We start from the raw sequence: 130,772 nt of genomic DNA, 5'->3' as shown, positions 1-130,772 counted from the left end.
TTGGTTCACTATATGCTTATGAGCTAAGTCTCAGTTTTGGATCCGTATCTTTGTGAACTGACACCTACTTGTGTCAAGTCTTGGTAGTGGCAGGAACACTTTGCCCCGTTGCCTGGGGGGTGTGCCTACTCACTGGCAGATGTTTGTATGACATACTTGGATGTTGGATTCATGCTTATCAACCGTCATATGCTTATGCTATGCCCGCATGATGCCGGATTTGTTCTTGGCAGTATCTGATTGCCTTGGGATCCAATTTTGGCACTATTAGCTCTCTTTTATTGAAATCTGAAATTTATTACAGCAAGCATATATGTATGGACTAACATGGATTTTTCATGCTGAAACACTCTGAAATGATGTACTTTCACTAGTACTTGGTGGACAGCAGCTTTGGTTCCACTTTCTTCGCCATTTTTCCTCGATTTTTGTAATTTTTTGGTCATTTTCTGCAGTAAACAGCAAGCAGTTTTGAACTATCTACAGTCTTCCAACCTGCATTATGGCGAGTTCGTCCACTGATCATGCTATTTTCAACATCACTAAGCTTGATGGTATGAATTACTCTTATTGGAAGAGCCAGATTTGGTAGGTGTTGGTGCAGAAATCGCAAATCAAACCTTTGAGGTTAAGCGGGCATCCGCCTACAACTATGCGAGATGAGGAATGGCTTGAGCTTGATGAGTTATGCAAGTCCACCATTGTATTGTCTCTCAAAGAACAGGTTCACTACAATGTATTCGAGAAAGAACAGAGTGCATGGCAATTGTGGGATAAAATCAAGAATCTCTATGACAAGAAAAGTCCAGCGAGTCAAATGTATTGGTTGAAGCAGCTTATGGATCTGCGCATGAAGGAGAATGTGACTATGTTTGCTCACTTGAGCCAGTTCCATGCTATAATCAAGAACTTGACTTCGCAGGACATCACTTTTGCAGAGGATATCACTCCTCTTTTCTTGCTTGGTACTCTTAATGAGTCATGGGATGTATTCCGCACTGCATTATGTGCCTCTGCTGCTACCTTGAAATTATCTGATGTTGAGAGTGCTCTTCTACAGGAAGAGGTTAATCGTAAGAATTTGGATGCCTCTCGTGTGTCTCATGCTATGACAGTTAGAGGCAGGAATGATGGATATGGAAAGCATAGCAATGGTAGTGGCCGTGGACGGGATTCTCAGAAATCTCGGTCCAAGTCTCGTGGAAAGTCACATAGCAAATCCCGAGGCAGGAATGATGGATATGGAAAGCATAGCAGTGGTAGTGGCCGTGGACGGGATTCTCAGGAATCTCGGTCCAAGTCTCGCGGAAAGTCACTTAGCAAATCTCGTGGCAGGAATGCAGATGTTACTTGTCACCATTGTGGGGAAAAAGGCCATATTAGGCCACAATGCCATGAATTGCGCAATGAAAGGTGCAAAGATAAGGGGAAAGACAAAGTGCAGGATAAGTCTTATGATCGCAGTATAGTACCTGCAAAGTCCAGTGTTAAAATTGAAGAGATCAATGTTATGCAGCCTGAGAATGTTGGTGATGATGATTATATCCTAGCAGCTTCTTCTAATGCTTCGCAGATGACAGAGATACACTCTATGTATGCACAGTGTTGGCTCTTGGACTCAGGTGCGTCCTTTCATGTGACACCTTGCCGAGAGTGGTTTCATTGTATATGTGTACATGTTGTATTATTTTTTCTTTTTTCTCTCTCTCACTGGGAAGATTCGCCTATAAGTGGGAGGTTGTTGGGGGTAAAGGCACCTCCGCCTAGCCTCCCGTATATTACTACACTAATAGTACCCACCACTGCACACTGCAGGTGGCGGCGCCCGTCATAGTCACTTATTCTTTATTCTTTTAGTGACAGTTTGAATAAAGGAATGCCCGACCACACATTGTGGTTGTTGGAGTTCCCATTTCAGGTCTCTCTTTTTCTTGAGCGTTTCCGCATGCAGGACATGAAGCCTATTGGTTGTCCATTACCTTCTTATGTGAAGGTCTCACAGGCCGATTGTCCACAAACAGATGAGCAAAGGGCCAAGATGGGCCAAGATCCCTTATGCATTAGCCGTGGGTAGTTTGATGTATGCCGTGATAGCCACTTGTCCAAATATTGCCTTTGTAGTTGGCGTTGTGGCATACTATATGGCTACACCTGTTAAGAAGCATTAGGATGCCATGAAGGCTATCATGAGATGCCTGAAGGGCACAACAGATATGTGTATTTGCTATGGCAACTAGGATACAAGAGTTGTGGGGTACACAGACTCCAATTATGCAGGACCTGTAGATACTAGGGAGTCCACTTCTAGCTATGTATTTACCTATGATGGAGGTGTTGTCTCTTGGATGTCCAGGTTCAGAAGTGTACGGCTCTATCTACCATTGAGGCCAAGTATGTTGTAGCAACCAAGGCCTATAAGGAGGCCATGTGGTTAGGCCGTTTGGTTCATGACCTTGGGATTGATGTTATACCTACGCTGCATTCGGATTCTATGAGTGCTATTCAGCTAGCCAAGAATCCAGTCTTCCATGCGAAGACGAAACACATTGAGGTGAGGTATCACTTCATATGTAGGGTTGTGGAGGACATGTCTGTTGACCTTGTCAAGATCTCCACTGACGAAAACTATAGATCTGCTCATAAAGGAAATAAAAAAGACGCAGGGCAAAGGTGGAAAAAAGGTAGCCCGACTGAAGAAAAAATAGGAGAAAAGGCCAAAAGCGCAAGGGCAACCTTAAAAGGCCAAGGCAAATACAAAAGGGGAAAGACACATTTTAAAATAAAAAGGCGCACCCTGAAATCTTGTAAAAGAGCGCCGGCCGTGCAATTTGTAAATGTAGATGGGCAGTGGAAAGGAAGCTAGGAAGATAGAAGGACAATGGGAAAAAGGGCCTAGGCTATGGCCGGCCATGTAAAAAGGGGAAAAGGGGATGACCGCCCAAAAGGGAATTAGGGTTTTGTATATAAAGTTGAAAAGTGAATGAGAAGCTCATTCTTGTGTGTGGCCAAAAGTAGCTCTCCTCTTCTTCTTCTTCTTGTTCTTGCTTGCTTGAGCTTGTGCTTGAGAGAGGGAGTGTGAGAGTGTGAGGGAGTGAGTGTGTGAGGGTGAGGGACCGAGGAGAAGAAGCTCTCCATCTTCTCCTCTCTTCTTCTCTTCTCTTCTCTTCTCTTGTCTTGCTCGCGGCAATGGAGCTTGGAGCTTGGAGCTTGAGGATGGAGCTTGCTTGAAGCTTGAACTTGGATCGTGGAGCTACCGGAGTGCCCGGGAGAGGAGGTAACTCGAACGGCATCTAAGCTCACTACACCCGTAGATATGGATGGCGCGTCGGCTATGTGAGAGGTAGCCATTAGTGCTCGGCTTGGAACGCTTGAAACAATAAGCGGTCTGTGGGTCTTGGCGGTTGAGTGAAAGCTCCCACATTTTGGTTCCGTTGCCAAGACCTACGGATTCAAGCCTTGAGCTCTTGCGCGCTTCGAATCGAGCATTGGAGTAGGGTTGCCCCGAAACAGTGCTTGAGGTAGATAGGTAGGAAGCGAGGGGGTTGAAGAGGGTATTCGATCTCCTTGGCAAGTAGGTTTTTTGCTTTCTGAGATTTATGCTGTGGAATGGAGTAGTACAGGTATTTATTTTGTGATTTGGATGCATTTAGGGTAGGAAAAAACAAAGAAAAAGAAGAAAAAAACAGGCAAACAGTAGGGTTTTCTATTGCTGTATAACAGGCTGAAACAGGGAGACAGGGGACCAGATTCAAGTTCTGGGTGAGACAGGGATAGGGAACTAGCTGTGAGGTTCTGCAGTGCTGGGAAAGGACCTTAAGAGGCCTGGGAGGCTAGGACAGACCTCATTTCCTTGGTCTGCCTTGTGAGAGAGAGAGAGAGAGAGAGAGAGAGAGAGAACTTCTGGTTCACAGGACGAGGAAGCGCTGCCCCGATTTCTAGACACCGGTGATTCGTGCTGCTCCAGGTGAGTCTGGTGTTTTCCAACAAGTGCCCTGATTAGATCTAGAAAGTCTGTGGTGATTTTGTGCACCAGATAGTGAGGAGGGAACAAACGCGCGGGAATCGCGCCCGCCGCCGACGCACTCGAACCAACTCGCTGTGGTCCGATTCCCAGAATCGGACCACCCGAGTTCGGGAGTCAGACCGTCCGATTCCCAGAATCGGACCGTCCCGATCGGAAGTGCCACATGGCACTCGGATCAACCCGTCCGATTTTGAGAATCAGACGCTCGGACCAATCCGTCCGACTCGGACACTCGGACGAGTCCATAATCGGACCACTCACAATCGGACTAGGCCGTCCGAGTCCCAGACTCGGACCAGCCAGAATCGGACCATCCTGTCCGATCCGATTCCAAAATCGAACCACTTTTCGATCCGACTCCTAGAATCGGACGTGACCAAAATCAGACCATTGGTCCGATCGGACCAACCCAAAATCGGACGTCCGATTCTGATAATCGGACTCATGAAAATCGGACATCTTGGAATCGGACCAAAAAACTGTCAAAATCGGACAGGTATCCAGAACACAAGTTCTGACGCATCTAAACCCCGAAATTGACCCCAAAGGCTACATAGAGCTAAAGGCACATCACAGATCCTCACTAGGCTAGAATTTAGAGCACGAAGTTCAAAATTTGGCTATAAACGGTCCTCCGAATTGTGCATGACTTTTACCATAACGGCCCTGAGGGCCGGGGGGGACTGGCCCCCCCGGACCCCCGCAGAGGGGGCTCTGCCCCCTCCGCACCTCCCCCGAGTAGGTTGGAGAGAAAACGCGCGTCGTGACAGGCCTCCCAAATTGGACCCTAGTGAAGTAATGGCTCTACACGAGCATGGATTCTCACGTGCAAAAGAGCAGCCAAAAGCCCATACCCGAACAGAGACAAACAGAGACCCTAGAACCTCAACGGGCCAATCTAGCCATCAAGGGCAAAAAGGCCACATCACTAGAACACAAAGACATTGTGTTCATACCATGTCTAGTCAGAGCGAAATGCAACATCAGCAAGCTACAAATACCAAGATGACTAGACATGACACTCTTGACGAGCGATGTACCTTGAATAGCACTGCACTGACGATCCAAGACAGCAGTGGAGAATCCACATCTGGTCGTGCAGTCGAGAACTCAAGGGCATCTGTCAGAAGGCTTAAATTTACAAGCCGAGACCCGGAAGATGAAGACATAGTACCACCTGCTTATCTTAGGGTCAAACTCACCGCGAAAAGAGAGCATACTATTGATGCTCTAATTGATGAAGGAGCAGATTTTAATGTCTTGACCTATGAATCGTGGACCCTACTAGGCCAACCAGAGCTGACACCGACTAGTGCAACTCTTAGCCCTTATGGGGGACACCCACAAGCACTCATAGGGAAGTGCAAAATCCTTGCGACAATTGAAACAGAAAGCTTGCCTATCCTATTTCATGTTCCTCCAAATAGTGCTAGCTGCGGGAAAGAAACCCTCCTAGGAAGACCCTTCAAAAGGGCGACCAAGTGTGAGGCTGACTATGTAGCACAGAGGATACACCTGACACTACCGGGTGTGAGGATAGTCACAAACTTTAGCAAGTGTGACCTCATCAAACCTCTAGGGAAAGGCAAGGAAGGTGCTGACGTAACAGTCAAGCCTACTAACAAGGGCAAGGACTTGTTGGAAGAGTTGATACAAGCACATGTCGAACAACGAGGACCAGTGATTGAGTGAGGCCATGCTTGAAACAAAAAGGTCAAGAGAGAATGCCAAGTACGGGCTTTGGACTTACAAATATCGTAGAAGACCCCAAAAGAAGCCCAAGCCTTATAGACGGAGGCGTCGATGGAGAGCCAGCACAACGCCACGATGGATATCCAAGGCGTTGCTTCGTGCTCAAGGGTATTATGCAGGCAACCGATGGATTTGGGTGCCAAAACCCCTTGCTAAACCTCCCTGGTCGACAAAAGGCCAGAGTGCATCAAAAGCAACGAAGCACAGGAGGAAATCTAAGAGAAACCCTAGGTCTCGAGGCAAGAAACCAGACATGAGTGTTCGAAAGAAATAGCCTCAACCTAGCATGCTTAATAAGCAGATGTCATATGTGACCATTGAGCGTGCACAAAAGCCATTAGTGCCCAATGAGCCTTTGGTTTCCCAAGGGGAGAACAAACATCATAGGCACAACATTGCTCATGGCAAGGCTACTCGCTCAACAAAGCAAATGGCACAATCATCTAATAGCCTTGAGAAAATCAGTCAGCTAGTGCCACATCCACCTAGGAGTCCTAGATCTCCTACGCTCTTTTCTCCCAAACAGACACAGGAAGCACTACAGCAGTTGTCAAGGGCGACTGCTCAATTCCAATCTCTACCTCCATCTAAGCTTCCAACCGTCAAGGAGGTGGGACATGATGCCATCTGTAGCTCTCGACCCAAGGATATGCCTGAGCCGCCTAATGCGACTAGATCAGCTCATGTTTGATCTACACAAATGAGTGCTCAAAGGCCAATGAAAGACACAGCCACTTCTGATCGCCCTAGGGACTTGACACCGCAATCCACCAAGGGTAGCCAGCCCACTGAACTAGTTGCTACTACTTCCAATCAGGGATCACAGCAGTCACAGCCCTTGGCCGTGACAATGCCCCTTGTGGAACGTGTCCTTAGTAGTTTATCTGTGGAGGAGGTGTCGCAACCAAATCCCTCAACAACTCCAGCACTTTCAAAGTGCCTAAAGCCTAGGACGGAGGAGTCAAACGCAAGGGAGTTGGTTGAAAAGCTAGACTCTCCGAAAAGGGCGGCAGTTGTGCCCTCATAACTGGGCAAGGCTATTCAGCAAACCACATCTATGTCCCATAAGGACACACCAGAGAAGGGAAATGCTGAGGCCCGACCAAGCACATCAACGGTCGATATAGCCCAGGGTCTTGAGTCGTTGAGAGAGGCACCTTCATTGACCAAGAAAAAGAGGAGAAAGCAGAGAAAACAACAACAGATGCAGGTGATTGTGGACCCCAAGAACATTGAGGCGAAGGGCACTAGAGAGCTGATGAATGAAGCATCGAGTCCACCCACCAATGAACCCACTGATGCCTCTCCTAATAGCGGTGAAACCTCAGACACATCTGTGTGCTCTGACAAACCAAAGCAACAGTTGCCATCAACAGTTGCTTGCAACACTCTATCCACTGACAATAGAACTCACATTGATCAATCAAGAGTGGATATAACGCTATCACAACAAGGTGACAAATCTATACCAGTCACATCCGAGAAGAACCATGACGAAATAGCAGCAAAACCTCAGGAGAAACGTGAGAATCCCAAGAGCATAAGAAATCCTAGCGTTGACCAATCTTGCTCATCTAGGCCTGAGCCCCCAGCCATGCTAAAGCTTAAGGAAACTCTTAGAACTTTGCATGAAATAGCAACCGAGCAAGCCCTCGTTGAACATAGAAGTGTCGCAGAATGCTTAACTGAGTTGAAGGCTAAGCTCAAAGTGGTCGCCCGTGTCTACGTCCTTGCGGACGTGGGCACGATCCCCAAGGAGCAGCTTGGAGATTACTTGACCTTTTCTCTATCATGGGAAGAACAAGAACATCTTAACGGGCACTACGATAGGCTCCTGCATGAACAGATGCGACTCATCCCTGACGAGGAGGCTGACGAACTACGCTTAACTGTCACGTTCAATGAAGTGCTCTGCCGACCCAATCTCGTAGACATAGAGCTACTAAAGCGACTATCAGCAGGCCAGAGTCAATTTGAGCAGCGTTGGTGCGAAAGCCGCGTTGTAATGGCCAAACTAGGGGCTCAGATCATGACAGTCTCTGAGGAGCGATTGGCCAAATGGCGATCCCAAAGGGACCCAACCTATGTGGCACCAACTTCCCTTCGAGTACTCACTGACATTCGGGGTACGGACTTAGCTGGGACTAGGCTACAGGGCCCTTTGATTGATAAGGTTCTCACCGAGGAGGAGTTACATATTGCCAGTAGACTCGATCAAGGTTCCATGCTACTCGACGTGGAAAAATATCTATCAGTATTAAGTCAGCTGCCATGAATACTAGATGCGTGTGCCACGCTCCGGTACAACCCCGAGTTCTACACTTGGTTCTTATCCTCGTGATGTGACATGGATTCATAGATATGTATATAAATAAACACTGATTTTTGGGTCACCATGTATAAACAATATCAACACACACAAGCAATGATAGTTAAGCGCAGGGAGAAGAGTCGGGTTTGACAGGCTAAGCTCCTCAGGTCCTCCTCACATCACACTTTTAAAAGTCGGGTGACCAGCCCCACCTCCAAGTGAAGGGCATGCAACCCATATTGCCGCCATAGGAGGCCTTGACCAACAACTCTGATGGTGTAGACAAGGTGTAGTCCCTTCCTATACACCTTCTCCCCTTTTTGGTCTATCCTCCCGAGGATGTACCCTGTCCCACTCCACGACAACCAGTCCACGTGACTTAGCATAAACTAATATCCGCTAATGACTGGAGGCAACGCGAACATCAGCATGGGGACCATTCCCCTACAACAAACACCGCATGCCTCACCCCTCCCCTTCTTGTCATATGCGCTTCATAAACCACACTAAAATCCCTTCCGTGCAAACAATTGTATCCTGTATCAAGGCCTAAACCCTTGGATTGCGTCTTGCAGGTTTCCTTTTGTGGCGGAACGCATGGAGGATCATGGAGATCTAGCATGCAAAGATGCTCTTCGCAGAAGGCGGGAGCATGTGGCATGCGCCCCTCCACCGGAGCGCTATGTGCCCACCATCAAGAGGTATGCCAAGAAGCGAGGCCCTAAGCGACACTGCCCAGGGGAAAGGCCAAAGAATCCTCGAGTCAAGAAAGTCGAGACTCGAAATGCGCAACAGGTGGCAGCACTAGTGGCATGAACTCCCAGCTCCCGCTCGGGCCCCAGATGCTCAAAGGCAGAAAGGGCAGCTCGGGAAAGAGAAGAATTTAATGAATTATTTAAAGACATTCTGGAGACGGTAGCGGGCCGGGATTACACCATTCATGTCCCAGCCGACATGTTCCCTGCTCACCCCCACGGGAGCCCCACACCAGCAGAGCCCCAATCACCCGGCCACCCAGACTCACCCCGCCTCGTACAAATCGAGTAGCCCATGATGCATAAAGGGCTTATCAATTGATAACTGGCCATAACTTTTTGTTGTTAAATGTTGACATGTTCTCGACTTGTATGAACTTTTCATATCTGCGTTTAATATATTTCACGTCTTTAGCAAAAGAAAAAGCTAATCAAGCGCAGGGGATAAATATCTAAGTCAACACCATAGGATTCCGATAAGTGATGTCTCCTTGCATTGCACTGGTTTATTATAGTTGCGGCATATACAATGCATGTACTCTCATGAAGCGACAAGTGGATGCAGGATAATACAGGTCCTTGTGCGAAAATGTTCCACCGCAACACCAACAACCCCACAACGAGCCGCGGCAAAGCCACGCCGCCAAAAGCACCCTTGCCAACCGCCCCCATCGCATGGTCCAAAGCACATTCATGGGACACGCTCTCTTTCTAGGTAAAACTCTATAGTTGGCTCACGACAGTCGTTACCTCACTGGTACCAACATCGAGTGTATCACAAGGAGGTTTGCAAAATCTCAAGTGTATCTCTTCATCTCAACAACAGTTCCTCTAGCATCAAGGCTGGTGACACCATCATCTCTGTAATATCCATCCTTCATAGCCTTTGGATCCCAACATTTCTCAATCCAAATGAAAAGCTAACAGCCTCAATGTATGGCATTGATTGTATTCTTTTTTTCCACCAAAAAAAAAAAGAAAAAAAAGAAGGAAAAAAAAAAGAGAGAAAGAAAGAAAAAAAGAAAGGGGGAGAGAAAAAAGAAAAAGAAAAAGAAAACAAAAGAACACACACGATCACGGCACCGCACCTAGGGGTCCTCAAATTAGGTACGTCTAGTGACCTTGATCGGCTGGCTCCGTCCCTAATCCCCTAGCCCTTTGTACATCCCCCACAATTGTTCAGGGCACATTAAGGGCAGGACACACCTAGGGAGCTCGCCTCGCCTATGGTTAGACCTGTCACCTTGAACCACTTGCACAATTCTTTTGCACTAATCTCAATGCCATTACAATCCACAGTGGTAAACAAGGCATGAAAGACAATGGAAAAGTACGCCATACCTTTCACGCACTATAGGTAGTCACTAGCTACCAAGAGTTAGACATCAAGGAGCTCACTTATGCTACATGACCTTGACAAGACCATAATGATGTCTCAAGCAATCTTCAAGTGTACTCCCCGTCTTCATCGACAAAATTTTCCATCAACTTAGCCCCTTGCTTCACTGATTGCTATACAAGGAACTAGGCCGATAGTCTTCTAACTAAGTAATACCTAAATATGCATGTGTACACACTTAATATTCACACTATAACCTATACACGGTTTGGATCCTCAAGTGCAGGACAATACTCCAGGCTTGCTTAGAGTTTGACCTGTCTCCCAAACTAATCAAAATATGTCTTGTGCACGATAAGAAGACTAGCACTACCCCTTAAGGAGAGACCACATGCGAGCTTTTCCACTTGCAGGTATAAGGTGTTGTTCGCTCTTCATCAACACTCAACTCTAACTGTTTATCCCTTACCATCCAACAAGCCCGCAAAGAATCGTCATGTGCAGAATCCCCAACAAACTACCACTTGTGCTAGCCCTCAATGCAACCCCCAACACACAATAGCCCTAACACCAACTTCAACAACCTTGCACTAGCCACCCTGGCCACCAACAGGCCCCCAGGACCTTCTTCCACACCACCACCATCACTCCTCCACGGAAACCACCGGTGTCCTTGTCACCCACGTCTTCGGTGCATGCTACAGCCTGCTACCTATGACAGTGAGTGCCATGGAACTGGCACTCGTCTAGGAGGGGGGTAATGTTAACCCCAACACGAAGAAAGCAAAAGGAAATAAAAAAGACGCAGGGCAAAGGTGGAAAAAAGGTAGCCCGATTGAAGAAAGAATAGGAGAAAAGGCCAAAAGCGCAAGGGCAACCTTAAAAGGCCAAGGCAAATACAAAAGGGGAAAGACGCATTTTAAAATAAAAAGGCGCACCCTGAAATCTTGTAAAAGAGCGCCGGCCGTGCAATTTGTAAATGTAGATGGGCGGTGGAAAGGAAGCTAGGAAGATAGAAGGACAATGGGAAAAAGGGCCTAGACTACGGCCGGCCATGTAAAAAGGGGAAAAGGGGATGACCGCCCAAAAGGGAATTAGGGTTTTGTATATAAAGTTGAAAAGTGAATGAGAAGCTCATTCTTGTGTGTGGCCAAAAGTAGCTCTCCTCTTCTTCTTCTTCTTCTTCTTGCTTGCTTGAGCTTGTGCTTGAGAGAGGGAGTGTGAGAGTGTGAGGGAGTGAGTGTGTGAGGGTGAGGGACCGAGGAGGAGAAGCTCTCCATCTTCTCCTCTCTTCTTCTCTTCTCTTCTCTTCTCTTGTCTTGCTCGCGGCAATGGAGCTTGGAGCTTGGAGCTTGAGGATGGAGCTTGCTTGAAGCTTGCACTTGGATCGTGGAGCTACCGGAGTGCGCGGGAGAGAAGGTAACTCGAACGGCATCAAGGTAAGCTCACTACACCCGTAGATATGGATGGCACGTTGGCTATGTGAGAGGTAGCCATTAGTGCTCGGCTTGGAACGCTTGAAACAATAAGCGGTCCGTGGGTCTTGGCAAAGAGTGAAAGCTCCCACAAAAAGCCTCACTACTAAGCGCTTTTCCTTCCTTAGGAGATTGATGAACGTTGGATGAGATGACGTTTTTCTTTCCTCATCCTATTGTACATGTGTACATTGTACTGTCTTTTCTTTTTCTATTTTCTCTCCTCACTAGGGCAGATTTTCCTTTAAGTGGGAGGTTGTTGGGGGTAAAGGCACCTTCGCCTAGCTGCCTGTGTATTACTACACTGACAGTACCTGCCACTACACACTGCAGGTGGCGGGTGCCCGTCACCGTCACTTTATTCTTTATTCTTTTAGTGACAGTTTAAATAAAGAAAGGCCCGATCACACATTGTGATCGTTGGAGTTCTTGTTTTGTGTCTCTCTCTTTCTTGCTCGTACTCTCCCGCCATAGCTCTTCCAAGCAAGCTTCGATCCTTCTCACCTTTTAAAAAGCTTTGAACGTTGGGAAGCCTTAAGCCTATATAAAGGGGGGAGAGTTAAGTAGAATGGGCCACTCTCTTCATTTTATGAAATTCGTCTCTTAATTGATGAGAGAGAAAGGTCATACATAGGTGTGTGGAGATGCGTACGTCAGTTCCTCGATCATTGTGCACGTCACACTTGGGCATGGTTAAGTGGCTCGGGGCCTCTCGTTGAAAAATAGAGGGGGGAAGGTGAGTGAATTGAATGAAAAATGAGGGGGGGGGGGGAATTGTTTTCTTTCTGGGGTGAGAGGTGAGGGGGTTAGTGAGATGGTGGGCCGGGGTTTCCTTATTAGCCCTTGCGGAATACCAAGAAAGCTCGTGTTACCTTCAAAAAGGCTCCTTGCCCGCGCCGGGGAGAGTTTGGAAAGCTTGTTTTTGGCCCGAAACTCGCGTCCCAAGTTGGTCCCATCATAACACTCGTGTTTGCAAGCTAAAAGGTTAAATTCAAATCTTTGTCATTTGTTCTTTTTAGGATTAGTTTAAACAATTTTGTCATTCGTCTTTTTAGTTTATTAAGGTTAGATTCAAATCTTTGTAATTCGTTCTTTTTAGGATTAGTAAATAGTAGACACACACACACACTTACAAGAAAAGCGATAAACAACTAGGTTGGCATGTGTAACTCAAATAAAGGAGTTTGAAGTTCTATATGTAGTTCTTGCATATTTGTTATGTAGCAGTTTTACTGATGGTGTTTAGACATACGTCGTGTTTCGAAGCGAAGTACGTTTGTAGATAAGTTTTTGCATTATTTAAATACATGGGGGATGTCGAAAGGAGAATATACATGGATATGTAGTTTGAGTCACTTATCGTGATTTTGAACTTTCACATTTCTTTTGGTTGTAGGCGCCATGGCCAAGTGGGAATAAGAACGGAAACACTGCATTTTCCAAGGTGATATCTAGACAGGGTGAGGTTCTTGCAAGCAAGTTGTCTATTTCTGAACATTGTTATTCTTTTAATGAGATGATTATTATTCTGTAATATGATGCATGCGAACTCGTACCGATCGGCTTTTTGGAATGCCTATCATCGGCTTGGCTCAACTATATTTTCAAGTAAACTATAACATCTTTCATTCTCGTGATCCCCTTGGAGCATTTGAATAGAGAGCTTTCACGATGAAGCTCTATAATCCTTTCAATGGATTTCCTGTTGAAGATGCAAAGCCATATCCTTGGATGTGGATGTTCTACTATAGCCATGTACTTCTGGATTAGTGGATTATAGAGCATGTTGAAAGCAAACACATTGGCAATATCAATCGTAGTCAAGTCAATTCTAGTATATGGTGTTGCAAAAGTGATCCATCATTCCAAGAGACTAGAGGATTATCAAGAATAGATCAACAGTCCAAGGTTCTGTTCACAATTGCTCTTGTCATTTTGTAGACTGAGATGGATGTAACGGCTTTGCATTGAGAATTCGTTTTGTGTAGTATGGTAAGAGTGACACCACATATTTGTTTCCCTCTTTCTTCGTAAGATATGGTCAACATTTAGTTATCATCATGTTGACTCTATGTTGTTGGCATGCAAGGATGAGAGTAGTGCTTGACAAAGCCATTGTAACTTGTATTTCTTATGTAGATGGATCGTTCTTTTTGCTAGTTGACAACATGATGTTGCATTGTGACTATACCATAGGATGCGCATATTGTTAGTCTTCCAATGATGCTTTCACATTCTGTTGCCCAAGATAATTCAAAATTTTCCATGTCGTACCAAGTTGCAACAAACAATTTTAGTGATGTTTTTCTAGAAGCCATAGTTTTTCTTTTTCTAAAGTCTTGAAGGATGCCTTGTGACTTTGTTTCTTTGTAGTGTCCACCATTGATGTTGATGAGAACAATATGTTTTTATCATAAGACTGCAATATACTTGTTCATGAAAAAACATGCTATATTTCGTAATTTAAAAACAAGATAGTTTATTTTTTCGACATGCAAGGATGATGCTTTTTTTCTTCTTAATAGTAATTATAGTAAAATAAATAAATAAAATCAATAAACAATAACAATACTTCAAAAACTTAAAAAAAAAAACTAAATGAAATGAGAAAACATGCTATATAGCATGTCGAAGAGTTGGCACAAATCTCTTCGTAATTAAATAATTATGGGAGAAGGTGTCATTCCTCCATTCATTCAAAATATCTGGTTTTTTGAACAGATTGAATGCCATAGTGGGACACCATTATCATCGATTACCTCACCATCATCTCGCCTTCTACCCCAAGCTTGTCACCCTCTATGATGGACAATTGAAATTGCACAAAGAGAGAGAGAGAGAGAGAGAGAGAGAGAGAGAGAGAGAGAGAGAGAGAGAGAGAGAGAGAGAGAGAGAGAGAGAGAGAGAGAGAGAGAGAGAGAGAGAGAGAGAGAGAGAGAGAGAGAGAGAGGTTTTTCCTATTTTGTAACAAAAATTGAAGAAGAATACAATAAATAATTTAGTTTTTGATGTGCCACAAGGAGGAGTTCATCATGCACGTGTGGCATCAATGTAGTTTATTGTCCATGCTAATGTCCGTCCATGTAGCAGCAACACTGTTTATGATCCCTATAGTGGCAACACAATTTGTGCTAGTTTGGTGAGTCTCGTTAACTATAATTAATATTTAAAATAGATGTATTAAAGTAGATACATTAATTTAATTATTTTTCTTAATTAATTACACTAGCACATACAATTGGAGGAGCAGGATACCCTTAGAAGTACAATCTTTACCAAGGTTAAAATCTTCTTACAAAAATATGTTTCTTGCTACAACCTATGTTTCTGATATTGAAAAATAAAACAAAGTAAAGAAAAGTAAACAAAATTTGAGAGCTTACATGGAAATGACACCTTCCTCCATAATTATTAAATAATGAAGAGATCTATGCTAGCTCTTCGATAAGCTCCTTGAACTAGCGTTCATGTGCCTTTTATGCTATTGCTACACTTTTATGAAGTTACAAGTTAATTCTTAACCAAAAAAACAGTGAAATGTCAAAGCCATTGCATCTCAAACTCTAACTAACTTTCTGGCTTTTGGTTTTATGTTTTCCAAGTACTCTTCATTTACATGACATCCAACAATTTCCAGTAAAATTTGATTATCTTTTACAATATTAGAATCTACCTTTAGTCCTTTTTGTCGTAATGAATAATAAAGGAATGTAAAGAAAAGCAAAGAAAAGTGCATCTCATCTTGAAAGATGAGGGAATAGTACCTTCTTTCATTATGATAAAACAATCAAGAGACATATTCCAGCTCTTCAACATGTTTATATAACATGTTTTTAAGTCAAGTCTTAGCCAAAAAAAATTATGAAATGTGAAAGCCAACAAGTCTCAAACTTTAACTAAGCAACTTTCTTGTTCTTGACTTTAAGTTTTGCAAGATACTCTTCATCAACACGATGTCTTAGGCGGTGCGACAAGTTTCTAGCCAAATTTCATTAGCTTCAAAAAGTTGTGAGTATTGCTTTAATTTATTACTAATTTTCTTGATTTATTTTAATTTTATTAACTATTAAAAAATTATTCTACTATATAGTTAAAATAGATGTTTTCTTAGATATGGTTAGAAACACATTCAACTCAGTAAGATTTCAACTTCACTTTGTTGAAATTAATATGATTCATAATGTAAATAGTTAAAGGTTTTAGGAGAAGTTGCTCTAAACACGAGGATTATAGTCAAAGGATGTAGTACTTATTTTTCAATGTAGAAACATCAAGTAAACTAGAACATTCTAAAAGAAGCACGTACCTTTCTCAAACATAAATATTAAGATGCAACCACTATGTAGACCTAGTTACACGTGTCAAGTTTCAACCTAGTTTGGTTGAGATTGCGCACCACTCCTCATACACCGCGCACATGAGAGACGAGTCATGTTTATTCTCTCTCATGCGTAATTGAAGAGTGACATGGTAGTAACTTTTGCATAACCTATTAAGCCTTATGAACAAATATTGCATTAAATGAGAGGAATGAGATTGCAAGCTCCATTTGCCTACTTGTTAGCAATCTATTGGTGTAAACGAATATATCTATACCATTTTGTGCTGTCCACAATCTCAATTGGTCATTTTAAAACACGTTTTTCGGTAACAGATGTTCACGTGAACTATGTGCAATTACACATTGGGCAATGACCCACGCTCCGCCCCTTCCAAAACAATTCGAGAATATGTTTAAATACTAAATGGTGCCCAAGATTTGAAAATGCGGCCTAGTGGTTCAGATACTCCGAACGACATTAATTGGTGAGGGTGCCATTCCTAGTAAGTGTTACAATATTTATGAATTGAACATGTACTATCATTTAGCAAGGAAGGCGTGAATGGATATCAAGATGGGGGAGATTGCGTGCCCGAAGTGTTAGAACTTAGACCTATGTGGAAAAATACGCGACCTATAGGGCACGTATTTCTTTAAAAACTTGTCCATCCGCACCGGTGTGCAATCAGTGATCAGCCTAATATAGGTTCTCCAACTTTTACGAAACGAAGTTTGTAAGTGGTGTGTCATGGGTGACCACCAGGCCAGAAATCTTCCAGAATCCAAAGAGCAACCTGGCTTTTGTCTGGAAAAGTCAAGGGCCAATGGTCCCCTCGTGACGATGCGGTCTACATCCCATTTCCTGTCGAATTAACAAAACCTATTTCATCATCATCTTCTCCCTGGACCTTCTTAATAATTCTTTATGAGTTTTTTTCCGGACGTTATCTCATATCCACCATGACCAGTTTTGACTTGGCCATCTCCCTCCTGCATCGATGGACCGGGCCTGACACCGTCGTCCTTTCTTCCCTCTCACGAAAAGCCTCCATCGCCGCACCTCAAACTTCAAAGAACAGAGCTTCAAAGAAGTGAGAGAAAGCTGCCGACGCGCAGACAAGAAGAAGAAGAGAGAGAGAGAGAGAGAGAGAGAGAAAGAGAGAGAGAGAGAGAGAGATAACTGCTGATAATGGCGGAGAAGGAATGGCCGCTTCTTCTTCTCGGAATCACGCGCATTCAAGGCGAAAAGCAGGCCTCACTTTGATGGCAGCGACAGGTGTTAGACGCAGACTGCACGGTTAGTTGAAAAGGCTTAATGTAGCTATCAAAATCAAAAATCAGACAAAGGAAGACCTAAAGAAAAGCGTATCCATGCAATTGCTCCTCTTATCCTGCTTCTTCCTCTTCGTTCAGTAACCTTTCTACAGACGTTTAAGTTTCAGGGCAAGCGTTGAATGACGTACGAAGCAGGATGCATGGCTCTAATCCTCTAATTCGGCATATAGCAACTTCATACTAAATTCTGGAAACCTTTAAGCGTTACAAGTGAATTCTGGAAACCGTTCACAGTTCAGCATGACGTGCTTTTCCTTCTCTCACTCTGAGAAGCGAGTAAGTTCGAAACATAGGTTTTCGTGGGGATTTTTCTCTAGCCATGGGTCTGCTCCCGAAAGCAGAAGGTCAGCTCCTGAAAGCAGACTACAGGTCATGTCAGATCCGTCGCTTGAATCTGTTTCTGCATCGACCGACCAGACCTTATCTCAGAGCGCTTCACAAAGGCCTCCTGATCTTCGAGTGTTTTCTTACACGGAATTGCGGGTAGCAACGAGGAATTTCTCGCGAATGAATCTGCTGGGAGAGGGAGGTTTTGGCTGCGTATACAGAGGTGTCATCAAGCCCCAGAATCCCAACGAGCCAGAGGAGGTTGCTGTCAAGCAACTTAACCGCAAGGGTCAACAGGTACTCTTTGCTTTCTTCTCTCTCATAGGCAAACACAAATTTTCGCTGCTCAATGATCGCAGAGAAGATCAAGCAATAGCTTACGTTCCCTTATTTCTGAAAGGAGGTCCCAAGGAGTTCTGATTTTGCATATAACATACTAGATTGTGTATCTAAGGTTGAACTACTTTATCACATATCAATAGCTACTGGTAGATGCCTCTTTGCCCTGTTTTTGCTACCATTCCTATGTGCAGGAATAGTTGCATGGGGTTATTCTACCTTCTCCCAATGCATTTTATAATCCTGTCAATTCGTGTCAGAATTACCACGGTTTTAACTTGCCAGAAGCCAATAACGTGGAATTTGAATTGAAAAACTGTTACACAAAGATATCAAACATGGAAATTCCCCTGCTTATAAGTGAAAGAGTGGCACTTCTCATGGAAACAATTCTGTATGATGGCAAAAAGTCCAAGTGAATAACAGTATGCTATGTAAATGCTTTGGCAGGGTCATAAAGAGTGGCTTGCAGAAGTTCGCTTCCTTGGTATGGTAGAACATCCAAATTTGGTGAAGTTGGTGGGGTACTGTGCAGAAGATGATGAACGGGGCATACAGCGCCTGCTTGTATATGAATACATGCCTAATAGAAGCCTTGAGGATCATCTTTTTCAAAGAGGGCCACAGGTTCTCTCCTGGCCAGAAAGGCTGCAGATTATATCAGGTGCTGCTTGTGGTCTTGCATATTTGCATGAGGAGATAGATGGCATTCAGGTACAAATGGCTCCATTCTTTTGATACGTGCTATGTTTATAGGATAGTTCCATCTAGGGACCACTACTATTGTAATGTCCTTTGTTTATGGAATGCAAAGTGTTAGTTGCTTTTAAATCTGTCAAAGTAGTATGTAAACACTTACATGGCTTATTTGCTGTTTATATTAAGAAATTGCATGATTTTTTTTGTCCATTTAATTGTTAATGTTCCACCATTTAATAGGGTGGCAGGTGCATTCAGGTAGGCTGTGGCAGGAGATCCTGCTACTACATATTTTCAAATATCACTGTGCAGCTGGCTCTAAACATCGTTTTGGCTTGCGTGGGACTTGTGATGTTAGGCACTACTTTGGCACTCTCTCTCTACACAATGGGAATCAGAGTGCAGGAGGCGGCAGTGGATTTCAAACCTGCAATGCAGAATGGCATTGAAGTGAGTTTCGGATGGGGCAAGGTCTTTATAGAGGAACGTCGAGGATGTCTTGAGAAACAAGCAAAATAGTAAGCTAGCAAAGAAACTTTGACATTCTTATTACCTGAGGCCTTGGCACACTTGATGGAAGGTTTGGCAAGTGCAAGTATCCACATCGATTTTTACAACTTATTGGAACGTGGATACTTGCACTTGCCAAACCTTCCCATCAAATTAGCCAAGGCCTCAGGTGTAACAATATTTCCCTCCCTCCCGCCGTATGACCCCACCCCCAATTAAACGAATTTATGAAAAAGAAAAGAATAACGGTCTTTTTTTCCTCATGCCGCCAATCGGCAGATGCAGAGGGGGGGCTGCGATTGATGTCAAGTGCACGCGGGGGGAAAACTCAAGACGATGTGGGTAGGGGGGGGGGTAACGACTACTCCCTCTTCCCCTCCCCCATTCTTTGCATGGCGGCGACCATCCAACTGGCCGCCCTGTTGGGAATAGGGGGGGGGGGGGTCCTCCATACCAAATTCTCCCCCCCCCTCCCCCCAATACACTATAAAAAGGGCTTAAGCATGGAGGAGGGGGATTTGGAGATCGTGGCCCCCACATGCTATTTGACTAGAGAGAGAGAGAGAAAGAGAGAGGGAATTTTTCCCTCTTTGAAGGCTTCCAAGCTTGTTGTCTTTCTTTCCCTCCCCCCTCTTAGAGAGGGTTCTCACAGACGAATTCCTTTCACGAGGAGTCATCTCTCTCGTAACTTGGGTGCGTAGTCGTGAAGAAAAAGCTGAGTTATACGATGCCTTCCAAGCAAAGTAAGGATCAATCAAGCACGAATCCCACTTCAACCGATGGAGCTGCGGGTCAAGGAACCGCAACGCTTGGTAACCAAGTACGTCCCATAAATCCTAACTTGATGGGAGTCCTTAAGAACATAGGTTGACTTCATTGGGAAGGGAGAAGTATTCGAGTAAAAGTCTATGATAACTAACCATCATTTAGGTTGCATTATTCAATTATGTTGGAAATTGTGTTTTAGTGCACTTTGGCATGTTTCGAATGAATAAATTGCACAAAAGATTTTGCATTCGTGCACACTAAAAATCAAGGACTTTATTGGTTGTGTTCATAGTACTTTAGATTATGCACTAGCATTGGCATGCTTAAAGGGTACTAAAAAATGGGTTGTTAGGACACTCAAGCATATTCGTCATTAAGTGGAAATCGCATTTTTTTTTGTATCGCGAGATTTGTGAAATTGGAAAGGTAGGAGTAAAGGCTTGAATCAAGTACATGAGGATCGTGGGATGATACGATAATTATATGTAGGTCATTGCAATACTAAGCTGGGTATTAGGCTTCTATAAACCTTCAGAGGGAAGTGGTTTACTTTTGCATTAGGCGTGATAACTTCACGTTCCCTACTCAAAAGAAAAATACAAGTCTCTATTTATGTTTTGCATAAGCGTGTCGAAACGAATTCCCAAAAGCAAAAGCTTTGCATTGCATCATCGTCTCAGGAAGGACACGCATCTAGATTGTGTGGCATCATGGTCAGTTTTAGTTGCACTGCTAGGGATTCATCTTAAAGATAATTGTAAGTCGTGCATATGAAATGTTAAAATTGCTCAGGGCCGTTCAATAAAATGAGCCCTATATACGCAAGGATAGAGCTTAACTCGACTTATTAGGGGTTTAAAAGTAAGTGAACCAAACTACTAGGAGGACCCTGAGACAAGTAAAACACTCTTTGGTCTCTGTCCTATATCTAGCCTTGACAAAGTCAAAACAACCTTGATGATATCACCCTTAACCATGACACAACTCAATGTTAATATAAGAAGAATTCGGGTGTCGTTTTTTCAAGGCCAGAACCCTAGACTAAAGGCTAGTAAGCTAGGACAACCACCATCCGAGAATAGATCCAATTGCATAATTGCTCGCTCCTATCACATGGGAGCGGGGTCAGAAATAAGGTATTCCCTAGCCCTTGGAGGATATTGGAAATTGCCGCCAAGGCAAGAAGGACAAACGCTAAGCATCAAGAGAGAAACCCCTCCTTAGCAGATGTCCCGATCACTCACCTACATCCTTATTTGTACTTGTAAATTTAGGAACATTGCTTTAAAAAATGATTGTGTGACCCCAAACTCATAAAAGAAATGGGAATAATGAATCAGGTTGAACTTTTGGAGGGCAAACCAAACCACCCTCAGCTGGCCGCCAACCCTAGCCAAGGGGGTTCTAGATAGCCGTGACGGGAACGTGGACCGAACCTGCCACGAGAGGTCTCTCCGCGGACTGGTTTGGACGCTTGGATACCAAGGGGAGCTCTGGCTGTAAATTCCCTGTCTTCGGGTCATACTTAAACAATTTGCATGACTCGAGATAGATTCTCGAGGGCCCTTGTTACTAGTGCAAGGCAGAAACTTGGTGGAAATAAAGTGCATCTTTATTGATTGCGGATATTGTTCCCTTTTGAATAAGGTGTATCTTTGATAAAATTGCTAATATTAAGTTTACTTCCAAGGAACCTGTTTGAATTTGTTTTCGTGTCAATGCCATAAGATTACGTGAAACAAACCCTGCCTCTTAAGAGGCTTAATTAAGGAAGCTGCTTTTACATGTCACACCTAAACGTGATAGGGCTAATTAGATAACTAAAGTACGCCTATTGAGGGAAGTGGGTGGGCGGAACCCCCGACGGGTTTGTCCTACGACAGGGTGGTTCCAGAGAACTAAGAGGCTTCTCACAAGATTTTACCGTCGTTCGACCTTTGGGTAGCGCAGGTTAATACCTGAATTCATGCCATTTTTGGGGATTGGAATGGTACTATGCCCTACGAACTGAGGGGTGGAGTGACACATCCCTCTCGTTTCTACTTCTCCTTGAACCAAGTGGGGTATGGACTTGCTTCGGATTGGGTAACTCCGCATATAGTAGAGTGACCAGGGAACCTTGACCACCAGGGATTCAAGATTCAGGTCGGTCCTAGTGGGTTCGGCCGCAAACATTCTGTTGCGAGGTAGACTCTGGAAATCCTAGGCAACAAACCCCATGACATTCCATGGGAGTGCCGGGCGGTGACGCTTAGATTCGTTTCTCGATGGACTACCAAAGGCATGCTCTGGCAGCCAATAGACGGGCACGTCACAGTTGGTATCAGAGCCCACCAACGACTAAAACAATTAGGAAAAAATTGGGAAGAGTGAGGCGATGTTTTCAGCAGAAAATGTTTTTCTTTTTACTCACTTGTGGATTGTTGCCGCTTCCAGACTTACGAGGCATGGAATAGGTTCCTCGTATTTCAGATCATGTTCATGATATCTATGAAATCTTCAAGCTATCGTAGACGATTTGACATGATGGGGATCTTGGATCGGCTCTACAACCCCCCACTGCTGTATGTGGAAAGGCGTTGGACTTGGAGCGCGGAATACTTGCTACATAGATGCCAACTGACTCGTCTATCTTTAAAACAATGTGAAGAGGTTAAAATGGTTGGAAGACTTGAAGATTATCGAGTTATTCATCTTCCATGAGGCTCGTGTGAACTCGACCCTACACATCGGATGCCGGTAAGTAGATCAGAACCGCTATATCTATGAAGAGGTGGTTAAAATTTTACCAGCGGACAGAATTAAAGTAATGGGGCGAAATGAACGTGGCTATAAAAAACAGGGATTTCTTGAACTTCCCATGGTTTATTGCTTCCTGAGAATCCATTTCCCCAATCCATACTACTATTCTGTCCCTGTAGCTAATTCCAATAGGGAATTATTAACTTGGGTTAATGTAACTCCTGAAAAGAAAATCATCTTAGCCAAAATCTATCTATTCCCGAATAATTGTACTTGAGGCTTACACTTTCCTATGGTTAAGTAGGAATTTTATGTTCGTTTGAATGGTTGCATAGTTGCAATGGAAAATATATGCGCATTGATTTAAGTTGTATAGGAATGTGTAAATGCAATCCTAACACGGAAAGTTTAAATTGGTAACTAGATACAACCCCAAGCGCAGATCCAGAATCCTGTTTCCGCACTAAGCCCGGCAGAGGCACAAGAGAAGAAGCTTCTTCTCAAACAAATTAAACCACCAGAATTTGATGGAAAAGGGAAGACTGTTGAAGTTGATGCCGAAATATGGATTGAATCCATGGAGGACTATTTTAGTACAGCTGTAACAACACCTGTGAACCAAGCCATGATTGCCAAGCTCAAGCTCATTGGCGAAGCTAGGTTGTGGTGAAAGCAATGGTGTAAAGACCAAGCAATCACTAAAAGCACAATAACTTGGGAAAAACTAAAGGAAGCAGTGCAGGGAAGGTATATGCCACCTGTGTATAGAACTCAGAAGATGAATGAGTTCTTTAAGTTGAGGCAGTTGGGCCTATCTTTAGAGGCATACTACTCGAAATTTGTTTCCTTGCTGAAATATGCCTCGACAATGAGTATCCCCCAACAAGTCTCGAAGTTTTGTGATGGGCTGAATCCACCAATAAACACTTGGTTGGAATCAATGCGTCCTTCGGATTTGCAAGATGCATTGATAAGAGTAGGACCTATTGCCTAGGAAGTCCAGCCAAAGTCGAGACCTTGGGCTTATAGAGACCAGAATCCAAGGATGTCGAAAGCTCAAGTTAAAAGGGCGCAAGGATAGAGTCAAGGCCAACGGAAGAAGTCTCTCGAGAGCAAACACAATCAGTGACTTTGTTTCCATTCAAAGAGGTGATCAAAGCTTGCATTGTTTTCACTGCAATGTACCTGGGCACTTCAAAAGGGAGTGTCCCAAACTTGGCGGAGACCGCCGTCAAGGGAAATTTGAAGGCCAAGCCAGGGCTACCCGTGGTTGCGGTCGTGCAGCATTGGGAAGGGCAAAAACTTCCAATATTACCACTAAAGGATTTGACGAAGAAGAAGATCCGTGCATGGAAGCCGAGATTGAGAGGGTAACCGTACATGCCGCTCTTCATAAGAAGGGGCCGAACCGCTAATTCTCAGTGATTCAAACACCATCGGACTACTAGGGTAAGGAATTCAAAACCCTGATTGACTGAGGCAGCACTCATTCTTTCATTTCACCAACCTGTACAAGAAGGTTAGGGATAGCCCCTGTAGCTGCACCCACTTTGCTTGTCGAACTAGCAAATGGGCAAGAAATCACTTGCACTAAACAAATTGCTAAGGTGGAATCCCTACTCGGAAATGAGCCCACAACTGTTAAGTTTAGGGTAATGAATCTAGGAGTCTATGAATGTCTATTCGGGATGGATTGGCTAATCCCCAATAATGTTCACATTCATTGTGGAAAGGGTCAAGTCTCCTTTCGGAATCCTAAGGGTGAGCTAGTTACAACACAAGGTGAAGCAGGTAAATCAAAGATCCAGCTAGCTAAGCAACGCGAATAGTTCAAGGAATAAGGAAGGGATTACCCATCTACTTGACCAAGCTAAACAAACCAGATCAAGTAGAGGACACCAATGAAGAACCATCATGGTTAAAGGAATATGTGGATGTGTTCCTAGAAGAATTGATTCAATTACCACTGCCTAAGGAAGTGGATCATGAGATTAAGCTAATCCCAGGAGCTACACCAGTTGCGAAAAGGCCCTACAAGATGTCCATTCCTGAAGCCATTGAGTTAAATGAACAACTCAAACAACTACTAGACCAAGGGTACATACGCCCTAGAAGTTCTCCTTGGGAAGCTCCAGTCTTATTCCAAAAGAAGAAGGATGGTACACTTCGACTTTGCATCGATTATAGAGGCTTGAACCAAGTAACCATTAAAAATAAATATCCCATTCCGAGGATAGATGAGTTACTCAATCGATTGCAAGGAGCAAAAATCTTCTCCAAGATTGATTTGAGGTCAGGATATTATCAGATTTGCGTCAAGGATGAGGATATTCCGAAGACGGCATTCAATACCAGATATAGTCATTTTGAATTCATAGTAATGTCTTTTGGATTGAGTAATGCCCCTGCCACCTTTAACAGGCTAATGCAGGACATTTTTAGACCATACCTCGATGATTTCATACTCGTCTTCTTTGATGACACCTTGGTTTATTCCAAGGAGGAGATGGATCATGAGTCCCAAGTTCGCATCGTCCTTGAGACCATGAGGACTCATAAGCTCTATGCTAAGAAGACAAAGTGCCTTCCTCAAAGGCAGATTGAATATCTTAGATTTATTGTGTCAAATGAAGGGATCTTTGTAGACCCTACTAAGGTCAAGGATGTCCAAGAATGGTCTCCATCGGCTACTATTAAAGAAGTGTGTAGCTTTCTTGGATTAACAGGTTGGTACGAGATCTTCATTAAGGACTATGCTTTAATTGTAACACCCCTCACAAATTTGCTGAAAAAGCAAGTTGCCATAGTGTGGACGCTCTCTGAACAAGCAAGTTTCGATCAACTCAAGCATAGCTTGGTGATAGCTCCAATTTTGAAGCTCCCTGACTTAAGCAAGGAATTTGAAGTTGTCACGGATGCTAGTGCACTTGCACTGGGCTGTGTACCAATGCAAGAAGGTCATTCTATAGCCTATTCCTCGCGGAAGCTAAAAACCCATGAAAGGAATTATGCCATCAATGACCTGGAGCTGCTAGCAGTGATTTATGCCCTCAAACTTTGGCGACACTACTCGCTTGGTAACAAGTTTTCTTTGGTCACGGGCCATAAGAGCCTTAAATGGAACTTCACCCAGACCAACCTCAACATGAGGTAACATCGTTGGATAGAGGATCTGTAGGAGTATGATTTTGAGATCAGGTATCGACCCAGCAAAGAGAATGTGGTCGCTGATGCCCTAAGTCGCAAGGCGTTCCTCAACTCTCTTATCATGGAGAAACCCTCAACGGTCGAATCTTTGGCAACTATGGTGTCAATGCCTAGCAACCCTATCCTTGAACTAGCCAAGGAAGAAGCTAGCTATGATCCAGAATATTTGGAGATGATAAAGGAAATTTTGGAAAAGGACCAAAACCCCAGACTTAAGGTCAAATATCAAGAATTCTCCGTCAATGAGGGACTTGTCTATTTTAGGACAAGATTATGTATACCCTCGAGCAAGAAACTCAAACAGAGAATACTGTGGGTAGCCCATGACTCCCCCTTTTCAGGCCATACCGGATATGTCAAGACCCTCAACACGGTCAGAAAGAGCTACCATTGGGGAAGGCTTAAGGGAGACGTGCTCAAATATGTCACGGAATGTTTGTCTTGCTAGTGCATTAAGGCAGAACATGTCAAGATGGTTGGGAAGCTGCAACCTCTCAACACCCCCCAAATGAAGTGGGAATTTATTAGCATGGACTTTGTTATTGCGTTACCCTTAGTGCAAGGAGGCTACAACTCAATTATGGTTATAGTAGACATGCTCACTAAGGTTGCACATCTCATTCTAGTCAAGACAAATTATAATTATAAAGCTTCAGATATTGCCAGACTGTTCATCAAGGAGATATTCAGACTCCATGGGTTGCCTAGAAGGATCATTAGTGACTGCGACTTTCTCTTTACATCTCTCTTCTGGAGAGAGATATTCGGGGCCATTGGGACTCAACTCTATTTTAGTATAGCCTATCACCCTCAAACTGATGACCAAACAGAGAGGGTCAACCAAGTCATTGAAGATATCCTTAGAGCTTATTGCTATCGCGAACCCAAGAAATAGATCCAATATCTACCATTAGTTGAGTTCGCCTACAATGCTTCCTACCAACAAAGCATTCAAATGACACCTTTTCAAGTATTGTATGGGTATGATTGCCGCATCCCATTGAACTTTTCAGATCCTACTTTAAGGGTAGAAGCTTCTAAGGCAATGCTGGAGGAAATGGATGAATAGGTTAAGGCCATCAGACAAGACATTAGAGCTGCCAAGGATAGGCAAAAAGCCTATGCAGATCTAAATAGATAAGAGCGATTCTTCAACGAGGGAGACATGGTTTTTATTCGTGTACGATCCAAGAAGAGTTTCTTATCATTGGGAGAATTTAAAAAACTGAGTCCAAGGTATTGCAGATCCTACGGGATCCTCAAATGCCTAGGGCCCAATGCCTATAAACTCCAACTCCTTGAGAATGCAAAGGTTCACAAAGTATTTCATGATAGCCTACTAAAGAAATATGTATTCAATCCTAGCCAGGTACTCGATGATCAACAAGTTGTAATGCCAAGCCAAGGAGTCCTTGAGCTTTGGCCAGCTAGAATCCTAGACATTTGGGAAAAGAGATTGAGAAGTAGAATCCTCAAGGAGTATCTTATCCAGTGAAAGGACTTTCCAAAAGAAGATGCCACATGGATTGACGAGAGCACTCTCAACCAACAATACCCCCAATTCCTTTCGAGATGAGGACATCTCGATTCCTTAAGGGGGGAAGAATTTAACATTTCCCTTCCTCCTGCCGTATGACCTCCCCCCCTTTCCCCACATACCCCCCCCCCCCCCCCCCCCCCAAAATTAAACGAATTTATGAAAAAGAAAAGAATAACGGTTTTTTTTTCCTCACGCCACCAGTCGGCAGACGTAGAGGGGGGGCTGCGTGGATGTCGAGCGCACGTGGGAGGGAGCTCCAGGACGACGCGGGTAGGGGAGTAACGACTACTCCCTCCTCCATTGTCTGCATGGTGGCGGCCATCTAGCTGACCGCCCTATTGGGAATGGGGGGGAGGGGGGGGGGCGCCTCCATACCTTACCAAATCCCATCATCCCCCCGCCCCCCCCCCCCCCCCCCCCCCCCCCCCCCCCCCCCAAAAAAAACCACGCCATACACTATAAAAAGGGCTTAAGCGTGGAGAAGGAGGGGGATTTGGAGATCGTGGCCCCTACACGTTGTTTGACTAGAGAGAGAGAGAGAGAGAGAGAGAGAGAGAGAGAGAGAGAGATTTTCCCTCTTTGAAGGCTTCCAAGCTTGTTGTCTTTCTTTCCCCCCCCCTCTTAGAGAGGGTTCTCACGGACGAATTCCTTCCACGGGGAGTCATCTCTCTCGTAACTTGGGTGCATAGCCGTGAAGAAAAAGCCGAGTTATATGATGCCTCCCAAGTGAAGTAAGGATCGATCAAGCACGGATCCCGCTTCAACCGATGGAGCTGCGGGTCAAGGAACCGCGGCGCTTGGTAACCAGGTGCGTCCCATATATCCTACCTTGATGGGGAGCCCTTAAGAACATAGGCCGACTTCATTGGGAAGGGAGAAGTATTCGGGTAAAAGTCTATGAGGGTGGTCCCAGAGAACTGGGAGACTTCTCACAAGATTTTACTGTCGTTCGATCTTTGGGCAGCACGGGTTAATACCCGAATTCATACCATTTTTGGGAACCGGAATGGGATTATGCCCTACGGGCTGAGGGGTGGAGCGACGCATCCCTCTCGTTCCTACTTCTCCTTGAACCAAGTGGGGTATGGACTTGCTTTGAATTGGGTAACTCCGCATATAGTAGAGTGACCGGGGAACCTGACCACCAGGGATTCAAGATTCAGGTCGGCCCTAGTGGGTTTGGCCGCAAATATTCCGTTGCGAGGCAGACTCGGGAAATCCTAGGCGACAAACCCCGTGACATTCTATGGGAGTGCCGGGCGGTGATGCTTAGATTCGTTTCTCGATGGACTGCCAAAGACGTGCTCGGGCAGCCAATAGACGGGCACATCACATCAGGTAATTGTGTTAACATGGTTTAGGTCAAACTTACCAAGGCCTCATGTGATCATGTGAAAACGGCTCCCTTCTCAATAAGCAAATACTATTCTTGTAGAATTTTAGTTGCAGCAAGAAGGAAGTGGAAGGAAAACAAGTGGAAAGATCAAAAGAATGTGAACGTTTCTTTGCCAGCTTACAGTTTTCTTGATTTCTCAAATCCTGGACATTCCTTTATAAAGAACTTGCCCCATCCGAAATCTGCTTCAACACCAATGTGCTTTGCACTTTCCAAATCTGCTGCTACTTCCTGCACTCTGATTTTCCATCTTCTGGAGAGAATGGAAGAGAAATGCTGAAGATCAAGAGTCTTGTGCGAGTCAAAACAATATTGGGAGCCAGTTGCCAGTTGCATGGTAACATTTGAGAATATGTAGCAGCAGGATGCACTTGCTACATCCAACTGCATTGTCTTCAGCAAGTACATCATCCCCACCAAAAAAAAAGGAAGGATTGTAGCCAGTCTTGGGATCTTGTTTTAGTAATTGAATCATAGGTGTTTGGGTAGCATGACCTGAAATTAAAGGAGTGACTAGTCTATACTATTCATGGCTTGTTAATTGCAAAAGCATTTGTGAGTATTATATGAGAAAATCAGGGTTTACATAACAAATATCAAGGATTGAAACTGTGCAATGCTGCTCAAGCCGTAGAGATTTTGCACCAAGGAAGTTTCTCAACTTGTCACCCTTTTACTATGTACCATTGCATTGTCTGTTAAGAAGATAGTGCAAATAAGCTACTCAGGGAGATCCAGGCCACTCTTGTTTCATTGTTGTAGAAAATGGCAAACACGTGGCTGAAAGCTTTGTTTAGTACTTGTGGAGATCCAGATCACGGCTGTTTCATTGTTGTAGAGAAAAGACAACAGCTGCCGAAGCTTTGTTTATAGATGGCATAGTATGGGGGAGTTTCGGAAACAAGGAAAATGGAAATGGCAAAAACTGGAGTTTTGGTTAGTTTTGGAAACGGGGGAGCAGTTTCAGATTTTAGCATTAAATCCATACGTAGATATTGTAATATATCAATGCATATAACACCATCCACTTAAATTTTACACAAGACTCCAAGCCTTTGTCACATGAACTTGTCTTCATCTTCTGTTCATCTCTGTCATATTTCCATTTCTTATATCAAACAAACTGTGACAAGTTGAGGATTTCAAGCCTTCATGTCACTATTTAGTAGCTACTGGTTGTCACTTCCATTCTCTTACTATAGATGGCTTTACTGAAGAAAAATATGCATGCAAACACATGCAATAAAAGTGTAATCTAAAGGCTTCATGTCACTATTTAATAGCTACAGGTTGTTAGCAATAGTTGAGAGTTAGTAGTACCTTCTTGGTCATGCAAAACTTTGTGTGACCACTGCTATTCTCTCACTATAGATGGCTTTACTGAAGAGACCCCAAACAAAACAAACAAACAAATAAATATATAAAGGCATTTCAAAGTTTCAGAAATGTTCCCGAAACAGGGGTCTGAAACACTGTTTCAGATTGAGATAATTCAAAAAAACTACTTTCTGAAAAGTGCTTGGAGTCATCCATGAGTCTCAGAATTTAACATTGCAATTATCTTTGTTACTTAATTAGAGGGTGGTACCTAGAAAACCTAGATATATCGTGGCAATGGAATAGTTTACTCATGCAACTAAATTTGTTGTGTCAGGGCACAATATAGCTCCATTATGTCCGTTGATTCATCATCTTTTAATGATATTTTAAATGCTGTTTCCCTTCTTTTATGCTAGCTGTTCTTTTCTCCTTGGGGACTGAAAACCTGAAACCTTCTTATGAATGACTGTTTGGGATACGTATATATGAATGTATATAAATACATTGATGCATGCATGCACGCATTGTCTCTGCTTTTGTGCCAGTATTTTACAAGACATTTTTATGAAATGCAGGTTATATTTCGTGATTTCAAAACATCGAACGTGTTGCTGGATAAGGATTTTATGCCAAAGTTATCAGACTTTGGGCTGGCAAGACAAGGACCTGAAGTAGGGGCCACACATGTATCAACTGCGGTAAGATTAGAGAGACATTTAACTTTTGCTAAACATGTTGAAGTTGTTGACATTTAACTTCTGCTAAACATGTTGAAGTTGTTTCCTCTGGATTGTTTAAAGGGCACTCTCACTTTATGGGGCAGATAACAGCTCAGATGAGGGTTTAAGGACAAAAAATGAAGGAAAATTATTGTCAGGGTTGGCATAAATTGTGCTGTGAAAGTCATGAGCCTAGAATTACTTTCTGTATACAGTAATAATATGGAGAACTATGCAAAAATATGTTATGGATCAATTGGAATGCAAGTGTTCTGAATATTCCCATCTTCCGCCTCCCATCACACCTTGTCTTTGTCTTTTTGCTTTTGACTACGAGAGCTACCATGGGCTTTATTAGGTAGACTTTTGGTCTCATTGGGTCTTTTTTCCTTTTTGCTTGGTCTCCTTTTAAATGAAATTGAGTTCATACGGTCAAGATGCTGGAGTTCAAGTGGTGATTTGAGGGGTTGGATAGCCACAAAGTAGCCTTTTGCTCCACTTTCATGTCAACTGTCTAATTGGTTCGGTGTGGCTTCTGTGGGTGCTGCAGCCTCTTCTAGTGAAGGATTATTGTCTTCCTTGATGATAGTTTGGTTTATAGCATGTCCCAATTGGAGCATTATGAATACTTGTCAAAATTGCTTCAACTTTTGCATGAAAAAAAGCTTCTTTTGAGTCAAAAAAGTGTGATTTGTCATGGTATCCATTTCTTATTTGCAGCATATCATTTTTGTGCTTGTGATACTCCTCACATCTTGTGTGCTTATCGATATAGTGTTGTGAGAGGGGCAATGTCCACCTGACACAGTCTGTAGTTGTATAGGAGTAGTGTAGTAGCATGGCGACTTGATACCACCGATTCTTAAGCACAAGCTTAAGAACAAAGACCTTGTAGGCATGTGTGCATCATCTGAATAAGCTGCATAGAGTGCCTTCATATGATGGAAAACAATCCAACTTTTGTTAAAGTGACCAGGATCACTACATAAAGTTGCTTGCTCAATGCGTGTGCCATTCCGTTCTCTTCCCTGCATACATCACGAGAGCCATCAGTTGTTGGAGAGCTCTCCCTTGAGCATCTTGTACACTATTTCTTTTATTTACAACATTCATCCGTCCACTTCAGAGTTCTCTTTCTTCTTTGTTTGTGTTTTTGCATTTTGCATTTGTGTTTGAGTTTTCCGTGTTTTAGTTGTGATTGTACCCTCAATGATTTCTCTTGCAAAACCTAGTATATTTCCACACGTGCTTTCAAATTTGACCCTCTCTAATGTGCTGGGACGACTTGTTTTAGGCCTATTCTCTCTGCGTTTATTGGAAGCATCTGTGTTTCTCAGTTTCTTGATCTTCTTTAGGCTGGGCAATAGTGTTTTCATGTTGTATAGCTGCCTTATAGACTCCCAACTTTGTGTTTCATCAATCTTTTGGTTGTGCCTTGGTTTCCTATTTGATCTCTTTTCATTCTGCAGCCATCATTTTGTTCGTGCAGCTGTCGTCCACACTATGTGAACTCTTAGTGCTTCTTGGGCTGAGTCTTGGCAATACTCTCTACACCACTTCTTTTAACTTCATCTTCTCTCATCCTCTACAATGGCACCTCTTTGATGATAAGCTTGAAGGTTCTAACTATCTCATCTAGAGTGCCATGATGAAAGCTTGGTTTGTGCAAAAGTTCATGTGGTATATTGTTTTAGATTGCCGTTGCGTATCCCCGACATTAGAAGTGTTCATATCACAGGTTTACAAATGCCCATGACCTAATTTATAGGCACTCTTTTTTCTTTATTTGGTGATTGGCCAACCTATTGTATGGTAGGAAAACTCCTTTATTTTTGTCTATGAAAGGAGGGAATGTGGCTACAATCCATTGTCCGTTCATTCAAGTACTTGTAGGTTCTTGGGGTGGAGAGAGGAGGCTTGTGGATTGTGTGAGCTGGCACTTAACCATTGTACCCTTGTCATAGTGGATTCCTATTCCCATTATATCTTGTGCATTGTCTCTTTCATTGATCTTATGTCTTTCATTATTCAGTTAATTGTTTTGCTCTTCTAACATGGTATCACATGTTTAGGTTGACTAAAGGAGTTATGTGCAACCAGCCTTCCTTCTTGGAATGGGTGGTAATAAGCTGATTTAAGAGTTAGTTACAGCAATAAATAAGTGCACATAAAATGAAATACACACTTTTACCATAACATTCATTGACAGTAGACTCCCTGTTGGCCCCAAAATTGGCACCCCTTGCGGTATTTCTTTAGCTTTCATTCAATTGGAAGGAGTACAATTTGAGATTCTTCAATCTGCTCCTACTAACCAATTGGTCTTGCTGTCATAAATGACCAGCAAGACTTTTGGGTCATTTGCCCCTTGATTCACCCATGACTTCTTCTCCAATTTGACCCTTGACTGGCCAAATGCTGCCCCAAATCAATTCGGGATGGGTTGACTCCCGAAATCCCTTGATAATCTTCAATTATCAGCTGTTGATTTCAGTCCCTTGAGCCTTCAATCTCTGGCATGGATCCCAAGGTGGCTGCTAAACCCTAATTTTTGCTGTAAGTTAGGGTTTACTGCAGAAATTACAGATCAGCCCACCAAAAATGGCTAAGATTCTCTCCGAATGGCTAAGAATTGCTGAGAATGGCTAAGCATAGGTCTGAAGGAGATGAGAGAATGCTGCAGAGAGAGAAAATTTTGAGATTTTTTGCAAAGAATTGATCAAAATTAGCTGCTGCCCTGCTGTACCGGCCCCAAACAGGCACCAACAACAATAGGAGCATCAGAGACTGTGATCTTCAGAAGAAAGTGCATCAACAGCAATTGCCAGCTTCCCAAGGTCAAGAATATGCAATCTCCATTACGAAAATGGTCTCCAATGGTTGGGAAATGGCCCCAAAAGCTGGCAACAACAGTCCAACACCTCTTCCCAACAGCTCCAAAATGAAAAAACGAGATTTCCCTCTCCTTTCAGCCCTATTTAGCCTTTCCCCCACTTGCATGGGAAAGTTTTGCCAAGTGGCAGCTTTCTTAATCCATTTTCAGCAATTTTCAGTCATTTAATTAATTTTCAGAATTAATTAATTCTGAAAATTAGTTCAGCCCTTAATCCATGCCCAAAAAATTGACCTTACCCATCCAAAAATTAATTGGCTAGGCCATTTGCAACCCAAAGTGATCCTATGCATCCATTGACCCTTGGACAAGCATTAATCCATTAATTATTGCCTAGTCCCAAGTGTCACCACTAACACTTAATGGCCAATTAATGGTCCTAGGGGTAAGTTGAGACCAAAATTCACCTAGAATCTAACAAGTGTAACTTGTTACAACTTTTTCCTTTGACACCCATCTTTTTCACAGGGTCCTTCGGCCTTCAATTGTGAAAAAGTAGCTTGCATCTCACATGTGCAACACATGTGCATCTTTTAATTGCACATTTGATTAATTCTTTAATCAAATGTTAATTAAACATAAGCAAAGCATAAAATTTTCACGTCCTTGTGACAGACCACCCCCTTGAAATCCTTGCAATCATCCTCGATTACACTGTAATGTGTCAAAGTAAACGATACTGCATTGGAATTTCCACAAGGCATCATAGGCAACACAACATTGGCCACTGCTAGCTAACTATCGCATATGCCCACCATTTGCTGAAAATTTCCAGCCAGCATAGACATAGCATAAAGCTCAACGATAGTTTAGAACTGTTGCTAGAAACTCATCGGATACATTCCAAACTCTTGTTTCTCAACAATGCTTACTACACAACCATAGTAAAGCATAGAGTGAGCCGAAACATGGCTGAATTGTTAATGGCATTCAATACACATGCTGCTGTCCATAGAACCAGCTGAATACCACTGAAACTAATGATCATACACTGAAAACCAGCACTCGGTAATCAGTCTCTCATGATCATAACCTGATGCAAATGTACAGTTTCAGAGTTGCAGTGAAAACCATACCTATCTGCATACATACCACAGTGACTAGTACACTGAATAGTGACCTCATGGCAGACATACTGTCAGCACAGTACCTTGGATGCATGCTGAATACATCCGAGATCCACTATACACGAGAGCAATCCATTCCTGGAGGAGTGGAAGTGCTACCTTCCCCTTGAGTATCAGGTGGTACTCTGGACCCTTGCCTTGCTGAACCTGAAAGAGCCCGATCCAAAGTCGGCTCTAACTGAAAGGCATCAAGGTAAAGTTGCAACAACTGAGGATGGTCTGTCAAGTCATCCTCTTTAATCCATTTAGCATCCATTGGTGAACAGTTATGAAACTTCACCCAATAGCTTATGGAAGCTTTACCTTTGACCTTTTCTCTTTATGTGCCAAAATCTGCTCGGATACCAATATCTCATTCAGCTCCTCTACATTGGACAGAATTTCAGCAGATACATCCTTAGGCACATCAGCATAAAAAGGCCTCAACAAGCTTACATGAAAGGCATAGTGTATCCGCTAGTGTAGACGCAATTTCCATGATAGCCAGCATTAAACGGAGCATTTGAATGACCAGCACTTACTCCTTGAGCTCCAAAAGCATGACAGGGTACCGATGCTTGCCCATATGCGTGATTTTGCACACCAGGCATCATACCGATGCCGCCATACATCGGATTATGCATTCCATGAGCCATACCCGAGTACATTGGGTTATGCAAGCCATGCATTGGTTGCTGAAAATTATGGGGAGGTGTGCCATACATTCCCACATTCGGTCGCTCACCCACCATAGCATGAAAAATTGTGCTACCACCAAAGTAAGCTGCCTGCCCAAGTTCTCATGCAAACCTTGCTGTCCAAAAACCATAGGATTAACATTTACATCATAAACTTGCATTTGCATTTCTTGCCCCCAACTGGCACCAACTTTTTTTCACCATGAGCATCTTTAGGAGCATCTTGAGAAGGCTTTGGCTTGTTCTTCGGTGCATCTTGCTGTCCCGAAGTTCTAGAAGAGGATTTTCTCTTCTTGCCCTTGTCCTTCGTAGGAGTGTTCAAAAACTGAGTAAACTGAGGATCTTTTGCCAATTCAGCAAAGATATTGGTTGTTGCCCTCATTCGATTCTTGAATGCATCATCGAATTCCATTTCCCCTTGTTGATCATTATCCTCTTTTTGCATTGAGGGTCCAACATCTTGGCCTTTAGCCACATTTTCAGTATGTTGTCCATGATTCGTGCCTTGTCCAAGATCAGGCATTGCATTTCCTTCTTCCCCATGTGAATGTGCATCATGAGAGGCATCATTACTGCTTGATTGCATCCCACTATATGAAGACATCTTGTTGTAATTTCTCAGCTGAGCACAAAGATCAACACTAGCACAAAGCTTTGGCTTGCAATCACGTGCCTCAAGCCCACCAAATCAAGAGATTTGATGTATCCCGACAATGGAACCTTGCAACCAGCCTTCCTTCTTGGAATGGGTGGTAATAACCTGATTTAAGAGTTAATTACAGCAATAAATAAATGCACATGAAATGAAATACACACTTTACCATAACATTCTTGGACAACAGACTCCCTGTTGGCCCCAAAACTGGCGCCCCTTGCGGTATTTCTTTAGCTTTCATTCAATTGGAAGGAGTACAATTTGAGATTCTTCAATCTCCTCCTGCTAACCAATTGCTCTTACTGTCATAAATGACCAGCAAGCCTTTTGGGTCATTTGCCCCTTGATTCACCCATGACTTCTTCTCCAATTTGACAATTTGCCCCAAATCAATTCGGGATGGGTTGACTCCTGAAATCCCTTGATAATCTTCAATTATCAGCTATTGATTTCAGTCCCTTGAGCCTTCAATCTCTGGCATGGATCCCAAGGTGGCTGTTAAACCTTAATTTCTGTTGTAAATTAGGGTTTACTGCAGAAATTACAGATCAGCCCACCAAAAATGGCTGAGATCCTCTCCGAATGGTTAAGAATTGCTGAGAATGGCTAAGCATAGGCTGAAGGAGATGAGAGAATGCTATAGAGAGAGAAAATTTTGAGATTTGTTGCGAAGAACTAATCAAAATCAGTTGTTGCCCTGCTGTACCAGCCCTAAACGGATGCACCAACAACAATAGGAGCATCAGAGACTGTGATCTTCTGGAGAAAGTGCATCGGCAGCAATTGCCAGCTTCCCAAGGTCAAGAAAATGCAATCTCCATCACCAAAATGGTCTCGAATGGCTGGGAAATGGCTCCAAAAGCTGGCAGCAACAGTCCAACACCTCTTTCCAATAGCTCCAAAATGAAAAAACGAGATTTCCCTCTTCCTTCAGCCCTATTTAGCCTTTCCCCCACTTGCATGGGAAAGTTTTGCCAAGTGGTAGCTTTCTTAATCCATTTTCAGCAATTTCCAGCCATTTAATTAATTTTCAGAATTAATTAATTTTGAAAATTAATTCAGCCCTTAATCCATGCCCAAAAAATTGACCTTGCCCATCCAAAAATTAATTGGCTAGGCCATTTGCAACCCAAAGTGATCCCATGCATCATCAATTGACCCTTGGACAAGCATTAATCCATTAATTATTGCCTAGTCCCTAGTGTCACCACTGACACTTAATGGCCAATTAATGGTCCTAGGGGCAAATTGACACCAAAATTCACCTAGAATTTAACAAGTGTAACTTGTTACAACTTTTGCCTTTGACATCCATCTTTTTCACAGGGTCCTTCGGCCTTCTATTGTGAAAAAGTAGCTTGCACCTCACATGTGCAACACATGTGCATCTTTTAATTGCACATTTGATTAATCCTTTAATCAAATGTCAATTAAACATAAGCAAAGCATCAAATTTTCATGTCCTCGTGACATTATGCTTGTGTTTTTGTGATTTGGGACTAAGAGTCCTTTTTGCACGTGAACAGGTCTTGCGTTTGTCACATTGGTCGTGCTAACACATAATTGCATTTTCTTTGACTGCTACTTGATTGATCCACGTTGGTTACCATCATGCTTTTGTTTCATTGGTTATTTGTGTCTAACGTACATGCTCTGCCATCATACTAATCTAGGCCTACGTTGACTTGTATGAAGTGCTAATCTGTTGTTTTGTTGACGTCCATTGTGTTGCTGTTGACAATTCTATTGTCATATCTGCGTTGCCTATGTAGTGGTGTTGTGTATATTTGTTGTTACCTGCCATGTGTGCTTATTGTGTTGATGTTGACTTGTATGCAGTTGTTGCTAACTTGCCCTTTCCGATTCTGCATTTTGATCAGCCTTGCTATGTATGATCAACATTTGCAAGAGGCGAGGATTTGACTTGAGTTTGCATTTCAACGTGTGTTGAGTATCATTGACCTAGCTGCTCAATCTTTTTTCTAACTTTCTTCTTCTTGTTTTCTTCTACTTGTTTTCTCCTATCATAGTCTAGCTTCTCCTTTTCTTATTGTTTCTTCCTAGTTAACTCTACTTGTTCTTCTATCTCTTTCCTTCTATTTTCTTGTCTCATTCTTTCCTTGATTTTCTCTATGACTCCATCTAACAACTCTCTTTCTTCTTCTGTCCTATCATCTTCTATCTCATCCCATATTTTCATGATTCTCTCCTTAAACTCCTTTCCTAGCCTATCATCATTGGATTGTGAGGGTTTGGTTGATTCTTGTTGTTGGGGTTGTCGGGGTCGAGGTGTTCCAAGATCTGGGCTGAGCTCATCCTCCCCTCTTCTTCTTTCTTCTCTTCTAACTCATTTCTCTTTTCTTTTTCTTCACCTATATTATCATCTAAAGTAGAAATGTTGGTTCCGTGTAGTAGATGCCCTACCCTAGGTGCTATCGCCCTTCCATTCTCATCTTCCAACTCTATCTCTTCATCAATTTCTTCATCATCTTCTTCATTAGAGGCATCCCATGCCTCACAGGAGGGTGCCAACCTAGCCTCTCCCTCAATCTCAATGGGTAGAGGTGTTCCAAGATCAAGATCAAGCTCATCCTCCCCCTTCTCCTTTTCTATTTGGCATATCAATATGAAGAATGTTTTGAATCTTAATTCCCTCTTCAAGACAGACAATCTCTTCTTCCAATGGACAATTAAGCCTTCTTGTTTAACAAATATAGTAGTTCTATGTGACATTTATTAGTTCTCCATTACATTCTAACTTAGAACATGTTGAAAGAAATGAACATGTTGCATGCATATCATTTCTAAAATAGCATTCCTAGCATGTGTAGGCTCGAATCAAAATTTGTGATAGAAGCCTACTTGGCTGCCAAAATCAAAATATGGGCATCATATATAGATCCCAAGTAATAGGGCATGCATATTGTTTCCAAAATAACATTCTTGGCATGTGCAGGGTCTCACAGGAATTTGTGATGAAGACCAATTAGGTACCAGATTCGGAATCTGGACATGGAACTAGAATCATTCAAAGGTGATCTAGCATTATGTTTGAGCTTGTTATGTAGAGGCAAGACTAAAGAGATTGGACGTGGAATCTTGATGAGAAATATGTGCACAAGGTACATTTGGCATCATATATTGCCTTTGGTTAAGTTAAACTAAGGGTGAAGCTATCTTATTCTCCTTTTGCGATGTGCAATCTTACTTTATGTATGGGTGAGTGATTATCTTATAGGCTTCTTGTTTTCTCCCGTTCCCCCTTCTATTGGCATTTTGTGAGAAGTCCACCAGTGCATTGGCACAACATGTTAGTTACGACCATATGACCAACATGAGGTGACATTGCAGTTATAGGGAAGGCTCCCATCTTGGTATAGTGGTACTTAGGAGGCTTTTGCAACTCCAAAGAGGGATGATAGGAAGAAGAAGACGAAGGCACAATGTTATCACTGTGGCGAGAAGGGGTATATCTAAAAGGAATGCAAAGATTTAGTGACATTGTGGAAGAAGTGGAAGAAGAAAAAGAAGGGTAAGAACTCCTTTGATGAGTCATCATTGTCTTCCGATTGCGGTTCCAATTCAAACCCTTTGGCAAAGCAAAGACCATGGCTTGAAAGGGCTCATCTGTTGTAGGGAATGTGGGCCGCCTCTGCTGCTTGCTAGCTTTTGATAGTGCAATCATCCCTCATGGGTCTCTAGTGCTAGAGAGGGTGAGTGAGAGGATGGTAGTGGTGGGGCATCCTGTTAGAAGTGGATTGCAGGAAGTCAGGCAGTGTTTACAACATGGCAAATGCAGACAAAACAGGAAACATAACCCAGATAGTGGGTGAGAAACTTGACAGCAATAACTATGCCATCTGGAAGATTCGCATGGAGAACTTCTTGATAGGAAAAGAATATTCAGATTTGGTAACAGGAGCAGAGGCTGAATCCAAATTGCCTAATGATAGGAATCCCACTCCAGATCAGTTGAGAGTTCATAGAGCTTGGACGGAAAGAGCACGCATGGTTCTACATTGGCTATCATTATGTATTTCAGATGCTATGGTAATGCAGATTATGAACTGCAGCTTTTCAAAGGATGCATGGAATACCTTGATTAGGTACTATGGCACTACCACAAGTGCTAGGAAGATATAGCTAAAGCAGAAATTCAATAATATGGAGAGAAAGGGTAGGTCTATTCAAGACTATGTCATTGAAATCAAGACCATTGTGGACCAGTAAGCGTCCATTGGCACACAGGTAGAGGATGAAGACATAGTTGCAGTTGTATTAAATGGCTTGGGGCATGAATAGAAATCTTTTGATACTTCCATATATATGCGGGTTAAAATGCGAGATTTTAATGAGCTTGTGGCATTGCTCATTCATGAGGAAGTCAAATTGGGATTGGCTATTGATTCTAACAGCTCTAAGAGTAAGAATGTTGTGTTTTACTCGAATCAATGCGGTTGTGGAAGCTGTGGTAGGGAATTTGCTTGTGGTAGAGGAGCACCACAGAATATGTCTCATGGCAGTAATACCCAGAAGGGTTCAAATGCAAGGGGAGGTGGTAGTTTTAGAGCCAGGGGAAGATCTAGCCCTAGGGGCAAAGGCTCCTGGTAGCCACAGCGTGTCTTTGACAATCCTAACAAGGATAAGGATTGTCATTACTGTGGCAAGTACGGACACATTGCTAAGGACTGTTGGAAGAAGCAAGGCAATCAGAAGGGTAAGCAACATGGACATTATGCATCGTCCAACCATATAGAGGATGATTTCACAGATCGGTTGTTTGCCATGACTTACGTGCAGAACAGGGCTGCTAAGAAGTCAAATGCAGATGATGTTTGGTATATTGATTCAAGAGCATCGAATCATATGACACCTCGTGGTGACTGGTTCATAGATATGGTGCCTGACAAGAATGGCTATGTATGCACAGATGATGATACGCAGCATAACATTGAGAGGAAAGGCATAGTACCTTTGGTGATTCATGAAGGCAGGAAGAAGAACCTGCATGATGTGTTGCATGTCCCATCCATTATGATGAATTTGCTGTTTGCGGATCGGATGATTGAGCAGAATTTGCAGGTCCGTTTTAATAAGCATGGTTGCTTCATTGAAGAGTTTGATAATGGCTGCAAATTGATTGCTCATGGTCATAGACATGGCAAATGTTCACATTAGATGCCACTTTACCACAGTTGAAATCAGCAATGTTTACTCATGGTTCAGGCACAGTCAAAGACCTAGAAATATAGCATAAGAGAGTGGAGCATGTAAATCACGATTGCCTTTTGTCAGGCATGTACGAAACAACACGAGACCTTTGCAGTTGGTCCATTTTGATATGGGGGGGCCAACCCATAATGCATCTATGGGAGGCTCTAAATACTATGTGACCTTCATAGATGACTTTAGTCGCTATACTTCGGTTTATATATTGAAAGTAAAGGATGAGGTGCTTGTTGTATTTAAGCAGTTCAAGAAGCAGGTTGAGAAAGAATTTGATTGCTATATCTCTTGTTTGAGATTCGACAGCTGTGGGGAGTATGTATCACATGAGCTTGACAATTTTTTGGTCGAAAATGGTATTCGTAGGCAGCTTACATGCAACACCATTCCACAACTGAATGGGGTAGCTAAACGAAAGAATAGGGTATTGATGGAAGCTGCCCATGCTATGATGAATGAGAAGATTATGCCGCTTTACTATTGGGCTGAGGCTGTTATGACAGCCATGTACATTTTGAACAGGACTCCCATTGCAGGCATTCATGATTGAAAGCACATAAGTGTGTCTTTATTGGTTATGTACAAGAGAAGAAGGCATATAAATGTTTTGATCCATGTACTCGAGAGACATTTGTGAGCAGGAATGTTATATTTGATGAGATGGCTACTTGGTATGCATCACCTACTGCAGTACTGTCTAACATGCCTTCTACACATGCTTCTACAGTTGATTCACAACAGAGTACTGCATTGATAGGTCCTAGTGTTACGAATGCATAATCTCTTGTATCTCCATGAAAAGGGAGATTGCGGAGTTCTAGCTCATTGTCCACTGACACCATTATGTTAGAAAGGGGGAGATATGACATGATGGACAACAAAGGGAAAGAGAAAGTTTGTGATGATACACCTGGCATGATGAATTCGGGCTATGACTCGGCTGATAGTCTCGACAGTGAACTTGGTATTCCTACTGTGTATACACCTGGTACTTGGTAGACCGGGTACATTCCACCTCATGAGAGAGGGGAACCTAGTAGTGCACCATAACTTAGATGCTCGCAGAGAGTTAGGTATCCTGTGGATAGACTGACTTACAATGGTTACTCTGTCGAGCATTATGATTATATGACAAAGGTTATGGAGGTTAAAGAATCTGCCACTTATGCTGAAGTAGTGATGGATAAGAATTGGTGCACAGCCATGGATGAGAAAATGGCTGCCTTGGCTGATAATAGCACTTGGGATCTTGTTCCATTGCTAGATGGGAAAAAGACCATCAGCTGCAAATGGTTTTATAAGATTAAATGCAAGTCGAATGGCAATGTAGAGAGGCACAAAGCCGGGCTGGTCGCCAAGGGATATGCTCAGCAGTATGGTCTAGACCACGAAGAAACTCTCAGCCCTGTTGCCAAGATGGCAAGCATATGAACTGTGATTGCATTGGTTGCTGCAAAAGGCTGAAAATTGCAGCAGATGGATGTTAAGAATGCTTTCCTCAATGGTGACTTGGAAGAGGATGTTTACATGGATTAGCTTGAAGGGTATGCACACCCTAAGTTTTTGCACTATGTCTATAAGCTGAAGAAAGCTTTGTATGGGCTGAAACAGGCTCCTAGAGCATGGCATGCAAGGATCAACAATTACTTGCAGAGTTTGGGTTTCATGGTTGGCAGGGTTGATCATAGTCTGTTCACGAAAAAGGCAGATAGAGGATTGGTAGTGTTGGTTATTTATGTGGATGATCTGATAATCACAAGTGATGATGACTTTGGAATACAAAATGTCATGAGTAAACTGAAATCTGAATTTGATATGAAGGATTTATGTGAGCTGAAATTCTTCTTGGGTATTGAGGTGATAAAGGCAGATAATGGTTTATGGTTGATGCAAAAACACTATGCCATGGAAATGTTGAAAAAATTATAGCATGGCTAAATGTAAACTGCTTGATATACCTTTGGATCAGAATGTTAAGTTAGCAAACATTGGAGCTGAAATTGATGATGTCACTATGTATAGGCAGATGGTTGGAATCTTGATCTACCTGACCATCACAAGACCTGATTTGAGTTATGCTGTTGGGCTTATAAGCGAGTTCATGTAGAAGCCAAGAAAGCCACACTTGGATACTGTTAGACGAATTATGCGGTATGTAAAGTCCACTATAGATCATGGGCTGCTCTATGAGAAGGATAAGGCCCTAAAACTCATTGGTTACACTGATGCAGATTCAGTAGGATTCTCATATGATCGCAGGTCTACGAGTGGTTATGCCTTCAGCTTTGAAAGTGGGATGATTAGCTGGAGTAGCAAGAAGCAACTGGCTGTTGCATTGTCAAGTACTGAGGCGGTAGAGTACAGAGGTGTTGTTTGGCAGCTTGTGAAATTGCATGGTTGCTTAAGCTGATGGGCTGATTTGGATATGCAGGTGGATGCTCCAGTGACTTTATTTTGTGACAATCTTAGTAGTGTACTTTTGGCAACAAACCCAGTTTACCATGCTAGAACGAAGCATATTGAGTTACACTACCATTTCATCCGTGAGATGGTTCTTGCAAGCAGAGTGGATCTTATGCATGTGAAGACGGATGAGTAGGTAGCATATATCTTTACCAAGTCTTTAGGTAAAGATAAGTTTAGTGGGTTCCAACAGCTACTTGGTGTACAGGTGTTATCTTGAGCTTGAGGGGGAGTGTTAAAACTTCAAGCTTTGTCTATCTGTCTATGTGTGTGACCAACAGTCTAACTATATGTCCAGCTGTACACAGCAAGTGTGGGACATTTAATAAGTCGGTGGTCATTGGCTTAACCATAGTTAGTACATAGGCTAGATGACCTAGTTGTAACTGTTCAGCTCTATTAGTTACAAGTTAGAATAATGAAAGATATTGGTGGAGCTGACTGCTCACTCTCAGTTGTTCCAATCCTACTCAGTCATCTAACACTACTTATGTCTTGCAGTCCTTTCGGAGGTATTCCTTCTTGCCACAATAATAGCATGGAGGCTTATTCTTCTTTCGCCGTATGGCAACCCTATTTGAAACCGGAATATTTGAAGCACCAAGAGATAGCATCCTTACAGAAACGTGAAGCTGAACACAACATGTCTCCAACATAACACTCGTAGATGAGGAAATAATGTTTGCATGCTGACCATTAGGAGGAACTGCTGAAATAGCCCTAATGAGGGAGATTTAGAGAAGATGAAGAAAGATGACAAATCTTCAAGGAGAAAAATATGCCAAAAAATAGACTCACAAGGATGCCATGAGTTCAAAGCAGTAAAGAAAGCACGTAGAGAAGAGATCAACAGTAACCAGAGCGTGGTGATGAGAACATGACAACCGGATGCACATGGACCCTCTGTAAAGCTGAGTAGTATATCACAAAAGAAAAGACCATCCAAACATAGCCAAAACCAGCCTGAAACCCGTTGCCTAGCCCTGCATAGAAGCAAACGAGAAAACACAGATGCTGATCAGAAAATGCAGACAGTAGCTGCATTAAATGCAGTCATCTTGCAAGAAAACAGATTGCCTCAGCCTGTTGTCCCCAAAATGCAGATTTAGAAGTGTCAATAACAAGTCCCCAGCCTTTAAACAGCCCTGGAAACTGTAAAGTTAGATGGCAGACAGCAAAACACTGAGAAAGATAGCGAAAAACAGGCCAAAAATGAGCAGAGGATTGTCATCCAGGCTGTAAATCAGGTGCAGCAGTTAGAAACAGGTCCAATCAGCAGATGAAAAGTCAAAACGCAGACCTGAAACAGTGTAAAACAGCAGCAAGAACAATGAGCTCGCGCTCTGATACCATGTTAGAAGTGGATGCAGTGATAAAAGTGTGGAAAACTGCTGTAATGGACTGCTGAACACAAGAGACAATGGAAAGAGAAACTTGCAAAAGAAAAGAACACTGCATAAAGAACTCAGAAGCAAAGAGAGACTTGGGAAATGGAATCCATATACCAAGATATGAGATAGTAGGGAACCAATGTGAGTCATCAGCTGTGAAGGCATTGGCACTTGCTCCTCTCCTTCCACAAGAATCTGTCATATGATGAATGATAGATGATACATGATACATGATTGTGGAGTGCTTGAAATAAACATGCAAAAATAGTTCCATAAATGATGTCATGTCGGCCAGCATAAAATGCTAAAAATGACCATTATAAAATGCTAGATGAAATGCCTAAATAATCTAGGAAATGTCCTAGTGCCCTAGTCCATTGACATGCACATACTCAACCATGAACTGACGTATTTGCTAACACATCGGAGCCTCACCCATATGCAATTGCAATGGAACTAGAGAGGGGCTTCCCATACACATTGATGAAGTTTGGTAGGTTTTGAAATCTTGGAGTTTGGATTGACATCCAAGTTCACAATGAGCAATGCTTTTTGATAGAGGGAGGCTTGCTCCTAGTCAGAGCTCACTTGAGGGGACACTTTGGCAATTTGGCCAATGGTGGGGAATCCCTGGTCATGATGTGCTTTTGTGGAGTTGGTTCATGATAGGCATCGAGACCCATGGTGACTACTTTTTGTTTTCAAGGCCGGTATGATCAACATCAACATTACGTTCTCTTCAAGGCACCTTGGTGGTGGCTTGTGCACTCAGTGCTTCGATATCCATGATCCTATTTGGTGGTGGTGGTGGTGGTGGTGGTTGTATGTACTATGATGAGTCCTTATCATTGTATGTTGGATTGCATGGTGCCAACATTTTTGATTGGCTAACTAACATTCTTGTGGGCACCTTCTTGGGCTGGCCGACTTGTGCATCATTTGGCCCTATTTATAAGAAGATTCCCTTGTTTACTTTAGTCATCACCATACTTGTAGGTGTCAGAGAGAGGAGCCAATGCCCACTACTGGCGATTCCCGTGCTGAGTTCTTGCACTGTCTCGTGTCATGGTTTATGGATTTTGTTTTCAAGGCTGGTATGATCAACATCAACATTACGTTCTCTTCAAGGCACCTTGGTAGTGGCTTGCGCACTCACTGCTTGGGTATCCATGATTCTATTTGGTGGTGGTTGTATGTACTACGATGAGTCCTTATCATTGTATGTTGGATTGCATGGTGCCAACATTTTTGATTGGTTGACTAACATTCTTGTGGGCACCTTCTTGGGCTGGCCGACTTGTGCATCATTTGGCCCTATTTATAAGAAGATTCCCTTGTTCACTTTAGTCATCACCATACTTGTAGGTGTCAGAGAGAGGAGCCAATGCCCACTACTGGCAACTCCCATGCTGAGTTCTTGCACTATCTCGTGTCATGGTTTATGGATTTTGTTTTTTGAGCATTTTCTTCTTGAGTTCTTTGTGCTTTCTAGTGTTTCTCTGTGTTTTTTGTTTGTGTAGTCTCTTACAACATTTTCTCACGTTTCCATTGCTGCCCCCCACTTTTGGCAATGACCGGGCTTTGGAGTTAACCTAGTCCCAAAGAGCTGCCTAATCTACATTGGATCCTATATGCGGGGATGCACGGTAGGGTGATAGGAAGGGCAGCAAGCTCCCATGAGTTGAAGGTATCTAAGATGCACTTCATGTTGTATGGCCACAAGGCATAGTTGAAGCCATCCAACTTGCACTTGAATAGAGGGTGCCATAATTGCAAGATGAGGGTCCTTGGTGCCATGGAGGGTAGAAACTTGAAGGGATAGTGGGTGAGGAGGCTAGTTGCAGTTACCATGGTCCACATGATGATCTTGGGCTTCACAATGATCCTGTCAATCTTCATGATTGTGATAGACTTCACTATGATCCTTTCAATCTTCATGATTGTAATGCAAGTCTTTACAGTCATGGTCATCACTTTTGTGGTCCTCATGGTCTTTGCTTTATCAACTTTCTATCTGCTCTTGCCAACCATACAATCTGCATGAATGTCTTGCAAAAACCTGCAAAACTTTAGAAGACACAAGAAAGTGCTGCTTATTAGTGTCTAGGGGCTTTGGAAAGGTGAAAGGCCTGCTATAATAGCTGTGTTTTGAGAGCAGCCTGCTGTAGTAATCTTCGGGGTCATAGAGGATGATACGATTTATGAACACTCTCACAACTCAGTTTTAGATTTGGCCAGCAGTAGGATGCTTTGCTGGCCTGAAAATGTTGCATTCTGGAGTGATTTATAACACTTCGATGAAGTCTCCTCTTTGTTATAGCCATAGAAACAAGGAACGCTTGTTCCGGGCCTTAGGAACGGATTAACGTGTTCTGGCATGTGTCTACCAGCGAAATGCCCATGGAACGTTCTTGCTCGTTCCTAGCCCCGTTCCTGCCCGTTCCAACCTCATTCCGGGCCGTTCCAGCAGCCGTTCCTTGGAATCAGACTGCACTGTCCCCTGGATTTGGGGCAAAAAAATTTCAGCCGTTCACTGGATTTGGGGCATTGGTGTTGGTTGCAATGTCCCCAATTTTAGGGCATTTCAGATCAAGCATTGCCCCAAATTTGGGGTTTTTTGAGCAAGGATTTGGTGCATGGAATTGATTGCAATATCCCCAAAAGGATTGCCAAAAATTGGTGCTTTTTCAGCAAAGATGTGGGGCATTGGACTTGGCTGCAATGTCCTCAATTTTGGGGTATTTCCAATGTGTTGACTGAATTTATATATATATATATATATATATATATATATATATATATATATATATATATATATATATATATATATATATATATATATATATATATATATATACGTCGTTCCTGTTCCCCAATCCTAAGCGTTCCCCCCGTTCCAGGGGGTCCCGTTCCCATTCCCTGTTCCTAGTAACTATAATTATAGCTCTGATTTCTCTCCTTTGATGATGATACCATGTGCGAGTGCACAACAGAAACAAATCATGAACATGGAGAGAGAAGAGAAGAGAGATAAAAATGAACATAGAAGTAACAAACTGGACTCATCTTAGGCTGAATACAAGGCTTCTATAGTCAGCCCTTGCACACTCTTGGACTGTGTTAGTGAGGGTCTTGGAGTGTGGTAGAGAATGGAGGTAATGAGAGAGAGAGAGAGAGTGTGTGTGTGTGAGTTATATTAATGTCTACAAAAGGCCAAATCGGCCTATGATGTTACCTCTGAAAGTCAGGGAATTTCTTCAAGTCCCAAAATAGCTGTCATCTAATGCTATGACTAACTAAACGGAGACAATACATAGTTGATGAATACAACCCAATGTCTAAACCAGATACAATGTGGAACTGATCTGGGGGTATTCTCATCCTAAAATATTTCTCATGGTCTATCCAGCACAAAGAAGCTGAAGTGGTGATGTGTGGTTCCCCCATGATGATGTAGTATCCTTTGTATTCGCAGATGATGCCTCTGACAGGGGTGAGAGTGTGCATGCACATGAAAGTGTGTGGAGGCACTTTATTGATGATAAACTGCAGCAATGCTGGGGATGCCATAAATAGCATGCATTGCAAAGCTGGCGGCTTGCTGCCATTAAATGCAAAAATGCTGATAAGTCTGACCTGCTGCAACAAACCTGAACAATATGGCTGTCCAGGCAGCCTGCAAATGTGCCTCAATCTGGGAAGGCTGATGTCCACGATGGCTGGATCTGACTAGGAATTGATGGGCAGGGCAAATGCACACATAATAGACGACCATAGCTCCTTTGTCTCAAACTCTTAACGGAGCTCACAACCAAGAGATGACATGCATGATACACAGAATGCTAACAGGTCTTCAGCACAACCATCTTATTCTCCTTTCTTCGTGCCAAAGGGAGGTGCAATGGGCAGGGTTACAAATTGGCAAGAATTCAGAGCTTTTAGCTGGAGGAGGACACACTGACATGGGCTCATCAAGTTATTCTGTCTTCATCTCCACCATGGTCAGTGTACCAGCCTGAGTCCTAAAGACGTGGAAGCCTCTATCTTCTTTACACACGTTTCTCATTTCTACACATCCTCGTTCCCTCAAGCATTCATCAGATTTTCTTTTTTGCATTGTCATACATTTTGAACTTTTTTTTTTGTTTGCCCTAGTATTCCTTACCAAAGGAGGGTGGCTTTCAGAGCTTGAGCAATGTTCTGCTGCTACTTGGCCACCATAGGGGAAGGGAAGGTGTATGCTCCCTCCTCCAAGGTGGAGGGTTTTGTTTGTCTTTTTTGTTTGTTTTGGGTGTTTTTTTTGGGGGTGTGCGTTTCTTGGCTGCTGGCTTGTATACCGACAGTAACTTTTTTGGGGGGGGGGGTGTTTCTTGACTGTTGGCTTGTATACGAACAGTAACTTTTTTATTATCAAATACCAACAGAAAACAGGAATTAAACACTTAAAATGGAGCTTCAGTTGCAAGATTATCTGATCCTTGTCATTCACAGAAGTGTAGGCTTCCATATTACCCAGACATCAGAATTGCTGTAACCAAGTTCTTACCACAGGCAGATGATTTTGTCAGATAGTTTGTGTGAAAAGGCTTTAGGTGTTTATGCTGGCCTGTGCACAACTGAGCATGTAATAGCAATAAATTTGAAGCGAAGTATAGCACCACTTTATCAAATAGTTCGCATAATAATATAGTTTCAAGCAGAAATATTGAGAAGAAAGCCACACAACCAACCAGGCAATGCAACCTAGTAGTAAAGTACTGCCAAGTAAAAGGTCAAGACTAATCTCCATTAACCTTAATGTTGGCTGAGTAAAAATAGGCATCTGGTGTGTGTGTCTTGTCTGTATTGCAGGACCAAAAATAGATATCTTTCAGTGTTTCTCAAGTGTGAGGCTGGCATTGCCTAAAAAGAAAATAATCAGATTTAGTTGATATGGTTGAACAATGTGTTTGCTTATGGTTTTTGTGTGTAGGTGGTTGGTACGCTGGGTTATGCAGCTCCAGAGTATATCCAAACTGGGCATCTCACAGCAAAGAGTGATGTTTGGAGTTTTGGGGTGGTTTTGCTTGAGATGCTTTCAGGTCGGAGATCGTTGGATCGTAATCGGCCTAAAAGTGAACAGCAGTTACTTGACTGGGTCAGGCCCTACCTGCATGGAAACAAGAAAGTTCATATGATTATGGACCCCAGGCTTGAAGGACAGTACTCTCTCACTCAAGCCCAGAAAATTGCAACCTTGGCGCTTGAATGCCTTGGAAAGCAAGCAAGAGCACGCCCACTTATGAGTGTGGTTGTTGACAGGCTGAAAGAGATATGTCAGCCCTGTGAAGATGAAAACCAGGGCTGTGTAGCATCAGCTTCATCGGTATCCAGACCAGCGGCGGGTAATAATGCAGGAACTGCCTTTACTGTGAAGAGAAAAAGGCTTTTCCCAAAAGATGTAATCAGCCCAAGGAACAAAGAAGATTCCTGGCTCTCTTGGAGAGCTTGGGCTCCCAAGGTTGTCAAGGTTTGAGCCATCTCAATAATGTGTCCTGATTCGCGGTGTTTTACATTACTCCTTTTGTCCATCTTATCTTACCACTATTGGATTGCCCTGAACCCCTAGAGGGCTTCCCGAACCTACCCCTTTTCCAAACTTCCATTTTTCAAATTAAAACCCCCTCCCCTCCTCTCATGTGTAATCTCTCCTTTCCTCTTGCCCCTCCCCTTTTTAATTAACCTATAGGGCATAGGCTCTCTCTCTTTCTCTCTTTTTTTAAAATTAAAACCCCCTTCCCTCTCGCACTTGTAATCTCTCCCTTTCTCTTTTCCCTTCCCTTTTTAATTAAAGGCTCTCTCTCTCTCTCTCTAATTAAATCAAACTTATTTTTAAATCAAAAGTTTCTCTCTCTCTCTCAATTAGATTAAACTTTTTAATTTAAACTTTACTTTTAGTTAAATAGTTTTAAAAGTTTTTTAAAAATTTAAAGTTTTTTGGACAGTTTTTCACACAATTTGAGAGAGAGAGAGAACAAGAAGAGAGAATTATAGAGAGGAATGATAAATTTTAAAAGAGAAGAAAAATAAAGGAAAAAAGAGAGGGAGAGAAGGAAAAGAGAGAAGAAAGAGAAAAAGAGGGAGAGAGGGGGGGGAGGAAAGAGAATAGTTTTGGACTTGGAGAGATATAGAGGGAATATATAATTTGAGAGAGGAAATAAGGGGAGAGAAAGGGGGAGGAAAGAGAAAAATAGAGAATAAAAAGAGGAGAAACTTGAAAAAGAAAGAAAAATAAAAATGAGGGAGAAAAAAATTGAGAGAAAGAGAAGAAAAGAAAGAAGAGCAAGAATAGAGAGAATTATAGAGAAAAGATAAAATTTAAAAGAAAAGAATGATGAGAGAGAGAGAGATATATATATATATAATGTGAATACATAGAATTATAGAGGAAAGATAGAATTAGAGTGAATAAAATTTTAAAGAAGAAAAAATGAAAAAGAGAAGGAAAAGAGGAGAGAAGATAGTTGGGGAGAGAAGGAAAAAAGAAAAAAAAAGAAAAAGAAAGAGAAGGGAAAAAAGAGCAAAAAGAATAATCTTTTTTAAATTGAACATTTTTAAATATAGTTTTTGGTTTTGAGAGAGAGAGAGAGAGAGAGAGAGAGAGAGAGAGAGGAAATAGAAAAATGGAGAAAAGAAAAGAAAAAAGTGAAGAGAAGAAAAATGAGAACAAAAATTTGAGAAATATATCAAAACAGTGAAAAGGAGAGAAAAAAAACAAAGATAATTATAGAGAAAATGTAAGATTTAAGAGGAAAAAAAAGAAAAAATGAGGGTTTCTCAAACCTTAAGAGAGTTTTCTGAACCTATCCTTTTTTCAAATCTCCCTTTTCAAAATTGAAACTCTATCTTCTCTCATGTGTAATCTCTCATTTTCTCTTCTTTTCTCTCCTTTTTAATCTTTCTCTCTTTCTTTCCTCTCCTTTAGTTAAATCAATTTTTTTTTAAATTTCTCTTTCTCTCAATTAGATCGAGTTTTTTAATTTAAGCATTTAATTAAATATTTTTAAATTTAATTTTTTAAGATAATTTTTCACAGAGAGAGAGAGAGAGAGAGAGAGAGTGTGTGTGTGTGTGTAAAAGAGAGGGAAAGGAGGATAGAGAAAGAGGAGAAATGGATTGTTGAGCGACCGCATGGCAACTTCGCTTACCACTTCTTCATGTTAGCAAAGCTGTCGTGAAACTAGTTTATCAAGTCCTCAAAAAGGTTGGAAGATTTATAAAACCTTGTTTCAAAAAAGGTTGGAAGGTTTAGGTAAATTGGATTAATGTAGGAAAATTGGTTTTTCAAGTGCTAAAAAAGGATTAGAAGTTTCAGCACAAGGCTAATGAAAAATTTCTATTTGAAAATACACGATGATATTATATAAATAGACGTGTTGATTACTCTTAGTTTAGTTATTTCCATTTTCTCTCCTCTTTTTCAAAGGAGGGGTGAGAGTGAGTTTTATTAACATCATTTTAGACTCATCAACAAAGGCATATAGGACAATGAGACGCACATGGTGTTTTGGGGGGAGGGCAGAGAGAGAGAGAGAGAGAGGAAGGGAGAGACATATATTACCATATAGGATACCATGACACACATTAAAGTTTTAGTTACAATCCACTTCGATATACCATTATTATAAAAAGAAACCTATGCGCACTATTTGCACAAAAAGAAACCTATGTTAGGGTGCCTGTAGCACAATAGAAAATCAATACTAAAGCTATTCAAATTACATGATTCAAAAGTAACTTGGCCTTTTTAGCTCCTTGATGATGACTTTGTGACCTTGATAACTGCCTATTTGCCTTTCTTTCTAGTTGCCTTCACCTTGGCAATTGACTAGTTGTGCTTGTCTACCCACAACCAATCAATAACTTTACGTGGTGGTAGATGTGAACATGAGAGAAAATTTGATGTTGGTAGGGTAAAGGAGCTAGTTGGAGAATGGTCCTTAGTAATGGTGCACTTACAAGGTTCATGCTAAAGAAGTATGCAAAGCAGTGAGAAAGGATACCTTACTATCTTTAGGGTCTCGAGAAAGAGGGGACGAGTATAAAATAGCTGAAAGGAAACCAGCCAATTGTGGTTGAAGGCCTATTTTTATGGTTGATGAAATTTTGATGCTAATGCTTTCTCATTTTGTAAATAGCCATGTACTTACTATTTACATATCTATTTAATACAATCATTGCATTATTAAAAAGCAATACACTTACAATGTACTTGGACAATCCAATCATAATCCTTTCAAAGTAGTGATTGCTCACAATTGAGGGCAAGTTGGTGTAGGGCAGCATGGTAGTCTATATGTGCACAAATAATGGTTCAAAATCTGTTATGTCATTGGCTCACATTCACATTAACTTTGGCACCTACCAACATCAAATTTAGTCAAATGTTCACACAATTTTTGTTTTGCTAAGTAGTATTGTGCATGTATCTAGTAGCAAGATCTTGAATTCGGGTGCATGTATTGATAATAAGCTACACTTACTTAGGCACTTTACTACTAGTCCCTTTACACTCTCTCTTTTACATCCAAGCCCACCATGCTCTAGAGTGCCATGGACATCTCTTGCAAGCAAAATCTTCAAAATCCACTAGTCAAAGGAAAGCATTTTTGGTGCAAATGCTATGGGAAATTTGATCCTCGACCTCAGAAAGTTCAGGATCACACTTTATTGATCAAGTGTGAATTTGTAATGGATCCATACATAGCCTCCCAACTTTGGTGTAGCCTTGAATACAAGCCTTCTAGTATTGTCCACAAAAAATTAAGGTCTAGTGTCAAGTGATTTACCGAATTTGAAAAAAAAAAACCAAGTTCTTTTTGGGAGGTTTAATTTTACAATCTAGGATCATTTAAGTTACAATATGACAAAACAACCTATAAAAACTTATGGAAACCTTGCACATTGTCAAGGTTGAGGCTTTTTGTATTGGCATCAAAAGATGTGTTTTGTGAACATTGTCTTCAACAAGCTCCCATTTTCCTTTTGAGCAACTAAACCCACACATTTTCAAGGTAGAAGTTTTTGAATAAGCTCTAGTAATTGTATTCCATGAAAAATGCATTTGATCACCTCTCATATTTCATTGAAGGGCTAAAGGGCAATTTAGACTAGGACGAGTCCCTTGCTTGACTGTATGTTTAAGGATGGTTACAAGTGGTACAAATGAAATTTCAAAGATGGATCAATGAAATTTTACATAGAGGTTCTATTGCCCCTTGTCCACCATCTTGTGGCTATACATGCAACAAATCACATAATGGACACAATTTTGATCAATCTACTTTCACTGCATTGAGGAGATGCCCTTGGGCCTTCACCATGTCAAGGAGATGCCCCATGTTACTGGCATTCTTGGAATGGTTGGTCATATAGCTTACATTTGCCTTCCTTATATTGGTAATAGGCAAACATAAGTATATAGGAAAAGAGAACACAAGTATGGTGAGAGTTAGATGTGATACTCTCTTAAGAAATTATTATCTAAGGGACAATTTGAGAACATAAGCACTATACTATATAATGTTGTGGAAGGAAGATGAAAACGAAGGAAATATATACTAAACTTTTTGTCACCATTGCCTTTACACAAGATGCCACATGTGGCTATTTCAACTACACCAATAAAATTCAATTTGAATATAGTGAATATATTTTATGTTTTGTAGAAATTACTTATGTATAAGAAGCATAATACAATATATCTAATATAATACATAAGCTAAATATAGGCACGTAAAGTAAATATGTGTAACATGAACCATTGTGATATGCAAACACACTAAACAGAAGGCTTGTAGATATACAATAGTGTGAAGGAGCTTTTGAGGGCTTTGTTTGTTAAATGCATCTAATTAAATAGCACGCTTTTAATGACAAAAGGATGACCATTTTGCATATGATAATATAGAATAGGCATTCAATTAAATGTGAATAGCATGGTATTAGCAACAAAAGGACGGCCATTTTTCTCATTATGTATACTATACATTCAATCATGGGATGACGATAGTATGACCGCTATCTTTAGCTTAGATTTCATGGAACATTCCCTCGTTTAATCTAGTTTTTCTTTTTTGAGTGAGTGAATCTCCCAAGTTTCCTATCAATGGTTACATAGCCATTGATAAAGGATATATAGATATAGTGACCCTTATGTATTTATAATAGAATGACTCTTTTGGATCTAGCAATTATAACAATGTTATGATGTACTTTTGCAAGTTTACAATTAGAAGGTTGGGAAATTAAGAAGAGAGGATATGTGACAAGCTTTCATGTGAGTTGTCCAAAGTGGCAATCCTTGCGTTTTTGTGTGTGTAATCTAATTGTCAATGTAGTGCATGTTTTGGCTTACATGGGTTGTTGGTGGTGTCTTTGAAGCATTGATCAAGACAATCCAAAAGTTGTGGTGGGTTGTCTAGTTGGAGTTGTCGATGAGATGTCAAGCCCCTTAGAGATTGCTTGTGATGAATGCAAGGTCCAAGGATATATTGAATGCTTGAGTGGCTATGATACTAGTATGATCATGGATATATGGTTATACATGTCAAGTTCTCTAGTAGGTGGGATATGCATGCATAGAGTTGTGGGGTAGTTGTGGGGCAAGATAGAGAAGTCAAAGGATAGGAGGATGACATCACGGTCACCATTGTTAAGAACATCTGTCATGGCATCGACATCTAGATATTTCAAGACTATAGGGTGGACAAGGTGGATTGGATAATGTTGTATGCATCCATACCCCAATTTTTTATTTTAAAAAGTCCTTTATGTGGCAATGTAGACAACTTTATCAATTGATTAATAGTTTCTTTGGAACCATATATTGTGATGGACTTGTAGTTAACCTCCTTAAAGGTTTCTATGGTCTGGCTAATTCATACTTTAAGATAGACATTTCATTTTACTTAGATATGGCTAAAACCAAATTCAATTCAACAAGATTAATATCATACATAAAAAAAGGCACATTTAGTTCTAAAGGAGGGCCGCCCTCCCCCCATGATCTTGAGGAGGCGCTATCCTCAGGAGAAAACTATATATTTGCCTATAAAAACATAAAAAACAATCAATCATTTGGCCTACTTGCTAGTGGAAAGAGAAGTAGAGAGGGAGAGACAATGACGAGGGAAGGAAGCTTTGTTTACTTCTATTGCTTGATTACTATATCCAATAGTGAATCCTCCTTTAGATAAGTCAGGTGAAGGCCATATCCCTACTACTTTTGTTGGAATGAGTGTAAAATTGAGATGATGACCCCTTACATCGTATTGTCACTTCACCATGAAGTGCATTTGCAAGTGCTCTATCCTCCTAGATAAGGGAATCCCCTATGAGGAAAAAATCAATGAGCTAGGACCATCTTTGCGGCTTGTAGAGTCCCATAGTCTTGCTAATGAGATTATAGATGTATTGCAAGAAAATTTTATCAGATGAGGTATCATCGTGAATCAACTGAAAAAAAAAACATACACAAATATGTTCTTCTACGCATTTACAAGGCATGGGTAGCCCCTACTCTGGTGTTATTCCCAAGATATTTGAGAAGTGGTGGGAATATATGTACAATTGCAAGCATGGTGAGTCAAAGACCCAAGTGAGTCTCTTAGGAGTGAGAAATCGCACTACTATGCAGCTATTCTCCATCCAAGTAGCAAAACATACCTTCTCTTTGTCATGATCAATATCATCATCTACTTGTGGGTAGACAAATGGAGAGTGGGCTACAAGGCATTGTGGATACCCACGCAAGGAGAATTTAAAGAAGAACAAAATAGTGACCTATATATCCATGGAGTATTTGCAAGAGATCACTAGATACAATGATGAGGCTACCATTTTGGAGCCCCTTGTCGCCCTGTCTAATTCCTCCCGCTTTTGGTGAGGACTCCCAAAAAAGTAGGCATAATTACCCATATTCACCTCAAACTGTTTAATAAACAACATCCCAAAACCTAAACTTGGATGCACTTGTCAACCTAGTTCCACAAATCCTTTTTTTCTCAAAGGACAATGAATGCTAACTTAATCTCCCTTACTATATTATGTTTGATGTGTGGCTTCATCATAACTTCTTCTTTGATGCTCTTATGCCACTTGCCATGTTTTTTTGAATAGAAGATAGCATTGCTAATTGGTTTTGTTTAAATAGATATACCAATCCATTGTGTCCTTTTTTGTGGAAATGATATTCTAGTTTGTAGGGAACTTTGGATTTCTTCCATATAATGCTAGAAATTGACTTATTTTTGTTAAGACTTGCATTGTTGTCCTACATGCATAAATACCAATCATGTTCTTGGTGCAATGAATTTATATGCATGGTTATCATCCTCTAGATTGTCATATTTAGCACTTCTATCAATCCATTTGTTTTTACGTGGTATGGTGAAGTAAATATATATTTTTGATACCCATGGCATGATTACCAATTGCATTACTTCTAAAGTGGTTTGTTTTCAATCATCAGATTGCATTTAATCTAGACTTGAGTGTCTACTAATAGTAAAAATTTCTACCAAGAACTTTGCAACATTATCAAGGGTATCACATTTGTTTCTATCCATCTTGTCGAATTCTCAGTTAGAACCATGTCTGAGGCCATTAGTACCTTGATCTCAACATCTCCAAGACTCTCATGACTCTTGCATATCCAAACAATGGGTAGTTATGATGATAATCAATGTAGATTGGTTATGCTTTCTTTGGTATGCACATCCTAGGATTATTTTCTTTTCCAATTATATGAATAACTTTATTTTGGATAATGAATTGTTTCTAACCTAGATGGGGATGTGATGCCTTTACATTGCATAGGGTTTGTATGATAATTAGATCTATTATTTGTGCCATTATTAATTGTTCCATTGAGGAAGGGAGCTCTTTGTGCATCAATCATGTGTGTGTTGTTGATTTTTTTGGACTTCTATAAGGCATTTGTAATAGTATTTCAACTACCCTTGCAATTCTTCAGTTTGAACTTATATTCTTGTAAAGCTAAGGCTCATCACAAAAACCTTGTTACTTATGAATTAAGTTTTGTTAATGAGTGGAGATATGTCTTTGCTATACTTTTCAAACCATGTTAATATATGGATGGAGCTTTGCAGATATCACACAATTTCTAGTAGCTCCTTTTTGGTTTGCAAATTATTTTATATATCTTTATTAGGCCTCTACTAATGTAATAATCGATTGTCATTCTTGTCCTCCTTTTCCTGTAACAAAACAACTCCCAAACCCAAATTTAATGCATCTATTTGTATTAGAAATGACTTTGAAAAGATATTGCAAAAGTTATGATGAGCTAATAAGGTTAGTAAATTGCTCAAATAGTCTATTGCAGTCTTATGTTCATTAATACTTTATTCCTTTTTTAAGTAATGTTCTCAAAGGATATATTAATGATGTTGTATATGAAATTTATGGAGCTAGCATTGACTTGTTGGAAATGGTTACTTCTTGAAATTGTATTGGTGGTGTATTTGGTAGTTCTAAAACTTCCTAAAGTTTAGAGATGTTTGATGCATTCTTAAGGTCAATGAAAGTTGATGTGGAAGAAGATATGATGTAGGATGGAATGTGCGACCCCCTAATGCTAGTGGCACTATGGCTTGAATATCTAAATGGTATAGGTTTTAAGAATCCCCAAAAATATTTGAAATGGATTTAGCATATTATATTATAGATTACACTTTATCTTCAAGATTGTCTAATTGATGAAAATGATGCTCCAAAGTGATTCTATGCATAAGCCAAAAAACTTTTGGAATGCATCAAACATATCGCTCTTCTTATTATGAATAGGAAATGCCTATACTTTCCTAGTAGCAATATCAATAAAAGTAACGAAGTACATTCTCCACCCAAAGTTTTCATAGGTATATATTGCTATACATCATTATGTACTAATTTCAAGTGTTCACATTTTCTAGTATCAATACCCTTTTATGTGATGTTTAAGTATGCTTGCTAGACATACAATGCTCACACATCTCAATATTAAAAAGCTTTAAAAATGGAAGATATTACAAACAAGAGATCTCTTTCATTCAAACGATTCACATACAGCCTAAACAACAATGGCAAAGTGATACAAATGGCTTCTTACTGCTAGCTACAATGTGGTCTTTCACACTACATACACCCAACGAGTACAAAGTGTTAGATTGTGGTACTCTAGCAAACTACAAGTGACCTTTTGCATGTCTACCAAGCATGATCATCAAAAGTATAAAGAAGGAAGACTTGGCAAATGACAAGTGTATGTCTCTCACATTAGCAATGTTGTAAACAAAGTCATTTTCCAAACGAACACATCCCTATCTATTTACACTATATGTTACAAACCACTTTCAAGGAGGAGTAACATGAAATGATACCTCTAAACCAAGAATCCAATCTTAACACATTTTTTCATCTGTAACAACCAAGAATGCATCCTAGAGTGTAGAGGCATATAGCACATCACCATCATCACTACTTATGGTGTTTACTTCTTCAATCTTCGCCTTTGTTGTAGCTCTTTCTTATCATCCTCATCATTCTTTCACTTTCCTTTGTTCTTACTTTTCCATTTGAATAGTCTTTCTAGATCCAATCCTTTTTTTCACAATAAAAACATTCCAAGTCTTTCCTTGTACAAGACTTACTCCGTTTCTCCTTCCATTTGATCTCCCTCTAATTGTAAGAGAGCTAGAGCTCTTAGAACATGTATTGTTTCTCATGTTCACCTCTTTTGTAAGGAAGTTTCTTTTCACATTAGTACTAGTCAATCCACTAGCAAAATAAGTGCTTGGTTATTAATTGTAGTTCTGAAAGTATTCCAACTTTAAGATAATGTGACAAACAAAAACATAGTCTTTATTGAGTTCTAAAATGCAATCCTCTATGCTAACAAAAAACTAGCTAAAGTTAATACTAAAATTGTTTAGATGTTTGGATATAGAGGTCCTGGCAACGGAACCAAAATGTGGGAGCCCACACTCAACTGCCAAGACCCACGGACCGCTTATTACATCAAGCGCTTCAAGCCAAGTGCAATGGATGCCTCTCACATAGCCGTATGCACACTCACACTTATGAGTGTAGTGAGCTTATCTCCATGCTCGATTGAGTTCCTCCTCCCTCAAGCACTCCGGTAGCTCCATGATCCAAGGCACAAGCTCAAGATCCTCAAGCTCCAAGCTCCATGCTCCATTATTGCACACTAGACAAGAGAAGAAGAAGAAGAGAGGAGAAGAAGGAGAGCTTCTCCACCACGGTCCCTCACCCTCACACACTCACTCCCTCACATCCCCTCTCTCAAGCACAAGCTCAAGCAAGTAAGAAGAAGAAGAAAAAGAAGAAGAAGAGAAGAGGAGAGTTGGTTTTGTCCACACACAAGAATGAGCTTCTCTATTCACTTTTTGGCTTTTATACATGCCTTAATCGCTTTTGGGCACCACCTCTTTTTTACATGATTGGCCATTTTAGCCTAGGTACTCTTTTCCTATTTCCTTCTATTTACATTATAGCTTCACCTATACCCATCTACTCATTTACAAATTGCACAGGAGGGAGCCTGGCGCTCTTTTATAAGGATTTAGGGGCATCATTGCATTTTAAAATGCGCCTCTTCCATTTTTGCACTCATCTTGGATTTTTAAGTTATCTTTGTGCTTTTGGCCCTTTTTTCTCTTATTTCTGCTATCGGGTTGCTTTTTTTCACTTTGCTTTGTATTTTAGAATTTTCTTTTGCTTCCTTTTTCTATTTTTTGCCTTTCTTGCACTGGGGTTAACAACACCATCATTTTCTTTGGAGGGAGTATCTTATGGAGGCTTCTTGAGAGCTCTTTGTCATTTATATGCAAATTCGAAGACTATTTCATATTAATTTCTTTAGATGGATACCATCATTCTCTTTTGGAGGAAACTTTTGACTCAAATTAGAAATCGATCTACTCTAGAAATTTGTCATAGTTAGAAAAGATCAACAAGATGGGCAAAGTTTTCAACCTACTCTATCTCACATGGATCAGTAAGCGCTAGTGCTTAGAGCCAATTCAGTATTTGAAAAAGTCAAAAAAATCTTGCAAAGATGTCTTCAGTCAAAGAAAACCTATAGCAAGATTGGTTTTTCCAAGATGTCTTAGTTTGAATAAAACCTTTAAAAATCAAATTTGTCTTGCAAAGTTGTCTCTATTCAAAGATGTCTCCATTTGAACAAACCTTTGAGAACCAAAAGTGGTTATCCAACACTGATGCTTGGAGCTCTTAAGAAGATGTTGAGTAGGTTTGATGCGAGCAAGGAATGCCAAGTGTTGATGCTTAGAGACTTCAACCATACCCTTTGTCATTGTTCTTTGTGTGATTTAAGCTTCAAAAGCACATGACTTAGTTTCTAAACTTCAAATGCATATGCAACTTTCTAATGCTCTTCAAAGGCATATGGAATAGGTTCAAAACATAAGCAAAACATAATCAAATGCATGTGGGGATTCAATTGCACATGAGAAAACTTCAAACGTGGTATACTAAACTTTAAACATAGATATACTATACTGCATCATTGACGTCTATTTGTATCATCCAAGCTTCTATACTCATAGCCTACATTTGCTTGCACAATGGTGCAGTATAATATATCTTGCTCATATACATCTTACCCATATCCAATGTTTTCTCATATCAACCACTATTTATGTTTCCTTTTAGTGGTATCATGTATTTGCTTGCTACTCTACAATATCATATGTTCATTTCATGAGGTATTCTTATATTGCAACATGTACCAAAATTGCCAAGCATTGGCGTTTGGAGCCACAAACTAGAGTTGGCCACTCGATGGATAGGTATGAGATGGGTGTACATCAACCTTGCAAATTTGAATTATCACATGTGATGGTATTGATGAGTATCCGTGATTCCCTTCCATATGCAATATGTAGACAACAAGGGTGTGCAAAATCAAGATCATATTGCAAATTAGATGGTGGCTCCCTACTAAGGGAGATGGATGAGATTGTTAATGATATCATGCAAATATCCATGAAAAGATATAATTACCATATTGATAGATCAAATTGAGAATGATTAATGATGTGTGTATTATTAGCTAATCTTGTGATTCTATAATCATTATGGTGATGATCGAATGATGATGATGATAATTGATTGATTGGTTGATGAATGTTGATTATATTGTATCAACATTAATGGATTAAAATATTTTTTATATTATCAAGCAAATGCATGGTTTCAGATGGGAGTGGATGAGCATACTTACTATCGATGTAAGTGGGCTACAACTTCAAACTGTGAGCTATGTTACTGTTGATAGAGGCATCCTTGCCTACTTTTGTATGTATGCTCACAATCGACACTTGCTATACCACCGTGGTGATAAATATTATGTCACTCATAACATGCTTTGTGTATATGCATGGAACAACTAAAACCTAAATGAGTTGACACTTGCACAATTTGAGATTATCAAAAACTTGAAATTACTATTGCTTGTGAACTTTTTGAGAGGTTGATCACGGTTTTCTTCTCCTTGTGAATTAAATCATAATGACATGAATTTAGGGTTGAAACCCCTTTGACTCTAATGCATTATTAACTTTTATAACTTTAAATGAGTTTAATTCTTAAAAAATATGAAAATTCCTTTTACAAATAGTTATAATGGATGCTAATATTTTGAAACCCTAATGGTTTGGCTTTCAAAAAATATAAAGCCATGTTCACATTAAGGTATGGATAGATGCATGAGTGAAGTACTAAGAAAAATGATAGGAAGGGGATGAATATAATTTTCTCATCTAGGATTATGCTTCCAACTCCAAGTGATAGCGCTTCTAAGGTGGTGTATGTTTTTTATGCATTTCTAAAAAAGATTTTGGGATGATTAGAGCTTGATTAGATTGGTCATTGGAATATTTGTTGTAATAAATGTTTGGATAGGCTCCTAGATATATTTGTGATGTGCTTGTGCTTCCTGAATGCTTTGATGTATATATTTTGACCTTTTCTTGCTCACTTTGCATTCTAGACTTGCTTCCAATAGGAGACACTTGTACTTACTTGGGAGAGTTTAGTTCTTTAAGACAACAGGACTCTTGGTTCATGTCTGTGCTCTTTTGTATGCTATTGGACACAGTTACCTCCACTTGTAAGCTGATTTGATTCCATATGATTTGGACACTAGCACTTACCTCTGTTAGCAATTTTTTAGTGATGCATATGCTTATGGAATGTATGGTTTACTAACACTTTGAGTTTATAAGAGTCTTTGGTACCAGTGGTCTATGTTTAATCACTACTAGTTGCATTCTTTGTATTCCGCTTGCTACTTGGATATCCCTAGAAGTGGGGGCTTTCCTTCTTGGCTATTTACCCACAATTGGATTGATATATACTATTATATTTATTTCAGCACTGCTGTTATTACAATTTTCAACATTGTATTGGAAAGTATAAATTGTACTTTTGTAGTCTATTGCTTGCAATTGGTGGATAGCTTTACACTTTGGTATTCCCTCTTGTTTTGCCCTTGTTTTAGCTAAGTTTTGGTGGTTGATTTGTAGTCATGTATAACAGCCTATTCTCTTGGATTTTTCATTGGTATATTGTCATTATGGCTTGTTCTTTGAATGATAGTACTATTTTCAATATTGAAAAGCTTGATCGCACAAATTTCACTTATTGAAAAACAAAAATATGGTAGATACTAGTTCAAAAGAAGCAAGTTAAACCATGGAAAACCAAGAGTGTAAAGCAGCCTGAAGGCATGGATCTGGATGATTGGAATGAGTTGGATGAGCTATATAAGTCTACTCTTTATAATATCATTGTCTAAACTGGTTTATTTCAATGTTGTTGCACATGAGGATAATGCATGCTAGTTATGAAAGTAAGCAATGTCTTGCATCACAAATGTATTGGTTGAAATAGTTTATTAATCTTCATATGAAGAAAATGATAAGAATGTCCTCAAATTTGAATGAATTTCATTTGATTTTCAGCCAGTTGACTTCACATGGCATTAAGTTCGAGGATAATCTACCTCCCTTGTTCTTATTTGTGATACTTCCTAAATCATCGAGCACTTTCCTATACAATAATGTGTACTAATATACCTAACAATGGCTTGAAACTCTAGAATGTTGAGGGTACTTTACTTACAGAGGAGATAAATAGAAAGAATGTGAATGCAACCTATACTTCTCATGCATTGACTACTAGGGGAAAATATGATAATAAGAGCGATAATGACTGTCGTGGTAGAGACTCACATCGGTCTCAATCTCGTGGGAAATCTTTTGCAGTAAGTCCCCTAGTCATAAGTTCTCTCTAACATGTCATTGTTGTGGAAAGTAGGGTCATATTCGGCCATAATGCTATAAGGTACACGATGATAAGCACAAAGAGAAAGGCAAGGATAAGTCTGACGATAATAGAATTGTCTCTAGTAAGTATAGTATGCAGATTGACGATATATATGTAGTGCAGCTTGAGTCAAATGATGAGTACATCTTAGTAGTTTCCTCTCTTGATGCTTCTCAGTTGACTAATGCTTTGTCTATATATTCTTAGTGTTGGCTACCTAGTTCAAGAGGCTTCTTTCATCCTACCCCATATAGGGATTGGTTTCAATGTTGTGAAAGGTTTTGTGAGACTAGGAAATGACTTAACATTGGATATTATTGCTATTAAGAATGTATGTCTCTGGTTTTCTTCAAGTATCTCTTTTACTTTGCATAATGTGCTTCATGTATCGCGGCTTTGACCAAAATCCTTCTATTTGTTAGACAGTTGGATGATGTAAGCTATTATGTATCCTTTAGTAATTTTGCATGAAAGATTACCAATGAAAATCTTGTTTTTTCTCAACATTCTAAGGTTTGGTAGCCTCTATCCTTTATTTGTATCTGGATCTCTTGACCATGTTTTGGTTGTGACTGACATGCCACATGTATCTTTATGGCATCATTGCCTTGGGAACATGTCCTTAAAGGAAATGAAAATGCTTCCTCATTTGTAGTATCTTAAGGGCACTTGTGCCTATGCTACCCTATATTTACTCCACACATTATGATTGCACACTTCTACATTGCAAGTGGTGAGCACCCATCACTATTACTTTATTCTTTATTCTTTCAGTGACTATTGAATAAGAGAAGGATGGTCACACATGCTACTATTGGAGTTCCCACATATGGTGTCTCTCTCTCTCTCTTGCTCCATCTACCATTGCTCTTGCTTTTGTGTGCTTCCACTCGGGCTTTACCTTTCAATCCAAACGAACTATGTTGATGAGGACCCCATCAAATAGCAATGTTTTTACACACCAATATAGTTAAGGTAAAGCAACCAACAAACAGTTTCAAACAAATTTTTAGTAAAGACTTGCTAATCTAAGAAACGGTCTAACTTCATGCATACTCATAAGGGACATGCTAGTCTTTTACTGTTTGAACTTTCTTTGAATCTATAGTTATTTTTAAAGTAGAAATTATGTCTCCCAAGTACTTGATTTGATTTTGAAATAATAAACTTTCATCAAGATTTGCATACAATTGATTTTTATGCAACAAGTCAAATACAATTTTAAGATACTTTTTATGTTTCCCTTGTGACTTATTGAAAATAATTATATCATTAAAGAAAACAATCACAAAACCTTGATAATCTAGAAATATTTTATTCATCATACATGCAGATGTAGCTAGTGTATTAGTGAGATCCAATGGCATAACAATAAATTCATAATGTCCACACTATGTCATAAATGCAGTTCCAAATATGTTTGAATCCAAAGAATTTAATGATATCTTCATTTGAGATCTATTTTACGAATTTGATGATATCCTAATTTGAGATCTATTTTACTAAAAAAATTTGTCCCCTAAGTCTATCCAATAAATAATCTACTCTTGAAATAGGGTACTAGTTTTTGACAATCACTTTATTTAGTGCTCTATAGTCAATGCACATCCCATAAGTTTTGTTTTTGTTTTCAACCAAAAGAACAAGTGCATCAAATAGGGATAGAACTAGGATGGATTGAACCTTTATTTAGCAGCTCAATCACTTGTCTTTTTATTTCTTTTTTATGCAAAGGGTTGTGTCCCTATGGAGCTTAATGTAGTGGAGTTATCAGGAAAAGTTCTATCTTGTGGTCTAATTGTCCATGGGATAGTGGCAATTCAAATGGATAATCATCAGAAAAGCAATATTTATAGGAATCTAAGAATTTTTTATGTGTAACAATCAATATAGAAGGTTCATGGGGTTCAACTTCAATCACAAAATCCATACATACTTTTTGTTATTTTCTAAATGCTTGTTTAGTTTGTGTGTGGCTGATTAGTGGAAACACTTTAATTTCATGAACACTAGTCGTATCAACGAGATAGATTAGCCTTCAAATTCCAAAATTATGGCATAAGTGTGATAATCAATGTTTGGATTGTATAAAACTAAAATGCATGCCTAGAATGACGTCAAATGATTAAAAAGATGCAACTAGGAAGTCACATTTTTCTTTATATGTAACCATATAATTTCTAGCCCTTTAATTTTCCATGTTCCACTATATTTGATACCTTGGAATGCAAACATAACTTTGTAAAATGAAGGACTAGTTTGTAGTTGCAATCTCCTAGAGCCAACTTTTCATAAATAAATTCATAGGAATTATCATCATCATGTAAGATATTAATATAAAAAACATTCACAAAACCTTTCATCTTAAGCAAAGCATGTAAAAAAATAGGTGTACCTTGCTTTCCTTTGTTTGATACTTCTTGTTGCAATGAGTATATAATCCAATCAAGAGCATAATTAGGTACTTCCTCTATGTTGTGGAATTAGCCATGTCATTATTGTTGGTTGGAAGTTTTACTCAGCAATTCACTCAACATGACCTGGTTGTTTACATCAATGGCAAGGAAACTTAAATCTTTTATGTTGGGCATTAAAATAGATTCTGGATTTATCTTGTTGTTTATATACTTTTTTTAAATTCTACTTTTGATTGGAAGTTAGAAGGTCAATTGGCTAGAAACAAATTGGGATGACAAGATTGAAAGACTTCTTTGGGTTGCAATTATTGTTGAAGGGATAGGGTTGGTTAGGTTGTTATGCTTGAAGAATTTAGGTGATGGTTTGGATTTCTTTCTTCGCATCATGGATATAAAAAATAGCATTGCGAAGAGAAGTGAGTTTAAGAGAATTCAACTTAGCTTGGATACAAGACTATCTTCATATTTGCATTGCACCATGCTCTTGGAAACTTCCACAAGTATGGATAATTGCAAAAGTTGTTGCCAAAATCTTCCAGTGTATGTAGCCATGCTATCACCTTCTTGTGACAACAAATTTACCCAATTTCACCTTGCATGAATATGAATTTCAGATGAAAGGAGATATTCTTTAGCTTTTTTTTGAAACCCATTCCACATCTTTGGCTAGTTTGTGCTATGGTGAGAAACATTTCCACCAAAGTGGTGTTTTATCTATTAAATAATTAGTGGCATACTTGATTTTATCTTTCTTCGAAAAAGCTTCTTCATTGAAGTAATTATCAAATTGGCTCAACCAAGACAAAACTATTTTTTCATCCTTTTTAAGATCAATTCCGAAATTTGGAAAGACTCATAGCTGATTTTCTAGTCCTTCTTGGTTTGTTGCGCTTTTTGAAGATACCTTGTAGGATGTGAGCAATGTGATCATCTTCATGTTATGTGGATAGATCTCATTGTCTTTTCCACTCTTGAAATGCTTTAAAAACTTTGCTCAAATTATGCTAAAGAAGAACAATTTGTTATTGTAAAGTTATCTTTGGAAGAGGTGATTCCATATTGACTTCATCCATGTTGGAAGGTCTTGACATCGTTGAAATTAATTTGTGCACATAGGAACGAGCCTTTAATGTATCTCACAGAATAATTATTGAATGGTCTTTGAAGAACGCTTGCACAATAGACATCAATTTATTATGTGTGTATTGGGGTTTGTGGGAATCCTTCTTCACAAGAACAGGGGCCTTTATCATATTCAACTTTAATTAAAAGAAATGTTAATGGCAAGGAAAGTGAATTATTTAATAATCTCCCTAGCATTGAAATTTTCAAGGTCTATTATTGCCATTGATCATATGGAGATGCACGAAGATGAACAGATTGAAGCATCAAGAGTGGTTTTGGACTTAGCTTATCAAGAGCTTCAAATCTATCCTATGGAGAGAGGGATGCAAGAAGGTGAATAGATTAAAGTATCAAGAGTGGTTTTGGGCTTAGCTTATCAAGAGCCTCAAATCTGTGGTTGTTGATTTGCCTCTCTCCCCTCCTTGAGAAAAACTACATCCGATTCTTGAAACCACTAGGAAAGTGGTTTTGGAGCTAGATCACATGGTTTTATAGAGAATAGGTAGAAACAGAAACCTTTGGATAGTCCCTTTTTCGAAGAAGTTGAAGAGAGGGTACATAATTAATGTTGACAGCAAGCTTTGAGCCAAAAAACCTTGCTATTAAGTTTTTGTTCAATGGATTATAGAGCAATGTTTTATGATGGATATGGTATAGCTCTTCAAGATGGATGTATGCCTTTATTGTGATGTTGATGCGTCCACAAGTAGCCTTGCTTTGATGCCAATATTGTACATGATATAAGTGGTTAATCCTAATATTTGAATTTTGGAGTACGAGGCAAGTCTCCAATGCACACAAAAAGAGACTAATACTTTTGAAGTATAAGGTAAACCTCTAAGACAATAAAAGTATTTCAAATAATAAATAAGATTTAAAAACAAAAATGTACTTTTGAAGAATGAGATAAACCTTCAACACAACAAAAGTATTTAAAGACAATACTAAAATTGAAAATTGAAAATTTACTTGTGATATCTAAACCTCTAACACAACAAAAGTATTTACAAATAATAAATAAGATAAAAACATTAAAATAAGTAAGAAAGACTTACATGTGAAAACAAGGTTTATGGAGCTTTGCAAAAAGGTAGGAGGAGAAATCTATATAAAAAAACCTTTTAAATGAGGCAAAAAGATTTTAAAGTCTATTTTTATACTTGCAACTTTTTTATTGAAATTTGTTTTGATCGAAATGATTTTATTTAGCAATTTGACCAATATTCAAATAGATGTCAAATAACAAGGTAAAATATGTTGAAAAGTCATTATTTAGACCGAATGACACTACCTAGCCATGCTCTAGTGTGGCAACCATGATGGAAAAAATTATAGTTTTGTGACCATTTATCATCATCACAATAACCACCACCATTATCTTCGCAACCTAGTAGTCACTTGGGCTTAAAAGTAAGTAACTTTAGCTATGGAACCAAATCATTTTGGCTACTAGAGGTTAAAGCAGACCCTAATTTGGCCATGCAAGGTTTCGACATGCCAACTTTAGATATCGAGAATTTTTACAGTTGCAGTTGATTTTTGGTATTGTCCTTGCTATGCATAAGTTCATGGATTTTGGATGTTTGCTAATAGGTTATAAAGGGATATTTTTCATGTCAAGTTAATGTATGAATAATAGTGCAATTACATTGATTTGACTACATTTGTGGTTATCACAATTCTTGTAATTATTTCCTATAAGCAACAACTTGAAGAGTCTCAATTTTTGGTTGTGCTTGCTAAACATACTTTAGAACTAATCATAGATAGTTATATAGAAGCTAAGGTTATATATCAAGGCTGTAAGATCACATTATGAATATTCTAATGGGCAATGGTTTATGTAATAGAAGAAGAATTTGAACCATTTTTCCCATGGAGAGGAACCGACCATAAGACTTGGGGGGTTTCGATGAAACTATAAAGTTATGTACTAGTTGTCCATTTAAAGAAAATGAGGTTGATAACACATTTGGCCATATTAAGGAGACTTGACATATCTTAAAGGAGCTATCATTACAAATATAAGAGCACGAAAGATTCCACTCAAGAAAGAGGTGAATAATATTAGAAAAGATCATAGTTAATTAGCATGCATTGAAGATAAAGGGAATTGTTGATACACTTGCATATGTTAAGGCACTACATAAAATATTTGACTCAAGCAAGAGTTGAATGATGTAAAAAAAGATCTTTGTTAATGAGCATGCATTGAAGGTCAAGGGTTCTGCAAATACACTTGCACTTGTTGGGGGGAACTACATGCTACACATTAATATGGCCAACCCATTTGTGTCATATGCCCACATTTGCAATGCATCTTGTACTACCATGTGCAAGTGTGTTTATTGAAGCACCACATTCCACACATTAATATCACCAACCAACTTGTGTCATATGTTCACATCTGATATGCAACCTATGGGGGATTTGACTCAAGCAAGAGTTGAATGATTTTTTAAAATCTTTGTTAATAGGCATGTATTGAAGTTAAAGGGTATTGTACGTACACTAGCATCTATTAGGGAATTTCATTCATGCTACACATTAATATGACCAACCCATTTGTGTCAAATGGCCACATTTGCAATGCAACTTGTACTACCATGTGCAAGTGTGTCTATGAGAGCACTACATTCTACACATTAATATCACTAGCCAGCTTATGTCATATGTTCACGTTTGCAATGCAACCTACGAGAGATGCAAGTACATTCACAATGCTCTTTATCTTCAGATGCTTAAATCTTGATGGTATGCATAGAGTATGTGCAAGTTGTTATAAGTCTGAAGAACAGTCAAAGCCTTTCTTCCCAAAATAGAAAAAGTGTAAGCTCAAGACCATTAGACTTGGTTCATTTGAATATATGGTGATCTACAAAAATAACTTCTATTAACAACAGCATGTGCTATCAATGGGCTAATGGTAAAGATTATGCTTCGCAAATTAAAAGTTGTGGGTTTAAGCCAAGAAGGTGCATCGTGGTAGGGAAAACTATGCTCACATGGAGTGTTTGTTTGGTTGATACTCTTATCCTTTGAACACTTAGGTGAAGCCTTCTCCTTGGTGGGTGGCCCAAGGAGGAGGATCTTAGTTGCAATCAAGCTCCACCATCCTCTATTTGGCTTGGAGATTATCCTTGATGTCCATATGAGATGCATATGTTGTTTCATGGCCAATATTTATAGGGGAGGTGCACCGTAGTCTAACTCAAAAAAGAAAAGCATTATCAATTATCACATTAGGAAAGTGTGGGTGCACTTCATGAAAAAAAAAGGAATGATGTATTCACTCGCTTTAGAGTTTTAAGGATGCAGCCCACAACAAGAAGGGGCTTAAAATTAAGTGCCCAAGTGCAAATGTTGAGGAGTACTCATGTGCAAATGTTAGGAAGAATATTTTGCAAATGAGTTTATTGATGTTTTGAGGGGTCATGAGATGAAAATATGGTTTACATCCAAGTATATACTATAGTAGGATGGTTTTGCATTTAGAAAAATAGACACATTGTAGAAATATCAAATGCCACATAAAGTGAGAAAATTTGTCTAACTATTATTAGGGTAAAGTTGTACACATTCTTGTTTACATTATGAATGAAACCCCTATTTCTATAGTTCATGGTATGACACCAAAAGAGAAGTTTGTTGGTAGGAAACCAAGTTTGCCATACTTGGGAGTGTTTGGGAGCATGACATATGTGCACATTGATTATGAATTGAGCAAGACATTTGAGATCTTTAAAAACTAGAAAACATGTTTTAATTGGATACACTTGAGTAGAGGGTAACATGTTGCAATGTGGTCACGCACATGAGAAAAAGAGTATATGTGCATGTTTTAAAATGAGATGAGCAACATGTGTGCACAAAGGTGCGGTAAAGCAATGCCATTAGACTATGCAAGGTATCAAATCATCATTCTTATTGGACCAGAAGAGTCCTATACTAACATGCCTATTGTAAGTTTATAGGGAAGAATGAGTTTACTAGCATGTGTGCTATAAAGGTTGAAGAGTTAACTAGTCACATGCTACAATGGAAAGGAAAAAGAGAAGGTGGATCAACCATTTGGTGATGTTAATGTATTGTAACTTAGGTGATGGAATTGTAAGTGGCTCAAAAAACCTTGATGAAGAGTTTTGCGCTGTAGCCATAAAATTTGCCTAAAATGTAGAAAGCAAAAATGTGAAGACATCTAATATAAGTTGTCCTAAAATTACATAGGTCAACTCAAGTTACATAAGTAATTCAAAAATTTGGCTTTGATGGTTGTATAACTCATTGTTAATGCAAACATGATAGAGTTAATATGTTGCTCACATTTGATGGTTATGCAACTCAATGTTTTACATGCGAGCACACGTGCGCGCGCGCGCGCGCACACACACACACACACAGAGTAAAGGCAATTAAAGGCATTATGCCATAGCTTAATTGGTTGAGGTGGGTGTGTACATTTTTGTTGATCCACAAATTGAATCCTCCCAACTTGATGCATAGCTCCATGACACTTGCCATCCTTTGGATTGTACCTCATTGGGGAATGGCACACATTATTTTTTAAAAACATGGAGCTCTTGAGATTTGATACAATTACCAAGGCAAGAAGGCCATTGGCTGATGGGTCCATTAGCAAATACAAAGGTAGTTGCAAAATGCTATACACAAGCAAAATGAGACCGGGGTTTAAGATTTAGAATATGCTTAGGTGTCTTATTGTACAAATTGTTTAAGACACTAGAAATCGAGTAGCCTTTGAATCAACCTCTTGGTTGATGGTCAATCTAAAATTAAACTCAATGAGTCTCGAAAGTTATGTCTAAGATGTATCATGATGAAGGTAGTCAAAAACTGAGCTCTTATTTAAAGCTATAGAGCTCACTTGAGTTGTATTGTTGAGCTCATGGTTGCATATATTTAGTTATATACAAATACAACTATTCTTGAATTTAAAAACAACACTTATGTATAAATTTATAGCGTGGACTTATCATTTGTATAACAATAATTCAATGTGTAATTTTCACAAAACAACAAACACTTGGTTCCCGTCACCAAAGAGCAAGAGTAACCTCCACATTGCCTACATGGAAGGGTTAATAATAGTAGAAAGCTTAAGCTATTTTTTATTGTTCTTTAATAGTTCGCATTTTTTATATCTTAATTAAAAAATACAAGTACATACAAAATAATTTTAGGGATGATTCTTCTAGCATTTTTGTTACCAATTAGGATGATGATACTTGATAGCCATGGTTGTGTGAATTAAAAATGTGTCTTTGAATTTGACCATCTTTTGTGTTGGAATAGTAGAATGGAAAAGGAGGAGGAGAACTACCATAACCTTGCTCAACCTTTACAATACATGGGAAGTTCTTAACTTTTCATGGTGTTGGTATACATAGCATTCATAATGTGGTGTGAGAAAACAATGTTTTGATTCATCAATTTCAACCTTTTAAATAAGCAAGGGTGCACATTGTGCACTAGAGCATTGTTGTGTGTTGATTTTTCTCTTTTTCTATTGTGCTTATTTTGATAGGTTATAAAATTAAAGCTCAAGCTCTTATAAAATAAAAAAGTTTTTAAAAAAGACAAATCTATAAAGTGCGAGTAAGAATTTCACCTAAAAAAAGTAGGGATAGTTTCACCTAAAAGGTAGCAAGATCTCCCTAACCATTACTATAGCATATGCCCTTAGGTGTAACATTAGCCCAATATTGTGTGTAGATCATATCTTCATATCTTCCCCTCCCCCTTTAAAATCATGTGAAACCATTTTGGAGAGTTATTTAGGGACCCACACAACACCCCATACAAGTAGAACCACAAATCCTACGTATCATCCCATGGAAAAGAACCTAGTTTTTCATGCAATAAACATAGATGCCTTATCAATTTCTCTAATTTTATGATGGGTGTCTCATCATATTCACGAGAAGTATAAATAGATTCCCATTACAATTCCCACATTGTCAATTATGATAATACAACGAGCTTCTCCTTGGGAGGTAGATGAGGTTGGCATCCCCCTCCCCCCAACAACATCTAGTTAGGCATGTGGTTCCTCTCCAAGAGAAGCTCATGCTATTAAACAATGTAGAGAGACTAAGGAAAAAGAGACTCATTCGGACCTATCATATAGGGCTAGCAACCCCCCACTGAGTAGAAGCTTAGAATGTTGAACATTCTAAAGAAAAACAAGAAAAATGAACCCCACCCTAGGTTGGTGACCCTCTACCCCCAATTGCACCTAGCTAAGTATACAATGCCTCTTGAGTAGAAGCTCATGATGTTGAATAATATAGATAAAAATATGGCAAAAGAACCCCTTTTCCCACATGGAAAAATCTCTAAGACTTCTCACTATTATTTGGGACCCTAATAATTAAAATGTTTTTCATATATTATTCAAACACAGTCGTATCAACCCGCAACAGGATGGTAGGCTTATGATCTTGATTCTTTATGTGGATGGCATACTAATTACTAGGAAGCCAGTCATGGTGGATGTGGATGTTTTAAAGAAAAGATAGCATGAAACCTTTGATATAAAGGATTTGGGGAATGGTCACATTCTTAGTATGTGCATTATGTGAGATCAAGATAAAAAGATACTCCAATTATCTTATAAGAAATACATTGGGAAGATATTGGAGCATTTCAATATAAAGAGGGGAAAGACTATTAGTATTCTATTGTCTCTATATTTGAAAATTTTCTAGGAGGATAGACCCAAGGAAAATGAGCACAAGGTTGAAATGGCAAAGGTTCCTTGTGCATCTGTAGGTGGCAGCTTGATGCATGCCATGGTTGCTACATGCCTATGAATTGTCTATGCAGAGGGAGTTGTTCATAGGTATATGGAAAATCCTAACAATAATCATTAAGAGGTAGTAATGAGTATCATGAGATACTTGAATGGTAATAGATCTATGTGCACATACTTTATAAGGAAGGATGCATATATTCTTGGATATGTAGATGTTGATTTTGGAGGAAGTGTAGACTCTAGGAGATCTACTATAGGATGCATGTATTCTTGGGTATATAGATATTGATTTTTAGGGAATGTATACTCTATGTGATATGCTATAGGTTCTGTCTTTACTTGCATAGGTGGTACAAACTCTTGGGTCTCTCAATTTAGTCATGTGCATCTTTCTCTACTACTGAGATAGCATGTTAGAATCATTGAGTCCTACGAGGAAGCTATATGACTTACTTGTCTAGTGAAAAACTTGGGCATTAAAGGACAGATGCATACATTGCAGTATTATAATCAAAGTTCCATTTAATTTGCATGGAATCCTATCTTTTCTGTTAAATAACATAGATCTTGAGCATGGTTTAGCTATGGAGGATAGAACACATAAACATAAACCATGATGACATAGACAAGGGATAATGACTATTACTCAAGTGAATTAGGTTCCAAGATTAAGTGCTTGGACTCATAAACACAATCTTGAGCAAGACATGATAATGATTGAAAGGACAAAGTACAATAGCATTGCATTGAAATAATAACCAAGTACATGCTTATGTAGCCTTTGGGTTATTCCACTCTCCTCACTGTGCTTATGGGATACAGAGCATCTCTTCCTAGAGCATACATTATTTGTCATATCTTTCAACAACCCCCTCAAATGATGAGTTCCTACATTTGCTGACTTTCCACCCCCCCACCCCGCCCCCCCCCCCCCGCCCCCACATGATGATGACATGGCCCGAGAGACTAGCTCATAGGTAGCCTAGTCATGTTAAAGCTTGAAAATGTACATCTTTGGCAAGGGTTTTTACAAAACAACATCCACTGGCAAGGGTTTTTACAAAACAACATCCACTAAGGGAAACAAAATCCACTATGGGAAAACACAAGATCCACTATGGGAAAGATACATTGATAAATTTTGCAAAACAATGTTAGAGTTGTTGCCAATAGCAGCAAAAGCATCTTCTTCATTCATGAACTCATTTTGATGGTTACCATTTTGCACATCTTGTGCTCTTTTCTTGTGGAAACATTCACTAGCCATGTGGCCAGTCTTACCACAATAATGACATGTGACCTGATCTTTGTTGTCGGAGTTGAATCCTCAACCGGGCCCTTTGCTCCATAATTTCCTTTGGTGTACAACAGACTGTCGGAGTTGAATCCTCAGCCTCGGCCCTTTGCTCCATAATTTCCTTTTGTGTACAACAAACTCTCTCTCTATGTTGAGACAGCTCCCTTTGCACCTTTGTTTTTATATTTATTTTCTTCATCAAGTAGAGAATGCCCAATGTCTTTAAGTCATAGTTTTGGAACATTACTTAAGGAAGATACAAGGTTCTCATAAGGCTCTTGGTTTACACTTGCTAGCAAAATTGTTATGGCTTCATCTTCATCAATGTTATTCTTAAGAGTTGCAAGTTGAGTTTTTAGGCTCTTAAACTTATTAATGTGAATGGTCATAGAAGAACTATTTTTTACATCTATCTTGTAGAATTGCATGAGTAATGTGCATGGTCATAGAAGAACTATCTATGATCCTAGAGATATGATGCATCACATCATCACTTAGTCCCTAGGCAATGATGCCTAGAGCCTTGTTATTCATCCTCTTCCATTCTTTGGTTTTTTGTGGAGCTACTACAAGGATATCACTTTTTGAATCTTCTTTCTCACCATCTTTATCACCTCCATCATCTTCAAAAAGATCCAGAGGTCTTTCCTCATGAGATGATATGTGGTCTTTTCCTTCTATGCATGAAAATCTTCACCATTAAATTTTGCTATTTGTTCAACTTCAGACATTTTGGGAGAAGAAGGTCTTACCACGATTTTATGAGATACTTAGGAAATATTTATCCTTTTACAAGACCAATAAGAGAGCTAAAAGTGATTGTGTCAAAGGATACAAGAGCATTAGTGTCAATCAACACTATTTGAGTATCAAGAGATATTATGCTTGAGCTTGATGTTGATGTCGGAATCTTCTTGTTGAGCTTGAATCTTCCCCTAATTTCTTATTGATTTGATGTGGAAATCCTCAGTGGTACAGTAGATCAGAGTGGTAGGGACTTCAATGTACCAAGCAGATGAGAGAAATGAAGAGTTTTAAGAGCTTGAGTGAAACTAATTATGGCTTCTTGCATTCAGGTTTTGCAAGCGACTGGTCTTTTCCTTATAGCAGCATGTATAAGTGATTATTCAAGGAAATATTTTATGGGGAGAGAGCTTGGATATGGAGCTTCAAAAGTCATATGATCCTAAGACGATGGCGGCGTGTATGCACAGTGACGATTCTACAACACGAACTAGCACAATTTGACTAGCAACTACAAATTCTTGCAATGTTGGGCAAGAGGGAGGCCAATGTTCCACCGTGATGTAACAAGGAGAAGCTCCAAGAGGAAAGAAAGGAGTCTTCAAAAGAAATCTTAGTGAGGTATGCCCTGGTTTAAGAGATCCAACTTCTCCAATGTAGGCTGATAAGTGATTGCTATGATGCAAACAAAAGAGAGTGTGAAAATGAAGTGAGAGATGAGGTCATGAGCAAAAACTGAGCTAGAGAGCTAAAGAAGCAAAGAACTAAGCTGTAACCATGCTTAGGCTTTGATACCATGTTAAACAACATGGATCTTGAACATGGTTTAGCCATGGAGGATAGAACACATATACATGAACCATGATGACATACACAAGAGACAATGATTGTTACTCAAGCGAATTAGGTTCCAAGATTAAGTGCTTGGACTCATAAACATAATCTTGAGTAGGATATGGCAATGATTGAAAGGACAAAGTACAATAGCATTGCATTGAAATAAGAACAAGTACATGCTTATGTAGCCTTTGGGTTGTTCCACTCTCCTCACTATGCTTATAGGATACAGAGCATCTCTTCCTAGAGCATACATCATTTGTCATATCTTTCAAGAGTTTCATGCAAAGATAAAGCAAACTGAGGTGAAGTTTCACTCCATTAGGAAGGTTCTTGATGATAAGCACATTGAGCTAGTCAACATCCATATGGATAATAACTTTATAGATCTTCTCACAAAGAGTTTATCTTTTGAATACTTTGTACACTGTAGATTGCTTATGGATATTGTATAGTATATTTATTCTTATATTTGGATAGAGGTACATTAGCCTTTAAGTGGAAAGTTGCTGGGGTAAAGGCCAATGGCCTATGGCCCCGGCACGCGGGTACCCTTGGCATATGTACACATTGTGCAATCATATGTAAGTGAAGCTAACAAAGAATAAGGGTACCATTCATTTTGTACCCACATAACTCTCTTGTCTGCTTTCCTCTCTCAACCTTCTTGCCTCAATAGCTTCTACTTTGTATCCCACCATTGGTTCCCTTTGTACAGGCAACCCTTGTATATGTGCACATTGTGTAGTTTTATATAAATGAAGATAACAAAGAACAAGGGCACTATTTATTTTTGTACCCACATAACTCTCTTGTGTGCTTTCTAGCTTCTTCCTCACATCCCATTGTTGCTTCCCTCTCAAATGAGGCACTTGACAAGCTTATAGCTCTATAGATGGTCGCTCCTCCTCTCTATTTGATCGATAGTTTTATATGGTTTGCAACATGCTTAAATTGTTCTTCCTCTCCCACACAAACTATATCATCATGTGTCTTGCCACCGTGGTCTTCCAAGTGGTGATGAGGGCGAGCGAAGGTGATATCTCCCTTCACACACACGCAGGCACGCACGCACACACACACACACAAAGTAAAGGGCATTATAGGTTAGATAATGATCTTCCAATATACACATACAAATAGTAGGTATAGATGCTTTCTTAACAATTGAGTAGTGTACTATATAATGAGATCAACGCTGCAAGCGCATTGTTTTATCTTCTATCTTCTTTCTTTGAGAAAGAAATGGGTGCATGGTGGGAGCAAATGGCAACAATTCCAACGAATTCCATGATATAATATAAGTCGATTATATCCTGGTACATTTTTTTGGGTTCTTAATTGCTAACAATATTGGAGGGACACTAGAAGCTTGGGTCTCTCTCTCTCTCTCTCTCTCTCTCTCTCTCTCTCTCTCTCCCCCCCCCCCCCAGACACACACGTGTAGTTGGGCCAAAAATTGAGTCCAATGTGTACATCACATGGCACCATATCATTCTTCAAAGGGAAAATTTTCCTTGGAGAGCCCTAAGCTGAGAGCTCTCTCTCTCTCTCTCTCTCTCTCTCTCTCTCTCTCTCTCTCTCTCTCTCTCTCTCTCTCTCTCTTTGTAATCATGTATTTGTTGAGAGCATAGGCATATGAACCCTCCTTATGTAGGAGTGGATAAGGGCAGGCAGGTGTGAATGGTCCCGAGGGAAGGGAAAACCCTAACCCTAGCCAGTTGGGGCTATATAAACAACCAAGGGGTCTACATCAACTTTTGAGTGAGAGTGACCCAAGTTGTACTTTCATGAGCAACTGAATAAGCAAGACATGTTCTTTTACTTGTGAGCTCCTCTCCCTCTTGTGCACACTTCAATCCTTGCTTCCACTCTAATTTTCCACATGGTATCAGAGCCATCTTTGATCCTTCAGCTTCCCTCAGCCTCTTTACACACCTAAGTGCACAAGAAGAACTCTTGCCCCCACATTTACCTTCCTTTCCACCATAGGCAGCTTGACCCACCTCTGTTGGAGGACCTGGGGAGAGCAAAGGAGAGCATTTCACCTCCTGATTTCTTCTAGAGATCTCCTCAGCTTAGGATGATTCAGAGTGGCACATCAAAGGTTGAGATTAGGCAACGTGGAGGGTGACATTATGTTTTTCCTGAAACTGGCACAGATTTGTATGTGACACATCATGAGCTATTGTGCGTGCTGATGACGACACAATCTCAGTAGCTTTCATGGGGCTTTGTTAGTCCCCCCAAGTGGGCCATGTCCCTCTAAGAGGGTTTGAAGAAATTCCTTCTCTAACTACTGGCTACTGTAAGCAAAACCCTAACTGTGGGTTTCTGGCAGCCATAGCCAAGAAGCTTCAAGCTTCCTATTTTTTCACTTTCTTCAATCTAGAATCAATCATTGAAGCATATGCTTCGAAGTATATTCCTGATCTTTGAGTAGCTCCAACACTTGGGGGACATCATAAGTTCACCGAGAAGCGTGCTCTCAATACCGGTAATGAGTCAAGTATCTCACTAAGCTTGACAAGGTAAACACCTAAGCATCTCAATCTTGAGATGAGTGCTTCTAAGCACTAAAAAGGCATTTAGTGACATTAGTACTAATGCCCTATGTCGGAACATGAATATTGATGTGGTTGAAATCTCCTCAGACTCTTCACCAAGTGTCAAAGTCATTAATCGACCTTGCTCAACCAAATGCTTGTACACTAAACCACAAGGTGGGGAGGAGCTAGAAGTCTAGTCAAAGCTCACCTCATTGAAACTTAGGAAAACAGTAAAACTTAAATCAAGGGTTGTTCGAAGGACAAGACCACCAAAATCTTACCTTGAAATATTATATATGTATTATTTCCAACCTTTTTCATCCTTACAGCTTTCAAGTTGGTTATTATTTATAGGGCTATCAATTCTGTTACTTGGTTCGTACTTGGGCACTTGTAAAGGACTAGACGCTGCCATTGCCTAAGGCAATAGGTAAGACCTTCCTATAATGGCCATGGCCTATGCAGATGTAAGGCCTCAAATTTGCAAGTTTAATGTAAAAGATTTCCATCCCTAGCAGGTCTTGGTAAAATATAAAATGATGGAACGAGGCTACTAGCCCTTCATGAAAGGGACCAAAGTTATTGACCCATCAAATCCCCTTGATGTAGAAGACGATGAAAGAGCTCAAGTCATCATCATGCTTCATCTAGATGAATCCTTAATTATCGTATTGACCAACTCTCCACTGCCAAGGAGAAGTGGGATGAGCTTGAAAGGCTCTATGGCGCTACAGGGAAGAACTCCAAGATTTTTCTAAAGAGTGAGTTTTTTAGCTTGGAGTATAAACAAGGAGAAAATCTAAGTAATTTTATTTCACATATGAAGGGGCTCATGGCACAGCTAGCCTCCGTCAAGCACCAATTCATGATGAAGATGCCATTGCCATCCTTCTCGAGTCCATAAAGAAGGTCTTTTCAACCCTTGTTACCTTGTTACTACCCTTACTAACATCCTGAACCCAACTTTGGCAAGTACCATTCAGTCATGCCTAGATGAAGAGAAGAGGAACCATAATGAAGGCTCTTCAGCATTTACTTCTCCTGAGCAAGTGTTAGTTCATATAACTGCTACAAAGTGCTCCTTTTGTCATAAAAAAGGGCATATTGTAAGTAATTGCTGGAAGAAGTATCCCGAAAAAATGAAGTGCAATAAATGCAAAGAGTTTGGGCATATCACCAGTAAGTGTCCTAGTGTTCCAGAAGTACCTAAGGAATTGGAGGCCAACTTTGCCTCCTAATCCACAGATGATCGACTCTTCTGAGTTCTATATCCTTTTTGCCTATAACCATCCTTGTAAGCATATTCTATAAAGGCATCCAATTTGGGTTAAGGGGGGTCAGTCTCTTATTCTTTATATTCCAATACCACTTGGCATTTGGGGGGGGGGGGGGGTGTTGAGAGTATAGGCATATGAACCCTCCTTATGCAGGAGTGGATAAGGGCAGGCAAGTGTGAATGGTCCTGAGGGGAAGGGGAAACCCTAACCCTAGCTAGTTGGGGCTATATCAACAACCCAGGGGTCTACATCAACTTTTGAGTGAGAGTGACCAAAGTTGTACTTTCATGAGCACCTGAATAAGCAAGACTTGTTCTTGTACTTGTGAGCTCTTCTCTCCCTCTTGTGCACACTTCAATCCTTGCTTCCACTCTGACTTTCCATAGTATTTGCATGTGTACATGTAAGAATTTCTCTTAGTATGAGCTTTGCAAGATTTTTTTTTTCTTTCTTGGCATACACAAGTTTTGATGACCTTTTGATGCACATCTCCTATAGGTACCTTCCTCTATGAAATGGGCATGCTCATGTTGCACATGGATATGTCCTCAACCTCTCATCCAACTTGCAAAGTATCACCCCCACCCTCAAGAGCAATAGAATTATGGAAATATGTATGCCCAAAGAAACTCTCTCCTCCATGTTTTTTCATTAAAGGATCTTTCTACAACCCACATTTTGCAATTATTGTTGCTTTCCATTAGTCTTTGAAGTAATGTTTTAAAGACATTTGACTATCGATTGAAGCCATTATGATCAAAATTGTTTTTGTGAAGCAAACTAGATGCCTCAATTAGTTTTATCACAAGCTTCTTCTTCTATTTGTGATGCTTTATCATTTTGTTGGGCAATGCTAAATTCCTTACAATTTTAACTTGCACATATCACATTCGAATTACTTTCTTCATCTATTGTAAAATTGTCACTTTGGAAAGACATGCATATCAAATAGAGAACTCATTATTAAGTAAAAAATATGGAGATCCCTACCTTTTCAAAATTGGACTTAGCTTGAGCTACAACCACACTTTCTGGAATTGAGTGTGCTCTACAAGATTGAGGGGGTAAGGTATGCTTCAATCTATCCAACATTGAAACCACTATGAATTGAGAGATGTAGAACCACCCATCCCCCCAACCCCCACCCAACAAAAAAAAAAACCCGCACACACACAACCATGATTTCATTTTTAAAATTAAGGGTTGGGTCATGTTGTATAATAGCTATATTTCTATCAATACAATCTCACATTAGTAATGTTCCTTCAATAGTGAACTAAGCACAAGCCTATTGAGGGTGTTTGTGGTATAACTCCCCTTGAATTGTCATCTTCTTATCCCTGTAGGCATGGAATATACAAACACATTTTTTGGATCTAATTGAATGGTATGTACTCTCTTGAAACTTTTTAAGGCTTCACCATCGAAGATATCTTTAACATTTGCTAGCCTAGACTTAAATAACCATGACATCAAGGAGGACTTAAAGAACCATGAGGTTTTTTGGACCCAACCATGCAAGTTGGTAGAATATAAATTTTTATAAGGACAACACTAACATTCTCTCCCACAGTGAATTTGTGGAGCTTGTGTACTTCTCTTCTCTAAGTTGGTAAGCTCCTCTCTTTATCACTCACATGAACACATTAATTTCTCAATGGTTAGAACCTTTAGACTATATGGGTACCACCCTAGTATATTCACACACACACACACACACACACACACACACACACACACACACACAAAAGAGGACTTCATGGCATAGGCCTATGCTTAAGCACACGTGCGAATGCACACACACATTTGTGGGATTTCAGTGGTTGTAGAGGAAAATATCTCTCTCCCTGTTATTAATGGGGACTTGGTGGTTCCATCTTTGTACACATATACACACAAGCATGCGCACGCACGTGCACACACACACACACACACACACACTCTCTCTCTCTCTCTCTCTCTCTCTCTCTCTCTCTCTCTCTCTCTCTCTCTCTCTCTCTCTCTCTCTCTCTCTCTCTCTCTCTCTCTCTCTCATACACATGCACGGGTGTGCACACACATACACATATAGAGTCACACGATCATTGATATTGCCTCCATTTTCATATTCCTCAACACTTCCATAGTCCAATAACCCTCCACCCAGTCATTCTATCTTGTTGCCTCCACTTGCCAATGCTCAAATCTCTCTTACTTGAACTTGCCTATTTTCATAGAAGAAGATGAAGAAGGAATTTGTTGTTCTCTAACTGGCTCTTTGCTCGCCTCACCCTTGTCTCACCTTGAAATGAGCTTCAACAAGCTACTTCATGTGACTATGAAATCTAAGGCAAACTACTTCAAATTCAGTATGATCAAGAGGTTGTTGGTTTGTTGGCATTATCATGGTCAAAGAATTCGCAACTAATTCTCCACTTTGGTGGATTGCAGGGAAGAAGAAAAGGTAACTAAGAGGATGTAGAGAAGTTGGGCATTCATTCTCTCTCTCTCTCTCTCTCTCTCTCTCTCTCTCTCTCTCTCTCTCTCTCTCTCTCTCTCTCTCTGTTTTACATCTTAATTTGTATGCTTGAAGAGACATAAAATATCTTCAACCATATCTAAGAGTAATGAAATGTTCTCTTTTAAAACTATGCATTACATAAACAATACTAGTGAGTTTTTGGAGCTAATTAGATTTGGCTAGAGACTTGTCATATAGCTTGACACGTTGTTGTATAGCTTGACATGTTGTATTGATGAAGAGGACTTGCAAAACATCATATAGAACACCAAAAATTTGCTTGATCAAAGTCTGAGATCTAGTAGTTTTTACATTTCACTTTTTTAAAGAAACCTTTTGTTTAAAACTTAACTTATAACTTTGTAAGAGCAAAGTAGTAACAAAAAAGAACACATAAACATGCTATTTAAGTAGCATGTCAAAGAGTTGGTACAAGTCTCTTCATTGTTTTGTAATTATGGGGGAAGGTGTCATTCCCTTGTCTTTTGAAAAATATATACTTTTCTTTGCTTTTCTTAATTTAGCTTTACTGTTGATGATGAGTAAAGAAGAAAATGAAGATTGTAACCTTGTGAAAGCTTGTACCTAAGAAGATTATCATTGCGTTTGCTAAACTGAAGCTTGCAACAATCAAATAGAAGAAAATGAGCATACTAGATTAATTCCAAGTATAACAACAAAAAAAAGTCATATATATTACACTATTATACAATTCTAGTAAAATATACTATAATAGGGGAAAAGGTGAGACTTGGTACGTACAAAAGCAAGTACGATCGATACTATAGTGAAAACTAAATAAAAACCCATGTTACAAGCATCAATGATAATCAGTAGTTGATATTTCGTCATCCCATATTACTAGGTTACCTTAGTGGAGCCCACAATTATATTGAGCTCACAAGAATATAGATGCAATAAAAATGAGAGACGTTGAACAAGAGTGAACCACAATAGGTAGCAAATTCAAATAGTAACTTAGCTATTTCTATGTTGTATACATAGGAAAAGAGGGGGTTTGTTAATTATGCTTGACCCATTTTAATGTAGCCTATGTACTCATAGACATATGTTGTTGTAGGGTACAAAAGAGTTGTGAGGGTTTGCACTACATGGCTATGACTTTCTTACACATTAAAAAATAAGATATAATCATTTATATGCAAGAAGAGGAGACAACTTAGTTGATCACTACTTGTCTTAGCATGCGCATGTGTATGTAGCATCTATGATGCTGAATTTCATTTTTTACATGAAAGGCAAAAGAGAGGACTTAGATTTTGATCAACATCCATCTATATATGCCACGGTTGAATAAATGTGTTTGCATGCTATACACAAGTTATTCTTTTTAAGAGGGGGACATCTCAGATTTATTTTGATTAATCACAACATTTAATTATGCATGGGCTAACTATTATGCTACAATATTTAGCCAAGATATATGAGTTAATGCAATCGTGTGATGATTGAGTTGCATGTGCCATATTTGGGAGAAAACAGTCGATTATAGCCACATGATCTCAATTTTACATCATGGGCTTAATATTGTGTGTGATGATTGATTAGTACAACTGTTGTGGAGCATCCATAGATTAGAAGATAGAGGAAATGAATCATGGCTTTTTAGGAGGGGGATTTCTTCAAATTTTGCTTTATTTATGAATAGTTGATGATGTAGGGATCAACCTAATATGCTGAAAGACTCATCCGAGATGGGCCAAACTTATCAAGAATATGTTTGAGTTGCATGAGTTACATGGAGGATAAATTTTTCCTTAGTCACGCATCATGGGCTATAATTGTCATGGATTGAAAGAGAGTGTCATGGCCTTTCGTAGGAGCCTGCATAACAAGTAGGTAGGGCCACCATTATCATTAATAGTTGTCAATTGAAAGAGAAAGTGTCATAAACTTTCCTAGGAGCTTGCTAAACAAGTAGGCAGAAGTACCATTTCCATTAGTGGTAAGGTAGCTATAGAGCATCTAGAAGATTGAAATAGGTGGAGCATTAGCAACATAGAGCCAAGTGGGCTAAAATTTTGAGAAGTTGCTATCCATATTAATTGATATACAATGTACACATTAATGGAAGCTCCAACAATGTCTAGGGGGACCAAGCCTCATAACAAATGCAACGTTTTGAGGTTGTCTAGACTTTAGGCTTCTTGGACATGGAGTCCATTGCCACTTGTGCTCATGGTCCTTAGTAGCTTCAACGGCCATGACTCGTGGTTGTGACTAGGGAGTTAATTGTATTCATGACTATGAGTATGGCATTCAACTTGTGGTCATGACTACGTGGCTAAATAGATATGCACTATCCTTTTAAAAACACAATAGAGAAGTTGCCTACAATTATGTGCCATCATGAGCTACTTGTGATGCAATTAAGAGCATTAAAATAGACTACTCGATGAAGGGATGCTACTACTACAACAATTAGTGCAAATATTGGCCAACTACCTACGAGGAAAGCATACTACAAAGAGTATTGAGTGGCTGTGAGGGCTAAATTTGATAATAAGCATGAAGGACTAATTGAGGCAAAACCGTAACTTCAATTCATAAAAGAAACACAAATCACATCAAATCAAAGCATCAGTGAAGAGCAATACTTTTGTGATTGATGAAATCGATTAGGTGGGTTGCTTGCTTGATGGGGATGTAGAGGCAATTGCTTGCTTATGTACCCTACCCTTTGTTATCAACTTCTTTCATTGATATCATCTTGATGAGACATAGACCAACAACACACTTGTCTTCCAAGTTGCTATGCACTTCCTAATGATTGATGTAATCATGCCACTTATGGAATTTACTTTTTTTGTTTAGTTTGCATACCATCCACTTTTCAAGGGTTTGATTTTTTGTAGAAAAGATTTCGTAAAAATTTTGGGTAAAAATTGTTGAATGATGTGGATCTAGGACATGACACAAGCTATGGTGGATCAAAGATGAAGACCAAGTTCATAATGACATGGACAACTAGAGACAAACTATTACACAAGTGAATTAGGTTCCAAGATAGATTAGCTTGGACTCATAAACACAATCTTGTGTAGAATTGACAATGACAAGACACTTAACTGAAAGTACAAAGCATCATGATATTGTATTCATTTTCATAGTCAAGTACAATGCTTTATAGACTTTGAGTTGTTCCACTCTCCTCACTGTGCATATGGGATTCAGGACAGCTCCTCTTGGAGCATACATCATTTGTCTATTTCTCAACACCCCCCCTAAAATGATGAGTCCCTACACTTGCTGGCTTTTGCCCCCCCTACATGATAACATGGCCCGGAAGACTAGCTCATAGGCAGCCTAGTCAAGTTAAAGCTTGAGACTTTACATCTTTGGCAAGGGTTTTTACAAATCAAATCCACTAAGGGAAATATAGAGATCCACTATGGGAACAAATTCCTTAAAACAATCTGCCAAACCTTCAAGGAAGAAGGTGATTGACCTTGAAAAAGAAATGCCAAAAGTTTCTTCATCCAAGAAGCAACATACTGAAAAGAAGAAAGGAGTGGTGGACTTGATCAATGATGACGATTAATATAATAAGGGGAAAGGCAAGTGGAAGAATTTTTGGGTGGATCAACTCATTCATGTTCGGGGTGGCATGAATGAGGAATTTGGAAACCCCCCAAAAACAAGGGGTAAACCTTTGGGTTAAAGTAGTAGACAAATTGTCATCTACCTATCATGACCTTGACAAAGACGTTGAAGCATGTCGAAAAAACCGGAGTGCAATATTAGGCCAACATAGGATTGATAAGGCTCACAATTCAATATTAGGAAATCATTGACATCACACTTACAAGTGGCATGACATGATGGATGAGTGCTACCACAATTCAATATTAGGAAATCATTGACATCACACTTACAAGTGGCATGACATGATGGATGAGTGCTACCACAATAGGGCATCTATTAACTGTGTGTCCCATACAACATTCACTACGAGTAACCATACTGTGGGTGTTGCGGGGGGGGTGCCGAATTCGTGGTTGAGCACTTCTTGATCATCTCAAGGAGAACTTGCTTCGACAAGCGGCTTTAGAGTGCAGGTGCCTAGATATCCTTGCACAATTCTAAGCCGCCATGGTTGGATTTCTCGATCAAAGTGCCTTGTAATATATGAATCTTTATTAAAGTGTGCTGTTGTCAATAATTCATGCTTTTAATGTGTGCTATTGAACTACAAATTGTTCTATATGGAAGTATGATGTAGGATGGGCTGGGTTAATCCATGACTCATTAAATTTCACTAGAAGTGAGCTAGGTCAAATGTGTGCCAGGGGTGAGTTGGGTAACTAATGTGTGTTATCGAACTACAAATTGTTCTATATGGAAGTATGATGTAGGATGGGCTGGGTTAATCCATGACTCATTAAATTTCACTAGAAGTGAGCTAGGTCAAATGTGTGCCAAGGGTGAGTTGGGTAACTAATGTGTGTTATCGAACTACAAATTGTTCTATATGGAAGTATGATGTAGGATGGGCTGGGTTAATCCATGACTCGTTAAATTTCACTAGAAGTGAGCTAGGTCAAATATGTGCTACAGGGGTGAGTTGGGTAACTATTGTTTGGAAGGAGATTGTTCCTACCTAGCTCGATCTTACATGATGCCATTCAAAGGATGCAAATAAGGGTTATTACACATGAAATATCATTGGAATTTTATACATTCTAGTACAAGAATGCCAATGGAACAAGCTTTTGGTATGTTAAAGGCAAGGCTTCACATATTGTTGAAGAGATGTGACATGAATCTACATCATGTGCCATATCTCATAGCCTCTTGTATTGTGCAACATAATATTTGTAAGATATACGTAATTTATCCCATCCAAGCTGAAGATGCAATGGAGTGAGCACAAAGAGGCGACGAAGGTGATGGTGGAGTTGTATCAAATGACTTTGGCTTTGGGGCCGATCGACGTAACAACATTGCAATATGATTGTACACAAACTTTGCAAGGAAAAAAGTACATCAAGTCTTTGGTGGCAACATTTTGAAAAGTTAGACATCATCATCTTCCACTTGAAAGAAAAAGTATAGGTTCATGTATTTTTCCACTATGTTCTTTTGCAACTAATGTACCCTCTCTTTCTAGATCAATGTCATGATTAATCTTGCTTTTCAACCATGTTTGTAATTTGAAGTCTATCACGTGACTTAATCTTAACTATTCAATTCTTTACAAATTGCACACTTCAGTTAAATGAAAAATCTTGAATCTTTTGCTGCCATCGTGTGAACGCAAGGGGGGTGAACATTAAAAAAAGTCTCTTCAGCTTACGCCATGTGAACTTAAGGCTAGCGGCAAGGATACTTTGGATCTTATCCACCTGAAAATGCATTCCCCAACCGCCATCAACTTCCACCGCCCCCGTTTGAACCCAACCTAATAATAATAATAATAATAATAATAATAATAATAATAGTAGGAGGTCTCTCATGGTTCGCCTGGTCTGAAACCGACCTTGAGGAAATTATAAACACAGAAACATCACCCGAAGCTGAAACTCGTGAAAGTTGAACAGAAGAAGAAGAAGAAGAAGAGGAGAAGGACAAGAAGAAGGAAGAACGCCATAATGGCGACCATCTCCCTGCGTCGAGGCAACGCTCGCCTTCCCCCCGAGGTCAACCGAGTGCTGTACGTCCGCAACCTCCCCTTCAACATCAGTTCTGAGAACATGTACGACATCTTCGGCAAGTACGGTGCCATCAGACAAATTCGTCTGGGCAACAGCAAGGACACGCGTGGCACAGCCTTTGTTGTCTACGAGGACATTTACGACGCCAAGAACGCTGTCGATCATCTCTCTGGTTTCAATGTCTGCAACCGTTACCTCATCGTGCTGTATTACCAGCAAGCGAAGATGTCCAAGAAAATTGACACGAAGAAGAAGGAGGAAGAAATCGCCAAGATGCAGGAGAAATACGGTGTCTCTACCAAGGATAAATAAAGGCAGCTTCTCCCTTGTGCGTTTCAAAGCCTGCCTTATTGCATGCGTTGTGCTGTAAGATTTCTGAGATATTTGAATCGTTAGATAATTATATTGCCTGGTTCTGAGAAATTTGAGTCGTTAGATAATTATATTGCCTAGGTGTCTTGGCTTATTATGTGCAAGTTTGAGCAAAGGCTGCATGTATAAGGTCGACACTTTTGTGAATATTATGTCTGTTTAGATGTTTGGACGTTTGACTCTTGTGAAAGCAGGTCGTGTCTTTAGCAGATAGGTTCTGCTTCTGTTGGATGTCAAAGATATACATTACGATGTATTTCTTTTTCAAACTAGTGCTGGAGCTGGTGGCTGAGTGATTAAACTATGTGCAAAATGCCCAGATGTAGGGCTGTTTGGGATTTTTGCTTGAATGTGCCTCAAAATGAGGTGTTTCCTTTTGCAAACTAGTGCTGGATCTGGTGGTGGAGGAATTAAACTATGTTCAAAATGCCCAAATGTAGGGCTGTTTGGGGCTTTTGCTTGAATGTTCCTAAAAATGAGCCAAATTTGGAGAAATCAAATTTGATGTGTGATGTGTGTGGTAATGCTAAAATTTTAGTAGGTTGGAGTTTGTTTATATCATAGAAAGTTGAAAGATGTAATCTATACGTCTGACAAAGGAAAGTTGGTGGGTCATTCTCGAAGACAACAATTGGGAGTGTTAATTGTGCTTTCCCATGCATAAATAGAGACAGTTCTGCATAGAAATTAGTTGATGCTATGGATCATTTTGACCCATTTGTGTGCTAGATTGATTCTTTGCCAATGGCTTCTGATGAAAGGCTAGGTTAGATGAGGTGGTGTCTTGTGTCTTGATAGACAGTTTGACATTCCATTGGCCCATGACTCTCAGATGTGCATGCCAAGTTGTTGTAGGATCACATGCCCCTCAAACATGTCTAGGTCCCATATGCCCAGTGGGAATACTAGTATCTTTTGAAATAAGTAGTTGAAGCTATTAGGACAAGCAAACATAAATGAATTGTAATTGCCAATTGTACGTGTGGTTGTGAGTAAAGATCGATCGATGGAGTGCTATCATGTCCATTTTAGATTGTCATTTTGGACTTGCACCAAAGCATATATTGTAGTGCAGTTGATGATGAGGTGATTGCCATTGGTAAGTAGGGAGGTTGGATTGTTGGTGAATAGTAGAATGGGATTGCTAATGTGGCAACTGGTTGGACAACAATAACTTCTATTGGTAGTGTAGGCATTAGTGCATGGCCTATTTAAGGCATCATAGAACATCATCACCTTACCTTCAATCGTGCTATTCGTGGTGTGTTCTTATTGTGCCAATGCAATAGCCATGTGAAGGGAGTCTTTGCGAGTATTAAGGTTCATGTTCTTGGTCTATTGCTAACTACTTTCATTGCAAGACTATCAATGCCAGATCGTGCGTATGGAATGTTGTTAAGCTATCGAAAATGTTGCCTTAATTAACAAAAATGTATGCCTTCATGAATCTCATTGTTATTGGCCAAGTTAACATAGCTCTTGTACAACCCCCAAAAGGAAATTAAATCGATTCTTTTTATTTAATTTTTTGGTAGAATAAATGTTGTGAAAACTCTATAAAGGGGGAGTGTCATTTCTTATCTCGAAGTTTTCAAGTCTTGATGCCTCTATGCTTGCTTACTTAGTATAATCAACATGTCATTGGAGATGGTGTAGCATGGCTTTTGCCCTCCACAAATTGCTCATGGATTTTTGGGTGGCAATAAGATTACTCACAGGGAATATGATGTTTGTTAGAATAGAGTTGGAGTTTCCACCTCTTGCAAGCATATATGTAGTTGATGGATGACTCGTTGAAGGATTTGCCAAGCCATAGTGGGGATGACTAGTGCCCCTTGGAGATTGGATTCTCTAGTATACAATAATATAGGTGTTGTTGTCTATGTGAACCTTACTAGGGGGTTGGTATGGCCATTGGATTCTTACATTCAAAGGATTTTTCTTGGCATTGGGTTGATGATGTCACATGGAGCTCTCAAGTTTTCTAGTTCCTTGGATGAGTGTAAGCACAATAGTTGCTTACTTAGCTTGATTGGGCATTTTGGTTGGTGATGTTGTTGTGGTTAATATTTATGATAGGTACTAAAGAACGAGGGCACGTCAAGAGAAGGAAACATTAAGAAGTTTAGGTATTGCCTACCATGGGCTAGAGTCTTACTGCAATCTTCAAGAGACTTGCTATGTATTCATGGATTTGATAGGTTTAGATTAGTTAAGGACTAAAGTCTTATTGCAATCTTTAAGAGGCTTGTTGCAATCTTCACAACGTAGATCCTAGATGCGGTAGAAGGCCAAAGAAGATGGAGTGGATCCAAAGTGCCAAAGCTGATGAAGTTTGTTGATGTAGTTTGTCAACGAAGAGACTCATGATCTTGGGAATTCCCCTTTGAAACATAAGGGCCAGAGAATCTATCACCAATTTTGTTCCCCTTTGAAAATAGTGGGAGATGTGAGAAAACCACTAGAGGAGATGGTGGGGAATGGGATGGAACGTGTGGAATAGATGGTTTGCACAGTGGGGAACGAGTGCAGCTATGGAAGTTTGCCTTGGAGAACCCTATACAATGAAAAGGGAATGGAGCTAGTATAGCCCTCTCTTGCCATCTTGTCACTAAAATGACTCCTGAAAAAGAGCCCTCAACAAAAATAGCTTGCTTGGTGAAAACCTGAGTACCAAGTCTAGTGAGGCCATAAATAGAGAGGAGTTGAAAGACCAAATCTAGAATGTGTAGGATGTCTAAGCGGAGCTCAATAGACGATTAGGAAACAAGAACAAAGTGCCAACACCATGAACATGCACTAAACAAATGTCACCAATAGTGACTATACTGTGTGATGGACAAAGATCTTGTTGCAAATCTCCTTGAGGAGTCATATCACTCGAAGCATCACTATCAATAAACCAAGGCCTCTTCAAAGACCAGATAATTGATGAAGTAAGCTCCTCCATCACATAGATGTGAAGGAGCACAAACTCATGTGTAACAGTTGAGTGAAGAAGTAGAGGAAGGCGTAGATGTTTTAGCTCCATCCTTTGCTCTTAGAAGAAGGTGAGGCTATTTTTTCCAACATTTCTCCTTGGAATGAGTGTCCTTCTCACGGTGTCGACATTAAGGCTTCTTTGAATCTGCACCATAGCCCATGGAACACTCCCAATGTTTTAACCTACTTCTTCTCCTTGTTCTTCTTGTTTTGCTTGCCCTTCTTGTTGTCCCCTTTTGAACTTGGTAGTAAAAGCCTAGAAAGATTGGATCCATGGTTACAAACCTTCGAGAGTCATGCTTTGTGCTCCAAAATAAGCGGAGCTAGCTCTTCCCATAGAAGGGTTTCTTGAACCCTTGAGGTAAGCAAGTTGGTGTAGAAGACACCATACTTGGGAGATGGCATTCGAGTAAGGAGAATCATTGCCATGTCCTTTGATGAGATCATCTTGCCAAGGGATGCAAGCTCATCCCGTATATGTTGCATCTTGTTGATGTGATTTTGCATAGAAGGGGAATCATTAAAAGAAAGCATTCGGAGTTTCTTCTCTATGGTGATATGATGGGAAAGGTCTTTTGAGGGTAGAGAGAAGAGAGATTCGTCCACACCTGTGCTGTGGCTTGAAGTTTGTGCACATACACTAGGATAGAATCCTACAGCCTTATAAAGGGAAAAGAGCTCACCCTGGAGTTGAGTTGATCCCAAAGGGCTATTTGGTCCATCGTAGAACCAATGCGGGGATCCTCCATCGGATGGGGGAATGGGGTAGTAAAGTCAAGGATATAGTCTACTTTGTAGGACCAAAGGGATTAGTTTGCACTATCAAGTTGATCTTCTTTGGGGTGAGAAGGGAGCATTGGCACTTGAACAAAAGGAGCCATCATGGCACTATGAGAACTTAGTACGTGCTTTGTGAGAAACATGTAGAGATGTAGGGGGGAGAAGGTGGCTCCGATTTTTTTGATTTATCAAAGCGAGAATGAGGCTTTGAATATCAATCTTCACATCGCTCTTCATGATGGCTGATTGGTGGGATTGCCTATTGGTGAAAACTAAAGGTGGCAAGGATATTATCCACTTTGTAGGACCAAAGGGAGTAGTTCACACCATGAAGTCGATCTTTGGGGAGAGAAGGGAGCATTGGTATCTAAACAATAGGAGCCATCATCGCTATGTGAGGATTTAAAGTATAAGCCTCGTGAGAAACATGTAGAGAAGTAGGGGGGAGAGATGGCTTGGATTTTCTCAATCTATCAGAGGGAGAACAAGGCTCTGAATGTTGATTTTTGCATCATTGTTCACGATGGTTTTATTGGTGGGATATCTTATTAGTGGAAGACTAAATGGTCTCTGCATCGGAGTCATCAAAAGCATCAAACTAGTGGCTCAAAAGAACTTGCAAACACACAAGAATATGCTGTGTTTTGGTTTTGGGCAGCCCGAACAGAGGAGAAATCAGCTGTGCCCTACAAACTACAAAGAGAAGTTGTAGATGCCCTGAACAGTTTGTAGGAGGCTCGAACAAGGTAGAAAATCCGTGTTCTTTGGGATAGATCTACTCCAAACAGCAAGCTGAGCTTGGTCTTCTCTTTGTAGAATTTCCAAGTCGTCACATTTGTGATGATACCATGTGAGAGTGTGCAACGGAAGGGAAACACGGACATGTAGATAGAAGGGAAGAGAAAGACTGCAATGAAAGAAGAGAATGCAAGAAGAAAATCTGTACTGAACTCCAAAGGAGTGCTGAATACAAAGAGGACTGATTAGTCTCAGCATGCAGCCCAAGGTGTTAGTGAGGGCATCAGATCAGGCTGATGATGGAAGGCAGCACTGGAAGATGGAGGAGAATTGTTGAATGTCGGAGTCTGCTGAGCAATGTGCTGAAACTTGCAGCAGAAAATCTGTGAATGATGATTGCTACCAAATTCCCTGTTATTTACCAGGAAATGCCCAAACTGGCTGACCTGGACAAAATGGCTGCAAAAATGCTGCCTGACTGCATTTCCAGTAATAAAATATTGTTGGTGGCCACATAAAATGCAGATCACAAAATAGTAATGCTGATCACCTCTACCAGGTGTGAACAGGTCCTCCAACCACTGAAAAAGAAATGCAAAGGAGCTGGAAACTGGTCTTTGGCATTGTGAATTCACCTGAAACTCGCTGGGAAAGGAATGCATGCTCTAAACAGAGCTGCCTCCTCCTCCAAAATGCATGACAGACCAAGTGTCAGAGCTCTTAATGTCCCCGTCTGACTCAGACTGAAGTTCATAGGCAGGAGATGACTCCCATGACATACACGACTGCTAACAGATTTGTATGGTTGTAACTTGATCATTTTTGTGTGTTGTGCGTGTGTGAACGGAAGACAATGGGAATACAAGTAGTTAACAAAAAGAACTCAAAAGAAAAGATCCCTTGTTGGGGATGCCTGGCAGGGGGACAGGGCAGGGATTGGTGGAACAGGGGGACTGTTGTGAGGGACTGGATGGAGGAAAAGCCCTCAACTTCTTATGTTCAGGATGGTATGCCCATGTCCAGAGGAGTCAAGACGGCTTTCCCTTGTGATTATGCACTAAGCCTGCTTTATTGAGTTCACTTTACTCTGACCACCCAATCGGGTGCACAGGTTGGTTGCTGTATTGCTAAACTGAGTAGAACCTTTGTAATTCAGTTCTAGGATGGCCAGGTGTTGAGCCTGATACTTTTACACGTTTACATTTGTGACAGACTTCCTCCCCAGGCCGCCTTCTGCATTTACCTTCAGCTTAACATTCTGTTCCTTTCTTCTGGTCCAAATCTTTTGGTCACATCCTAGAACTGTGTTAATAACATCTTTGTGATCCTTGCATTGAGTCAGTGGAGCAGCCATTTATGGCCTACCCTCTTTTTCATGTCATTCACGGGTACTGGCTAGATGTAGAGCCTGATGACATTTGTGGGGCAGTTCCTGCCCCTTTGCTTCATGCTGCCAGCATTTAGATGTGGTCAGTACATCTAAAGCTCTTACCATATACATTGTCTCATGTCCTTGTTCACTTGTGCTCCTATGAAAATTTGAAGTTCAAAACACCCGTCAACTATTTGTTTAGCACTGTTGTACAGTAAAGGACAGCCATAAGCTGGTGAAGATGAGATGGGGACCACACAAAATGGGATGATAAGGGGCACCAACAAGCAATCCTATCTAAATTTGTCACTTGTGGAGGACATAGAGATGTGAATGCATTCGAGTATTTAGCAGACTGTTAATAAGTCACAGGAGATATATGAACTATCAAAAGCGTTGTCCACCGGTGGAGAAGCTGCCAAGCAGCCAAATACTCAAAGCTAAGTTGCATATATGAAAAGTAGTTGGAAAATTAAATTCAGGAGGCAATGCATGGCAGTCCACAGAATTTTGATTCTCTAGGAAGTGCAATCTTCAGATATCTGTGCAAGCAATGTTTCTACATCAATTAGACCTATTCACGTATGGCGCTTTCCATGTGTGTGACTGGGCAGCATGTCTTATTTTGTGATGAGAAACCTCAGTAGACTGTGGTTGTAATTGTTGTGCCTGCATGAAATGGCACCATTTTCTTGGTATCCCCTTCCCTTTGTTGCGGCAGTCTTTTTAGTGTCCAGCACTGGTGTTTGGTGTAGTTGAATGGCAGGTGTACAAAATGGTACAAGATGGTACAAGTCAGAAAGTGATGCAGTAGAAACCACTGCCTATGGTGTAATAAACAGGATCAGGGTCCCAGTTTGGGCTTTTGCACAAACTTGTACAGTTGTACACGTTCTGACCATGACATGGCCAAGTGCTTTTTTCTTGCACAAAAGGAAACAGAGAGATCCCAACATGTTATGTTTATGAGATGAAATTACTTTGAGACCCCTTATAGTTTGGTTAAAGATCTCTAATGATGTGTGTGTCAAGTATATTATCAATGTGTGCAGTAATGGTTGAGAAATTTTGTATATTAAGCTTTCCTGTAAATCATCATTGCATGCATTTGTGTACAGTTTGGCAGATAATCAATGATGATGGTACAAGTGTGTTGCTATTTCTCCAGATGGGTTCTTTTTTTTACTCCTAACCATATCTAATGGCTAGCTGTGAAAAGTTCACATGACTTCAGGAGCAAGTTGAAATGTCTTGCCTATCAATCTATCAGACTATTCACCCCACAATCAATTTGGGATGCTAGAATCCCAGTTTGGTCTTCATTGAAGAAAGAAAAGAAGTATCCTGATCTGAAATCGCCTTTAAGGCGTTATGGTATTTGTCAAACTCATTAGATACATATTCCCCACCACCATTGGATCTCAAGCATGAGATGTAGCAATCAATTTCCTTCTCAACTTTCCTCTTGAATTCCTTGAAAACAACAAACACTTCGTCCTTGTGTTTCAAGATATATACCCAGTTATTGAAACCATCTATGAAAGCCACATAATATTTAGATGCTCCTAGAGAGGCATTATGGACTGGTCCCCGTACATCAACATGTATCAACTATAATGGTCTTGTACTATTTCAAACATGCTTTACAAATGGAAAGCTAGATTGTTTGCCAAATTGGCATGCATCACAGACATGACCTATCTCACTGTATGCAAACTTTGGCAAACTTGTCAACACGAGCTGCTTTGTCTGCATAGTTTGCAACGGCTGAATATTTACATGACCAACCCTTTTGTGCCATATTTCCAAATCTCTAACAATGCCCTAGCCTTGCGCAAACATGGTTGATTTTAGCTGAGGTAATGTTGCACCCAATGTGAACATTTTACTATGTCTGTGACCTTGAGCAATGAGTTTAAAACCATTACCATACTCTTCTATGAAGCAGCCATGCTTATCGAACCAAACCTACAAGTTCTGTTCAGCCATCTGACCAATTGATAACAAGTTTTTTGTAATGGAGGGCATATGCAATACATCATGTAGACTTTTCTTTTGCCCATCATGAATGACCAAGGGTAGTATGTCCTTATTCTCAATGGTGTGTTGAGTATCATCCCCTATACACACATATCCATTCTTTTCAGGAACCATATTTGTAAACCAATCACCATGAGGTGTCATGTGATTCGAAGCTCCAGAATCAATGTACCAAACATTATCTGTTTTAGCATCCTTAGCTGCATGGTTTTGGACATATGTCATGGCAAACAGTTTGTCAATGGAAGTATCCTCTATATTACTTGATGATGCATAATGTCCCTGTTGTTTGCCTTTTTGATTAGCTTGCTTTTTCTAGCACTCTTTGGCAATGTGGCCATACTTGCCATAGTAATGACAATCCTTATCTTTATTTGGATTGTCATGAGTATGCTGTGACTACCAGGATTCTCTGCCCCTAGCGCTGGATCTCCCCCTCGCTCTAAAATGACCGCCACCTCTTGCATGTTGACCCTACAGGGCATTACTACTGTGAGATGCATGTTGTTGTGTTCCTCGTCTAGTAGCAAAACCTCCTCCTTAATTGCTACAACCTCGTTGATTAGAGTAGAACACATCTTTACGTTTAGAGCTACTTGATCGTGTGGTCAACCCCAATTTGACTTCATCATGGATCAACAATGACACAAGCTCATTGAAGTCTGGAATTTTAGCTTGCACGGATATAGAGGTGTTCAAAGATTTGTACTCAGGTCCAAAACTGTTTAGGGTAACAACCACTAAATCCTCATCATCAACGTCAGCTCCAACTAGCGCTATAGCTGGATCTGCAATGGTCTTAATTTTGGTCACATAGTCTTGTATGCATCAACCTTTCCTGTCCATATTGTTGAACTTCTCCTTTAGTTGGATTTTGCAAGCACTAGTGGTCGTGCCATAATATTGCATCAAAATATTCAAAGCGTCCTCTGGTGACTTGCAGTTCATTATCTTCATATACATTGCATCAGAAATGCACAAAGACAACCAATGCAATACTTGTTGGGCTCTTTCCATCCATGCTCATGTTGGGATAAAGGGTAATTTCTGTGTTTGCTCGTAAGGGCCACGTTGTACATAGCACATATACCTATCTTTGCCTTTTTGATTAGCTTGCTTTTTCTAGCACTCTTTGGCAATGTGGCCATACTTGCCATAGTAATGACAATCCTTATGTTTATTTGGATTGTCATGAGTATGCTGTGACTACTAGAATCCTTTGCCCCTAGCGCTAGATCTCCCCCTCGCTCTAAAATGACCACCACCTATTGCATGCTGACCCTACAAGACATTACTATTGTGAGGTGCATGTTGCCGTGTTCCTCATCCAGGAGCAAACCCTCTTCCTTGATTTCCACGACCTTGTTGATTAGAGTATAACACATCTTTACTTTTAGAGCCACTTGATCATGTAGTTAACCCCGATTTGACTTCTTCATGGATCAACAATGACACAAGCTTGTTGAAGTTTGGCATTTCAGCCTGCACAGATATAGAGGTGTCAAAAGATTTGTACTCATGTCCCAAACCGTTAAGGGTAACAACCACTAAATCCTCATCATCAACATCAACTCCAGCTAACGCTATAGCTGGATTTGCAATGGTCTCAATTTTGGTCACATAGTCGTGAATGCATCAAGCTTTCCTATCCATATTGTTGAACTTCTGGTTTAGCTGGATTTTGCAAGCACTAGTGGTCGTGCCATAATACCGCATCAAAATATTCCAAGTGTCCTTTGGTGACTTGCAATTCATTATCTGCATATCCATTGCATAAAAAATGCATAAAGACAACCAATGCAACACTTGTTGGGCTCTTTCCATCCATGCTCGTGTTGGGATAAAGGGTAGTGCCCATGTCCACCCGTAAGGGCTAGGTTGTACATAGTACATAAACCTATCTTAAACATTATTGAGGTACACTCTTTAGTACCACAAAATCGTGTGTCTCTATCTCTTCTCTCTCTCAACCTGCATCTCTACACAGAAGCTCCATTATAGCTAACTTAATAAACTAGTATCAAAGCTTGAGCTATCGATTTCTGATGCATTGCTGTTTAACATTGAAGGGTTGGATTTTACTTATGACATTTGGAAGCGACTAGAAGAATTGTATGCTCAGAAGAGTGCTGCAAGAAAAGTCTAATGACTGAAGAAACTCATGGATTTGTGTATGAAAGAGGGTATTGCAATGTCTACTCACCTTAGTGAGTTTAATTCCATTTTCAGCCAACTTGCGGCTTTGAAGTTTAATATTGATAATGAGTTCAAAGCTATGTTCTTACTTTGCACTCTACCAGAGAGTTGGGATACCTTCAGGATTGCTATGAGCAATTCTAATGCTACTTTTGTATGCTGATGTAGAGAGTGCTCTACTCATGGAAGAAATGAATCGGCAGAACAATCTATCCAGTAAGTCTTCTAGTGCTTTGCATACTAGAGGTAGATTACTACAGAAAGGAAAATCTAATAGCAAGGGACGTAGTAAATCACGTGGTAAGGATGTTGAATGCCATCACTGTGGCAAGAAGGGTCACTTCAAACGTGACTGCTATGAATGGAAGAAAGAGAAAGGGAATGGCAAGAAGATGGATGACATCAAGAAAAATAAAAAAGAGAGTCAGCTTGCTAAGAAAAGTAGTGTAAAGATGGAAGAGATGAATGTAGTCAAGTGCCTCTTTTCATGTCACCCCTCACCGTGAGTAGTTTACAGACTATATAGGAGGTCGAGATGGTGTTGTCCATCTTGGGAACAATTATGCATGTGACATTGCAGGCATTGGCGGTATGCAACTACAGTTTCAACAGGGATATGTCTTCACTCTTTAGAATGTAAGGCATGTACCACAGCTCAAGAGGAGCTTGATTAGTACTTGATAGCTAGATTACGATGGATTTCATACCACCTTTGGCGACGGGAAATTGAAAATCTGCAGAAGATCTAGGGTTATTACCAGAGGCTCAAAGAGCGATACTTTGTATCCTCTCCATATATCTAGTGTGTGTGACCATGTTGCTGCCGTGACCGAGCAACAAAGTATTTCCTTGTGGCATGGCCGGTTGGGACACATACGTTAAACATGAATGAAAGTACTTTCTCGTTTGGGTTACTTGCCTTGTCTTCGTTATGCTGATTTTGAGCATTGTGATCATTGTGTTTATGGTAAGCATGCACAAACATCTCATAAAAAGTCTCTTTAACTAAAATCTTTGCCTCTAGAGTTAGTACATTCCAATGTATATTAGATGCCAAGGTTATCTCTAGGAGGAAAGAAATACTTTGTCACGTTTGTCGATGATGCTACATAGAAGGTATGGGTTTACCCTATTCATAGCAAGGACGAAGTGCTTGACAGGTTTAAAAAATTCTTGGAATTGGTAGAGAATTAGACTGATAAGGCACTTAAGTGTCTTTGCTCTGACAGCAAGGAAGAGAAGAAAGAGAGTCAGCCTGCTAAGAAGAGCAGTGTAAAGATCGAAGAGGTGAATGTAGTGAGCCATGAGAGTGATAGTGGGAATGATGTACTCTTTGTCTCTTCATGTTTTAGTGCACATGCTTGGATAGTCGATACTGATGATGACATGCACACTTGGATTTTGGATTCAGGTGTCTCTTTTCATGTCACCCCTCACTGTGAGTGGTTGATAGATTATAGGGGAGGTTGATATGGTGTTATCCATCTTGGGGACAATTATGCATGTGACATTGCAAGCATTGGCAATGTGCAACTGCAGTTTCAGCATGGATCTGTCTTCCCTCTTCCGAATGTAAGGCATGTACCGCAGCTCAAGAAGAGCTTGATTAGTACTGGACAACTAGATGATGATGGATTTCATACCACCTTTGGAAATGGAAGATATATAGAGGATCTAGGGTTATTTCCAGAGGCTCAAAGAGTGATACTTTTTATCCTCTTCATGTATCTAGTGTCTGTGACCATGTTGTTGCTGTGACCGAGTAGCTAAGTGTTTCCTTGTGGCATGGCCGGTTGGGACACATGAGTCAAACAGGAATGAAAGTACTTTTTTGTTTGGGTTACTTGACATATCTTCATTATGCTGATTTTGAGCACTGTAATCATTGTGTTTATGGTAAGCATGCGTGGACATCTCATAAAAAGTCTCTTTCATTGAAATCTTTGCATCTAGAGTTAGTACATTCCGATGTATGTCAGATGCCAATGTTATCTCTAGGAGGAAAGAAATACTTTGTCACATTTGTCGATGATGCAACTTGGAAGGTATGACTTTACCCTATTCATAGTAAGGATGAAGTGCTTGACAAGTTTCAAAAGTTCTTGGAATTGGTAGAGAATCAAACTGATAAGACACTCAAGCGTCTTTGCTCTGACAACGGTCGGGAGCACGTGTTCAAAGTCTTTCATGAATTTTGTGATAGAAAGGGGATAAAGAGGGAGCTCACTGCCCCTCACAATCCACCTCAAAATGGAGTTGCAGAGTGCATGAATCAAACCATACGGGATAAGGTCTGTACGATGTTGTCTCATGTTGCATTACCCCATGGCTTTTGGGCAAAGGTTGTTATGACAGCCATTCATATGATCAACAGGTCACCGAACAAGTCTTTGGGGGGGAGAGACCCTCAGGAAGAGTGGTCGGGCAAACCACCTTCTTATGCTCATTTGCGAGTGTTTAGTTGCGAGGCTTTTAAGAAGATCGCAACAAACTGGAACCAAAGTCCTGTAAATACATATTCCTAAGGTATGGTGACGAGGGTGAGATGGGATATGGGATCTTGAGAAAAGAAAGATAGTACGTAGCAATAATGTCATCTTCCGTGAAGATCACATGCATAAGGAGCCCGAGAAGATTGTAGAAGTCAAGAGGGTTGTTTTCGGGGAGGATGTACCTTTTAGACAGTCGTTTGTGCCTAGTGGACAGTAGCGTATATCTATTGTAAATACTTCTAAAAATGCAAGAAATGGTGCTGGAAATAACCAGTAAGGTATTGCCCATGATACACCACAGTTTTAGTCTGAAAACATGTAGTTAGGATAGCCTGAATTGTTAGGACAACATGCTGGAATTTCAAGACAACAACCTGCACATGTAGAATTGTAAAAATTACACGGTGCAATGAACAGAATTTGAGAAAGAGATAGAGATAGAGAGTACACAACAGATAAGATGAGAATTAGAAAATTTCTTTAGCTCCAAACAACTGATACAAAGATGGCTCTGTCCACCCGTGCGCCTCCATAGTGAAGCTTAGATGGCGATCTAGACGGAAGATAGGTGAAGAGCTTAAGGCTAGCTGGAACAACTCTGACTGGGTGAAAGATAGATGATCAATGGCTGTGAAGGGGTTTAGCTTTTATAGCCCGCAAAGGCGGTTAGGTTGGCATGACCGACCTACCATATGAGCCTCGACTAGTCGGCCATGGAATATTCCCTTTATTGTCGGGCTGGGGGCGCTGCCCTCGGACCCCCGCCCCACAACTCGATGCAATGTGCATCGAGTTGCTACTAGCTTAACTACTCTGTCCAACCCAAAGATCAGACCCACAATGGTCACCTTTTTGCCATCTGGTCACATAGACCTCATTTGATATACAAGTCAGGACTCAACCAATGTCCGGGCTCACATTTGGCTTCTCCTCATAATGGGGACCTTATAACTTTGAGTACCATGGATCATTGGTGGCACCTTATGAGGGTGGGGCATTGAGCATATCTAACACCCCCCCTCAATGTCCACCCATAGGTGAACTATCTCCTCGGCCCAATGTTGAGTCTCTGAAGATGAACTTGAAGCAGATTCTTTATAAGTGCTTTGGTGAAGATATCTACTCCATTCTCCTCTGTTGGACAGTAGACTAGTTCCATTATCCCATCCTCTATCAAATCATGCACATAGTGATATTGGATCTCTATATGTTTGGTGCGTGCATAAAACACTGGATTTTTGGAAATGGAAATGCAACTCTGATTGTCACATCTGAGCACAGTTGGTTCTTCATCTTGCACTCCCATATGCCATAGGATCCTTCTCAACCATACTGCTCACATGCAGCAAAACAAGCTGCCTTGTACTCTGCTTCGGTAGAAGACAATGCCACTGTTGGCTGCTTCTTACTAATCCAAGAGAAAATTCCTAAACCCAAAGAGAAACAATAACCAGAAACTGACTTCCTGAAATCACTGTCTCCTGCCCAATCAGAGTCACAATTTCCCACAAGAGAAGTTTCAGAGCTGTATGTGATACCATAGTCAAGAGTTTTCTTCAAGTATCTGAGCACCCGCATCCCAGCCTTCCAATGACTCTTATGAGGTTTGTTTGAGAACCTGCTCAAAACACCAACAACAAAACTGATATCTGGTCTAGTATTACACAAGTAGATCAGATTGCCGACCATCCTCCTGTATCTCCCAATGTCTACTAGTGTTGATAACGGATAACTTTGCATTCACCTCCATAGGTGTAGCTATCTCCTTGCACTCACTCATGCCAAATGCCTTTAAGATCTCCCATGCATACTTCTTTTGAGAGATGGTCTTTCCTGGCTCTTACTAGACTTCAATTTCCAAACTATAGTGCAACAAGCCCAAGTCTATCATTTCAAACTCAGAACTCAAAGCCTTTCGAGTTTGGTTGATCATATCTTCATAGTTACCTGTAATAAGAAGGTTGTCCACATATAGGACAATCACTACTGACTTTTCACCATCCCTGTAAACATACAAGTTAGCATCTGAGGCATATATTTTGAAGTTTAAGCTTAAAAAAAACTTATCTATTCGTTGGTACCATGCTCTCGGGGCTTGTTTCAACCCATACAATGCCTTCTTTAGCTTACACACTTTGTTCTCAGAATGGGGGACCTCAAACCTTGGTGGTTGAGCCACGTAAACCTCCTCCTTGAGGTCACCATTTAAGAATGCTGGTAAACTGGCCACTGCTTGTGGGCAGCCACTGCAAGTATTGTGTGAATAGTGGTCATTCTGGCAGTTGGGGCAAATGACTCTTGAAAATCAAACCCTTCAGCCTATGAAAAATCTTGTGCAACTAGTCTAGCTTTGTACTTTTCTAAAGTACCATCAGCCTTGTACTTTACCTTCTAGATCCACTTGGTGCCAATAACCTTCTGCTTTGCTGGCCAATTCACTAGCTCCTAAGTGTCATTCTTCATTATGCTGTCATACTCGGCTCTTGCATAGTTGCTTTCCATGCTGGATCTGCAAGTGCTTCCTCTAAATTAGTTGGCTCCTTTACTTCTCTCATAATCTCAGCCATCAAGGCCATATTGACTATGTGAGCAGAAGCCCTCCTTTGCTCCTCTATTCTCTGAGACCTCCTTGGTCCATCTGCCTTCTCCTCAAAAGATGTGGGCATAGGATTATTGTGGTCATAGAGATGCTTCATCCAACGCGAAAATGGCTTTTTCGGTGGGGTGATGTCAGGTTGGTGAACTTTTTCCTCATCATTTGAAGATGATGCTTCCTCCTCCTTAAGGATAGGGACAGCTCTCGGGACAGGTTCATAGTGGACTACTTCTTCGCTTGATGATAAACTGGAAGAACTTGCCTTTTCCTCCTTCACTATATGTAGCTGCTCCTTGAACACCACATCACAGCTCGCGATGATCTTCTTTGCCTCTTGGTCATATAATTTGTAAGCCTTCTACTCATCACTATAACCCAAGAAGATACATTTTTTGCTTTTTGGTTGTAACTTGTTTATCTTCTCATCTGGAATATGTGTATAGCATTCACATTCAAAAATTCTGAAGTGTGAGATATATGGTTTCTTACCAGTGTAAGCCTCATGAGGTGTTTTTCCCTTTAGAGCCTTTGTGTAGCTCCGATTTAAAATATAGACTGCAGTATTAACAGCTTCAGCCCAAAAATGGTTAGGCAACCCCTTGCCCTTTAGCATTCATCTTGTCATCTCCACAATGGTGCAATTTCTACATTCCACAACACCATTCTACTGAGGTGTGTGAGGCGTTGTCAATTGATGCTTGATCCCTTTGCTCTTGCAAAAGTCTTCAAACTTCTTTGAGTTGAACTCACCACTACCATTTGTTCTAAATTTCTTCACACTTTTCTCTATTTCATTCTCAACAAGTGTTAGCCATTTGTTCTAAATTTCTTCACACTTTTCCCTGTTTCATTCTCAACAAGTGTTAGCCATTCTTTAAACTTACCAAAAGCTTGAGCCTTATCACGAAGGAAGTACACCCACATCTTCCTACTGTAGTCATCGACAATCAATATAAAATAAGAAGATCCCCCCAAGGCCCGTGTAGGCATCTTTTCGCACAAGTTAGCATGCACCAACTCTAGAGAAGCTTGTGCTCTATTCTTGCTTTCTTGTGGAAATGCCTTTCTTTGTTGCTTGCCCATCATACAAGCTTCACAAGGTTCCTTTAATTTAGTCATTGCAGGTAGGTGAGCAACCATACCTTGCTTGTGCATCTCCTTCAACACTACCGATGTGTCTAAACCTTTCATGCCAACCTTACTTGTGCCCACTCCAACGGTGGCTGTAAGAGCACTTAGCTCAGATAGGTTGTTCCTTATTTCTCCTTTGCCAAAAACTTTTCCATCACTGTTAAGAATTTCTGCACATGTCTTCTTGAACCGCACTTCATGACCAAGATTAGTTATGGCAGCAACTGATAACAGATTTCTCTTAATTTCAGGAACATACAACACATTTGAAAGCTTTTTGACATCACCATTTGCAGCAACAAATGAAATAGTACTTATGCATGCACGAGAGCATTTTGCATAATTTCCAATTGTCATAGTGATGGTTTCTTGTAGAGGTTGCATAGAATTGTATAGACCTTTATTGTTGGTCATGTGATGGGAGGCCCCACTATCCAACACCCATGAGTCAGTGATAGATTCTTCTTGCACCGAGGAGCACACCTTCTCAATGGTCGCCATGAATAACTCCAACTCTGCTTCAGTCGTATTGGCTATCTCTTTCCCTTTATTTTTAAGGGTACCATTCTTTTCATCTGCCTTCTTGACACGATAATCTGCGATTGCATGTCCTTTCTTCTTGCAGTAGAAGCACTCTCCTTGAAACTTTTTCTTACCGCCCTTCTTCTTTTTGTCACCATCATTTTTGGTGGAGGAACCACCTTTGCCTTTTGCATTGGTAGAGAATGTAGCATCTCCATTGTTGTTTCCTTCACAGGCTTTCAGCCTCAACTCTAGCAATAATGTACAAAACTCCTCAAAACTCAAAGCTTGAGGTCTCATCTGAGTATTAAGGGCAATTACTAGTCCATTAAACTTTTGTGGACAAATCCGAAGACACCTCCTCGCTAGCTCCTCGCTAGTCTTTTGTATCCCAGCACTAGCCATTTGGTCGCGTAGATTCTTAATCTGAGTGATGAATGCTTCAACGGTTTCTCCTTCAGCAAACTTCTCTGCTGCTAGTTGATTCTGCAAGTTTTGAATCCTTGTTTGGTTTTGCGTTTCATACTGACTCCTTAGTACATTCCAAGCCTTTGATGCTTTGATTGTATGCTGAATCAAAGTCAGAACACTGTCAGAACAGCTTGTAACTAAGGTACACAATGCATATGCATTTCTTTGTTTCCAAGCTCGTAGAAGATCTGCATTTGAAGGAATTATCACACTAGGATTTGATGGGTCGGGGTAAGACTATGGTTCTACATCAGTCCCTAGCACAGTCTCCAAAAGCTCATAAGAATCAAGGATAGTTGTAATTTTGAGCCTCCACAAGGTATAGTTTGTACCATCTAACTTTCCTTCGCTAAAGGTTAGTGGACGAATCCTCAGTGTTTGAATAGCTAGTACATCAACACCATGTAATATTTCCACACAATAAAAGTTGGTTAGTTTGAAAGTTAGTTAGTCAATTAATAAGTTAGTAAGGTTACTAACTAAAGACTAATTAAGGTAAAAACTAACTAAAATATCACTTGTTTTTTTTTTAAAGTGACATCCAATTTTAGAAATCTCCATATCTTTTATAGGATAATATCTAAAATATACTAGTTTTGCCCAAAATCTAATATTTTTGGACCATCCAAACTATACACATTAATACTAGTGATTAATATAGCTCATAAGTCTCGTTCACGTTGTAACTTACGTGAAGGGTGGCTACGGTCCTTGTCACAACATCTGGGCATGTTGGGAGATTCTATTTTAGATAAAGGATTGAGTTTGTGGTGCCATGAGATTTGGACCAGTTACTTCTGCAGGGCAGAAGGGATGCTTCTATTGGACAGAAGGGATACATAATTTCTCCTGTATGGGCGGGAGACAAAGATTAACTTGAAGATAAGTTAAGAAACTTATTTGAATCTTATTTGTCAATAGATTGCTTTGCTCTGTTTTTGTATCTGTGCTATAAGTTATGTGAAAGAACCTTGTTCCCTAAAAGGCTTAATTAATGAAGCTGACTTTAAGTGTCACACATAAATGTGGTAGGACCTAATTAGAAAACTAAAGCTATTAAGGGAACTGGGTGGGTAGAACCCCCGACGGGTCGGCAGGGTGGTCCCAGAGAACTGGGAGACTTCTCACAAGATTTTATCGTCATTCGATCTTTAGGTATTGTTAGGTTAGAATCTGATTCATGCCGTTTTGGAGGACCGGAATGGGACTAGGCTCTATGGGTAAAGAGGTTGAGCAGCGCATCCCTCTCGTTTCCCATTCTCTTTGAACCAAGTGTGGCACGAGTCTGCTTCGGCTTGGGTATCTTTGCGTAAAGTAGGATGTCCAAGATCCGACGCTAGAATGCTGTTAGGAGACCTTGGCCACTAGGAGCCCAAATTTCAGGTCAATCCTAGTGGGTTTGACCGTAAACATTTTGTTGCGAGGCGGATTCGGGAAACCCTAGGCAACAAAACCCGGAATATTCCATGGGAGTGGCGGGCAACGACGCTTAGATTCGTTTCTCGATAGACGGCTAAATGCGTGCCTAGACAGCTGATGGGCGGGCACCTCACACACCACCTCTTGCACTACTTCCTGATGCACTAGAACCACTTCTGGAAGACGACATTGTTCCTCTTTGCTGTTGAAGCCTTTGCCTTTGCCTCTTGCGCACTCTTTGATCCCTAGACCCCCTTGGGCTCTGATACCATGTAAAAATTACACGGCGCAACGAACAGAATTTGAGAAAGAGATAGAGATAGAGAGTACACAACATATAAGATGAGAATTAGAAAATTTCTTTACAGAGATGGCTCTGTCCACCCATGCACTTCCACAGTGAAGCTTAGATGGCGATCTAGACAGAAGATAGGTGAAGAGCTTAAGGCTAGTTGAAACAACTCTGATTGGGTGAAAGATAGATGATCGATAGTTGTGAAGGAGTTTAGCTTTTATAGCCCGCGAAGGCGGTTAGGTCAGCATGACCAACCTACCATATGAGCTTCCACTAGTTGGCCAAGGAATATTCCCTTTACCGTCGGGCTGGGGGCGTTGCCCTTGGACCCCCGCCAGGGGGGCTGCTAGCCCCCTTAGGACCCCCTAGCCAGGGGCCACTTCTGCGGCCCGCGGACCCCAAAATAGGAGCCCCTTTTAACTCCCTTATCCCGCAACTCGATGCAATGTGCTTCAAGTTGCTACCGGCTTAACTACTCAGTTTAACCCAAATATTAGATCCACAATGGTCACCTTTTTGCCATCTGGTCACATAGATCTCATCTGATATACAAGTCAGGACTTAACCAATGTTCAGGCTCACATTTTTGGATTCTCCTCATAATGGGGGCCTTACAACTTTGAGCACCATGGATCATTGGTGGCATCTTATGAGGGTGGGGCATTGAGCATATCTAACAAGAATTACAGGCTCGTATTTCAGGACAGCAATCTGTACACGTAGATTTGCAGGCCCAGTAGCCAGCAAATGGTGAGCCTTCGCTCCGTAGGTCAACTTGACCATCGAGACCACCTGACACGATTGTTCTTGGTATGCAGTATGCAACATATTATTTCATGTTGACGGATTGTGGTGAGCCATCATGCTTTAAGGAAGCAATGACTAGACCAGATAGCAAAAAATGGTCAAAGGCCATGTTGTCGGAAATGGAATCAATTGATAAGAATGGTACTTGAGACTTGGTGCAGCTGCCTAAAGGGAAAAAAACTCTTCCATGCAAGTGGGTTTACAAGATGAAGGTCACTTTCGGTTTTTGCCAAGTACAAAGCACGATTGATTGCAAAGGGGTACAAGCAGGGACATGGAATTGAGTTTGATGAGATCTTCTCTTCTGTAGTCAGGATGACTACTCTAAGAACCATTTTGGGCTTGGTTGCACAGCTAAAGATATGGAGCTTATATAGATGGATGTAAAGACTGCATTCTTACATGGTGATATGCCTGAGGATATATATATGCAGTAGCGTGAAGGTTTTTGTCTCTAAAGGCAAAGAGACGATGGTCTGTAAGCTCAAACAGAGTTTGAGCTGAAACAAGCACTGAGGGAATGGTATCATAAGTTTGATACTTTCGTGTAGTCTCAGGGCTTTGAGAGAAGTCAAGTTGATCATTGCTTGTACACCAAGAAGGTAGCAAATGGCAGCCTGATTATCTTGGTTCTGTATGTTGATGACATGCTGATTACTCATAGGGATACTCATGCCTTAGATTCTTTGAAGCAAAGTCTTCATGATGGCAGCTTTGCATGAAGGATCTTGGTGATCCCAATCACATTCTTGTGATGTGGATACTTAGAGATAGATTGAAGGGGTTACTCTATCTATCTCAGTAGGAGTATGTGTCCAAGATTTTGCAGCGTTTCAATATGGAGGGAGGAAAGCAATCGGAGTTCCATTGCCTTTGTATGTGAAACTCAATGCAGAGGACCATCCTACATTTGATGATGAAGTAGTTGAAATGGCCAATATTTTGTATGTTTCAGCCATTGGCCGTTTGATGTATTCTATGGTTGGTACACGTCCAGATGTTGCCTTTGGGAGTGGTTAGCAGGTACATGGCAAACCCTGGCAAGAAGCATTGGGAAGCAGTGAAAGGTATTATGAGATACCTCAAGGGCACAAAGGATTTGTGCATCTACTTTGATAAAAAGAAGACATCTGTCATTGGCTTTATGGATGCAAACTATGCTGGACATGCAGACTGTAGGAAGTCCACTTCAGGGTAGGTGTTTACCTTCACAGGAAGATCTATTTCTTGGATATCCACTGGGATGTAGAAGTGTGTTGCACTTTCTACTATAGAGGTAGAGTATGTGGCTGCCATTAAGGTATTCAAAGAGGCCTTACGGTTGTCATGTTTGGTTGCTCAGCTTGGAATTACTGAGGTTCATGTCCTCCACTCTGATAGTCAGAGTGCTATCATGTTAGCATGAAACCATGTCTTTCATGCAAAGACAAAACACATACAGGTAAAGTATCATTTCATTGAAGAGGTACTTGACATCAAGAGAATTGAGCTGGTCAAGGTGCACACTAATGATAACCCTGTAGACCTTCTCATGAAAGGTCTTCTAATAGAGAGGTTTGCCCATTGTCGGCAGATGATGGGTATTGGATAGGTATAGTCTCTTCGGCTTTGTACATACTTAGACTTAGCTTATTCTTTTCCTCTACCTTTGGGCACATTGCCTTTAGGGGGGAGGTTATTGGGATAAAGGGCAGTGCTTGTGTCTGCCCGTAAGGGCACATTGTAGATAGTACATATACCTATCTAAAACATGAGATTGAGGTGTCAGAGTGCAGCGGTGCGGAAGCGTAGGACTGAGAGAGAGAGAACGCAGAGAGAAGAAGAGAGAGAAAGAGACAGTGGAAGATGAAGATCTGCTGTATAAAGTGTGCTGTATACAAAGATATGTAGATATGTACACGGGCGCAGTGCGCTGGACTGCGTGTCTCCACCTCGACGATGCAACCTGCTGTTCACCTCGAAGTCCGCTGCAGTCTGCACTGTCTCCTATCAGAAATTTGCGAACAGAGACGGAATCTGCGCGAGCCACCAGTCTGTAATCTGCGAGCAGACAAGTGTATCCAGACTGCAGAAATCTCGGCTATAAATAGCCAGGAAACAGACGCCAAAAATAGGCCTGTCAGCTGCATTAAATGCAGCCGACTGACACCACGTGGCAGTCCGACTGTGCAGTCCGACTGCACCTGGACAAAATCTGTCCGACTGCACCACAGGATCTGACTGCTAACACCCCCTCTCAGAGCCTGGGCGGGGCAGAAGCCTGAGGGATTTGGAATGTCTCTGAAGTAGAGCCTGGGGAAGAGCCTTTGTAAACAAATCGGCAAGATTGTCCTCCGTCTTGTAGTACTCCACAGTGATGGTCTCATCCAGAAGCTTCTCTCTGATAAAGTGGTACTGGATCTCAATGTGCTTCGTCCGAGCATGAAAAACAGGATTCTGTGCCAAGGCAATACAACTCTCATTGTCGCATTGCAGCAAAGTAGAACGAGTCTGGGGGCAGCCAAGCGCCTCCAACAATCTCCGAAGCCACACAGCCTCACATGTGGTGGAAGACGCGGCCCGATACTTTGCCTCAGTAGATGAAAGGGCTACCGTGGGCTGCTTCTTGCTACTCCATGAGATAACACCTGCACCCAAGGTAAAACAGTAACCTGTTGTAGACCGCCTGTGGTCCACATTACCGGCCCAATCCGAGTCGCTCCAACCGGCAGGTACAAGATCTGAACCATCTGTCCCTGTTGGATAATGAATCCCTAAATCAGACGTCCCCCTCAAATACCGAAGTATCCTCTGAGCAGCCTGCCAATGCACCGTCTGAGGTTCACTCATAAACCCTGCCAAGAGCCCAACAACAAAACAAAGATCAACACGAGTGTTGAGGAGCCAAATCAATGATCCAATCAACTGACGATAGCGGGAAGCATCCGCCATGGGAGAAGCTGAATGGGAAGTGGCCTTCAGTTCGGATCCATCGGAGTCGAAAGGGTTCGACAATCCTCCATCGCAAAAGAAACCAAGAGCTCCTGTACATATCTGTGCTGAGAGATGAAGATCCCCCTCTGAGACTGATAAATCTCATGGCCCAAAAAGAAATGAAGTAGACCCAAATCCGTCATCTCGAACGTCCGATGTAAAGCTGCCTTCGTCTCTTGGACCTTCTGTGCATGATCACCTGTGACAATCAAATCATCAACATACAACACAAAAAGCACACAACCAGCCTCGGAAGCGTGTTCATAAAGCTGTGGATCGGCCTTGGAACGCTGATATCCCAACTGTGACTGAAGGAACAAATCGATCTTCTCATTCCATGCACGCGGAGCCTGCTTGAGGCCATACAAGGCCTTCTTCAACCTGTAGACTTTCCCATCTGAAGATCCAAAGCCAGGAGGTTGCTCGACATAGATCTCCTCCTTCAAATCACCATTGAGGAAGGCCGACTTTACAGCCAACTGGTAGACAGGCCATCTCCTATGGCCAGCCAAGGCAAGAACAGCTCGAATAGTTGCCATATGAGCAGTGGGGGCAAAAGTATCATGACAATCAATCCTTGGGCGCTGTGCAAAACCTTTAGCAACAAGGCGAGCCTTGTGCTTGTTCAAAGAACCATCGCTAAGGTACTTGGTCTTGAAGACCCATTTGACGCCAATCACCTTCTTATTCGGGGGGCGTGGCATGAGTGATGAAGTGCCATTCCTCTCAATAGCCTCCAACTCGGCTTCCATAGCTTTCTTCCATGGTGCGGACTGTAAAGCCTCCTTCACGGAGGTGGGCTCTCGATCCTGCATAACACGGGTCATCAAACAATAGTTAGAGCAAACAAGCTCGGTAGAATGTGCCTGGTGCGGCAACTGGGACAAGAGTGTGATCGCCATGTCTTCGGAGGAAATCGGCTTCCCCGCATTTTGAACCTGCATCTGAGGCTGTCTAAGCTTGTTGATGTGCTCCCGCAACGAAGAAGACTTGTTCACGGACAAGGTCCGCATCTGTACCTCCAAAGAAACCTGCTTCATAAGGGTCATCCGGTTATACATCTGATCAAGCTCTAGCCATATCTCCCGAGCCACCGTCAAGTGCTCGATGTGAGCTATCACGGCTGTAGTACAAGATAGAAAAAGAAAGGAACGAATCCTGGCATTCAGTTTGTCCCAATGAGACCGTGTCTTGGCCAACTCCGCACGAGCATGAGAAGAGAGTTTGGACTCATCTCTCACCGAGGGCTGGTCAATCTCCTCCTGTACAAGCTCCGCCAAATCATAGGACTCAAGGATGGCCAACATCATGACGCGCCAGATGTGGTAGTTGTCGCCATCAAGCTTCTGATTTGTGGGAAGAGCCGGTAAGACAGGCACCTTCCGGTCCATAATCGTCTGGAACTCCAAGTCAATCTCTGTAGACATCTTCACGTGTAATGCCCCACAACTTGGAGTAAGGTCAAGCAAAAGTGCAAAGAGAGTGGGGAGGGGCCTATGAAAATAGAAGAAAAAGGAAATGAACCAATTCACCCATTAACACTACCACCCCAACCGAGCTAGTTGGTAGGAAGAACCACCTTGCCATTGACCACACACCTACTACTACCACCCTCCGTACTCAAAGGAGGCAGCCAAGCGATCTTAGAAGAAAAACTATAGTGGTTGGATGCCATTTATTCAATATGCCCGCTATTACCCAAGGGCTTGGACAAGACTTTGATGACTTGCTCGGGACCCTAGAGGAATAAAAAGACCATAAGGAAGACAAAAGAAGATATGACTTTCCTCTTATCTTCAATATCAACACCAGAAATCTTGAAGACAACTTGAAGTTCCAAGAGCAGGATCTAGTCCCTTCCTTCTGCAGGTTTGTGGACACTTTCATAAGTTGATTTTGGTTCTATTGAACCAGAAGAGAGTTGCATAAGAGGAGAAATTCCATCCCCTATTTTTTAATATTAATACAAGAATTGACATGTATGCCATGGCTAAATTCATTCTTCAGTTACCATTTTGTCGGTTTTCTATCTCAACCTCTTGGAAGATATGAATGAAAGCTACTTTATTAGATGTGACCATCCATACATGTCGTCTACTCTAGTGATCATGCGCATCTCCATCAAGGGATACCTAATGAGCAAAGCTTTTATTGAGCATTTATTAAAGCCATTACTTCCATAATCTCAAGACAAGAGGAAAGAGAAGAATTATGACTTACTTCGTCCAAAGAAAAAAAGAGCACATGCACCTAGGGTTCCTGAAATTGGGGGTGCCCAATGATTTAGGTTAGTTGGCTCCATCCTAAACCCCTTAGCCATCTTCCCCATAGTTCATTCACGTTCTCAATAGTAGGACATCACAATAAATCGGTGCTCGCTACTCGTAGCTTCCTTCTCTCAATCCCATCTTTGAGGTCATGAGACATGTCAAACTATTTGAATTTCTTCAAAAAACAATTGACTCACTGCACTTGAATGCCATTAAATGCACATTAATTTACAATTTGTATAAGAGTGAGCCCAATGCTCTAGAAAAAATTAAGTTTACATCCTTGAACTTTAGGCCATGTGATATTACAATGTCTTTGATGCGTGATAATTTTCCTAAAATTTCCTTGATGCCCACCTTTGATATGCTTCTCTCTTTTCTCTCGTTTTTTTTCTTTCCCTCTTGGCCAGTTTCTCTATTTTTTTGCTTCAAACTTTAAATTGATTAACATTACCCCCCTCACTATTCGAGTGCCACTCCCATTACACTTACAAAGGTGCTTGGAACTTGTGTGGAATGGTGGTTGGAAGGGTAAGAGGTCATAAGATAGTGAAGGATGGGTGGTTGTTGATGGTCCTTTTGAGCCCTTCAAGGTACCTATAAGAAATAGAGTGTGGTGTGCACAAAGAGTGAGTAGGTGGCTTGTGCGATTGAGAGATGGGCTTGTGCTAGGAGAGCCAATACTTCCTCAACCTATCCCACTTTTGAGGACCTAATTAGTGGAAGGTTATTAGTGTGGTGATGTGGCATTCATGATGATACATCTACCGATTTCTTGTGATGTCCTACTATTGAGAACGTGAATGGACTATGGGGAAAATGGCTAAGGGGTTTAGGATGGAGTCAACTAACCTAAATCATTGGGCACCCCCAATTCGAGGAACCCTAGGTCCATGTGCTCTTTTTCTCTTTGGATGAAGTAAGTCATAATTCTTTTCTTTCCTCTTGTCTTGAGATGATGGAAGTAATGGCTTTAGTGAATGCTCAATAAAATCTTTGCTCATTAGGTATCCCTTGATGGATATGTGCATGCTCACTAGAGTAGACGACGTGTATGGATGGTCACATCTAATATAGCAACTTTCATTCATATCTTCCAAGAGGTTGAGATAGAAAGCCGGCAACATGGTAACTTGAAGAATGAATTTGTCCATGGCATGCATGTTAATTCTTGTATTAATTCTTATTCAACTCTCTTCTGGTTCAATAGAACCAAAATCAACTTATGATAACTGCATGTAGTTAAAAAGGCTTGTGGACCATGACAATTCTAGAAAGTGTCCACAAACTTGCAAAAGGAAGGGACTAGATCCTGCTCTTGGAACTTCAAGTTGTCTTCAATATTTTTGGTGTTGATATTGAAGATAAGAGGAAAGTCATATCTCTTCTTTTGTCTTCCTTGTGGTCTCTTTATTCCTCTAGGGTCTTAAGCAAGTCATCAAAGTCTTGTCCAAGCCCTTGGGTGATAGGGGGCATGTTGAGTAGATAGCATCCAACCACTATAGTTTTTCTTCTAAGATTGATTGGCTACCTCCTTTGACTACAGAGGGTGGTAGTAGTAGTGGTGTGGTCAATGGTAGGGTGGTTCTTCCTACCAACTGGCTCGGTTGGGGTGGTAGTGGTAATGGGTGAATTGGTTCCATTCCTTTTTCTTCTATTGTCATAGGCCCCTCCCCACTCTCTTTGCACTTTTGCTTGACCTTACTCCAAGTTGGGGGGTTAAGCAAGATTTGGGTGTCTATGTTTCCTCTCTTAGTCTCCTCTATAGAATTTGTATAGCTTGATGATAATCTTCCCTCTCTTTGCATTCCAACTCCTCTTTCTCCTTCTGAAGTTTGGCTTCCCACTTTGCCTCTATCCTTCAAGAGTCTTGCTAAGCTATCTCCTTTCTCTTTGGAAGTATTTTTTCCTCCTCACCATCTTTCTTTGAGACGCCTTTCTTCTTCCCTCTTTTGAAGAGCTTTTGTCCTTGCCCTTCTCTTGCTCATTCTTTTGTGTGTCTTCACATGATTTTGTTTTCTTAGTTTTCTACTTTTGAATCACCTCCAACTCAACTTGCTATGCTTTCCCCAATCTTCCTTTTCCTCTAAGTTTGTAGCCTTTTCTTGGTTTGAGATGTCTAAGAGCCCTCTTCTTCTTGTATCTATCCCTCTCTTCCTAGTGCATTGGATGCTATTTACTTGTCTCTTTCACTTTTGACATCGCTTCCTGTGCAAATGATGTTGCCATTTCTTCCCTTGTACCTATTATCAACTCCTTAACCGTATGAGAGTATTCAACAATTCCTCGATGATGGTGGTTAGTATACCTTGAACCAAACCATGGCTACCTTGCCTATAGCTTTCCTCTTGGTGATTAGGGTATTCAATGATTCCTTGATGATGGTGGTTAGAATACCTTCAAACCCAACTGTATTAGGGTATTCAATGATTCCTCGATGATGGTGGTTAGTATACCTTTGAACTCACCATGGGTACCATGCCTATAGCTTTCCCCTTGGTTATTTCTTGCTTCCCATAGTGACTTCCTTGAAATCAATAACATCATTGATAAATTTGGCCACAACATTGATGGTCTTCCTTGTATAAGCATTGACGTTCACATTCCTCATGTGTCTCGTGACTAAATTCTCAAATATTCCTATGTGGATCCTACTCATTGTTGGGATTGTGTTGGGTACTTGAGGAAAGTGTATGTATTAGTTTTGCCTATAATTTTAGGTTTAGGTCATGGATTGCCTCAGTATTAATTATGTCGTTGCCCATCTTTTGCTTTGTGAATCTAACCTTGGCTATAGTATCAGTTTTCTCCTTGGTTGCTCTTTCTAAGTAGTTTGGTAGGTCGTCTAGGACTTTGTAACAAACTTTGTAGTAAGAAGAATTTCCACCCTCTACAAACCTTCTCTTGTACTCATGGTGATTGTCTTGATCTTTTTTCCCACATCATAGTTGGTTAGGAATTCCGCATACCTTAGATGGTTTATCCTACCTCCAAACTTCTCCACATATTTACCTAGGAAGCACATTTCCACTAATTTTTGATCTTTTTGCTCTCCATCTACAACCTATCCCATGTTCTGAATTTATTTGTATTTTAAATTCCTGATCCTTATGATGTCTATGTTCATAATGTACTTTGTCAATTTTTACTCTTGTATCTAGAAAAAAAGGAGACATATGATTAGAAGATGCAAGTTCAGAGAACACAAGATAGCCTATTTTATTTCAGATATTTTCTTATTCATTTTAAAAAAAATATTTGTTATGTATTTCTTAGGAGGAATGCATGCTCTCCATCTCTCCACTTACCTCTTCTTACCCCCCTTCCCTAAAAGTTTGCAATGCTTCTTAGCTTGCAGGGAATGTTTATGGTGAAGGTGTGATTTTGCATGGCTTAAGAGTGCTTATTATATAAGGACAAAAAAAGAAAGAAAAAGAAATGAATGAAGTTACTTTATATATTGAATACATGAAATGTACAAGAAAATTTAGACTAATTTGACAATGTAGGATCTTGCTAGCCAATCATAAAAATTAGGATTGTATTGTATGGTAGTGTAGTGGTTCATGTCACCCACATGAGTGATGTATGTGAGGACATCCATTAGGAAATCCTTTATCCTCACAAAACTAGAAATATGAAGTTCCTCCTCACTAAGGTAATGACTATCCTGGGGTGGTAGATGGAGCCCCGCCAAAATATCAATATAAAAAAGGTCATATATAAGGTTGAAAAGACCTTAGTGTAAGTATTCCAATGACTGGTAAGCAAAATCTTATCTCGTTTCTCCTTCTCTATGTTAACTCTATCTCAGGAGCTTTCTTTGTGCATGCAAGCTATTTTATGAGACAAGAAATGCTTCTTGAACAAGCTTGTGAGCTTTGCCCTTTTACTTTTTGCCTACAAATCCTCTATCTCTTCTTATCTCCTTCCTATTTTGAGAGGTAGAGAGATAGAGAGTCTATAATAGGAGCTTGAGAGCTAAAGGGAGCAGATCATCTTGCTTGGCTTGGAGGAACTAGTAAGGAGCCACAACCTTGTTCAAAGTTTGTGGGATCGAAGGATACACAATGTGCAAGCACATGGTGGATGGGATCATCAAGAGCCCATCAACAAATGCCTAGACTACAATAGTTGGTGAGTTTTCTTGTTTTGATTATTTATTCCATTCATTTAACTTATTTGATGGGTTACAAACTTTTATCTGAGACTAATTGGGTGGATAGTAGTAGATGGTAGGAGATCTTATGGGGTGAGAGAGTGCAAGGTATTTTCGCTAGAGAGAGTGCATGATGATATGCATGCTTCCATCTAGATCCAACACATATGCAAAGTGCACCTACATCTACATCGGTGTAAAATTTTAAAGAACCTCCTAGGTTAAGACTCATCAATGCCAACTCTTTTGCTCTTGAGGGATGCTCCACTTATCTTCTAATGGCTAGGGCTATGTCCTTCCCCTCTTGTTTCCTAAGGTGCTCCTTCTACTCGTGTTGCTTCAATCTTCATTCTTCTTCTTCCTTCTTGGATTCTTCTTTGGCTATTTCTAAGTCTCTCTTTCTTCAACCGCCATACCCTTTCCACTTTTGATAGATGCTTTAATGATGAATCTTCCTCATCCTTTCCTTCTGAATGTGGCTAATTATGGCCATTGTTGTTATTATTGGGTTTCTAGTCTTGTGGATTGTGAATCCAAGAATCTCTTGCTCCCCAACCCGAGTGGTTACTTTGATGCCATGGCTTGAGCCTGAATATAATTTGTTGTAGGCTTTGATTAAGTTGCTTCCCATTCTCCAATTGAACTTGTCATGATAACTCCAATTGTAGCTTTTCTACTAGGTGCTTGTTCAGCCTAGAGCTTTTGTCTTGTGGCTACTGCAAGCATTCTGGCTGTTTCCTCCACCTCCAATAGTAGTTTTTTTATTTCTAGTTCTTCTTACTCAATTGAGGGTTCGTGCTCTAGTGTTTGGATGACACCTCTTGCATTTCTATGCCTAGGGGTTTGCTCTTGTCTGCAATCCCTTGATCACTTCTTATATAATTGTTATTAGCACATCCTCAAGCCCTACTAAAGTAACTTTGGTAGCCACCTTCTTCCTTTTTGCCTCTCTGCTTGCTACTATTGACATGGGTCTCAATTTTTCAAACTCTTGTGCTTTAGATCCAAGTGCCTTTGCTACATCATGGATGGTTTTAATGACAAAGGTAACGATGTCTTTATTATCCATTGCACATGCAGCATTGCATGTGCAGCCACACTCTCCAACAATGCAACTTGACCCATTTGTTGCAATTCTTTGAATATGTAAGGAGGTTTATTAATGGTCTTAGTATTAAGGACCAAGTCTATTGTGTAGTCAATCTCTCTCTTGGATAGCAATGAAGATAAGGATAGAAATATGTCTTTCTATTCCACTAACAATTTATTCAATGCTAAATTCTTCTTCTTTTGTGTAGGTATGGCTAATTTTGGTTCTCTTTAGAAAGAATAATGTTGATGAATACACAAGACTTGGCATTGATCTCTCTCTTTAATTTCTTCATGGTAATGAGCTCTATATACTTATGATCCACCCCATGCAAGGTAATTGGTTGTCAATTCCAAGAGAATTCCAATTGAATTGCATTCAAATCCATAGTAAATTTTCCAATTGTTTTCAGCCAATCACATCCAAGGAGTATGTCAGAGGTACTTCATGGATTGTGTAAATGAGTTGTGGAAAAGGTAGAGTAGTGTGTGTGTTTCGATTATGACCATGAGGTAACTACATATTTATTTATCTATGAACAGATGCTTAGCTACTTTTACAAGAACCAATCGTAGAAGTGTAGACTGTTCTTCATGGTGATGTAATGGTCCATATCCTGTGGGGTTGAATGACAACATGGGCGATATAGGTCAAGAACCAATCGTAGAAGTGCATACTATTTTTCATGGTGACATAATGGTCCATATCCAGTGATTGAATGTCAACATTGGTGATATAGGTCAAGACATTAGTGAAGAGTCTCCTATTCAACTAGTCATGTGAAGCTCTTTCTTGTTTCCTAAGGATTTGGTCCATGTATGGATATAGCATCACATGATCTTCCAATGGGCAATTATAGGTCACAACAGGTACTAGAAACAAAGTGGAAGCGACACAAGTAGGGTCATACTTCAACATCTTAACGGAGCATCATTGCTTAACATTGGTCATCCTGATTTGACATCCCACCCTTTGCCAATGTGCTCATAATGTAAACCATCTTGGATGGTTTGATTAAGAGATGTGTATGTTTGTGATCTTGGGTTATTGTAGATGTCGAGATGAGGGTATCATCAAGGTTAAATGGATTTCATATATGATCAAAACAAGGATGTAGAGCTATGGCATAAATGCATTGAGCATGCTAGCTTAGAAAGATTGAAGAAAATACAATCCAAACAAAATATTTGTGGATTACCACATTTAGGATATGTTAATTTTAACTAGGGTTTATGTTGAGAGTGGAAAAAGACTGAATTTTTGATTGATTTTTGTTGTTTTTGAGGTCTGAATGATTGATTTTTGATAGATTTACAGTGATATAAGGTTGTTAATGGAAGTGTTTGAGAGTGTTTTGGATGATATTGATTATATTTTGGAAGCTTATGATGATTTTTAGTGGAGATATGAAGCTCTGTGAGGTTCTGATTGGTTCTATATACCTTCTGTATAGCTTCTGATTTGTTCGGATTTTTTTTTGTATGAAGCATGGATTGATGATTGATGAAGATTGAAATCTTTTGAAAGCTTATTGAATAGTTTTTGATAGTTTGGAATGGTTTTAGTATGATTTATGAGGATTTGTTGCTCTCTGATGACCTTCTATAACCCTCTGTAAACCTTCTGTAGAGCCTCTGTCTCTATTCTGTATCTGCTCTGTTCTTGTTCTGTACTGTTCAGTGGATCTTCTGTAAGTGTTCTATAGAGTGTATGTGTGACTTTGGGAAAGTTTTCTAACTTTTGGAAAGGATGAATCTAAGTTCAATAGAGCTAAAACAAATGGAAGAAACAATACTGAAGACTGAAGAGAAGACTGGAGTGACAGTGACAGTAGTGAGCTATGAAGAGACACTATAGTGGCTCTGGTGCCTCTTCACATCAGACATAGATTCTTGGAGATGCATCCATGACTTAAGAAGGATTATTGAGAGTTATTATTAGAGTATTGTAGTGAGGAGATGATGTACTATTATGAGAGAGAGAGAGAGAGAGAGAGAGAGAGAGAGAGAGAGAGAGAGAGAGAGAGAGAGAGAGAGAGAGAGAGAGAGAGAGAGAGAGAGAGAGAGAGAGAGAGAGAGAGAGCCAATTCTATCAAAACAGTGTATCTGTATATGAGAGATTAAGAGAGAAAACTATGAAGACATTGAAGATGAATACTATGTAATTGATTTCCATTAAAAAATCATGTATTCTTTTATGTTCCTTGTTCTATTGATGGATTCTATGAAGCTGTTGAAGATTATGATTGATTCTATTAAATCCGTGGGAGTTATCTACTATGATACTGCGTGAAGATTTACTGTTTTCTTTGTTTTGGTCATCAAAAGAATGAAATAAAAGCTTGTGGATGTTACAAGATAGATTTTCTTGCAGTAGAATCCCCTTTCCCTTGGTGTTCCTCTTGAGGACCCATGTTTTTGGTGCGCAGTCGAGAAATATTGCTATCAATAAGCATTAGAAGAGACTAAAAATAAAAGAAATGGCATTGCCAAGAAGAGGAGAATTCAATGGATGTTTGCAAAGTTCCTTCTTCCACTGAAGAGTTGGAGAATCTCATTATCAAAGCCACTTTCCACAAGAAGTTCATCCCACAATGGTGAAAACATATTATCATCATGATGCATGCTCTATGTGATGGACTGTTTCCTCTTCCTGTTGAAGCAGCAGAAACTTGCATCTTTGTGAAAAATTGTTTGGAAACAAATTAAAGAGCAGAAACAGAGAGAATGACCATCCATGGAAGATTTGATATTCATTTGAGAAGTTTCCAAACATCATCATTGGGAGATCGTGAAGTAGCTTCAAGAGTCGTGATCTGTGGAGGTTCACAAAAACAAGAAGAAAAAGAGTTGGAATTTGTTCGTGGATGCTCAACAGCAGGATACCTGGGATGCTTGGTGCACTGACAATCTTCTGTTTGTCCAATTAGCAACCCATTGGAAGTTGGTAGACAAAGTGTTTTTTACAAATTACACTGTTGAAACCCTCAGAAGCTGGCATTATTATGATGGCACAACAACGATCCTAAGAAGAATGAGTTTTGATACTTTCAGAACGGAATATCTCCCCCTCTGTAGTGGTTTGAAAGCCGAATTCAAAGATGTTGAAAAGAAGGAAGTAGAAAAGATGTTGGCCAGAGAATCCCCCAAAGGCTGAAGCCCTTTTCTGATTCTATTCTATTGAGTGAACAACTGGTTGGAGCCAAGCCCCTGATGAGTGACACAATCAAGAGGCAAGCGTTAGAACAAGTCCAAAGGTACGTGAGAGAAAAGAGAAGGCAAAAATCAAAGCTGAGAATGAACTCGCAGTAGAAGCTTTCTTTGACGTCCTAAAAGCACTCTTTACAAAAGTTTCCATGGCGACTCAAGGTCCCCTTCCTAGTCAGATTCGTCTTGGAAATATTGATAACAGGCCAGCAAATGTAGTCTCATTGCCAGTTTTTAAGGGAGAGTACAATGAAGATCCTGATCTTCATGTAGCAGAATTTATGGTAGCATGTGTGGCTAACAATGCGAAAACCCCTGAGCATTGGTTAGCAATATTTCCCGCCACTTTCAAGGGCGCAGTGTTTCATTGGTATGAGAGACAAGTGGTAGGAGCTTTTGGCACTTGGGACGCGATCTGAAGTTGGCATTCCTCACTAAATTCAGGCGTGGAGATTTTGAAGAGCGGATGCGAGAGGAGTTCATGAACCTAAGTCAGTCCTCTGGAGAAAGTAGAAGCTTATGTCTCGCGAATGGAATCCATCCTAAAGAGATGGACTAACCATCATTTGAATGAAGGTATTCAGAAAGGAGTGTTTCTCAAAGGCCTACAACCAGAAGTTCGTAAGTTCGTGGAATTGAGAAGACCAGTCAATCTGCAAGCTGTAGTAGAAGGTGCAAGATTGTATAATGAAGTTGAAGCAAGGTTGTCCATGACTCCAGAAAGAGAAGCCTTACCTCCTCCCATGCCAGGAATGGTATACCCACCAAATGCAGTCCCAGGGACAGTTCCCTACCCCTATCCCCAGATGCAAACAGTGCTGCAGTATAATGCACCTAATCCACTGTGGTCACCACAGACAATAGTGCCTCAAATGATAGTTCAACCACAACAATACTGGCCTCAAACAGTTCCTCCAATGGCGACTCAACAACAGTGGAACCCTATCCACTGGAATCAACAATCCCAAGTCTCAGCAGGAGCTCTGAATCAGAATCAGAACAGAGGACCCTCTGGATCGACCCAACCAATGTATGCAATAATTATAGAAGCTTTACAAAATTCTACTACAAGTACTTCAGGAGGTGAAAATCTAAAGGACTAGCAAGTATCAAGAAAGAGCTTATGGATGTAATTACAGAGCAGCTACAGATGCCGAAAGTGAATATCGCCAATATATCCACCCCTACGGAAGCTGGAAGAGATGTCGCTCTAATACATGGTACAGAAAGTGTCATCAAGCGGGACATTTAGCCACTGAATGTACCCGAAAACCAACCATTCTTGGAGCCTTCTGTTCATACTGTTTGCAGAAAAACCATACAGAGTATATTTTCTCTCTGAAAGAGATGCATGAACGAAGACAGAAGGATGAAAATGCAAGATTCAACTTGCTAGAATCCAAGATGACAACACAGGATATTGGACCAAAGCCTAGGAATTTTGGTCCTAATTTCGGTCCAAGGAGGTTTCCCTCTCAAAGTTACAAAGGACGACAGTCTGGCGGTGGTCAGAGATCAGAGGTGGAATGTTACAGGTGTGGAGAAAATGGTCATATCTCCCCGAATTGTCGAAACCCTAAACGATTTGTGAATTACAAGCCCTTATGCAGCCGATGCAAAGGCGAAGGCCACACTGCAAAGGACTATCCAAGTCTAGCCCCTGTAAAGGCCAATGGCACTGATAGCCAACAGAAGGTACAAGAGCCTACCTCCAATTTGGTAGAGCTAGAAGTTGCCGCTATCACGTGCACCAAGAAGAAGAGACCAGTTGTCCAAGAAGAGAACAACTCTCTTGCCAAGACTATGAAGTTCAACCTGTCAACAGAGGGATAGAGCAGTACAAGAAAGAATAGTGCAGTACTACAGAGCACTGCAGTGCCACAGAGAGTCATAGAGACAGTCCCAGAAACAGGACCAACATTAGGGGAGTTTTGAGGTCTCGAAAATGCCCTGTAAGAGATTTTAGAGAGAGAAAACAATTTAAGAAATAAAATCATTTTATAAAATTTTTAAAAGGTTTATATTTTGATAAGTTAAAATATCAAAATTCGTTAATAAGTCATTGTCGTGATATTCTCGTGGTCACATCAAACCTAGAAATCTAGATCGCCATAAAGTTGGCAAGGTTGTCATAATGAAGATCTTACTTCTCCTCATTAAAGTGAAAAGTAATATTCAATTTGAATTTTGGTGGATACTCGATTGCCTTCCTCCATCGTTTCTCTCTTTTTTTTTCTCCTCCTTAGTAGTCTCTTCTTTGTTTTCATTCTTGCTTCTAATCATATCCTTAGCTGTGGATCAATCACCCAATGATCTCTGTAACTCAGCTATGGATCAATCATCTAATTATCTCTGTAGCTCTCATAAAAGACCTCTCTATCATCTTCATATTGAGTTGGACAGTGAGTATGAACCAATAAGAAAGAGAACAAAATCTATCACGGTTACAGAGTCTATGAAACATATATTGAGGTTTGAAGGAAAGAAGAATATTGATCTTTGGTTAGATAGAAAGCTATATCCCAAATATCCTAGCAGAAATAGCACTCCTCCTTTCTATAATAGCTCGTCATTAATGAGGTTTATTGGTGATGGCTACAATGGATTTTTAGGTTATACACTTAATCTTGTTGCAGAAAAGGATATCCTTGGACTAGAGAATCATCTTTTGATGAAACACAATATAGAGTTGTTGCAGAAGCTAGAGGATTGTCAACAAAAAATTCATTCATTGGAAAAGCGTATCAAAGCTTATCAACGAAAGCAAACTTTATAGGCCTTCGAAATCGACAAAGAGCTCTTAAAAATATTGAGAATCTCAAACGAGGAGGAGGAGGCTGTGGTAAAAGAATCCAAGCAGCAAGGTATATTTTTTTTCACTTGAAAAATCTTAAATATGGCTTTATTTAAACTACTTGCATTGATTTGTGATGTTAATTTTGCTTAGATCTCTTCTACAACCAAATGCAAGTGAAAGAGATTCTTTAAAAGCAGCTTAGTTTTATTATCATCTTCTTCCTTCAGTAGTTTCAAAGGATATTTTGGAGAAGAAGAAATTTAAAAAGACAAAGAAACAATGCTTGGAGTCATTTGTAAAGGATTATTCTTTGGATTCTGAGTTAGTACAGAAGACACTGGATAGTATTGGTATCAGTCGAGATGCTTATATGCAACTTTTCCAGCTTTTACAATCAAATATGAAGCAAGGACATGTACGCAATTGCATACTTCCGAAGCCATTTATGGTTAGGACTATCAGACAGAGAGTTAATAACAAAGTGATGGAGATTCTAGGTGAGCCTTTTCATATCAAGGCTAGCTTCAAGGGCAAGAAAAAGGAGGTTACATTCAATGAATTTAACAATATTTTTCTTGACTTGCCCACCCTACAATGCTTAATGATCAAATTTTATGACTTGTCAGTAGCAGAGGCACAGGGAGTGGCTAGATTTGTGATTAAACTTGATGAAAGTGAGATTCTAAAATGTAAAAAATTGGAGAGAATCTCTATCACCTTGATGAATAGAGCACTTTCGTCAGGTCATTGCAATCACTCAACATCATTTAGTGTTCAATCTGAATATAACATCTGGTGGCTAGGAGCATTTGAGGTAGATGCTGAGAATTTTGATATACTATATTGGGTTTTTCATCAAACATCAATACCTAATGTTATTCAAAGGCAACAAGCAGGAGAAGAGCTATTTGTTGAAGGATTTGGGAACTACAGGATTGAGTGGCACATAGCTGGTAACCTAAAGACACTCAAATGTATGTATAATGTATCAAAGGGAGCTAACTTGAGATCTCCTTGCTTATACTGTATGTCACCAGCTGCAGAGTTAAACTCAAGCAATTGGAATAGAGCTCCCTCTAGGCACAATAAGGATCCATAGTTTAAACCAGTCTTGGACATTCCTTTAGCGAATACCCATATTTGTACACTTCATGCACTTTGCAGGATAATTGAAAAGCTTGTTCATCTCTATATAGGATTTGCATGGAAGCTGAAGCCATTATCAACTAGAACAGATGCTATAACAAAGGTTAAAAAAGTTCTCTCTGCAATTGGTTTGCATGGTGGCAATGTTGTTATTGAACCAGATCTTCAAAAGTCTAAGGATGGTAATTGTGTCCCAAAAAAACCATCTATTGGTGGAGTGAAGGCTAGAAGGTTTCTAGGCTTTCATGGGAGACTTGGCAAGATAAACTCGAGAAATGGTGGCTCAACTATTAAATTTAATCAGTGGGAATCTCTACATAATGCAGTTAAGGATCACACTGATAATGGACAAGCTCGAAATAGAAAAGCTAAAGTTTGGGAAACACTAGACAAAGTGTTTTTTTATTGTGATAAGACTGAATGGAATGATGATGATCTCAAAGACTTTAAAAACCAATTGAACCTTTTCAAAAAGGCAATGACAGAAGCTTGGGGTGATCAACACTTTACTCACTATATGGTAAGAAGTTTGTATATGTTTGTTTCTTCATTGTCGAACTCATATAATGTTTTTTAATAACTTTCTTTATTTGTTGACTATGCAGCTATACAACCATGCTCCATACTTTATTAAACAATATGGATCTCTATCTATCTGGTCAACCCAAGGTATGGAAAAATCACATTATCAAGTAAGAACAAAATATTTCAGACACACGACATGGAGGTGGAAGACACAAAGCCAACAGTTTATTAGAGGTCTTTCAATGGTTCTATCGACAAATTTGGCATAAATTCAAGCTTAAAGATACAACCACATCAAGCAATACATCATCTTTAGCAAGGACTATACAAATTGTTACCCAAAGAAGAAAAGATAGATATTTAAATTCTTGCACAAAGCACAGATTTACAGAATTTCTAGTCTGATTGTGTTGCAGAAGAGTCCTTAGTTTCAGGCACCTCAACAGGGCCTTCAGAGGAGTCCTTGGTTTTAGGTAGCTCGACAGGGCCTCTAGAGGAATCTTTTGTTTCATTCTAGTCAATAAGACCTCTGTATTTCAAAAACTCTTGTTTTCGATAGCTTGGAAGAAGCTTCAAATTCTTACTATTTCCTACATAAGAGAGCAAATAGGAGCCAAGAACTCCAAAATATCCAGCTCTAGATCCACTGTATCCAGGCATGAAGCCAAAAACTCTTATGGCTTCTTCCTTCTCCACCAAAATGATCTTGTTCAAACCTTTGCTGAAAACTTGAGATCCAATTACCTTTGAGATAGCTCTTAAAGCCATCATTGGTAGACTTGGAGAGCTTGACAATCTACTATGATATATTACAATTGTTTGATTGTTTAAGTTTCCAATATAATGGCCAAGGCTTTGATTTTTTCCAAGCTTCATTGACCTAGAGCCCTTGGCCCTTCCAAGAAAGTTGTCCAGATCTTCAATCTCAATCTACAGAACAAACCACAACAGTACAAGATATAAGATATTTATCTATAATGCATAATAAAGTCTAACATAAACTCAATGGGTAACTTCGAATTATATTTCATACCTTAGGGTGTTCGTCTTCTTCAAGAAGACTATCATCATAAAGATTTATTGAACTCTTGGGCTTCTCATCTGATGGAGACTTCAATCTCTCTTCATACCCTACATCATCAACATGAAGTTTTTTCTGGACCTGCAAGAACTCTTCTTCTGTAGGTAGCCCCCCCATTTCGTATTCTATGATCTGATTAATACATGTATGTAAGGTTATAGAGCTATCTTGGAAATTCTCTCCCTCAACATCAAGACTTGCTAGTGGTTCTTGTTCATAACCTATAAAATTCATATCATTTTTGCCTCAACCTGCAAGGATTGCTAAGCAATAATCTTCTCTAAGATCAAAAAGATGTTGAATATCATTTAGCAACACATATCTCTTCTTGTTGATAAGATAAGTGGAAAATATTGAAACACATGCAAGAGGACCTTCTTCATCAACTTGTGCACTTGGCTCGATCTCCTTTTCTTCCACCATTGTGATATTGTCACTCTTGAACAAACCCACATCAAAACCTTGGACTAGTTGATTCTCAACATCTTCTTGGAACATCTCCTCCTTCTCTTCGACCTCCTTATCCATACTTGCAATATCCTCTAGCTTTCTCTGTTGGTCTATATCTGGAGAAGAATTTTCCATGTACTGAAGATACACAATAAATCCAACGTCCTTGTGGATTAGAAGGCATTGGTGTTGGTACCTGTGGAAAGTGCAACATGTTTCTTTCTTTCTGAATTCCTCATCAATGAGGTTGAAATTGCCTAGCAAAGTTGACCCGGATGTACTGGTGGCTTCCATGACATTACTATAATAAACAAATCCATTGACTTCCAAACCTTGCACATGTCTATCATAAAAACATCTGTACTCCTTAAGTTGATCTTCAAGATCCTCCAATAACTCCTTCAAATCAAAAGAAACATTAAAAATTTCCCTGATATAGCAAAACTTGGAAGAATTTCCAGTGGTGTGTAAGAAATCAAAGAGCCTATCATTAGATGTCTCAATTATCTCCTCCTCATCCATTCCTTCCAGAGATAGCTTCCTCTTTGTCATCTTGACCAGGAAAATATTTATCCCTGAAAACAAAGCAGAATAGAACCAATATCCAATAAAACAAGATGGAACCATGGAAAGAGGCTCCAAAATTGCATTTTCCAAGACAAAAAAATCAAAAAAGAAGAAATTTTTTTAGTTGATCGATGAAACACGAAAATTAAAGTGTCCAAGATAAATGCCTGTGAAGAAATCGCGTTTCACCGGACACTACCTTGAAGACGAAAATTATTTCAATATCTCACCGGTGAAACGTGATACTTAGCAAAATATCACTAATAGGGACATTGTTTTGCGTTTCACTGGTCAAAAGATGCAAATCAAGAAGAGAAACATTAACTATAAATTAATTCTATGGAAACATAAAAATTTATGATAAAATCCTTTCTG

The 130,772-nt window shown here is 40.3% G+C and overlaps 2 protein-coding genes across 6 annotated transcripts; both read left to right on the top strand.

The window, feature by feature from the left end:
- Positions 1–16,896: 16,896 nt before the first annotated feature.
- Positions 16,897–51,157, top strand: LOC148026113 (serine/threonine-protein kinase PCRK1-like). 3 transcript variants are annotated; one of them, XM_087693369.1, is made up of 5 exons: positions 16,897–17,274; positions 17,420–17,936; positions 18,429–18,692; positions 30,736–30,858; positions 50,284–51,157. In XM_087693369.1, exons 2-5 carry the CDS (start codon positions 17,553–17,555, stop codon positions 50,824–50,826), a joined length of 1,314 nt encoding a protein of 437 aa, XP_087549495.1. In that variant the 5' UTR covers positions 16,897–17,274; positions 17,420–17,552; the 3' UTR covers positions 50,827–51,157. The 3 variants fall into 3 exon arrangements, with proteins under 3 accessions (XP_087549495.1, XP_087549494.1, XP_087549493.1); XM_087693368.1 differs by having other exon boundaries at positions 17,405–17,936; XM_087693367.1 differs by having other exon boundaries at positions 16,897–17,936.
- Positions 51,158–89,762: 38,605 nt separating this feature from the next.
- Positions 89,763–122,690, top strand: LOC148026112 (RNA-binding (RRM/RBD/RNP motifs) family protein). Of its 3 annotated transcripts, none has more exons than XM_087693366.1 (2): positions 89,763–90,248; positions 122,394–122,690. In XM_087693366.1, the coding sequence occupies exon 1, from the start codon at positions 89,858–89,860 to the stop codon at positions 90,230–90,232; it is 375 nt and encodes a 124-aa protein (XP_087549492.1). In that variant the 5' UTR covers positions 89,763–89,857; the 3' UTR covers positions 90,233–90,248; positions 122,394–122,690. The 3 variants fall into 3 exon arrangements, with proteins under 3 accessions (XP_087549492.1, XP_087549491.1, XP_087549490.1); XM_087693365.1 differs by having other exon boundaries at positions 122,374–122,690; XM_087693364.1 differs by having other exon boundaries at positions 89,764–90,248; positions 122,386–122,690.
- The last annotated feature ends 8,082 nt before the right edge of the window (positions 122,691–130,772 follow it).

Source organism: Lygodium microphyllum, chromosome 14, assembly GCF_053477565.2.
Source record: "Lygodium microphyllum isolate KBCC chromosome 14, Lygodium_microphyllum_v1.1.10, whole genome shotgun sequence".
In the NCBI taxonomy this organism is placed as follows: domain Eukaryota; kingdom Viridiplantae; phylum Streptophyta; class Polypodiopsida; order Schizaeales; family Lygodiaceae; genus Lygodium; species Lygodium microphyllum.
This window is presented reverse-complemented; position numbering and strand designations above follow the sequence as displayed.

Bases quoted from the DNA above. Each gene is read 5' to 3' on its own strand.
- LOC148026113 (XM_087693369.1), top strand. From the start codon at position 17,553: ATGACGTGCTTTTCCTTCTCTCACTCTGAGAAGCGAGTAAGTTCGAAA. The intron at 18,693-30,735 runs GTACAAATGGCT...TATGAAATGCAG, and splicing joins AGGAGATAGATGGCATTCAG to GTTATATTTCGTGATTTCAA. The intron at 30,859-50,283 runs GTAAGATTAGAG...TTTTGTGTGTAG, and splicing joins CCACACATGTATCAACTGCG to GTGGTTGGTACGCTGGGTTA.
- LOC148026112 (XM_087693366.1), top strand. From the start codon at position 89,858: ATGGCGACCATCTCCCTGCGTCGAGGCAACGCTCGCCTTCCCCCCGAG.